At 34.2% G+C, this 144,179-nt stretch overlaps 1 protein-coding gene across 1 annotated transcript; it reads right to left on the bottom strand.

The window, feature by feature from the left end:
* Nucleotides 1-44,718: 44,718 nt before the first annotated feature.
* LOC149551789 (transcription factor MYB3R-1-like) lies at nt 44,719-142,215 on the bottom strand. Its single transcript, XM_089787277.1, has 12 exons — nt 141,761-142,215; nt 141,555-141,676; nt 88,106-88,160; nt 87,529-87,586; nt 85,965-86,059; nt 85,755-85,858; nt 83,485-83,613; nt 69,839-71,519; nt 65,644-66,008; nt 62,161-62,278; nt 60,731-61,000; nt 44,719-45,313 (listed from the first exon to the last, which is right to left on the bottom strand). The coding sequence occupies exons 1-12, from the start codon at nt 141,782-141,784 to the stop codon at nt 45,164-45,166; spliced, it is 3,171 nt and encodes a 1,056-aa protein (XP_089643403.1). The 5' UTR covers nt 141,785-142,215; the 3' UTR covers nt 44,719-45,163.
* Nucleotides 142,216-144,179: the final 1,964 nt, after the last annotated feature.

Genomic DNA, 144,179 nt, shown 5'->3' with positions numbered 1-144,179 from the left:
CTCCTAAGTAGAGTAGTCCTAATAGGTTGTATGAAATCCTTTAAAAGGGTGCTTACTTAATTGTAAGTTGAAGTCCTCTAACCAGGCACACTTCTAAAAGCGTGTTGAAATCCTCTAATAAGGTAAGACCTAATGGTCTTTGTAAGCCTTTAATGAGGTAGGCATTTCATAGGGAAGACCATGATTCATGGTCAAACCATTGTAACCTTAATTGGATACACTTTATTGCTGTAGAAATAAAGATTTGTGGGTGTCATTCCCACCCTAGTTTTAACTTCTCATTTGGAGGGTTTGTGGGTGATCATATTTGGTGTCATTTATGTGATTACTTATATGTTTACATGACTTAGATGCATATGCTTTACATGTTGTTTCAGTTTACATATTGAATGCATATGATGAATGGTAAAAGTTTTATGGGTCCAAGTTTAAACTATTGATTCACCCCTCCCCCCTCCTTCTCAGAAGTTTACCTTTCCTACTTGTAATTCCAACAATTTACATGACTCAATCTAAATATGTAAAGGAAATATTGAAAACTTTTGGTATGTAGGATTCAAAACCTATTAGCACTTCTATGGTGACAAGACACAAACTATCCAAAACTAATGATTCTACTGAAGTAAATCAAACATTGTACAGGTCTATGATTGACAAGTTGCAATAAGTAGTACATAGCAGACCTAACATTTCATTAGCTATTGGGATTATTGCAAGATTTTTTTCAAGTCCTAAGGAAAATCATTTTATGGATGTTAAAAGGATCATGAGATACTTGAAAGGAACATAATACTATGGACTGTACTACAAGAAAAATGATAAGTTTGAATTAAGAGCCTATACAGATGGTGATTGGATTTGAGACATTGATGATAGAAAGAGTACAAGTGGTGGAGCATTTTTCTTAGGAAAGAGAGTGGTCACCTAAACTAGTAAGAAACAAAATTGTATATCTCAATCTACTACTAAAGTTGAATATGTGGTTGGTGCAGTAAATTATACAAATGTAGTATGGATCAAACAACTACTCAAAGGAATGAAGGAATAAATTATTGAACATGTGGTACTTTATTCTGATAATACAAGTGCTATTGATGCAGGAGCATCCTGGGTTGCCTTGTTATCCTACTCATTTTTGTTCATTCTACAGTTGGTGCTCTTCATGTGCCGAGTTACTATAGCACTCTTCATGTGCTAAGTTACTATAGCACTCTTCATGTGCCGAGTTACTATAGCACTCTTCATGTGCTAAGTTACCATAGCACTCTTCATGTGCCGAGTTACTATAGTATTCCTTCATGTGCTGAGTTACTATAGCACTCTTCATGTGACGAGTTACCCAGTGTGTGTCGAGTGCCAATTTTGGAAAGCTTTCTTTTATTGAGTAATTTGTGTCTGGTTCTTATTTGGGCTGACTTTTCTCGCATTTAATTTTGGGATAGGTAGTTATATTTGCTGAGAGCCAACTTGTGGCTTCTCTATGTTCTAGAATGTTCTGTAAGCCATTTTGGCAAGTATATATAGAGTATTTAGGCTTACATTTAGGTAAGTTTTTGAGAGAAGAATTTTTTGGAAGAAGATTAGAGAGTAGAATTGAAAGTGTGAATTTGCAGTTGGATCTTTGAATGTGAATGTATTTGTAATTGGCCATAACCTAGAAGGCCTTACAGCTAGGCATGTATGAAGATATCTTGATGAATCAATAAAAGTAGTTCACTCTTCTTCCTCCTTTGGTTGTTGTTCTTTGTGTTTATTTTCGTTGTGTTAACTCTTGCAGGGTGGTTTGTATAGCTAGGTGAGCCTTTGGCCCTAGTTATTCACCCTCTTGCCTGCGTCAACTAGAAACATATTAAAGGACCTTGTGATGCATACAAAGACAAAGCACACTGCAATCAAGTATCATTACTTGAGAGTTGGTTCAAGACAAAGAAGTGAGAATGGAATATGTGAATACAAAAGAATAAACAACTGATATATTCACAAAAGCTTTACCTAAGGATAACCATGAATATCTTAGAGGTAAACTAGGGGTGATACCTCTATCTAGAGCTACTCAAGAAACAAGAGTAGTGCCCTACATCAACTAAGTTGAATGTCATATTTTAAAATTTTGATGCAGTGGACCTTACTTCAAGAGCTTCCTAAAGTAATCAAGGAGCTAAATCAGAAGATTTACAGTCACATGCAAGGTGACCAAGGGAAAACCTGAATTGATTATATTTGCATGGAAAGATGACAAATCTTTGGCATTTTTGTCAAAGAGGTAGATATAAGAAAGAGGGAGATAGTTACTAAAGAGATATTAGTTAGAGGAGATATAAGGTTAAGGGAATATCAGAATGAGGCACATATACTAATAGAGGGGGAAATTTCAATGATATCAATTTTCTTTTTGGTATTGTAGTTGGTATTGGTTTTCCATCAATGCCAAAGATGGAGATTGTTGAAAAGAGATTGTTTGAAGTGTAGACTCTATCATGGAACAATCATTATTTTGTCAATGATGTCAAACCTATTGTTTGCTGGTGAGATAATTAATTTTTGGTTTGAATACGATCATTTGTTTGATTGATGAAGAGAATTTGAAAAGAAAAGATAACAAGAGAATCTAGAGAAATGTTGAGTTATTTAGTGTATAAAAGGAACACTAAGACCAAGTAAGACATTGATGATATCATGTATTGTTAATCTACTTAAGGCTAAACTAAATGGTTACTTTAGCTAAGCCAAGAATGAGTGTTTTCATAAAAAGTGTCTTCCAAGCCTAGCTGAGCAAATAGTGTAAGCCAAGCAAATTTTAGATCAAGCTGAGCAGAAGGTTAGTATATGTCAAGCATCAGTAAAACTTAGTAAGTGTTGAGTATCAGGGAAATAATAGTAGTGACCAAGCTAAGAAGAGCTAGTTGGTGTTGAGTAATCTAGTGTTGGACGAGCATCAGAAGATTGTTATTGCCAAGTGAATAGTGTAGATACTAAGTGACATATAAAGTGTTAAATCAAAGATTTGACAAATCTAGGCTGACTAATTTGATTTCTTGAATTATGTGAAGCATGTGGAAGATAAGTATGATGAATTAGCGGCACAAAATTTTAGATAAACCATTTCGAGGAAAATTCAAGGAAGACTATAGAAGAAGTTTCTAAAGGAACTAAAATGAAAAAGTGGGTAGATTCATTGAATCTTACCTAACACTAAAATGGATAATTATGGTTAAATGGAAAAAGATCTAAATTCTCTATTTATAGAGATAGTAGAAAAGAAGTGAAGGTTGTCATGTGCGAGAACTTAAGAAAGAAAAGAAGTCGAGGGTGTTGCTTCATTTGGTGGCTAAATAGAAGAGACTATAATTGGCATACAAAGCAAGAAAACTTAAGAGGTTGAATGCTTGAAGGGTGAATAAGCTCTTATAGATGAAGAGTATGAATGCCCAAAATAATGGAGGGCTAAACCAAAGATATTTAATCTGTAGGTGAGTTGTATTTTATTATCAGATCAAGTCTTGTTGTTATTGTTTAACAATGGTATCAGTTTGGATAAATCCTTTCGATTAAGGTTGACCTAACAGTCATTTGTAAATCCTTTAAATAGATGACATTCTAATGGAATGTTCTAAAGTCCTCTAAAAAGGCTCACTTATAATAGGGTGATTGAAATCCTTTAACTAGGTCAGATTTAACAATGTGTATTGTAACCTTTAATAGGGATGGCCTTTAATAGGGCATCACTTTAGAAGAGTGAAATTGGGTAGCATGTTATTGGTGGTTTTTCCCAAATTAGGTTTTCATATAAAATTCTTGTGTAAAATTGTGTGAATGAGTTTGTAGTATTTCATGTTTACATTTCTACAAAGTTATTCTGACCTAGGATAGTGACCTGCTAAATTAAGGTATTGGATGATCTAAAGTATGCATGGATGTTATAGTTTTATGGATATGAATCTATTAAGCATTGAAAAATTTTATTTGTATATTTGGGCCTTGGATAACTTATTCACCCCCCTCATAGTTATTCTAAAGAATTCTAACAAATTTCATTAGATGAAGATGAAAACATTGAACAATATGGTGAAAGAGTCAAAGAAAGTATAAGTGCAATCAGAGCCTTAGGAGGGAAAATAGGTGATGTGATAGTAATTAGCAATGTACTCAGAAATCTTCTTCTTGTTAATGCAATTAGAGTGTTAGCTACTCAACAGATGAGATGTGATCCTAAAAATGATATAACTTTAGATGTACTAGTGGGAAGGTTCACAACCTTTGAGTTAGATAAATTTGATAACTATGTTCCTAACTCTAGTAGCATTGAGTTTGCATTTCAAGAAAAACTATCACTCAAGAAGAAAGTAGAAAATCTAAAAGCAAAAGGTTTGACAATGAAGATGAAGACAATTTGGATGATGACCTTGAAGTCATTGGAAGCCTTGCTTGCAAGAAGATTCCCTAAAGGAAAATAAAAGTACAAAGGAAAAATACCTCTAATCTATTTTTCTTGTGAAGAAGTTGGTCACATTGTTGCAAGGTGTCCAAACAAAGAAGGAAAATAAGCATGAAAAGTTCATAGGAAAGAAAGATTTCAAAAGCTACAAAGACTTCACGGATAAAGGTGAGAAATCTTGTTACATGGCTAAAGACTCTTATAGTAGTGATGAAGATGAAATGGTTTATACATTGCTATAAAAAGTGAATCAGATGATGAAAATGAAAATATGGCCCTCATTTCTCATATTAGCAAAAAAGACACATGGATTATTGATAGTGGTTGTTCTCACCACATGACTAGTGATAAATCTAAATTTGAGCACTTAGAGCACTATGATGGTGGAAGTGTCAGATTTGGAAATGATGAACCTTGTTATGTAAAAGGAAAAGGTTGCATTAAATTAACTGATGAACTTAGGTGTGACAATGCTTACTAGGCTGAAGGACTAAAACACATTCTACTTAGTGTGGAACAGTTGAACAACATTGAATTCAAGGTAGAATTCATGAATTGAAATGCCAAGTTGATGGATGGGAAAGGAAATCTGGTTGGGACTAGCAATCAAACAAAAGGTATTTTTATCTATGTAGATATAACTAAAATTTTATATTTCCTAGCTCAAGTAGAGGAAATTTAGTTATGTCATAAATGGTTGTGTCATGTAAATTTTGATAACCTAGTCAACATTGTACACAACTAAATCTGATTACACCACTAGGTAATCTTATTTAGTCTTCTTCTAGGATATTGTTAATTAAATATTTATTATTTAATTAATTAATCATCATCCCCTAGGTTATTTATTTATTTAATTAACTATAGTCCAATTGATGAAATCAAATGATAACCCAAATTCAATCTATCAATTAAATCCCTATTCCTCTATTAAATCAAATAAATGTCAAAACCTATTTGATTTAATTTCTAAATCATTTAATAAATCATTTAAAGCATCCCTAAAGCCTACCATCACCCCTTATCCAACCAATTCACCCATACTAACCTCACTTAGCCACTTAACTAACCCATCCCATCAAATCTAAGCTACTTGCCCCCTAACCACCTTTCTAAGCTAAACCTAATCCCCCTCTTAAACATGTGCACAACTTTAAGCAAGGATTAAGACTTGCTAACCCAAGCCAAAGTAAATAGTCTCTGTTGTCATCTTCCATCCCTATCCAAGAGCATTAATGGTTCTTACATGCCATTAATGTCTCCTACATCCCTCTTACACAATGTTCCTCCCTTATTACTCCTTTTGACCATCCATTTTTTCCATCCCCTCACACTCATCCTCCTAGTGACAAGTGTCACTCCCTAATTGGCTACAAACAAACACAATCCATGTGCTTTCCTTTCAAATCATCCTAGCCCTCCCTCACCATTCTTCCATCCTTTCATCCTAACCCTCCATCTAACTACCCCTTAGCCTTTAAATAAAACCCTTCCCTTTCACAATCCATATCACCTACCCATGCAAACTTATAATGCCTCACTAACCACTACAACATACCCATTTACATTATTGCCATGCTAAAATCCATCCACACCTCAATTGTTAAATCTTCCACCCACCTCTATGCTTGATCACTCACCACTTGAAACTTGAAGTATATTGGAGCACACATCCCTCATTGTTGGACACATCAACGTCATCATAGGATACATTAGAGGAGCTTACCATTTTTGGTCTGCTTTCCTCCATAGTATTTTCCTTTGTCTTATCTTAAATTTTTTCTTAATATCTAGGTGTGAATGTTAATTTAATCTTTGATATTCTTAGCACACTAGGTTTTATAGCACTACAAACATAAGCAAGAACAAAAGAATGAGAGGCATTCCAAGTCTAAAGAAACCTGATATGGGCATGTGCAAAAATTGTCAAATTGGGAAGATGGGGAAAGACAAATTTCAAAAGCAAGAAATATCATTTTGAAGAAGTTCTAGAGCTTGTTCATACAGATCTTTGTGGACCCATTGGCATAGAAAAATACTATGGAGATAAGTACTGTATTTTATTTTTTGATGATTATTCTAGGATGATGACAATTATGTACCTAGAATATAAATCTGAAGCCTTTCAAAATTTCAAGTGATATCTGGCTAGAGTGGAGAAAGAAATAGGAAAGAAACTAAAGTGTCTAAGGTTAGATAGAGGAGGAGAATAAATCTCAAATAAATTCAATGAATTGTGCAATGAAAGAGGAATCAAAAGACAAGTATCTGCACTTAGTACACCTAAGTAGAATGGCATATCAAAGAGAAAAAATAGATAAATTATGGATTGTGCAAGAACACTAATGATACAAAAGAATGTTGCAATCAAATACTAGAAGGAAGCAATGAAAACATTAGTTCATACCCTAAATGGAGTTTAGCTGAAGAAAGACTTAGATCAAACACCTTATGAATTATGGTATGGCTATAAACCTAATGCCTATTATTTCAAAGTATTTAGAAGAAAATGTTATATCTTGAAAGAATCTAGGAAAGGAAAATTTTATGTGAAAACTGATGAAGGAATATTCTTGGGATACTCCAACATAAGAAAAGCATATAAATGTCTGAATCTCTCTACTCACAAAGTCATAGAAACTACACATGTGAAAATTGATGAGTTTGTAGAAAAGAGTGAAGAACAAAGTAGAAAAGAACCTAAAAATTACAAAAACTTTGTCTACTATGAACCTGATACTATACCTAAGATTAAAAATAATGCAATGGAAAATCAACAATCTTCACCACCCGAGTCCCCTAAATCTCCAGTTCAATTCGAGTTGCAGCCAGTGGTACCCAATTCATAGTCTAAAGGACTTAGGTCTTAGTAAGGACCTGAGTTTCATCTAGTGCAAATCGAGTCACAGTTTGACAGGCCTAAGTTACAAAGAATGGGACCCAAGCATGATTCAAAAGACCATTCTAAGCATGGTGAACAAAATGAAACAAGTTCTTAATCTAAAGAGATGAAGGTACTTGTACTTGCTAGATATGTCAGAAGGCATCATGCTCCTGAGAAAATTACTAGAGATTAGTCAAAAGGCACAATGACAAGGAAAAAATTAAAAGGTGTATGTTTTCTTACTGAGTTTGAACCTAGAAATATTAAAGATGTATTAGAAAATGAAAGTTGGATTGAGGCATTGAATGAAGAGATTGATCAGATTGAAAGGAACAAAAATTGGACTCTTGTTCCTAGACCCAAGGACAAAAATGTAACTGGCACAAAATGAGTATTCAAAAATAAGTTGAATGAAAATTGGAGAAGTTTCAAGAAATAAGGAAAGATTAGTATGCAAAGGTTATGCTCAAGAAGAAGGTGTTGATTATGGAGAGACTTTTTCTCCTATTGCAAGACTAGAAGGTGTTAGAACACTACTTGCTTATGTTGCACATAAAGGATTCAAAGTATATCATATGGATGTAAAGTCAAATTTCTTGAATGAAATCTTAGAAGAAGAAGTCTACAATGAGAAACCTAAAGGTTTCATAGATCCTAACAAAAGGGATATGGTTTGCAGACTACACAAAGCCTTATATGGTCTCAAACTAGCCCCTACAACCTGATATGAAAGATTGCACAGTCATCTGGTAAAGACTAGTTTTCAAAGGACAAATGACAACAACAACCTATACATCAAGGAATGACTAGATAAGAAGATATTGCTGACAATGATCTTTGTAGATGATACATTATTCATTATACATGATGAATTATGCAAATCTTTTTTTGAGGAAATGAGTAAAGAATTTGAAATGTCAATGTTTGGAGAGATTACATTATTTGTTGGGTTGCAAATTCAATAGAAGAATGATGCTATCTATATTACTCAATCAAAGTACATCAAAGAGATATTGAAGAATTTGGAATGGAAGATTCCAAACCATTTGGAACACCTATGTCTATGGGACATAAGCTTTCCAAAAATGATGATTCCAAAGATGTAGATCAGACTACATATAGATCAATGATTAGAAAATTCAGTATGTGGTACACACAAGACCTGATATTGCATTAGCAGTTGGTATGGTGGCAAGATTCTTTGCTAATCCAAAGGAAAATCATATGATGGAAATAAAAATAATCATGAGGTATCTAAAAGCTATTGAATATTATGGGTCATGGTATAAGAAAGGAGACAAAATTGAATTGAAAGCCTTCATTGATGTTGATTAGGTAGGAAGCATTGATGACAAGAAAAGCACTAGTTCTAGAGCATTCTTTCTTAGAAAGATGTTAGGGTCTTGGACAAGCAAGAAAAAAACTACATCTCTCAGTCTACAGTAGAAGCAAAATATGTTGCAATGACAATTAATAGTTCCAACATCATTTGGTTCAAACAATTGTTGTTAGGTATGAAGGAATAAATCAAGGATCCAATAGTTATCTTCTGTGATAACACCATTGCAATCAACATTTCAAAGAATCCAATGATGCATACCAAGACTAAACACATTGCAATAAAATATCATTTTCTGATATAACTAGTGCAAGATAAAGAGGTGAGATTGGAATATATGAATACAAAGGAACAAATCGTAGACATCTTCACCAAACCATTACCTAAGGATGAATTCTTGTATCTAAGATGTAAGATAAAGGTCATTCCCCTATTTGAAGCTCACTAATCAGATATTAGTGGTACATAAACTGAGCATTTGAAGATCAGTCAGGTTGATGCAATATTGTCAGAGAAGATTGCATATGAATCAATACATCAAGTACATGGAAAATACATTGATTTTTTACTTTGGAATGAGATATAAAAGAAGGAGAGTTTGATGTTAGAGGGAGAAATTGTAGTAAGAGAAATCAAAGAATCATTCCAAAGAGATTAATGTTAGAGGGAGTTCTCACTGATAGAGGGAGTTCTCGTGGATGAGAATGAGAATGAAACTAAGGATATTATCCTTATTTCTATTTTTCTCTAAAATTTTGTTGTACTATGACATGTTCTGTCACCATTAATGCCTTAAAGAAAATTTCCTATGCATGCCAAGCATTCCAGTTATAACTAAGTTTAGAGTTAGTTCTTGCTAATCTCACTTAGGCATTGAAGGTAGATCCTGTGTTAACCAAGTTCACTCAGTTACCAAAGGAAAGTTGGCATGGATCCTATATTGACCGAGTTCACTTGATTACCAAAGGAAAGTCAGTTCAAAATTAGCATTGACCAAGTTAGCTTTATTAACAAAGAGTTTCTCTGAGTTGACTGAGTATTGAATTCTATATTAGCCAATTGACAACATATTGAGTTTGATAGATTTATTGGCTAATGCTAGCTGACTTAAGGGATGAAATTTTTTGATTAAAAGTATATTCAAGACAACTTGACAAGATTATTCATATTATTATAAGTTCAAGTTGAGGATTGAACAAAGAAAGCATGGGATTGAAGAAGATGAATTAAAGAAGCGAATCAAAAGGAAATCTACAAGAGGATAGAGTATTAAAGTTGACCAAGCTACAAAGAAAATTTTGATCAAAGAGGATCAAGTAATTGAGCTCGAATAGAGATCTAAAATCAGCAAATATGGTTGCATCAACAATCAGGTCAAGTCATTGTTACTCTCTAATAATTGTAGCAATAAATCAAATCTCCTAATAGAGTTAGCCTAACAGCTATTTGGTAAATCCTCTAACAAGGTGGCATTTCTATACTGAAGTGTTTAAAGACCTCTAACAAGGGAACTCCTAATAGGGTGAATTAAATACTTTAATAGGGTCACACATAACAGTGTGTTTTGTAACATTTAATAGGGTTGGCTCCTAACAAGGCTCACTTTAGAAGAGTGAAAAATAGTAACTAGTTACAATTGGTGTTTTTCCCAAATTGGTTTTCCACATTAAATATTGGTGTCTCCTATGTTTATGTTATTTTCTTTATATTTTTGCAACTAATTTAATTAAGATTAATCACATTTAAATATCTCAAGATATGCATGTTCAATGCTAACCGAGTAGCAGTAATATATTCAGTGTTAATTGAGTTACAACAAGTTACTGGTTTTCTATTGTGTTGACAACTTAAAGGGACTTTTGGATTTTTTTTGTGGTAATTGATTCACCCCTCCCCTCTCAGTTAATCCTTTCCATTTCCAATAGGAGACAAATTTGAATAAAATTGGTGAACAAATCCACAAGATCCCTAAGGATTTTTTGGATTACATGAAGATCCTTTTTGAGAAGATGCAACATTCTAATCAAGGTAAGGCCATTTCGGAGATAGACAAGAATGAGGATGTTGGCTCAAAGGAGATTTATGGACTTGGTAAGAGGAATTGTGCAAGAATAGAGAAGAAATCTATCCAACCAAACAAAGACATTGAAAATCTGAAGATTTATGTTGCAAATATGGATCACCTAGAGATGGAAGAAGATGTTCTTATTAAAAAATTATATAGTTTTATTTTATACTCTATGTCTATTTTTTAATTTTATTTGGTCTCTAGTTGTGTAATAGATCTATCTCTCTTTTTTTCCAACTTATCTTTAGTTGGTTGTTATCAATAGTTTTATTTTTTCTCATCTTAAGAAATTATATCTTTATATCTTGGTGTAATGGGTTTCAAGTCCCTAAAACCTATTTTTACTTAACAAAAATTAAAGTTAAGTATGAATATAGGAGTTATCCCCTTTCCAAAACATGAATACATATGAAGTATGGAGAAATGTGATGATGTATTTGAACAGTTCTCAAGTGTTTCCTTGTCCAATAAAGATGATGATGCTACACTCCAGTTAGGAACATGCCCAATCAAAGAAAAAAGCAAAAAAAAGGATTCTATAGAAACTAATTTTGAATAGATAATTATGATTTTACATCATGAGTGCAATGATTCTTATCAAAGAGGAGAAGCAACCCCTCAACTACATCATCCAAATCTAAAAGGCAATTATGGTTTTTTTGAATAAGAAAAATGAAATGTTTTCTCAATAAACCTTCTCAAGGAATGACCAAAGGTAAAAGTGGAAGAACAATCTTTAAAAGAAAATAAGAAATCCTAGAGAAAAATCATCTCCATCATTTGAATATTCTAAGTACCCCAAATATTCAAATACATGTACAGTGTCATAGTCATAGGGAATCCTTTGAAAAGTTTGAAGTGGAATAAGACAATCTAAAATTGGATCATCAAGGAGTGAATGAGAATCAAGATCTCCATATGCGTCCCAAGAGAAAGAGGAAAATCCAAATAAGGAATAGAATTCAATATGTCATAATAATTACATATTAAAATAACTCTAAAGAAATGATCTCTTTTGTAATTCTAACAAAATTCCTATAATTTGTACTAGGATAAGGATGAATACTAGAAAATGTGGTAACAAACAAAGCCTTGGGAGATGTCTTATGATTTCAAGTCTCCATTGTTTATAATTTTACCTTTTCAATATGACATGAAAAGGATGAAATGAAAAACCCATTATTAACTATTATTTTTTTACAAAATTACAAAGATAACCTATAGAAATTTCTAAACATTGTCAATAATCCAAATGAGTCCTTCCCATTAAAATAAAATTTCTATGAGAGTTGAGATGTCCAAGTAATTAGTCATAATCTTATATAATCACAAAATTGAATAGAATAACCTAGGCTACATCTAGAAAATTGCATAATCATGGAGCTCATTAATACCTTCCAAACACCATAGAATCACAAAAAATAGAGAATGTGGAAAATATTAATGAGCTCAAAGGATAAAATAGTAAAATAACTATAATAGAAACTAGATTCACCTATAGAAAATCTAAAAACTACATACACAATTGTGAAGTACATAGAGTCATATTTTCTATTGTTATCTCATTTACACAATTTTATATCCTTCTGAGGCTCTATAGGGTAAAATGTAGGTTGGTGCAACTAACATTTAAGAAAAAAGTGGTAGGTGGATGATGTGTCGACAATCCTTCAAAAAATATTAATTCTTGGATTTAAATATTATTATCACTTAGAAGTATGCTAGGAAAATACTTAATAAAAAATTCAACTTTTTTGAAAAGGTGACCTATTTATGCCTTTTGACATTTTTAGAAAAGTAGGTTGTATTGTAAACATACAAGGAGGATCATAATCAAATAAAGACCTATATAATGGTGATGTGAACAAATGAATATGCCAATGCTTGCAAAAAAAATGACCAAGATTTTTTACATCCACCAATGATTGACCATATGATACAAAAACATTCTTTGATCTAGGTAATTAAAAAAAAAACCAATGATAATAGATTATGGGGGGTTTTATTTTGTTATATGAAAGGATATGATCTATTTTTTCCCAATGAGATTCAAAATGTCGAGGAAAAAACATAAATGATCAAAGCCAAAAACTATTCATGTAATACCCAACCATAGTTTGTTAAAAAAAATTATGACACCTTTAGGCCATTTTTATATTTATGTTAGACTTCAATTAGATATGATGATACTTGATGTTATGACAATACTCTATGATCATGTCATTACTTTAATATAGTATTTACTTGTGTTATTTCATATTTCTTATCTAGGTATGATGAATGTATCTTGATTACCTCAATGCAATGTATGTGTTGGTTTACTTAATGATTTATTATTGTTTCATTGTGGTGAATTAAATAACAAGTAGTAGTTGATTTGGTTTAAAATCAACATAAGAAAAACCATGTAATTATGTTATGGTTAAATTTAGTAGTGTAATTAGGGTTGTTTAAAGTAGCAACATTTTGGGAACCTTTCAAAATGTTAATTGAGTTAAAATACATTGAATAAATGACTCAACATGTTAATTATGATACTTAAACATAAGTTTATATCTTTCTTCTACATAGGTGTTGTATGACGTGTTTCTAATGTTAAAAATAATTGTTGCATCATCTTTATATCTAGCCAAGTTAATTTCTCATGGGTTAATCCTAGGTGGGGTGTTACATTTAGCATCAAAGTGCAAGTTCTACATTAGGAACTCTAGGATTTTGTACACTTTTTAGGTGTCTATTAGGTAGACTTGAAAACAATAGAATTGACACATTAATCTTTTAGATTTCATAATCATAACATTTTGACTAAACCTTTATGTCTATATTTCCATCAACTTGTTCTAGGATATTATCATATTTAATGGTTGTTGTAGATAAAATGCCTAAAAAGACATTATCTATGCTAGGGATAAAGTTAGAGGCAAAGGTAGATGCTTAGGTAGGGGACATGAAAGGGTATACACAACATAGCTTCTACAATGATCATTTAGGAGAGTCCACATGAGGATTAGTTTTAGGAGGATAAGAGTGAGGAGAATATGGAAGAGTAGAGAGGGGACAAAATATTAAATCAAAGCATCCTTATGCTCATAGGTCTTACAAAATATTTTGAGCTTTCTAGGGCCTATTCATAACAAGATTAAGTAGGATAAGTCTTATCATTCTTAGAATGAGGAGAGGAGTTGGAAATTTTGCTAAGGTAGTATGTCAAGTTATCATTATGGAAACATATAGCTTATTTTAAGATAGAAAAATGGAAGGATAAGTTTGAAGACGTAATACTCATAAATTTGTCTAAGTGCATATCAACAAAATAGAGAATAGTTAGCTTTTTTCTTGGCGCAGTTCACTAGAGGCACTTGAAATTATGAAAAATTATGAGAAGGAAGAAAATAGTATATACACCACATGGGTAAAATTACTAAATATTATGTTATGTACAGAAGGATTCATTGTAGATTTACTAGTAACAGGTTACCAGGATACGATAGAATTAAAGGCAGAATAAAGGCATTTTAGTTAAGGAATTGTTTTGGTTTACCAAAAAAATTACTTGAAAATATTGGGATGAAATCCTAGAATTTAACCCACACTGGAAAAAGACAATTCAAAATGTTTATCAAAGTATCCAAGAACAAGGCCGATAGAACAAAGTTTTTGGTACAAAGGTAGAGCATTTTGTTTAGCAAAGTGACATTGTATTTTAATGATATAATGGTTGAATGCACACTTTATATGATAATTATAGATGTGAAATTGATGATTTTATAGAGTAGTACAATTGTATGATATTTTTTAAGAAGGAACTAAAAGGATAGATTAGAGATTGGAGATATCAACACTGTATGAGGTTTTGTATCTATCTCTATTGATAGCATTGTAAGGTTCTATATGTACGTTTGAGATGTGTTCCCTTATTGCAATATTTTTGTATTATAATATCAACTCCTAAAAAGGTTAAGGATTTATGTTGTATATTCAAGCTCAAATTTTTAGTCTAAAATTTAAGGAAGGTATGTATTAAAAAAATTAATTTTCCTCAAAATCTATATTTTAACTAAAATCCTAAAATTTAGATGTTTGACAAGTGGAAGAAAGAATTCCTAAGCTGGTGGGGCTATTTCTAGCCCAACCCCTTTTTCACCCACTTCCTAAAAATTAGGGGCTTCTATTTTTTAGAATAAGACTCTCAATAATCTTGTAGTAAAATAAAAAAATTCTCATGAGACCTCCAACTTCCTAAAAAATAGAGCTTAAGCCTCCCTCCATGAACTACACCGTAAGGCCCCTCTATCCCCCCATCACAGAAACTTGTCCCCTCATTCCTCCATCCTCCTGCCTCCCAGAGTGGTGTAGTGGCTCTTATTGCACTCTTTTTGTATTATGATATCAACTCCTAAAGAGGTTGAGGATTTTAACAATGATATATATACTATAAATATGTAACAGACTCCTAACAAAGTCAATATCTTTCACAAGATACTTTTGATTAGTGGATCACTTTGTGGCTACCATCCCCACCAGGATTATCCCTTGGCCAAGGTTTCCCTAGTTCATAAATAATGATATTATGAGTTGCATTGTGTTATTCTTATGTTTACTTTTTAGTTTGATCATCTATAAAAGCTTAAAGATTGTTAATAATATCTATAGTTGGGAAAATGCTTTTGGAATAGTGGTTTACCTCCCCTCTTAGCATTCCCTATTTCTAACAATTGGTATCAGAGCACAATCACTCAGAGGAGGCCTAGAATCTTGAGTAAGATCTCTATGGACATGGATCAATTGGAAAAGAATATTTGGGTAGCTCTTGAGGAACTTGATACTATTATAGAGGAAATAAATAAACCAAAGATCAAACATATAGATGCACAAATTTTCATTTAGAAGATGAAAGAGTAGTTTTAGTCATCTACAAGGAAAAAGAAAGAGACTTGTGATCAGATCAAGGATTATGAAGTACTATAAAGACTTAAGAACAAGAATGAAATTCTAAAGTATGAACTTGGCATTACAAATTTGAAGATGAGCATGATGGAAGATGAAAAATTAGAGTCAACCAACTCTAAAATCTGACAATGTAGATCTAAATCCAAACTTACCAAGGTGACATCTCAACTTGAGACTACAAACTAATAGCATATAAAACTTGAGAAGTAAAAAATTTTAATTAAAGGATAACTTATACAAAAAAAGAAATATCTCAAGAAGTTGTATTCAAGCACTGAGAAGCTTGATGAGAAAATTATGGCACAAAGACTTGTTGGAGAAAAAAAAAAGTATTGGATATATTGAATTAGAATGATCTAAAGGATCTAAAATTACCAAGGAACAAGATCTATTGAATCATCAACCTATTTAGCAAGAAGATCTAAACAAAGAAGTACCTAGTCAACCTAAACAACCTACATAAGTAAAGAAACAATTCAATGGAAGATGATTTTCATGTAATCAACTTAGACACATGAAGAAAGTCTATACAAGTATACTAAACCCTTTTCTAGTTATTGTTATAATTTCTTTGCTTATGAACATAGATTTTATGAATGTAGGAGACCTAGATCTAATAGTGATAATAGAATGTATGGAAGCACTAACCCTACACCTAGTAAACCATTGAGAGAAATAGATATCATAAGAAATGGAGTTTTATTTTATAAGTGCAACAATGTTGGTCATATTGCTAGAGATTGCAGACTAAAAACTAATCAATTGGACCTAGATATGGAAACAAAGTTATAGCATGTCATATTTGCAACAATTTGGGTCATACAACAAGAATTTTTTTTTAGAACAAACAACATGAGAACACCTAAATTTAGATCATATAATATGAATCCCAGAAGAAATGTGAACAAAAATGCTAGAAGAAAAGAGAGGGTCAAAGGAAAGAAAGTTGAAATCCTTAATAGAACTTTTGTTGGAGAAGGAACACCTACAAGAACTAAGGTATAGATAGAAAAGACAAAAGACACATTAGAAAACAAGATGAAATCAATGTTTATAGATGAAAACCCCTTATCAACTTAAGCTATCATTTTGTAGGACTAAAATATAGGATAATACGCCAGATATTCATTAGACCCCTTATTGAAAGAATTAAGTTTTTCATAATTCTAATTAGCTTGGAATCAATATGAAAATGTTGTTGAGATCTAATTGAAAAGATCATTGCTAAGAGAGATTACTGAAAGAGGGAGATTGTTGAAGAAGACTATGTGTTTCAATCATTATTTTGTTACTAATGTCAAACTTGCTATTTGTTCGTAAGACAATTGCTTATAAGATTCAAGTACTATCACTTAGTTGATTGATGAAGAGGATTTGATCAATAAGAGGTAACAATAGCACCTAGAGGAAACATTGAGTTATAATTATGTAATGAAGTATAAGGATCAATTAAGACAGTGATGACATGATGTATCGATAATCTACTTAAGGTTACAAAGGCTGGTTACACCTAGAAATTTTAGAAGAACAAGTTACACAAAGTTTGTCTACCAAGCTTGACTGAGTGGATAGTAGGTGCCAAGCAAAGTTAGTGCAAGTTGAACAGAAAGTTAGTTGGAGTTGAGTAAAAGAAAATTCTAGTTGACACCGAGCAAAACAATTGATTCTGAGTAAAGTTTAGTTGATGTTGACCATCAATAAACTTTAGTTGATGCCGAGTGATTTCATAGTTGATGTTGAGCAATGTAGTATGTGCTGAGCATCAGAAGGTTGATAACATTGAGCTATTACATTGTTTAAAAGATCAAAGATTCGCTAAATCTAAGCCAACAAGTTTGTTTTCTTGAATTTAATGAATTAGGAGGAAGATAAAGATGATGAGTTGGTGGCACAAAATTTGAGGTAAACCATTTTTAGGCAAATTTAAATGGATTCTAAAAGAAAATGGAATATGGGGCAAATACATTGTATCCTATCTAATTTTTCTAAACCCTGAAATGGACGATGGAAAATAAGTAGAAAAATATCTTAATTTCCTATTTATAGGAATCTCTGGTCATGAAGAAAACATAAAGGAGATAGTCATGTGCAAGAACCTAAGGGAGATAAGGAGTCATGGGTTTTGCTTCATCAAGTGACCTAAGAGAAGAGTCTACAGTGGCATGTTAAGTAAGAAGGCTTAAGGAGATTAATGCTTGAAGGGTGAACAAGCTATCAGAGCTGCAAAGTATGAAAGCCAAGCAGAAATGAGGACTAAATAGAGATCTATAATCTACAAGAAAAGTTGTAAGTTGTATCAGATCAAAGCTCTACTATTACTCTCTAACAATTGTATTAGTCCAAGGTAAATCCTTTGGATTAAGGTTTACCCAACAATAATTTTTAAATCATTTAACTGGGTGGCATTTCAAGTGAATGGCCTAAAGTCCTCTAACAAGGCTCACTCCTAACAAGGTGATTGAAGTCCTTTAATAGGGTCACATTTAACAGTGTGTATTGTAACTTTTAATAGGGTTGGCCTTTCACAAGGCATCACTTCTATAGAGTGAAAAGAGTAGCATGTTATTGGTGGTTTTTCTCAAATTAGGTTTCCACGTAAATCATTGTGTCAAGTGTGTTGATGAATCTGTTATATTTTATGCTTTACATTTCTGCAAGTTGATTTGAAAGTTTTATTTATACATCTAGACCTTGAATAATTAATTGACCCCCCCCCCCCCCCCTCTCTCTCTCAGTTATTCTAAAGTAATTTAACAATTGGTATTAGAGCCATTTGCTTAAGAGGACTAATTTGAAGGTACTAGAAGCACAAAGATCAAGATGTCAAAAAGAGATGTACCCAAGTTTAATAAAGATAACTTTCCTGCATGATAAAGTTTGATGAAGCTACACCTTGGGGGATTTGAAGATCATGCATAATCTACGATCTCAGTAGAGCATGTAAATCTAACTGGAACCCTAACTATTGAAGATATGAAGAAGAAGAAAGAACACAATTAGGCAATGTTGGAAATTGCCTCTACCCTAAGCTATGCCAAATTTGATGATATCAAATGTTGTGACACTACAAAAAAAAATGTGGGATGCCCTACACACTATCTATGGAGGAGACAAAAATGTCCAAAGAACCAAATTTGAGAGTCTCAGAGGTAAGTTTAATGATATGAGAATGGAAGAAGGTGAGAATATTGCTCAATATGTTGCTAGGATAAAAGAAGTTGTCAGTCCAATAAAAAGAGTTATTGATCAGATAGATGATGATACTGTGCTTAGAAAAGTCTTGAGAATACTACTCCCTATTTATGCCATTAGAGTTTTTGTAATTCAAGAATTGAGATGCATTCTAGGAAATGATCTAATTCTTGAAGGTCTGGTAGGTAGACTCACTGCTTTTAAGCTATCTAACTATGACAATTACAAACCTGAGAGTCTTGAATTTGCTTTTAAAGCTAAGTTGTTATTGAAGGATTCTAATGAGAAGAAGTAGAAGAAGAAGAGAAAGATAAAATATGTGTCTAGTGACAGTGATACAGATGATGAAGATGTTGAACAACTGGAAGCACTACTAGAAAGAAGATTCCACGGAGGAAAAGGCAAGTTCAAAGGTAAGTTACCTATCATTTGTTTCAATTGCAATGAGATTAGTCACATTGCTGCTAGATGTCCACAAAAGAAGAACTACAAAGGTGGTGAAAAGTACAAAAATAGAAGAGAAGGTGATAGAAAAGATTACAAATACAAAGGCAAGAAGTCATGCTACATTGCTGAAGAGGAAACAAGGGATGATTCTGATGAATATGATGATGAAGTGGTGTATGTTACAATGAAGAAAAAATCTAATGAAGATGAGGCAACTCCACTTGTGACTTGTGTGAACAAAAATAATAGATGGATCATTGATAGTGGATGCTCACATCATATGACTAGAGATAAAAGTAAGTTCATTACCTTAAATTGTTATGACGGAAATAGTGTAAGATTTTGTAATGATGCACCATGTTTGATAAAAGGAAAAGGTTCTATCAAACTCACAGATAAGATTTCATATGACAATGTTTACTATTTTGAAGGACTAAACTACAATTTGTTGAGTGTGTCACAACTGAGCAACTTAGGATGCAAGGTTGAATTTGAAAACAAGATTGCTAAGGTATATGACACAAATGGGAAACTAATTGGAAAAAGGTGATCAAACTAGAAGCAATCTATTCTATCTTGATATAGAGGATGTTACTTGTCTTGTTGTAAAATTTGATGATGTATACCTATGGCACAAAAGGTTATGTCATGTTAATTTTGATAACTTAGTTAGTATCACTAACATGAAGAAAGTTAGAGGATTGCCTAAGTTAAAGAAACCTAAAAATACAATGTGCAAACAATGTCAGTTAGGCAAAATGACAAAGTCAAGTTTTAAAAGTAAAACGTATACCTCTAGAGGAATACTAGAGATTGTTCATACTGACTTGTGTGGACCAATTGAAGTGTAAAGCTACAAGGGAGATAAGTACATAATGTTATTTGTTGATGATTATTCTAGAATGATGACAATCATGTTTCTAAAACAGAAATTTGATGCTCTTCAAATGTCTAAGTAGTCCTGAGAAAGAAATAGGTAAAAGTCTTAAATTTTTGAGATTTGACAAAGGAGGAGAATTCACATCAAACGAGTTTGAGATGTTCTATAATGACAGAGGAATCAAAAGGCATACATCTTCATCTAGAACCCCTCCACAAAATGGGATTGTTGATAGAAGAAATAGGTCTATAATGGACTATGCTAGAATACTCATGATGGACAAGAATGTTGCTCTGAAGTAATGGAGAGAATCTATAAGCACAACTATCTATACCTTGAACCGTGTGTAAGTCAAGAAAGGTACTCTTCTAACACCTTTTGAACTATGGTATGGATACTCACCCAATGTAAAATACCTTAAGGTATTTGGAAGCAAGTGTTACATACTTAAAGATTTTAGGAATGGTAAGTTTGATGCAAAAAGTGAAGAAGGTATATTCCTTGGCTACTCTATAAGAAGTAAAGCTTACAAGTGTTTGAATACTAACACTAAAAAAATTGTAGAAGGTGCAAATGTGAACTTTGATGAATATATAGAAGTACATGAGGATGAACCTATGAAAAGGTTAGAAGAATACAAATCATTTGTATACTTTTATGAAGGAACACCTATTGAAGAAGATGCTACAAGTCAAGTTACAAATCAACAGCAAGTTATAGTGACTGTCGAGTCGCATCCTATGAGTGTCGAGTTGCATTTAGGAACTAAGTTGCATTTAGGAACCAAGCTGCATTCAAATGTTGAGTTACAGAATGAAGTAGATGCACATTCTGATTCTAAAGTTAGTGTACATGAAAGAGATGCTGAGATACCTAACGGAAATGTACATAGTGATTCTAAAGCTAAAAGACAAAATGAAGAAACAATACCTAAGCCAAGATTGTCCAAATATGTTAAAAGACATCATCTTGCTACACAAATCATTGGAGATAAAGATGCAAGATCAATGACAAGAAATAGATTGAGAAGTGAATCATGCTTATTGAGCATGAAGGAGCCCAAATCAGTCAAAGATGCATTAGAAGATGTTGACTGGTACAAAGCCATGGAAGAAGAGAGTGAACAAATTGAGAAGAACAAAACATGGAGTCTAGTTCCTATACCAAAAGACCAAAATGTGATTGGCACAGAGTGAGTATTCAAAAACAAGCTAGATGAAAATGGTGATGTCACAAGGAACAAACCAAGATTAGTTTGCAAGGGATATGCACAAGAAGAACGAATTGACTATGGAGAGATAGTTTCTCCTATTACCAGATTAGGAGTAAGAACTCTACTTTCTTATGCTGCATACAAACGTTTCAAAGTTTATCAGATGGATGTTAAATCTACATTTTTGAATGGCATATTAGAGGAAGAAGTTTACATAGAATAACTAAAAGGTTTTGTTGATGTTAACAATAAAAACATGGTATCTAGATTGCACAAAGCTCTATATGGTTTGAAACAAGCACCAAGAGCATGGTATGTGAGATGTCATAAGTATCTTGTGAAGATTGGATTTGAAAAGATTGATGATAACAGCAATCTGTATATAAAAATAGAAAAAGGAAAAGGTATTTTGTTATCTAAAATATTTGTTGATGATATAATATTTGGAGGTTGAGATACTTTATGTAAGGATTTTGCAAATTAGATGAGGCATGAATTTGAAATGTCTATATTTGGAGAGATCAATTTTTTTGTGGGATTAAAAGTATACTAGCTCAAATATGGTGTATACATCACTTAGTCAAAGTATGTCAAGGAAATATTAAAATTTTTTGAATTAGATGATTCCAAACTAGTAAGTGCACCTATGGTGATAGGACACAAGTTGTCAAAGAATGATGATTCTGCTGAAGTGAACCAAACAATATATAGGTCTATGATTGGCAAATTGCAATTGTAGTACATAGCAGACCTGATATTGCATTATCTGTAGGGATAGTTGCAAGATTCTATGCAAATACTAGGGAGAACCATTTAATGGTTGTAAAGAGAATAATGAGACATCTGAAAGGAGCAGAAGATTTTGGTCTATACTACAAGAAGAATAAAAGATTTGAATTGAGAGCCTATAGTGATGTTGACTGGGCTAGAAACATAGATGATAGAAAAAGCACTAGTGGAGGAGCATTTTTCTTAGGCAAGAGACTAGTTACATGGACAAGTAAGAAACAAAGTTGTACTTCACAATCTATTACTAAAGTTGAATATATTGCTACTATTGCAAAATGCACAAACATTGTATGGATCAAGTACCTATTCAAAGGAATGAAGGAAGAGATCACATAACTAGTAGTACTTTATTGTGATAATACAAGTGCTATCAATATATCAAAGAATCTAGTAATGCACACAAATAAAAAACACATTGCAATTAAGTATCATTACTTGAGAGAGTTAGTTCAAGATAAAGAGGTGAAGATGGAATATATTAACACAAAGGAGAAAATTGTTGATATCTTCACAAAACAATTACCTAAGGATGCTCATGAGTATCTAAGAGGTAAATTAGGGGAAATACCCCTATCAAAGGCTATCTAAGTAACAAGAGGATTGCCCTACATCAAATAAACTAATATTCATATGTTACACATTGATGTAGAGGATCTTACTTTAGGATCTACCTGAAGTAATTAAAGTGTTGAAACTTCAAAAGAGTCACAAGCAATGTGACAGAGGGAGAAACTAAAGAAACTAAAAAAGCCCATATCTTCATGTTAAGATGAAAAGATAATATGTCTTTGGCATTGTTTTCAAAGAGGAAGAAAGATCATAAACTTATTATCATCACAAGACGAAAGAGTTTTGGGAGAAAGATTGAAAATGGGAAGATATCAAGAGATTGTTATCAAAGAACTAAAGAGTGTTACTGATCTTAGAGGGAGATAAGTACCAATCAGAAGAGAACACATGTATGATGAGGGAGATAGAGAAAAATGTAAGAAAAAGGGAGAAATTCTACCTAGTAAGAGGAAGATAGAAAAAGGAACTCAGAGTGAGTTATAAGAAGAAGTTTTGTAACCTAATCAAAAGATGAAAGTTGTTGGTAGAGGGAGAAATTTTGATAAAAAATTTCTTTTTGATATTTTTCTATTGTTTTAAGCTAGTCAATTTAGTTGAACAAGATGTTAATCACATGATTTACTTAGTTGATCAGTTTGTTTTGCCATCAATGCCAAAGAGGGAGATTTTTTAGATCTGATTGAAAAGATCATTGCTGAGAGAGATTACTGAAAGAGGGAGATTGTTGAAGAAGACTATGTGTTTCAATCATTGTTTTTTCATTGATGTCAAACCTACTATGTTTTGGTAAGACAATTTCTTATAAGATTCAAGTACTATCACTTGTTTGATTGATGAAGAGGATTTGATCAATGAGAGGTAACAATAGCACCTAGAGGAAAGGTTGAGTTATGATTATATAATGAAGTACAAGGATCAATTAAGACAGTGATGACATGATGAATTGATAATTTACTTAAGGTTACAAAGGCTAGTTACACTTAAAAATTTTAGAAGAACAAGTTACACAAAGTTTGTTTGCCAAGCTTGACTGAGTGGATAGTAGGTGCCCAGAAAAGTTAGTGCAAGCCAAGTAGAAAGTCAGTTGGAGCTGAGTAAAATAAAATTTTAGTGGATGTCGAGCAAGACAGTTGATGTCAAGTAAAGTTTAGTTGATGTTGATCATCACTAAACTTTAGTTGATTCCGAGTGATTTCACTGTTGATTCTAAGCAATGCAGTATATGCCGAGCATCAGAAGGTTGATAATGTCGAGTTGCTGCATTATTTAAAAGATCGAAGATTCATTGAATCTAAGCCGACAAGTTCATTTTTTGAAATTTTGTGAACCAGGAGGAAGATAAGGATGATGAGCTAATGGCACAAAATTTGAGGTAAATCATTTTTAGGTGAATTCAAATGGATTCTAGAAGAAAGATAGAATATGGGATAGATACATTCTATCCTACCTAATTTGTTTGAGCCCTAAAATGAAAAATGGAAAATAAGCAACAAAGTATCTTAATTTCCTATTTATAGGAATGTTTGGTCAAGAAGCAAACAAAGAGGAGAGAGTCATGTGTGAGAACCTAAGGGAGACAAGGATTCAAGGGTTTTGCTTCATCAAGTGACCTAAGAGAAGAGTCTGCAATGGCATGTTAAGCAAGAAGGCTTAAGGAAATTAATGCTTGAAGGGTGAACAAGCTATCAGAGCTACAAAGTATAAAAGCCAAGCAGAATTATGGACTTAATAGAGATCTTTAATATGCAAGAAAAATTGCAATTTGTATCATATCAAAGCTCTACTATTACTCTCTAACAATTGTATCAGCCTAGGGTAAGTCCCTTGGATTAAGGTTGATCTAATAGTCATTTATAAATCCTTTAACCAGGTGGAATTCCCAGTGAATGGCCTAAAATCCTCTAACAAGGCTCACTTCTAACAAGGTTATTGAAATCCTTTGAAAGGGTCACATTTAACAATGTGTATTGTAACCTTTAAATGGGCATCACTTCAGAAGAGTGAAAAGAGTAGCATGTTACTTGTGGTTTTTCCCAAATTAGATTTCCACATAGATCATTGTGTCAAATGTGCTGATGAATCTATTACGTTTTATGCTTTACATTTCTACAAGTTGATTTGATAGTAACCTACAAGTTTTTAGTGATTGCATAATCCTATGGATGCATGCATAGATATGAATGTTTTATGGTTTCACTAAGCTGTGAAAAGTTTTATTTATATATCTGGGCCTTGAATAACCGATTCAGCCCCGCCCCCCCACCAAAGTTATTCTAAATTAATTCAACAGATACTATGTTTAAGAGTGCATTGAAGTTATGAATATGTGTGAGATTGTAAAAATTTGAAGGTCTACAAGATTTAATGACAACTTTTTGATTGTGCATATTTGCGCAATTAATGCAGTTGCAATTTTCTAACGATTTAAGGGTTGAAATAAGTTAATTTATCCACCATTTGATCAATTAAATATTGAAAGGATTTAGAAAGAAGATTGAAAGGAAATTTGGAGCATTTCAAAAGAAAATTTGATCAAAATTTTCAAGCCCTAAATTTGTGATTTCAAAGGTTTTTTCGATTGCAAGGTTAATTTCTAAAGTGATTTTTGAAACTAAATATTGTGGAAATGGGTCCTTCATTAACACAAGACATTTTGGAGAAAACTAGACATAAATTTAAGAGAGACCCTATATTACCCTTGGAAGATGATCTTGTCGGGGCATTCTCACAAATTTCAAATGGAGTTTTGATTATAAAGGATCTCAGGTCATATATTCACTATAAAATTTGAGACTATAGGAGACTTGAATATAATGAGTGAGTTTGGTAATGTCTATAAGGAGGATAAATCATTTAAGGATGGTTTTAAGTACCTAGGCAACTAAAGGTTGCATAATACATATTTCATCATGAATTTGAGAATGAGGAATGGACAAGAATCATTTTGAGCTAAGTACATGATAATATGTTTTGGATTGGAAATTAACCAATTAAAATTACCAGCAACCTAATCCATGAGGTAATAGGTTTTAGAAACAAGGGCATAATTCATGTTGATGAAAAAAATGTGAAGAAAATAGTGGGTGAACCCACAATAATGGGTTCCACTTTAGTGGGATGAAGAAACTTGGAAAAATTGCTCAATTTTCAGATTTTTAATTTTCGACTGTTCGCACAAACAACCGAGACATGTTCATGCGAACATGTACACTGGACATGTTCGCGCGAACATGTGTGTGCCTAATAAGGCATGTTCACACGAACATGTCTAGTGTACATGTTCGTGCGAACATATGGCGCGCTAATTTTTGGTGCTTTATATTGCGTTTTCCTGTCCCATGTCTAGTAATTTTTTGGTTTTTTTGACTGTTCGCACGAACACAAAAAATTAGACATGTTCGCACAAACATGGCCAATTAATTTTTTGGCCACCGTGAAATTTTAATGTGCATGTTCACTTGAACATATGTTCATGCGAACATGCTTTATATGTTCGTGCAAACACCATGTTTGGGTGAACGCACAAAAATAAGAAAATTTCAACCCATTTTTCATAATTTTTTTTTTTGATCTTTTGACTCCCATAATTGCAGGAGAATGATCTTCTACTATAAAATAAAAAATGTCAAAATGTGCTGCTCGGAGCAAGCTTTCGAACGACTATAATTTCAATACATATTTTAGTCATTAAGACTTTCAAATATGAGTTTAACTCATTATAGGTTCATTACCGATTCATTATCGATTGAACATCAACCGACTTCGACACCTCGGGAAAATTAGTAAATTAGGTCAAATTTTTTTTGAAAAATATGTAGGCACTAGCTTATTGAGATACCTTACTATTCAAAAAAAAAAAAAGGTTTATGATAAATTGACTTCAAATTATTTGTGTCAAACAAAACGTATGTCTGAATTACGATTCGTGTCACTTCAAAACTTCATAAACTATACAATATTCAACAAAAATAAATCAAACCAAATGCAAACACTGGATATTGATGTTACAAATCGAACATCGAAAGAATTACTTCATTATCATTTTTAGAAAAAAAGTTGTGTATCAAACGGACTGTCACTCTTTAAAATATTGAATTTTATTATGTATCACTTTTCAGAGGAGATAAAAAAAATTGACATAAATAATTTTTTTTTTAGATTAAAAAATATAGTTACAAAGTAGGAACAAAGTACTCAAAATCACTAGTTTATGTCATCTTGAAATTATTTATAGTTTTGGAGATATAGTCACTTGAACGTGACGTTTGTTGCAAAAATATTGATTTCAGTGTCAAAATTAGTCAAAAAGTGGAACCCATTATTTGTGGGATCACCCTAGTACAACATAATACAAAAGATTAATGGAATGGGAGAGGCATGATGCTGAGCTTAATTAAGAAGAGTGGTGTAAGCTTTAAAAGTAAGATTTTGGCTTATAAGATTAACTCCAGTTCTAGAGAGGATGAGATATCAACATGATTTATTCGTTTTTCTTACAGAATGTGTGTGGATAGAGAGGGAGTCAATCTTTGTGAAATTATGAGGCCACATTTTTTTGATAATTTTGAAAGGACAAAGAAGAATAAATATGCAAGTTTCATATTTAAATCATTATTTACTTATCTTTTATTTCATATCTTGAAGTGATTTCCAAACATGGCATCATCTGAATGGAACTCAGATAAATGCACCATGGTGTTAGTAAGTCATTATTTCAAGAAGAGTTCAGAGGAATATATGGTTAATAACATATCAAGTATGATAAAGTTATTTTAGATAGAGATGAAGAAGAGGATGAGGATTTCAAAATCTATTGTGGACAAGTATAAGGATGACATCTATTTTATGGTATAAGCTAATAAAATATTGACATAAGGTTGAGACAACCTGAGAAGGAAAGACCCAAGCTACCCTTGCTAAGAGTTACACACAAAAGCTTAATTAAGTGTACAACAAGGAGCAAGAGGCCATGGGAAGCAATTCAAAAGGTGTAATTATTTAACTTCACACATAAAACAATAACATGCTTGGCTGTGAGGCCTTCCAGATCACAATCTTGTAAATAATAAGAATTACAATTTAGAGTCCAAGATTGCATATTATGCCCTCTAGATCTAAAATATTCTATCTAAATCTTCCTTCCTACATCTAACCAAGCTTCTCATATAGCCAACTAGGCCACTATTTGGCTAGTCAAGCATTTAATTACATTATAGGTCCAATCTTGGAAGAGTAAATCAAAATCCAAGTAAAGGACAACATAAGATCATGCATGCTTAAGGATGGGTCCACATAGGATTTGGGAGTCAACTCCCAAATACACAAGAGACCATGTCATCAATGAAAACTACATAAATGGAAACAATATGCCTTGCTAGATGAAAACTACAGGAAACATAGGTTGCAAAGAATGCCACAAAACTCCAACAATATGAAATATCAGAATGTGCACACTTAGAAAAAGGATCTAGCTTATTTCCTTGACATGATATCAATTGTTCACAACCTAAAACCAAAAAATAAATAATGGATACTTCGCAAATAGAAGACTGGTACAAAAAACAAGAAATATTTTTTGTTCGTGCAAGATTGTTGATTAATCCAAGATGCTCCTACATCAAAAACCTAGGGTAAGAAAATAATTAATCTCCATATTAGGACTCAAGAGTGTTTCGACCTGAATCATAAAGATCTAGTTCAGATTGTGATATTCATGAACTATTTTCAACTAGTTTCCTTTCCATTGAATAAGGTATTCCATGTAATCATTTCCTCTTGTGCTTCTATTTATTCTATTGTTCAAGATCTATTCAATGCCCCCTCCTTCCTTGGATAATTTGGATTATCAATTAACTTATTTTCAAGCCCATAGTACTCAAAGATATCAGAAATGTTGAATATAGGTGAAATATCCATATCTTCAGGCAACTCCACTTGAAAATAATTTCCATTGTCAAATTTTCTCAAAATATTACTAAGCCCAAACTTTTTCATCTTGAATTTGTTGTATGTTCCAACTAGAAATATATATTTCTTCAAATGGACCATTACATGATCACCTTCATTGAAATATTTATGTCTTCTCCTTACATCATCTCAATGTTTATATTACTTAGTGTTCTTCTAAAAATTATCTCTTACATCATCATGAAAATCCTTTATGAAACTCACAAAATCTTTAGCATCAACACTACTCTTGTCTTCCTTACTCAAGTTTCTCAATTCTATAGTTCCTATAGGATGCAATCCATTTATGATCTCAAAAGCTATCTTCTTAGCACTTCTATTCATAGAATTAATTCCTTGAACTTATCAAAAAAGTGATCCTCTTGAGGGGACACTCACCCACATTGAAAGAAGGGAGATTTGAATGCAAGTTAATAAATGTTGTCTTTTTCAAATTATATATGTTTGAAATTTATAGATATATGTATTTAGTATGTCTATTCTGATAGTATTCTTTTTCGTTAATTTTATTTATTGATGCATGGCTGAGGGAGCATTTCAATGGTTTATTCTACTCACTTTTGTATGTTATTTGATGTGATTTAAAGTAAATTGGATTCTCATACTTGCTACCTTGAGAAAAAAACACTATGAACAAATTGAGATCTTTTAATTTGATTTAAATAACTAGTGCAAATCTTAAATGATATTAGGATGATGAAGATTGATAAAATCTTACAAATACTATATGGTTGGTTTGACTGTATAATTTTTTGTAATCTCATTTGCAGGATGACATGAACTATGCAGAAGATTATACGAAACTCCTTTTTTTAGTGGTTGCTTGATAATTTCTTTGATGATATGAAATTCATAAACCAAAGAATTGACCAGACTATCATAGATCATCTTTGCAAATTAGTTTCAACTCCATTTGAACACATTACCTATATAGAGGTCGTTCAACTATTAGAGAAAGTTATACTTATTTTTCAAGTAGTTATAGGCATATATTATCATTTATATTTCTTGACTTATCAAACTTTAAAGACAATAAGGACTTGAGAATTTTATATCTGTTTGCAAATAAGCAGGGCACGACTAAGAAATTTGAGAATAAGGTAGAGTGGAGCATTAATTTAGCATCAATGCATGAAAGGTATGCAAAGCATAAGATTCCCATATGTTTTGCTAGAATATTCTAGAACAATTGACAAAAAATATGATTATACATGCACTATCCACTTTCGTGAGAGTGTTGGATCCAGCTTTTGGGAAAATGTATGATATTTTTTACCCAATTGATGCAAATATTTAACTGAGGTGACATTTAAAAAGCCAGTTATTGTATACAACTATCCAAATATGATCAAGGCATTTTACATGTGACTCAATGAGGATGGCAGGATTGTTATTTCTATGGATGTACTTATACCAAAGGTAGGTTCCTTATCTCCTGATATATTTAGGTATTGAGCCTAGATGTAAGAAATGAAATGCACATTAACCATGATGTAATTCTTTGGGATTGAGTTAAACCCAATGATATGTGCACTAATTCATAGTCTGGGGAGCTAATAGGTGGGAGTCAAAGGGAGAAGAAATTGGAAGTTATTGAGAAAAGGTATGTGGTACAATGGGTTGCCTTTTTTTGTTCTTTGTAAAAAAAATTGTTTGAAAAAACATTTTTTTCTGCATAACTTGTTTTTTATGTATAGTTGTAGCACTTGTAGCACTACTAAAGAGCCACCTTAAGTTAGAAATCATTAGCATTATCTTAATTTGAGATAGCTACATTTACTTGGTTATTCAAAAAAGACTTCATATTTTGTAAAACCAATGGAAGATGAGAGTTGGACTTCTTTTTTAGTCTATATGATACTTTTATAAAGATAATTACATAGACTTGATTGTGGACTAGGTCATTGTAAGAATAAATGTTTCATTATTATCTCTAATTGTGACTTGGTCTAAAAAAATTCACTTGTTATAAGCATTAATATCATGTTATAGTTTCTTGTGTAAACTGAGTTGTACAATGTGAGAATCTCGATTACCAGAGATATAGAGGATGATAGATAAATTAACTTCAAAATATGAAATTTTTTCAATTATCTTCCAATAATAAAGATGCTTATATGTTTGAAAATGCCCAAGGCACAATTTTTATTGGTGTGATTATATAGGTGTTTTAACCCAATGTACTTTCAATAGCATTCACAAAGAAAATTAGAGGTTTGAGATGGAGCTAACAATGACATGGCCTCTTATTGTGGTAGGAGTTGCTACAATTTATGTTGCTCTTTTTCTACTAAAAAGCCTTGCAAGTTCTAATAACAAGAACCATCTTCCTCCAGGCCCAAGCAATCTTCCCCTAATTGGGAACTTTCATATTCTTCTTGATAGTAGAAGGCTAATTCACTATATCTTAGCTTCTCTTGCTAAAAACCATGGGCCAGTTATGCATGTCAAATTTGGAAGATGCCATATTTTGATAATAAACTCTGTAGAGTTAGCAAGAGAGTGTTTCACAATGAATGGCAAGGCTTTGGAATCAAAGCCTCAACTTTCACAAGGGAAGCATTTGGGTTACAATTATTCAATGGTTGCTTGGGCTACATATGGCCCCTTCTAGAGAATTGATCGAATGATTTGTGTTCATGAGCTTCTCTCTCCCAAGAGAATCCAATCTTTTGCTCCCAAGAGATCCCAACAACTTTGCAAAGGAGTCACTTCTCTATTTGAGTAGGCTCTGTTGCAGAATAGTGTTAACATGAAGAGGTTCTTCTCCTTCTTGAACTTCAAGAAGCTCATGTCTATGATCATTAATGAGAAGTATTTTGGAGAGGAGTCGAGGGTCTCAGAGGAGATTATTTCCAAGGCGATTGGGGAGTCTTTTGTGTATCATGGGTGTGTTAATATTGGGGATTATATTCCCTGGTTGAAGTGGCTTGATTTGCAAGGGTATGAAAGGGAAATGATTGAGGTACAATCACATTTGGACTTGTATATGCAGACAATATTGGAGAACCTCATCCATTTGTAGTCACTTGTAGTGCCATCAATGTAGGTCTCTGAAATCTCATCTCAAGGTGGTGGTAGACCCACCAAAGACTTGAAGATAAATATCCAGGCTAATCATTGCCCAGGTTTTCATCGGTGATTACTTTGGATATTTATCTTCTAGTAGTTTTTTTTTAAAACAAATCATGTTGGTCAAACTTTTAACCAATCTTGGTCAAAATTTCCACCAAAGATTTGTCAAAATTTTGACCAATGCATTAGTCATGAGTTTGGCATGTTGGTTGATCAAGTACCAACATTAATCGAACTTTCAACCAAACTTTGGTGGAAATTTTGACCAATTCATTGGTCATGAGTTTGACATGCTAGTTGATCAAGGGCTAGCATTGGTCAAACTCTCGACCAATATTTGATGCAAGTTTTAACCAAACTTGGTCAAAATTTTGACTAATGGTCCTCACAACAATAGAAGTCATTTTTAACCAAATGCTTGGTTGAACTTCCCACACATACAAGATTTGGTCAAAATTTTGATGATAAAAATAGTGACAAATCAATTGGTTAAAAATTTGACCAATTTTCATTGAAAAATGAGTCAAAATATACTAGTGACCTATGGTGAATGGAGTAAAATTATCAAAAGAAGACACTACTGGTGAGGTAAATGAAACACTACACAAATCTATGATTCGAAAACTACAATATGTTGTACATAGTAAACCGGATATTGAAATAGTTTTTGGAATTGTTGCAAGGTTTTCATCTAATCCAAAAGAGACTCATATGACTGTTGTGAAAAGGATATTCAAATATGTCAAAGGAATTGAAGATTATGGCCTATGGTATAAGCAAGAGCATAACTTTAATCTTAAAGTCTAAACAAATGTTGATTGGGCTAATAATGTTGATGATAGAAATAACACAAGTGGGGTAAGTGCAAGAAGTTGGGTCTCGCTTTTGGGCAAAAAGTGGAAGTGTTTTTCCTATTTTTGAAATTTCTTGTTAATTGATGTCAAAATTTGAGGCATTTAGAGATTGAATATAAAAAAACTTAAAAAATAAAATAAAAAATTCTAGAATCTAGTTTTTGAATATATAATTTATTTGTGTACCCATATGATAGATTTTGTTTTTGGTATAGATCTTTAAAAACAACTTTTTCAAAGTGCTTGTTTTAGGACCATACCACACTTGTGTGCGAAACACCATAATTTGATCAAAATTTCACTTTAAAAAAATAAAATAAAAATTAACCTAAAAAGAATTGTATGTAGATCGATGACATATAAATTAATTTAAGAAAAATTATAAAATAAAAAAGTTATTAAAGTTTTAGTGAACTTCACTATTTTACATTTAGGTACCACCTTTCATTAAAAAATAATGCAAAAAAAAAAAAAAAAAATCACAGCACTATAAAATTTATATTTTTGAAATCAAGATAGTGAGAGCTCTAATGGATTTTTTTTCATAAAAAAATTTGATCAGGAAGACCCTCTAAAAATTATGGCAAGGTGTGAATTTGTCAATTCAATGCCTTACCCAAATCTTGAGAGGTCAAGACATAGGCTTGGTCTCACCAAGCCTATCCTGAACCAAAATCTGAGGTAGGAGAAAAAAAAATCTCGCCCAATGTTGTAAGAAATGGGCACCTATTATTTGAAATTCAAAAAATGGGTACCCATTTTGAAAAAGTCAATTCGACATATAAAATCCCCCCCAACAAATAAAATTTTAAATTTTTACAAATGGGTACCTGTTTCTAAAAAATATACAATTTTTTTATGTTTTCAAAAACGGGTACCCATTTTTTTAAAATAAAAAATGGGTACCCAATTTATTTTTTAAGAAGTGCCCATTTTTAAAATTTTGGATCGAGTCCCGAGCCTAAAAAGGGTACCCATTTCTAAAAGAGCACAATCTCAATCCACAAAATTGAGACCCAACTCCTTGCTTCTACCTAGTGGTGGAGTTCTCTTTTTTGGAGAAAGATTTATTACATGGATAAGCAAGAAACAAAGTTGTATTTCACAATCTACTATTGAAGCTAAATATGTGGTTGTTATAATCAATTGTTCAAACATTGTATGGATTAAACAATTGTTGTAAAGAATGCAAAAAGTGGTAACCGAGCCTATTACTATTTATTGTGATAATACTAGTGCCATAAATATTTCAAAGAGTCTAGTGATACATGCAAAAAAAGAAGCACATATCAATCAAATATCATTATTTGAGGGAGAAATTTGAAGAGAAATAATTAAGGCTTGAATATGTGAAGTCTAAGTAACAAAATGTTGATATATTCACCAAGTCATTACCTAAGGATGCCTTTGAGTATCTAAGAGGTAAACTGGGGGTCCTACCCCTATCCAAAATTAACTAGGTGAAGAGGCACATTTCATCAATTCATGGATGATTTGTAATATCTTTATGGATTTGATGCATAAGTATTCACACTTTAGGAGCATTTCTAAAATTGTGAAAGTGATTGTGATAAAATTAATTTAATCAATATATACAAGGTACACAAATAACTACAAGGTTTTATAAGTTTCATGATGAAATGTATAATGACCTTTGTCATTGTTGTGAAAGAGGGGGAGACTAATCAAAGGGGGAGATGAGTATTGTAAAGGAAGAGAATAACAGAGATCATAACCTAAGGGGAGATATGCTAAAGAAGATTGTTGTTGTTGTCATTGAAGATAAAGACCGAATACATCTAATGAACCAGAATCAAGACAAGAGCTGAAAAGTTGTATTGTTGAAATGCATACATTTAATTATCTTATGTAATATTTTGTAATGTAAAATCATATGTTATGTGTTTCCATCAATGCCAAAGGGGGAGATTGTTAGCCCCAATTGATAATGTAATATGTAATGATATGAATGTATGTTAGAGAGTCATATCAATTGTTATATTGTCATTGATGTCTAAGTCTTAGTTGGCTAGACATTATGCTAACTCAATAGAGTAACATTGCATTTGACAGATGAAGAAGATTTGAAGAAAGTATAATATAAAGAACAATAAGTTAATAGTTTGGAATAAAGTGATTGAAAGAGTTAAATGATAAGTTGAATTGTTACACCAAGTGATTGTTGTTAAAGCTTATGAAGTTTAGTTGGTACTCCAATGGTTTGAAGGGACTAAATGATAAGTGGACATAACTAATTCAACCCCCCTACTCTCAATTATCTAACAGTTCCTTCTTCACCCTTGGACATTCGTCCAAACAATGCAATCCTTAGGTTCCCCAACAAAGGAGACCTTGATAGGGCAGTCAACAACATGATTGCTATTGCTAAAGTATTGAAGAAGTCAGCCTTGTTAGTAAAGTGATGGTGCAAGGCCACATAAGAAGAGGTCTAGATAGAGGGAGCACTAGTTGTGGATGGGTCATGAATAACAAAAGATGCCTTAGCAAGAACTTTCACATAATAACAAGTGGATCCCACAATATTGGGTACCACTTTTATGGCACAAACAAAATTGGAAACAGATGGAAATTTTCAATTTTCAATTGTTTACACGAACATTAAAGAAACATTTGTGCAAACACTCCTTGGATAAAGGTTCACACAAACATATTAATGTTACTATTTCACTTTTAATTCACGATTTTCCTTTATCATTTTTATTTTCATGGTGGAGGAAAAACACTTTGGACGTTGGAGTGAATGTGTCAGGGTGTTGAGCAAGTTGTGTCTTTTTCCTCTCGGTGTTTGTCATTGTTCTATTTCATGTATGTTTAATGTGATTATTTGAATGGTTTTTATGCTTTTATGTTTTCAAAGAGTATTTTAGTGCTACTTTAATATTTTTATTGCTTATTAATGTTAGTTAATTATATTAATTTTTTTTTTATAAAATTTTTATTATTTAATTATATATTAGTGCTATTCAAAAAATATTAGTGTTATTAGAAAATATATTAGAAAATATTAGTAAAACATTAGAAAATGTTAAAAAACCATTAGTCTAGAATATTAGAAAATATTAGAAAAATATTAGAATTTTTTTTTAAAATATTAGTCTAGAATATTAGAAAATATTAGAAAAACCCTAATCCTAACTCTAATTCCACCCCTAACCCTATATATAACCCTAGTTTTGTAACCCTAATTCTAATCTTAATTATAACTCTAATTTTGACTCTAAATCAAACCCTAACTAGCTCTAACTCTAACTTGAACCCTAGTTATAACTTTGATTGTAACCCTAACCCTAATGCTATCCCAAACTTTAACTATAGCCCTATTGTTAAACCTATAACTCTAATTCTAACTCTAACACTAACTCTATTTTTTACCCTAACTCTAACCCTAATCCTAACCATAACCCTTATCCTCCTATCTCTAATTCTACCCCTAACCCTAACCATATAAATAACCCTAGTTTTGTAACCCTAATTCTAATCTTAACCATAACGAGCTCTCTTTCTCATGTATGATATAGATGTGTAGATTAGGTGATGTATGATTTGTATCTTTTAAATATAGATTTGTGTACTAGACTACTATAAATTTAACTATTTATCTAGCTCGACCATAGTAGCTTTTTGCACATGTATGTATATGTGTATTTACAATATATATTAGCTCGTTCATTGGAGATATGACTTCACATGATTAGCCTAGTCATCAACTTGAGGATGATGAGGCTCCTGCTATGACTCCTACTAGTGTGACTCATGGTGTGACTTGTGGTGGGGCTCATGGTGTGGCTCGTGTGGGGCTTGTACCTAGATGACATGTGTTTCACTATTTATATTTTATGTATACATGTTTATTGAAGACTTAAATGCATTTGTTATTCATACAGTTTGCATACATGCATTTCAGTTTATATATTAGATCTAGATGTTCATTCTTGAGACGTATATGTATATTTTTGTATTTTAGTAGATTACAAATATTTATGCGAGCTTACATTTTAATCTTTATAACACATGTTAATTTTGTAAATGCATGTTTAAAAGAAACATATTTATTAATTAAATTTATATAAGTTGTTTACAAACTAAATTATGAGAGAGGAGGGGGAGGAGAAGAGAAAAGAGAAGGGGAAGGGGAAGATAGAGAAAGGGAAGGCGAATAGAGAAATACATATTTTTAGTAGATTACAAAGATTTATGTGAGCTTAAATTTTAATCTTTATAACATGTATGTTAATTTTGTAAATGCATGTTTAAAAGAAACATATATAATAATAAATTTAATTTATGTAATTTATATATAAACTAAATTATGAGAGAGGGAGGGGGGAAGGGGAAGAGAAAAGAGAAGGGGAAGGGGAAGAGAGAGAAACATATAAATCAATTTGTACATACAATAAACATATATTCTATCAATTTAAAATTTATTTTGAATTTCAAATATAATTTTTAAAATCCTTCATACCATGGTGCGCATGTATATCCAGAGCAATAATTAACAAAAACAAAATATCTACATTTAAAGGTCCTAAAATCTGATTTAAATTAAATTAGACCTGGATCTCAAGGCCCAATTCAACCATGATGTTCACTTATAACATGTAATATCTTCTCACGATCTTCACTATCTAATCTCCACTTGAGACATCCATGTTTAAATTTGGCTGGATGTAGACAAAGCCCGATGGAAACAACCAAGTGGTTGTATTGTAAAACCTTATTGTCAGGTTTGATAATCAACAAATTGTATTCCATGTTGGACTATTTTGATTTGCTTCAAATATATTTCGTGTATCATAAAAGAACCTACACCACAAATTTAAATATTTTAAAATTTGATTGATATAAGTTACCCAGATGTGTGTGTGTGTGTGTGTGCGCGCGCGCGCACGCGCGCGCGTGCACATGTATGTATAATACCTATGGGGATCAATATTTCTACACCTAATAATTTCAATGTCTCTTGCAAGTTCTTTTGTGTAAGCAAAAGTGAAAGCAACTGAACTTGTCCAAGTATTTCAATGCTATCAAATTTAGTCATTATTTCTCCCATCATCTTATTCATTGACCTTTTCTTACATAGACTTAAGGGTTGAATAGTAGTTGTAAGTGTTCCCAATTTATCCACATCCATTTTAAGTAAATGATCTAAATTTTTATTATAAATTTGATTCTTTATAGTTTGAGCAATATTTATGAATTTGTCCATACCAGTAGGAGCACCTAATTCTAACCCTTCTTTGACTTATGTTACTTGAATTTCTATAGGGAGCGATCTTGAGCCTTCTCTAACATTCATTGTTTGAGATTCTACAGAAAGCGATCTTGACCCCTCTCTTATATGTACTTCTACTGGTGTTGAGCCTCCTTCAACATTTTTTTCATCTTCACCTTGTTGATTGTCTGCAACATGTTTATAAATGAATCAAATTAGACAAAAAAATAATATTGATACATAATTAAAGTCAAGACCTTGAAAATATGTGTGTGTGTGTGTGTGTGTGTAATTACATACCTTGTTTATTTTTATGATAATGTGCCAAAGTTTTGTGAAGATTTTTTTTTGTTTTGCTCTTATGAGATCTCTTCCTTTCTTGTTTCCAATCAAAAAATCAAAAAAATGCCGTTGCCTTCAAAATTTTGCATTTACTTTATAAATTTGCCTTCAATTTCAAACATCTATCCTCATTATGAAAGTGACATATTTATGTGTTCGAGTGAACACAAGTTTTTTGTACATGTGTTCAGGTGAACACATAATAAAAATTTGGCTGCTAGATTTTTTTGGCAAGTATGTTCAGGTGGACATATGGTCACGAGAACACTTTAATATGTTCGCATGAACACTATGTCCACGAAACATATGTTTTTAAAAAACTTTTCTATTTTTTTATTTTTTATTTTTAAATTGGTGTTTTGACCCCAAAACTGGGATCAAATGGAGATCATTGGTGTTTTGACCCTCAAAACTAGGGTCAAATTGTGTTGGTCGGAGCAAGCCTTCCAACAACTATAATTTTAATATGTATTATATTCATTAAGACTTTCAAAAATGAGTTTAACTCATTATAAGTTGATTAACAATTGAACATCAACTAACTTCAACACTTTGGGGAAAATTGTAAATTAGGTCAATTTTTTTTTGAAAACCCTCTTGAAAATAGGTTATTTAGTTAGCTTTCTATTGTAAAAATAAAATATAATTTATGATATATTGAGTTCAAGTTATCCTTGTCAAAATGAACATATGTCTGAATTATGATTGATGTCACTTCAAAACTTTATAAACTATACAATATGCAACCAAATGAATCCTCTAGATATTGATGTAACAAATCAAAAATCAAAAGAATAACCTCATTATCATTTATAGAAAAAAAGTTATGTTTGTCAAGTGGACCATCACTCTTTAAAAATTTTGATTTTTCATATGTACCACTTTTCGGAGGAGAAGAAAATTTTAACTTAAGCAATTTTTTTAAAATTAAAAAATATAGTTACAAAGTAGGAACAAAGTACTAGAAATCACTAGTTTACATGATCTTCAACTTATTCATAGTTTTAGAGATATAGTCACTCAAATATGAGGTTTGTTTCAAAAAATGTTGATTTTAGTGTCAAAATTGGTCAAAAAGTGGTACCCACTATTGTGGGATCGCCCAACATTGTTATCAACAATATAGGAGCCATTAGAGGAGGAATCTAAGAGGGAGTCATGAACACAATCAGTCAAAAGATTGGAACAAGCAACCTTCCACCAAGCGACAACACCTTTGTGGCACGAAAGGCCAGAATCTAAAGCCAAGTGATTGGTAGCAAAGCATCATCAATAGTGGAAGGGGAGGCCCTCATAGTCCAACACTTGTATCTATGGACAATCCCCAACCATGCGCACCATCCCACCTAGGAGTAGCTGAGACAAGTCCAAGTCAACCAAAATACAACTGAAAGTAATAAGGCCCAAGGTTTTCAAAGCATCATCAACCTTCAAGAACCGCCCAAGAGAGTTCCCAACAACCTCATAGCAAGACGTCTCCTAGAAATGTAATGGGAGATAAGGAAGGCTAACCCATACTGAATGCACACTAGGTGGTTCAATAAGAAGGTTCAAAGAAATTGTCCAAGGTTGGCAAAAAGGGAATGAGTCCCCCAAACTCACATCTTGCTCATGATTAGATCCCAATCTTAGGAAGAGAAGGTAGTGATAAAGAAACCCTTAGCATAGGGGTAGAGCTCAAAATCATCAAAGATAGGGGGTTTCCAACCATTAGTTACCCAACAATAAAGATCCAAGAGAGTAGGTCAGAGACCTACAAATCTACCCACTAGCCCACATTGATAATAGCAGTTGATATTCTTCATCACTTGAAGGCCACAAACCACCACATGTGAGGCCTTGGCATGAGAAATAGGATGAGTTTTCACTCTTAAAGGGTCAGCATGAGCATAACTCTTGTTAAATCTGGCATTATATATTGGGAACAGAGACCCTTCATTCCCAACATAAGGCCCCAGTAGCAACCATCATACAAGAACTTGCAAAAGCAGCAGGGTCCCCTGAAGCAGAGGCCAAAGGGGCAAAAGAACCCAAAGCCAATTCTATGCCAAAAGTCAAAGTCCCAAGGGTGGGAGGCTAAAGCCCAGGACAAATAAGGGCAATAGTAGTATAACTTGCATAACAATAGAGACCAAAGGCACTGTCTCCACCAAAGGATCTCCATTGAGTACAGAAATGGATGCAACCTTAGTAGCAAGAGCAACTGGAACCAAAGCGCAAGTCATCACAGTTTTTACTTCCAGTTGTGTTTAAAGGGGCTCTAAAACCTTGTACAAATCAAGTTTTAGGATGGACTTGAAATCCAAAACTTAGAGAAACAAAGCAAAGATAAGACAAAAAATAAGCATAGTAAGTGGAGCAAGACAAAGAACAACAATCAAGAAGTAATGGGCGAACAAACAACCAAGTACCGAAGAGAGGAAAATAATTCTTTTTCCCCAACTAAGAACAACTAACCCACATTAGAATTTACATTTGGATCCCTTCTTATGGGATTTAACAACCAAATCAAAAGAAGGAGAAGATGTCTTAGAATGTTTTCCTCTGACTACAATCCATCATTTTTCAACCTTAGCATCCCAAGCAGGAAAATCCAGAAAACATGGATTATTAAGTATGTTACATGTAATGTAAAAAATTAGAATCCAATTACTAATGATACTATGCAAGTTCCATCTCCTTTGTTTGTAGGACTTTTTTGTTCAATGAAGTAGCCATTGATCTACATTGGTGAGAAATCAATAAATCCATCATTTAATCATTGGCATCTTGTTAGTTATATCGTATTAGGAGTAGTTCAAGTTTTATGTATGGTCTTTAATACTCAATGAAATCAAGAGGAAACATAAACATGCACGGTTGCACTTTATCACTATGAAAAACATAACTAAACTATCTTTAAGGATTTAAATGAAGTTAATATACAAGAGAGAGTGTACAAGCTATGTTATCAGCTATATAAAAGTCATATGTAGCTAGTTTATCTTGACCTAAAGACATAACTTCATGATCATGTATAGTTGGGTAAAATTGTTTGTTATAGCCATGTTATGTTATTTGACTTAGAATCCTATTAAAGAGATCTTTATAAACACACTCTCAAATTTGAATTGACCCAAAGAGCACAATACATTACACACTCTCACAGATAGTCTTTAACCTTCCTAAATATGTAAATGAGTTTATATTGATGAAATCTGAAACCTATAGTAGGAATAAGAACATACAAAATTAGACTTAATCATATAGGATCAATCAACTTTACAAAAATATAAAGATGAAGATTTCTTTAAAGCTAACCTTGGCTAGTTAAATAAATGAAATCAATTAAATATAAATCAACCTAAATTTAAAATTATAGCTAGAACTAGTAATTTAATTAATATATTTGATGATTTTAGTGTAAATGTAGCAAAGAGAGCACTTAGATCTATGATCAAAGAGTAATTTCCAATAAGGAATATTCCATTTTATATTGGTCAAAATCACAATCACTAGACATTTCTTTATCAAGGGACACCTTTGAAAGTTTAAGATATAATCACAATTGATGCCAAGTCCTTTGATTTCATGTGTCAAAACTCATAATGGAGTCTGACCCTTCTACTTTTCCAATAAATAATAAACTACATCACTCTACTTAGCTATAAGTGATTCTAATATTTAAAAGTTCCTTTAAGGGCAATCAATTTGCCACAAGGAGACAAGTTCTCTTAGATCAAACCCTAAAATGTGTGCATAGTTTAAATAAAATAAGCAATAGTTCAAGAATGTAGATATCTCACTCCTTTCGATGCATGAAGTCCAAGTTTCTTGAATGTTAGTTCATACTTGTACATAGTTTAAATACAATAAGCACCAATTCAAGAATATAGATTTGTTACCCCTTTCGGTGCACCAAGTCCAATTTTTCATTATTTTATTCCTTCGTAAATAGTCTAGAATGAATGGATTGTGAATGATACCTAATTATCATTAAATGATAATTGAATGTTATTAGATGCCTTAAATGTCACCCCTTTTGATGCGCACAACATCAAACATTACCAAATGTTACCAAATGTCACCCCTTTCGGTGCATGAAGTCCAATTTTCTCAAAATTAGTTCCTACTTGTACATAGTTTAAATACAATTAGCACCAATTCAAGAATAAAGATTTGTTACTCCTTTTCAGTACACCAAGTCCAATTTTTCATTATTAGTTCCTCTGTAAATACTCTAGAACAAATGGATTGTGAATGATACCTAATTATCATTAAATGATAATTGAATTGAATGTTATTAGATGCCTTAAATATTAGTGCATAACATCAAATATTACCAATGTGTGTTTGATCCACTAAGAGACAAGAAAATAAAGGGATCAATCAACAAAATTTGATTCTTGAAAAGAAAGGGGATAAGTTTGAAACATGTTTATCTCAAATTTGCAATGGTGTCCCCTAAGATTGCAAGCATCCCAAGATGTTAAAATAGTCTAATCCAATTGCCAAATGATTGCATGGACATAGGTGCATAGGCAAAAGTGATAAATAAGCAAAAGATGTATAGGGACAAGATGGGGAAAAGTATAATCTAGTTGCCTAGTGATTACTAGGGAGTATTGTTCAAGTGTAGGGACAAGATGGAGTCTTAAGTGCATAATAGTATATGTATCTAGATGGAATGAATTGGACTTTGCATAAGATTGTGTCATTTCTCATCATGTACAAGAAGTTTCTTCAAAGTGACTACAAAACTTAAAAGAAAACTACAACAAATAGTTGAAGATCAAATGATGATGATGTGCATGACATCATCAACCTAGAATCAAAACCCACAAACACTTTTATCTTAAATTTGACTTTTGGATGACTTGATAAACTAGTTGTCTATACTTATGACAATTTAGTTAAAGAAAAAGGTCTAATTTAAATGTATACCTACTCATTATATTATAATCTACTTAATATAATATAATGATAGTGTAATCACAATATGATACCAATAGCTACTATTTTAAGTTTCACAGGGACCAATGATGATATAAGCTTGTCTAAATCGATATAGAATATAAACCATGACACCTCATTCTTTTCCATCAAAGTTGCTCTACTAAAAAGAAGTGATTTTAATCTCTAAATAAAACAAATTGTGGGGTGAGAAGCTACATCTCTTCAATTCACGGTGAAACTAGTACCTCATAATTTAAAATTATATATGATTTTATTAAATATTCACAATTGTTTGAATATACACTAAAAGCATATTCGTTCACTAATTTGAAAAGTAGATAGCTATATTTTTCACTAGACGCAATACGTCAAAGTTCTTGTCAATAATTGGAGAAGAAGGAAAATGAAGATTTATAGGTAGAAAGGAATGATATGAAGAAAGAGCTAAAAAAGAGAATGATATGTTATTATATGGACAATTAAAGGTAGAATGATAGAGAGAGTTGAAGGGAATTTTAAAAATATTAATAATTATATTATTTTAAAAAATATATAAATAACAATAGAAATTATATTATATAAATGAACTAGTCATTTATACCAATTCAGTTATAAGTTGAAATATTTGATTTTAAAAAAAAAATTATTGATTACTTAATTCAAACTACCAAAATCTCTAATTAGTTTGAGGGGTAGTATAAGTTTTACAATTTGTGAAATGGTATTTAGAAAAAAAAAATTAGAATAAGATTGTAAAATAGAAGCCAATAAAATATAGTGTAAACTTAAAGAAATAATATTTTACAAATGACAAAAATAAACATCAATGTAAAACTAGTCAATATATTTAAAATAAGAAATATAAAACATTTAATTCTATATTTAAGAAAAAAATAGTGATAATTAATAATGATTAGACATTCATTTGTGAGGTGGGAGATAAAAATGATTTTTAAAAAAAAGTTAATCCATTTGTTACAAATGTGGAAAAGATAAAGTTGTAATTAATACATTTATTAATGCATGATAGACTTGTTAGAAAATATTTGTATTTTCTTAAAAATGACAAAAATAAACATATGTAAAACTTAAAAAGTTAATCTACTTGATTTGCTATAAAATATTTATATTTTTGTTGGAGAAAACCAAAAATAATATGATTCAATAGTATAAATGAAAAATGTGATTTTACAAAATAATGAAAAATTAGAAAAAGGTATAAACATTTGAAATTTCTTTTAATTGCTCAATTGAATTGAATGATTCTAATACTTTCCTCCCTTCAACTAATAATTCCGGCAACAGAGATCTATCTAATTGAATTTAGAGATAAAATCTTCAGGACAATGAAGGTATATGAAGCATCAAGTAATTACATCCACCAATGCTGACAAAACAGTCCACACTAAAGAAAAGCATGTCACTATATTTTACGTATACCATGTTCACGTATAAATAGTTGACAGCAGTTATTACTTTGAGGTCGTGACACAAATGCCCGCTCTCTTTCGGAGCTCATACCGAAAGAGACAATAGACACTAATCTTTCTCAAAAAGTAGCAAGAAAATTCTATTAAATCATAATAATATACTGTATACATGAGTGATCCATGACAAAATTAAAAATGCCACGTAAGTGCAGTCGATAGCTTTCTTATATACAAAATAAAATATTGCATGCAAGTGCTGTATTTCATGTACAGCACAGCTGCTTAAAGCATCAATAAATGGTATTAATACCAAGAATTATTTTAACTCTTGGCATATCCTTCAATGGTGATACATGACACGAGATTATAAAGAGTGTCCAATATCAGAGAACGAGTTTATCGTAGACAATTTGCGGTTCTATCAGAACGTTTAAATATGGAGAATTGAAGTAATAGCTAAATGATATTACAAATAGGAAATCATGTAGTTCTTTCTAACATTACACTGCTTAAGAACACAATAATTCGACATGCAAGCAACACAAGAAGGAATTTGCACACTAACGACACCCTTTCAGAAGATGTAACAGAGGGCTACAGAAGTCACCGGAAACCCCAGTGGAAGTTTGGCTCAATTCTTCTCCGATTCCACCTCGACCAGGTGTGCTGAAGGCATTGACCTCCGGGTAAGGATAACCCGCACGAAAGGGCTGTACGTTACAAAAGCACGAGTCACCAATAGATTTTTATATGATATTTCACATTGTTGTTGCAAAATGCAAGTCATGAACAATATCATGTAATCGAAAAAATCAAGATCAAACAGTTAAAAAGATATACAGGGTTTCACATTTCTCAAACATGTTATATAATTATACCTATAGAATCCTTAAACCAAACACAATATAAATACAATACTGATTTTTCAAAAGCGACAAAGCCCAAAAAGAAGAGACAAAAAACGTTATACACATAGAGAAACTACGCGATTGCTTGAAATAACAATTACCAACTTGTGGCATCCTGTCTCCAAAGCGGAGGTTGATGTGTGGGAACAGAAGCGCATCAGGATGCCCTGTGGATGCACACAGGAAGGGAATCCAGGGCATCTGCATGTACTTAGGATGCTCATTTGAGCTTGCAGAACACATCCGGATGCTCAGGATGCGCTTCCTGTGCGCATACACCGGGCATCTGAGAGCATCCGGATGCCTCTATGTCCAAAACGCCCAGTCAACTCAATTTTTAACATTATTTTTGCTCCTAATTTTGTATATTTCTGGCATTTCTTTGCATTATATATATATATATATATATATATATGGACACACATCCAACATCAAAACAAAAAAATTGTGCATTCCTGCACTCGATTCTTGCATCCACATCCAAATTGGCAACTTAGCTCTAGAATATTGTCAAAGAAGAAGAATCTGTATCTGGTTTTCCTGTGCCTTGATGTTAAAGGCTCTGATTATTGCATTATTTAATATTCTGATTCGCAAACTTGACATAATAAACTAGACTATGGGTAATCAAACCAAAATGTGAGTAAGGCATTCAAAATCAGAACATGAGGAAATAATATTGCAACTAAATATTGTGACCAAAAGTCATAGTGTTATTTGCAGGGATTTGCATTCATGTTTTGCAAGGACACAAATTTAAGTTAAATATTGATGTCTTTCCTTCAACAGCTTGCATTTTGCTTAAGGTCTCATTTATGGGAGGTTGTGTTTAGAGCATGCAACTGTCAATCGTAATGACTCCAACCAGTTATTAACTTTGTGAAACACCAAATCCTTCTCAAATTCAATTGTTTGACATTTTGTCAAACACTTTGCAAGCAAGGGATATATTGCATATGTAAATTCTGATTGCTTTTTAAATGCCAAACTTTATAAATATGCTTCCAAAGAACACACCAAACAACTAACAATGAAGATGCAATTGTTTTTGAATAACACTGATTATAAATAGGAAAATACGCATCTACATAAATAAGACATTAGGGCAACAAATTCTGACATGAAACTCATATATAAATCAGATTACAATACATTTTTCAAACCCTACCAAAGCCCTAAATATCTACTCTCAAACAATGCAAAATGTAGTAGATAAAAACCTAGAATTGCTCCAAAAACATGTATAGCAAATCACTATAGCAAATTCTAACTTATTCCTTACTCTACAAATTTGGCCTTAGGCCACAAATTTGGCACAATGAAAAGACTGATTTGTCTTTTCCAACAGTTGCAACCTTTCGGAAAATATTTCACCACCTCAGTTATGGAAATCAATGGGACTGTTCATTCCCAACAATCAATATAACAACTACAGAGACTCTTGGCTGCACAAACTATCCGGAAGAGTAGATGGCAACACATTCAATGCTCAACAACGAGGCTGCCCTCCCTATTTATTCTTTTCCTTCACCCTTCTAGAAGGAAATAAAATATTATTTAATTGCACTCTCTAGAAGCTTCCCCCTTTCCAAGGCAATAATTAGTTGTACTTCTAGAAAATGCACTCTCTAGAAGCTTCCCCTTTTCCAATACAATATTAGTTGTGCTTCTAGAAAATTAAATTAATTAAATATAAAGTCACCTTTTAATTTTAATTTATTTAATGACTATAAGAAATTAATTTAATCAATTTATCCTTATTTCTCCACTTAGCTTTCGGAGAACGTAAAGGCTAAGAACTCCACCGAGATGCTAAAAGATGGGGACATTACAGCCCACCCCTCTTGAAATTGCTTGTCCCCAAGCAATTTCAACTCTGGATGCTACAAAATTTCTTCATTCTCCCAAGTGGCATCCTCTACTAGCAGGTCCTTCCACTTCACCAAGTACTCCCTGATAGCACGTCTCCTCAAATTCCTCTCCTTGAACTCAATGATAGCCTCTGGTACTAAAACAAATTTCCCCTCATTGTCCAAGGGTGGAAGCACTGTAGAAGGAACAATCTGGTGTCCTAATGCCTTTTTGAGACGTGACACATGAAAAATATAATGGACTCTAGTCTCTGCCGATAAATCCAACTCGTAAGCCACCTCTCCAACACTCCTAATCACCCGAAAAGGCCCATAATAATGTGGCTTGAGTTTTTTGGCACCACTCTTCTTGCGAGTGGACTGACAGTAAGGCTACATCATCAAATATACCATATAACCTATCTCAAAAGTCCACTCAATCCTCTTCTGATTAGCATACTGCTTATGTTGATTTTGTGCCTTGGTGATATTATCCTTAAGAGCCTTCACAATGTCCTAACTCTCTTGTAATAAGTCTCCAGCACTGGGCACTCTACTAGCTAATAGCAACAAATCCATGAAACTGAGTGCCTCATATCCATATAATGCCAGGAATGGTGACATCTGGATAGACATGTGATAAGTGGAATTATAACAATATTCACATAGATATATCCACTTAACCCAAGCCTTTTGTTGCCCTGCTATGTAATTCCTGAGGTATCCCTCCACCCAATTGTTCACTATCTCTGTCTGACCATCTGTTTCGGGGTGGTAGCTAGTACTCGGAGTGACTTCTGTCCCGCACAATCTAAACAACTCCTACCAAAAGTGACTCATAAAACTGCTATCCCTGTTGTTGAAAATGCTCTGAGGTAAACCATGCAACCTAAATGCCTCTCTGAAGAATAAATCTACCACCTGTGTAGTAGTGTATGTAGTATTGATTGGGAAGAAGTGGGCAAACTTTGTAAGCCGATCACAACAACATATGTACAGTCTCTACCTTGGGCTCTTGGCAGTCCTGTGATGAAGTCCATGGATAAACACTCTCATTTCCTATTAGGAATTGGAAGTGGCTTAAGTAAGCCAGCTAGGTAAGAGTGCTCCTATTTATTACGCGCTTAGAACACTCTCTAACATATTGCAACACCTCATCTTTGAGCCCTTTCCACAAAAAATGCTCACAAATCTGCTAGTAGATTTTGTAAAAACCCAGATTTTCTGCCATATGTGAGTCATGATAAACTCTCAACACCATCCTCTTCACCTTTGACCCTGGCACCAAATAAATGCTCCCTTTGTAAATGATGATCTCATTCACAAGGGTGAAATCACTATTTTGGATCAATCCATCTATGAATGCCAATGGCCATGTATCCTTTGCATACTCTGCAAGGATCAAATGTCTTCAATCCTCTAATATATCCGTCATCAAGCTCAAGTGGAGTCTTCTTGACAAGGCATCTGCTACTGCATTCTGTGTCCCCTTGAAATAGGTAATATCAAAATCATATGCCTGTAATTTACTTACCCATTTCTATTGCCTGTCATTAAGATCTCGCTGCCCCATAAAATGTTTCAAGCTATTGTGGTCAGTTTTTATGCTGAATTTGCTACCCACTAAATACTGCTTGAATACTTTGCTACCCACTAAATACTGCCTGAATTTGGCCAAAGCATGCATTATGACCAACATTTTCTTATCATAAATGTTGAAGCTCCTCTTAGGCCCCCTAAGCTTCCTACTCTCATAACCAATCAAGTGCTTGTCCTGCATAAGCACCGCTCCAACACCTTTGCCAAATGCATCACAGTGCAACTCAAAAGGTTTGCTAAAATCTAGTAATGCTAGCACTGGACAAGAAGTCATCAACTCCTTGAACTTATCAAAACACTCCTATGCCTCAAGAGTCCATAAGAAAGCCCCCTTTCTCATCAACTCCATCAAGGGTGTTGCATGCTTGGATTATCCACTAGCAAACCTCCTGTAAAACCCACACAACCCCAAAAATCCTCTCAACTGTGTCAGGTTCACTGGAGTAGGCCACTCAATAATAGCACGAATCTTTTTAGGATTTATGCGTACTTCCTGAGCACTGATAATGTGACCCAAATATAATAACTTTGATAATCCCAAATCACATTTAGACTTCTTTGCATACAAGGACTCCCTGCTCAGAATGCTCTACACAGTGTCTAAGTGCAACACATGCTCATCCCATGTCCTACTATACACCAAGATGTCATCAAAGAAGACTAACACAAATTTCCTCAATTGATGCTGAAAAACCCTGTTCATTGTGGACTGAAAAATAGCTAGAGCATTAGTTAGCCCAAATGGCATAACTACAAACTCAAAATGGCCACAATGACATCTAAATGTCGTATTCTCTATATCCTATTCTTTGACTCAATTCTGATGATAACCTGATCTCAAATCAATTTTGGAGAAGAAACATGCTCCATGTAGCTTATATAAGAACTCATCAATCTGTGGGATGGGGTACCTATTTTTTATAGTCTTCTTGTTCAAGACCCTGTAATCTATGGACATCCTAAGAGTTCCATCCTTCTTCACCAAAACCATAGAAGCAAAAGATGACTTACTTGGTCTAATGTGACCCATAGCAAGTAGTTCCTTGATGGTTTTCTCGATCTCATCCTTCAATCTCTTTGGATGCCTGTAGGATGTGATCATAATGGGTTTAGCACCCTCCTCTAACTCAATAATATACTCAATACCTCTATTTGGAGGTCTACCTGATGGTATTTCACTGAAAACCTTGTAGTTCTTGATTCTCAATTTCTGTATGTCTAAGTGATATTCTGATTTTTGCTGCCCCTATGATGGCATTAAAGTGCAACAAGCTGCCCACTCAACCTGGTCATGTCTCAACAAGCTCTCCATGCATTTGCAAGAAATCATCCTAAACCCACTGTCAGGAATGGCCTTAACTATATGGGTCTTCTACTATGACTGAAATTTCATTTCCATATCTTTCAAATTGAGAGTGAACTCCCTGAACTCCCCTATGTCATGTAACCAAGTCATATCCAAGACCAAATCTGTACCACCCATGTTAACCATAGACAATTTCTAAAAAAATGATGGGTGACAATAATCAAACAGAAAACTCTAATTTTGCCTAACAACATAAAAATCTGCTTTGAAATCAAAATTGTTGATCTTTAGGGGCAGACCTGTAATCTTCTTGTCAAATTTGAGGATGTAACCATCAGCTACCTTCACTTTCAGACTCTCAAATTGCTCTGTCTGTATCCCATGCCTCTCAATCAATCTGGAATCACTAAAATTGTGAATAACACCTATATCAAGCCAATACCCCTCTCATCCTGAATGATCCCTCTTGTTGTACACTAGTGAGACAGGCCTCCCTAAGTCTACCCTCAGTCTTCTCATCACCTATATCATCTATGCCTTCCTTTTCTTCAATTGATTCCTCATTTTCAAATTGCTGGTCTGAATTTTCAAAATCAAAATCCTCATATTATGCCCACACAACCCTATTTGCTTTCCCCTTTGGCCTTAAGGGACAGTCATGGTTCATGTCATAGGGTCCTTTGCAATAAAAACAAAGTTTTGTTTTCCTTAAATCATTCAATGTCTCTCTATCCAAAAGAGCAAATGATTTATCTTTATTTTCAGCCTTTGTTTCATTCCTATTAGGTTTCTTGAAGAATGGTTTGCCTTTGCTAGATGATGCTCCCTTTGACTGAAATTTATTTACTAGGGTTGCTTGTTCCATACTTCTAGCCTTCTTAATTGCTTCTCACATATTGAATGGATCAAAGGCTTTTACTTAACCCTTCAGTAGTTCGGATAATCCCTTCGTGAACCAAACAACCAATCTGCTATCTGATATATCTAGCACCATAACGGATAACCTCTGAAAATCACTAATGAAATACTCCAATCCACCTGTCTGTCTCAACTGTGCCAACTCCCTGAAGTAGACTTCTGGATCCTTCTTATCAAACCTCTCTACCAACTTGTCCACGAAGTCCTGATATGAAGTCACTTGGTTATGCTGAAGGGTAACCATCGTATGGTACCACCAATCATGTGCAGCTCCCTTTAAATGTAGCGTGGCATATTTTATTGCCTCCACTTCTGTCATAGGTCTCAGTGCTAAGAAGGTATCAAGCTTGTGGATCCAAGTTCGCGTTGTCATTTTGCGACTCTCATCAAATGTAGTCAAGGAAAGCTTCCTTGTAGCCCACTTTAATTCATTATCTTCGCCACGAGGTCTCCTATTCTCTCTGACTGCACGGTAATGTTCTCTTCTTTGGTTCACAAACCTCTCAAAAGCCATTCTCTCCCATACCTGCAGTGTTAGTAATTCTCATTCATCATTAGCAGCCATAAGGTTATCTACAAATGTCCCATCCTCAGCTTCCTCTATTGGCTCCTGTACTGGTTCCTCTCTAACAAAGGTAGGACGTGTGGGCCTGTCTGTTGTTCTGGAAAGAGTTCTATGAGCTCTAGGCAATCCCACTGCACTCCTCTTATCCTCTTGTTCCTGATTCCGTCTGTCTTGTGGTTCATGCGCTTAACCATGGTGGTGAGTGCCTACAAAGCCTGAGCCATCCGCTCTTTGAAAAGTTCCCTTGTTTCCTAATCCTCATTCCTATTGGGCTACACTCTTGCTTGTCACCCATGGTGTCTGGCTCCCTGTCAAAATCTTGTTCCCTGTCAAACAAAGCTTGCCTATGAGTGGAAAATCTGTGAGAGCCAACCCCAAGTGGTTGCATATGATTGCTAAACCCTTAGGACGGCAAGATTTAGCTCTGATACCAATATAATAACCCCAACCAATTATAACTTTGTGAAACACCAAATCCTTCTTAAATTCAATTGTTTGACATTTTGTCAAACACTTTGCAAACAAGAGATATATTGCATATATAAATTCTGATTGCTTTCTAAATGCCAAACTTTAATATATATGCTTCCAAAAAACACAACAATGAAGATGCAATTATTTTTGAATAACACTATTTATAAATAGAAAAATATGCATCTACATTAATAAGACACTAGGGCAACAAATTCTGATATAAAACTCTAATATAAATCAAATTACAATAGATTTTCCAAACCCTACCAATGCCCTATATATCTACTTTCAAACAATGCAAAATGCAGTAGATAAAAACTTGGAATTGCTCCAAAAATATGAACCTTCCTGTAGCAAAGCACTGTAGCAAATTCCAACTTATTCCTTACTCCACAAATCTGGCCCTAGGTCACAAATTTGGCACAATGAAAAGACTGATTTGTCTTCTCCAACAATTGCAACCCTTCAGAAGATATTTCACCACCTCAGTTATGCAAATCAATGGGAGTGTTCATTCCCAATGATCGATATAACAACTGCAGAAACCCTTGGCTCCACAAGCTATCCGGAAGAGTAGATGGCAACACATTCGATGCTTAACAATGAGGCTGCCCTCCCTATTTATTATTTTCCTTCACCCTTCTAGAAGGAAATAAAATATTATTTAATTGCACTCTCTAGAAGCTTCCCCCTTTCCAATACAATATTAGTTGTGCTTCTAGAAATTAAATTAATTAAATATAAAGTCAACTTTTAATTTTAATTTATTTAATGACTTTATAAGAAATTAATTTAATCAATTTCTCCTTATTTCTCCACTTAGCCTTTGGAGACAGTAAAGGCTAAGAACTCCACTGAGATGCTAAAAAGATGGGGACATTACATCAATTAACAATTTGCTATGTTCCATTGGGGACAACTATAGGGGGACAGTAGGGGAAACATTGTCAGGACACTTCGTAAGGGATCAAAAAGAAGGGATGGTTGTGTGTGTGTGGGTGGGTGTGTGTGTGTTAGAGAGAGGGGGGGGGGGGGGGGTGCAGGAGGGAGAGAGAGATGTCAATAAGTAAAAACAAGAGAATCTGCAAATAAATCATGGCTTCCCAAGTTACAACAGTAGCATAACAATATAAATGATCATAGAATTATAAATCAGCATAACAGCATTATAACAATAGTCTTGAACATCAATAACATGGCCTCCAAATATAGATAGCCAAATCAAAATGCCCCAAACATGTATCCAGGACTCTCAAACATCAAAAAATATAACAAGCTATAGGAACAACCTATGAAACAGAGTATCATTCTAGCTATCAATACCCAAAGACTCAGATTGATCTATGTTGATATCTCCATCCACCAGAAGTGGATCATCCAATGGTAGCCCTACCAGTCCCAGTTGAACCTCCTCATCAATCTCTCTAACATCTTCAAGATCAACATCTCATTGCACTATTAGTGTTTATCGATACTCTGTAGTTTGTAAGTCATAAAATCTCAAGGCACTATGAACCACAATAAGCATTTCAGCTCATTGTGAACTAAGTATGTTTCTCTTAATTTTATTTAAATTAGAATTTTAAATATATTTAATCAGAATATTTTTGCTAGAATTTTTCCCTTGCCGAACTTCATTTGAAATTTATCCTCAAACATGAATTTGAACCTTGTGGGCACCCACATTACCAAAAATCATCAAAATGTGTAGGGGATACCCTTTTCATTTTGGGGATGAAGAGGGGGTGTTTAGGGCATTCCCCCTAGGCATTTCAGAGACGTTTCCTGCCATTTTCTACAAAAAAAATTGGGTACAGGACAAATCCCTTGGGGACAGGAAACACATCCCCATGTAACATAGACAATTTGTCATCAACGTCCATCTAGCAGACAGATTATCACAAATGTCTTGAGCCTTTCCCAAGCCTACTCATTGATTCTTGTAAGTTTCCAACTAATCACACAAGACATCACCATTTCAAATAGGCTAAGGTTCAATGGCTTCCAAGCTAAGAAGCCGGATTCGTCCCCTGTTGCCTAGATTCGGGTCTAGGTCCGCACGGGTCCAGATTTGCCCCTGGGTTCGGTGCAAGTCTAGGTAGGGTCCTTAGTTTGGACTGTGGGTTTGTCCGAGTACTTGTTGGAGCGAACTCGGACAACCCCACAACAAACCCAAGGCTAAAACAACTTTAAAGAGTGTTTTTTTAATTTTTTTCTTATGTAACTCTAAAAGGAACTTAATAAAAAACATTTCACTCATCTAATCTCTTATGTTGAGGAGGAGGATGATATAGCAGCATATAGGACTAGTGGAACTAGTTTGGGTTCCAGTGATGAGGATCTAGATATAGTTGTAGTTGGGGATGAAGCAATTGATCCCTCATTTTATGATGATCCATTTGACCCTTGAAGGGCATTTGATACTATGATTATTGATAAACTACTAAACACTTGTCATCTATCATCATGTTTCAAACTTTATTATTTGATGAACTTGCAATTTAATAATTCAATGTATTATTTGATGAACTAGTTGATGTTTTGCAATTTAGTAATTCAATGTATAATTTTCTTTACAATCATGAAGATAGATTAATGAGCAAGTATTTAATATTTATAGTTGGCATTTGGCATTGATCAATGATCAAACAACAATTGTTCATATTGTGAAATGACTTTGTTTTACAACTATGCATGTTTCTCTTGTGTGTGTGTGTGCGTGCGTGTGCACTCATGAACCCACCCACGAACTCAAATGGGGCAAAAAAAATTGCCCAAACCCACGAACCCGAACCAAGAACCTGAATCGGCAACTTAGCTTCCAAGGCTTTCCAAATGTTTTTTGTCACAAAAGTCCTACCAATTTTCACTAGCATGATTATTATCATTATGCCATCCTCTCCATCATGTCATCCTTCTCTCTTCTTATGATTGAGGACTCCTTTCTCAGTTATCTCAATAACTAACAAAATAGATGCTCGGAGGGAAGATTATAATTGGGTTCCCTTGACCCTATGCCAGTGTATCTAGTGAGGTCTCACCATTCGCCTTCGTTAATATGGTTGATTATTGTACGCATGTAATATGGTTGATTGTATAGATATAAATATATATATTTACATGCATATGCTTCTCGTAACCATATTAGTTATATCAGAGATAAGAACTGCAAATATATATGGGTATTCACATCTATTCAAGTATGTACAAAGGATATAATTAATTCTCCAAACCCGATGACTGAAGGTTTTATTATTACTACCACTTGATCTGCTCCTATGTGATACTTATCTCTGCTTCTTATTTTGTTATATCCTTGCTATTCCGTTCACTGCTAGTCGCTTGATATCTGTATATGTTTCTCCTGCTGCTTACTTAACTATCTCTACCATATACGTATTTTCCTCTGCTATTTATTGACATGGATGTGCTGTCCTCTTTGATATTCTTTGTGAGCATGTCCTCTCCTTTCCTCTTGACAACTGTCTGTTCTCCTGTATATGCCGCTGCTTTTGCTGATTATTTTATCACCTCTTCTGTGCATATGGTTGTTACTTGGTTCCCCTACTTATCTCCAATTATAAATATCCCTTCCCAACTCTTCATGAAGAGGTATGATCTTCCCAAGGGAGTCAGCCTATTCCTTGGCTGACTATGATTGTCTCATCTCATCTTGCTCCCAAATTGCCATTATAATGATTGACTTATATTTATCCAGTTTGTTGGCTTGAAGGAGATTTCTGTAAGATTCAGTGGCTCCTTCTAATGGATCACTTGACTTCCTTGATGCCCCTTCTCCTATTGTAGTTTTTTCTTTTATAATCTAATGTCCCATGGAGAGATGAGTCTCTTAGAAATTGCTACCCTTACAACTTAATTGCGACCCTTGTTTTCCCACTTAACTACATCTTTCTATTGTTTGCCTTTTAAGATAACATGATTGCTGTTTTAGTGCATAGTTGTTGTTTATCATGATATAATTGTTGTTTCTTTATCATCTGTCCTCCGACTATAATCACTTTCCCTTAATTGTTTTTCTTGGTTATGGAATGCGTGATCACTGTAATTGTGAAGTCGTAGGAATAAGATAACTAGTTAAAGCATTGATATGATCATTCTGCTTTTAGATTCCTTAAGTCAGGGGCATGACACCATTCCCTTCAATAGGCCTAATTTTCCAAATATCACAAAGAGCAATGCCTTACAGCACATCAACCAAGTTGAGGCTTCCTAAACCTTTGGGAAAGTAGCTTAAGTCTTAAAGGCCTTCCTCTCCTCAAAGTTGGTGAAATAAAATGCTGAAGAAACTTCTCCAACTTGTAATAAAATTATATAACTCATTAGAAGGAATCCAACAAGACAGTGATGGTTGAAAGAATCTTAGAAGTTTATAATAAATCTAGACTTTGCCAAACAGAGAAAATGGCTTTAATATCCAGTAGCCAAGCTTTTCCTCTATCTTCTCATGGCATACTACCACAAAGAGGATGGCATACCCAAAAAATGAATGTTTTGTCATGATCAACCCACTTCATGTGTAGGCCTAATGCAAGATGTAACATGTAAGAAGGATTGCTTGTAGCATTGGCTTGTGAGCCTCACAATATTAGAAATGGAAGCCAAGCTCATTTCAAGGCAAGTCATATATTCACACTATCCTCAAAATGGCCATTGACAACTTGGGAACTATTGCAATGAAAATGCTACAAACTAAATTATGAGGAATGAGATTAGCCAAAAGATACTCAAACACTTCAACAAACCAAACATAAAGAGTCCGTCAAGACTGAGGGCCACCCTTGCCTAAGGGACCTAAAGAATTCAAATTGCTCTAATTGAATACCATAAAGAGAAAACAAGCAGAAGCACCAGCAAGCAACATTTGCAAATATCCAACAAAATTAGCACCAAAAACCTTAAAGCACTTTGAGGAGAAAGGGCTTTTCAATCCTATCAAAAGCAATTTTGAGAAAAATAGCAAGCTCATTTTCTTAGGAAAAACAACAATCAAAAGGAAGTTATAATCCTTTCATACCTTTGAAAGCCTCAGTGCCCATTGCATACCTTTCCAAACCTCAAATTTCTATTTAAAATGAACCTCTCCTTCACAAACCTAGTTTTCTTAGGAAAAACAACCAAAAGGAAGTTACAAATGTACAATGCAAGAGCTCTAGCAATGACTTCATAAGAGACATTAAATAGGGTATTAGGAATTGAATGAAGTGCCTCTAGGTGGACCTGAAACCATTCATGGTCATTCATGACCCAAATCAATTTGTAAATTTCACAAATAATTTATCACAACCAAGAGCTTTGTCACAAGCCATACTACTTGGCATTGCTTTACTTCAAAATTCCAATCTGCTGTACAATTATCACTTACCTACGAACTTGTGAATGTCTTCTTTGTAGCTTCTTGGAGCAGAGACACCCCAAATCTATAGAATCTAGCCCTCTAAATTTTTCCCAATCTTGTTGTGCTTGTAGATGTGTACATAATTGAGGCTTGTTCAAGGCCACTCACAAGAAGTGCAACAAATTTGCACAAAAGTGCATCAATGATCTTATCCTTGTGCCATGTGGAAAGCATAGCTAGTCATGAGTTGATTGACTTCGATGACCTTGATCTGTATAGCAATAAGACTTTGGATGTGGAGCCCATGATTACATAAGATACGATTGTTAATTTGGAGAAATAGAGAAGTGTGCACAAAAATCTAAAGGCATGATGTTTAGCCTACGGAGAGTATAGTCGAGTATGAGTAGGAGCTAACCATCATTAGCATGTATTAAAGTGGTAAATTGTTGTATGTTGGATGGACTTCTAATTTTTAGTGCTTATTTTCAATCGTTATAATACATATCATATTTCTTGGCTACTGTATTATAATGTTGCTGTGTTATATACATTTTTCATTAAATTTGATTAAAAAAACTTCCCCAAGATTCTACAAACTCATTTGATAAATTGTATAACTGTATTTTACATGAAATTATTGTATTTTTAATAAATTCAAGTTTTGTAAAATTTATCAAATTTTCACCAAGTCACTTGGGTTTTGAAGTATGGTTTGATCTAGAGATTTCTTGTAATATAACATCTATTTTCTGTTCTTTGATTTTGTCGTCTAGCAAGTGTATTTTTTCATGGACAGTGAATCCTGTTGTATTCTAGGGTAATATGCATGCTATGAAGTTGAATCTGGATTTAAAAATCTTCATGTCTTGTGCTTCTTCACGCTTGTTCATTTTTAGAGTTTAAAAGTACATTGCTCAATTTTAAAGCATTCTTATCCATGGTCTCATATGGGAATTCCATCAAGGGATTTTTCTTTTCTTACATACAGCATGCTTTGTCTCATCAATGTAGGTTTCATACTATAAAAATTTGAATAGAGGACCATTGGGCTCCTACGGTTGAACTTTTTGTTTTTAAGTCCCTGCACATTGAACTCGATGGCTTTTCCATTACAAACTTTTGTAGTTATAATTATATTTTTCGTAAGGCAATCTCTTGAGTTGTTTCAACAAATTATGTTCTCAATGAGTCAAACATGCATGTTGAATGCTTTGCAACAAACCAGGCTTCTCCTTAGAATACTATCGTTTCCTTGCTTCGAACAAAGGAAAGCCATAAGTATCCTTTTGTCATGATTAGAGTTTCCTCTAATCCTGCAGACTTTTAATTATTTTAGTCTCATTTTATAATAGTTTTGGTCATAGCTCTCTCCTTCACATCCAAAGCCTTTGTTCCACTTCTTCTATACTAAGATAAAATTAAGATGAAAAGTCCATTTTCCTAATCTACTTCACATTCAATCTACTGATTTTTGTTCATTTTGCAGGGTATTCGTTAACCTTTTCAGTTCATCTTTGTTGATTTCTTGGACATCAGTTATGGGGTGTTGTAGCGACTCTGCAAGAAGAATGGGTTTGCAAGACATGTTCCCCTTTCAATTAAAGAGTGATTTTGATACCAAGAAGGATAAATGTATGCCTTAATGGGAGAGGGTTTGCTGGTTTAATATATCTTGTATTTTCTTTGCAGTGAATTTTATGTTAATAAATATTTATATTCATGAAAATTAAGATTAGATATTTGAGGAATGGCTCAAGAGTTAAAAATAGATAAAAAATCTGTATTACCCAATTTGCGAATTCAATTCAGTTTGGGAGTCAAAAGATCTGGACATTTGGAAATGCTGAATTTTAAATAAAATGGTGAATTTCTGTATAAAATGAAAATCCCAGACCAAACTAGACAAATCTAAACAGTGTAAAAATTCATATCTGACTAAATCCAGTAACAATATAAAAATATTTAAATAATTTAATGTGGTCTGCTATAGCATCTTGAGCTATAGCATATGCTTTTTATTTCTTAATATTCTAGCAATCAGAAATTGCTCTAGGATGTCATAACTGCATATTTCATGCCAATATAAAAAACTAAGTTACCAGATTCTCTCCAGCAACTCTCAAAGTCTGGTTCAATTCTGTGCAAAGTTTGGTCCTTGTCAAATTCTCCCCAAATTCTCTTATAGAGCTACGAATTTGCAGCAAATTCTGTCAGAGTAACCCGGGCAGAATTTGCAACGAATCTTGAATAATTTGCAGCCCAACAGCTGAACCTGGGCTTAATTTGGTGTGAGAACATTTTTTTAGACTTTTTTAAAGCATTTTTTTTGCCTAAATTGATCTATTTGATCCTCCCAACCCTAGTGACCACTAAAAAGACCAAAAAAGATGGTCTATATGTCATTTATGCATTTGTGAATGAAAATGAACACTTTCTTATAGAGGAAATCCAAATTGGCAATAGCTGATATCCAAATTGACAATTATAGAGGAATTTCTAAGTTCTTTAAAAAAGATATGATATCTTTGAATCCAGGGCTTAGAATTTGAAACTCAACTTTTGATCTAGCCTGGTTAGAAATCTTCTAACCAATGCAAAATAAACTTCAGATAACTGCACTTATCTTTTGACAATTTCTTTCAGTCTCAAACTGTCCCCTTGATATGGAAATATGTTACATGCATGTGACCAAGCAAGTGTATCATGTCGTGTGTATGGCTAAATGATGCAATTAATATCCTATTGAACTGAAATATAGATATGATGGTATTTTGCTAGGTTGTTTTGCTAGTAGCATAGTGATGTATGGACTTATTTGTTGTTGCATATATATACACACATACATATTTTTAAAAAAACATGTTTCTGTAGGTATGAACCCAAAACAAACCTGAACCCAAACCCCAAAAAAATTGGACGAATCTCAAACCCGCATCCATACTGTAATCCGAACCGGCAACTTGGATAAAAAATGCACAAACAACTACAAGCTTTGACATGGAGCATAAATGGCAAACAACATTATCAAATAGCCTTAATGCAAAGGTCACCAAAGGGAAAAATATTAAGCAAAAAACTTTTGAACTCCTACACAAAAACATATTCAATCAACTTATACACAAATTGCAGTGTAGACCCAACATCATACCACATTATAACTTGAAGTTGATATGTGATTTTCCCCCTGCGAATTCTTGTCTGGAAAGACCATATTTTCTTTGCAATCGTTATTATCCTCATTCAGACTGAACTTGAAAGTACGAGCTGATGAAACTGTTTGTAAAGTCCTTTTCCTAGTTTCGGAACATAAGATCTCCTCTGCCTGTGCATATGCTGGAGCAGTGTGCTCGCTTAACCGTTTCATTAGTCCAACTGCATCCTCACCACCATCAGTGCTGTTCCTCAACATGCTTGTGCCCTATATTATTACCAAAAAATAAAAATTATAAGCCATACTAATTTCAAATAACAGAACTAAGGTTATCAATGAGAAAAATATCCAAAAAGCATAATATTGTCATTGAAATTTGTGAATTTCTGACTGAACAAAGTGACACTTTTTGTACACATAGATTAAAAGACATGTCAAAAGTTTGTAAATTCTTTCAGTTCTAAAAGTCACTACATTTGCTATTTAGTATTTATGATACATCCCTTGGGGCAACTTGTGGATAAAGATAACCTTTGAACACTACACTATTTAATCTATGTACCAAACTTCATCAATATCAATACATTTGTTTGGTAATACTATCCCAAACCTGAGCTCTCCATGCAAGTTTACAACAAATGTCAACGGAGTGTACAAACAGTTCATAGCGAGTCATAGTCATGTCAATAAGGAGAGCTAATTGGTTGTATATGCCTCTGTGTTTTTAAACCAAAAATGAGGTTTACTAGATAGGGCTTGGTTCCTTTAACTTTCCCTCGCACTATTCAAATAGTTATTTTAGGTATAAGTAGACCAACATTGGAGTATAACATAACTATAGCAGTTCTAAGAAGACAGAAACATCATTAGATGAAAAAAAGCAGTAAAAACAGCAGTCCCATGCAAAGAAATACTAGAATAGTAACACTCGGTAGCACACATAATCCCTTCATTTCAACAAGGCTGTAGAAAGGATGAGATTATAACATAACTATAGCAGTTCTAAGAAGACAGAAACATCATTAGATGAAAAAAAGCAGTAAAAACAGCAGTCCCATGCAAAGAAATACTAGAATAGTAACACTCGGTAGCACACATAATCCCTTCATTTCAACAAGGCTGTAGAAAGGATGAGATTTTTAATTAATTGTCTCTTGCAATACTCCACATCGCCAGTGTTATACCAAGAGTACACAAAACATGAAAGTCAATCCAAAAAAATTCCTATCTTGCATATACAAAATAAAAAAGACCATCCTTAGTTGCAGTCCAAGTACCACAACATAGTAACTATTAATTCCTAATCATTGTAATGCCTCTGAGTATTTCCGGATGTGAACTAGTAGCTTCACCATGAATAACAAAATGTCTCTCTAGGATAAAAACAAGAATTTGGAAAAATTAACAGTGTAATATTCCAAATGTACCTCAAGAAGTGGATCTTCTCCATCGTTTTCTGCCAACCAAGATGCATCCATAGACCAAGGTGAATTCCAATCAAAGGGAGATCCAATACATTTCTCAAGACTAACCGCATCACCATTTCTACACAAAGGGGATAAATTTCAGTTTTAGAGGAAAGGTAAGAATCGACCCATTATTAATTACATTGCCAAATTATCTTAAATTTAAATATTACAATCTAAAACATGAAATCAAAGTGGATGAAGTAAAAAATAGTTAAAATATGGATGGTGATTTAATATTTATGAACATAGCATAACACATTATAGTAATCAAAATCCCTTGATATGTTCAGTACAATCATATCACCTAAAGAAAATATTTAAAATTTTGTTTCCTGTGACATCTTATGGCAATATCATGTAATTGGAAACAAAGCAATCTTAAAATTTCTTTTGACTATACAAAAGACAAAGGAATAAGAAACCACTCTTTGAATGTAAAAAAAATTATTATTCAAAAGATTCAATAAGTTTTTGCAACTTACTAACAAATAAGTACGTATGAAAATGGAAATGTTGAATCTATTCAAAAAAAGATATTCCCTATTATCTCAGGACCATGCCAAATGCCATGTTACCATGTAACCCTGGAACCCGCCTCCACACATACCAGGTGTATCTACATGCAGGTTCCCTCAATGATTAAGCCCAAGGTGCACCTCAGATGCCCCAGGTTCCCTATGGCATATGCAGTTGTAGATTCTTTGTGTTTCTAGGAGTATGCTATGGTGGTAAAGTAGACATCAACATTTGGCATTGACTGGCAGGTTTCTAGGGACCTTATGGTCCCTGGAATTCATAGCAATAGAGAACACTAATCAGAAGGAATAAGCTACATGAGCTCAGATGAGTTGACCTTCTAGGCTCTCTCTGTATTTGGCTTTGATCAATACACAATGTACCCAAATGTAACATACCCAAGGGAAAAAAATAAATTAAAATCCATAAAGGTGGTAATCATATCTCATTACCCATAACTATGCCAGCAAAACAGACCAAATGTTTTAAAGCTTCTGAATTTACTTCCCACGTCCTGGTTTTATAAGGACACTTGTTATTTATTTGTTGTTAAAGAAAACTACAATGTAGTCAAATGTACCATATCCAAGGAAACAAATTGCTGTACCACTGTACCCATATCTCATACCCATACTCGTACTGGCACCTTTAGGGCTGCTGAAATAAATGCCACGTCCTCATTTTATAAGCATACACTTTTATTTATTCATTGTTAAAGAAAATTGATTAATTTGGCTTCCAACAATGAATGTTTAATCTACTAAAATACAAAACCTCTTAATGGGACTATTCATTTACTTCCTTCATAGCTGTAAATTGTGATATAACATCAGGTCATTTAGCCAAGGTCCAGGTCTTTAGATTTGTTTGAGGGATTGCAGTACAGACCCAAATTTCACTAAATCCCTTTCATGTTTCAAAAATACTGATAGTTCCTTCTCCACTACAGATATCATCAACAAGCATAGACAGGACAAGAGCATGATATAGCCATCTGCTCGTATGCATAACTTGCTATGCCCCTACTCATCTTGTTGGTATGACTTTGCATCCATTGGCTTTGACTAGTTTTTTTTGTAGGTTCTAAATTACATTCAGTTGCCTTAGTGGGGACTTTATGCTGCACCAACCTAATGATCCGTATTGATAAAGAATGATTGCCCTTTATCAAGGCAATATTTCTGGAATTCTATTTGTTTGTTTAGACACTTTAACATATTACTCAGTGGCTCTACATTCATAATGTAATGCATTGAATCAACAATTTACTCTCTAGCTTCATCTACATATTCCCAACCCTATCCATCAGCATGTTGTCCTAACCTAGTCAAATTTTCCCCTGATCTCTTCACACAAATCATGTAACCAAAAAGGCATCGATTATTGCAACACAAAGTTGATTGCAAAGTAAAATGAATGGGTAGTTTTCTATGGAAAAGATCCTTAGTGTTAGTCAAAAGGTAGTTATCTGATGATTGCTCCTACCACATGGAAGGAGCTTTGTTATAATGAGGCTATGAAATTGGAATGATAGATTCTTTTCAAGCCCCTGTTTCAGAGTCTTGTAAGTTTTTATTTGTTTCAACTTTCTGAACTTTAAGATTCAAGTGAGGAAAATAAATTTACTGAAAAATATATTGTGATACTTCATGCAAGCTCATTGAAGCCATATAAGCAAGTATAACTATGTGCATGGAGCTCACAAGGCTCATGACTAGCGACAACTTTAGAATGTTGCTTAAAGAGGATTGTTGTACAACCATGCGTGCGCCTCCAAATTTCAAAGACCTTTATGTCTTGCTTCCATCATTATATCTTACCTCTTAATAATCTTTATTATCCTCAGATGTTCTCATGACTAGATACAAGTTTAGAATGTTCCTTAGTAATGATTGTTGTAGAGCCATATGGTGTCTCAAAGTTTCAGAGACCTTTATGTCTTGCTTCCATCATTATATGTTGCCTCTTGATAGTCTTAATTTCATGTTTTCTGGAAAAACTCATGAAGCTACCCCAACATTTCTTGGTTGTGCTAGCGTATGATGGGATGACTGTTGTCTACTTTATTTTATTTTTGGCAAGTGCAATTTATAGCAAATTCATTTTGACTTTGGGTTTCCTGTTTTCCCATTTTTGTCAAGCAAGCATCTTTTGAACAAAAGCACCAAAAAGTTGTTATCATTTGAGTGTGCCAACTGTCCCAACAATCAGCGCAAAACTATCCCTCTCAGTTGCATGCAAGTTGATCCAGCTTTTGTCCATTTTCTGTTGCAATAGATTCTGAAATAATGTTCTCACTGAAAAGGATAGAAATATGCCCATTCTCTCAGTTACTGCAATGGGACAGAAATCTTTATTGTTGAGTAATTGTAATTTCTACTGAAAATCGATTGCTTCAATCGTCTTTGATGGCTCCCATTAAGCAAGAAGTTCTTGCATCGCCATTGGAGCAAGTGATGCCAAGTATTTTATTCATGCTTCAAAAGCTTGTCCTTAAGAGCAATGGACCCCTTTAGTATCAATGTCCTGATCGTGGGTCAGAATTACAAATCTAGAAGATGTACATGGTACTGCCATTAACTTACACCAATTTTGGCATTTTGAGCCAAATACACAAGTTTCTTACCTCATAATTTGACGAAAGAGTAAAAGTGAAAGAAGACTCTCAGTCACACACTTGTGATCTTTGACACCAATGCAAGCAAACTCAACACTACAAGACTATAAAAATATATGAAAGCAGATCCCTTCCTGAAGTTATAGAAAATTAGAAATATACTTGCAATCAATCTATAATGGAATATCATAACTCTATCATTCACATCAATACAAAGTTATCATGTAGTGCTATCAGAAATACCATGGATCATATGAACAGAAAACAAAAAATGCATGAGGTAATATATAATGAACTCCAATGCTTACAGGTTATCTAAATCTGGGACACTGTTAAGCCAATCTTTGTCAAAGACTTGATCAATTGGACTTGAAGCCCCAAAAGTAGATGTTTGACAGCCATATTGATATATCTCAGAGTTTGATTTTGCATCCCTATTTACAAATACACTAGGAGAAACAGTATTTGGTGAGAACATAATTCCTGATGCGTATTTCATCCTTCCTTTCAAATCCCTTGATTTTGAAGGTGTCTTCATTCTTCTGTCAAAAAGTGTCTTTGGTGTCAATGGAGAGGAACCAGAGTTCCAATTTTTGGCTGAATTATTTCCACTTGTCATGAACACCTGGGGACCATTCATATTTTGCTCAACTAGCACACCAGATGCTTGATCCTGTAAACACATTTCCATCAAATTTTTATAAAAATTTATTTTTCTAAACTGAATTCTATGCAAAATAAAGCATTAAGCATCATCTACAAATTACAAGAAGAGTATGAATCAAAATAAACATAACACAATATCACTAAGTTCAATATTAGAAGAACTAAAATATGTTCAATAAATTTGGGAAATAGAATAGTCCAAAGATAAAGAATTGAAAAATGAAATATTTTATTTGCATCCACACCACAAAGATAGTCTATAGGTCCAAACAAGCCATAACTTTGTACTAATTCTCTGTAATATGTATAAACAGAAAAAGTCAATCATCAAATCAAATCTTTTCTACAACTTCCTTTGGAAAAATGGGCCTTCTATTGAGAAATTAGTAAATAAACCTTTTTCTCTTTGCAAGTCTCTCTAACGAATGAAGGAAAGGAATCAACCCTTGAGACGTTGACAACTTGACATAATTCATTTGAATGCCATTATATGTAGAGCAATACATGACTAAGTACAACCATGTTTCAACAACCCTTGAATTCAAAAAGAAACATATTTACTCCTCTCAATTATCCTTGGGCGTTGTCCAAGGACTAGTGTCCTATTCAAATTAGTGACAACTTGTCCTTAGCTAGGCTTTGAGGTTCTTTTCCCTCTCGTTAAAATTTTCTTTTGTGAAAGGTTTTTGATAATCCTCAAATGTGGGTTGAAATGAATGAGGCACTGGTTCTATTTCCTTCTATTTCTCTTTTGTCCACATGGTCAACCTAGGCTTTTATCATGCATCTTCTTGTAAACCAATGCATCATATATTCATCCACTTGTATTATTTTGTCCAAGAGCGCTTTCATCCATTCGTCATTTCACCTAATACTCCCTCTAGGTCATTTGAAGGAAAGGCACTTCTTTTTTGTATAAAAATTTATCATCTTCAAGTGCCCTTGCATGTGTAAAGCAAAAAAAAGGGTGAATGGGGGCATGCAACGACTATCCATTTTCATCACTAGTGATTTACATTGCACAAATCAATCTTCAATTTTATTGTATTTTATTTAATAATCAACTAAATCCAAAACTCTTTTTACCCATGTTTATGGGAGAAGGATAACAAACTTCAAGGAGTAATGCTTCCATATTGGGTTTTTTTAATCCCATTTTTAAGGGATAGTTGGGACAGCTATTGAGAAGTATAAAGAAATTTTAAATATTCATATGATAACATAGATCATGCAATCATAGTAGATATGTTTGTGTGGATATTCAAATGAGGGTTTATTATTCACATTTTCCTTAAATCATCAAGACTACATGTTCCTTTTTTAAACGTGTTAACTAAGAGGAATGTTAAAGTAAAAAGAAAATTGTTTCTTCTCAATTTGACCTAAACTAGGATACTAATAGATGTGATTATTCTCTAAGTTGTTTGTGTAAGACATGTTTCATACATTATTTCATTACGAAAGTGGCATTTGCTGCAATGATTTTGCAATATTCAGTAATATACTCACTGTAGTAAGCAAAATTTTCATGTGGTGTTCCTTTTCTACTAAACAAATTGTCCCATCTATGGTTTCTGCTATGGAAGCAAATCTGAAAAACTTACATGTGAATGTAGTTGTTTGATCCTCATATGCATAGACAACTAATTGCTTCCTTAATGTATTTAACACAAGGCCAATTATATGCTATGCTGCAAGTACATTAAGTCAATCTATGTGTGAACCAAGAAAAATTCATCTTGTGGCGACCAAACACATTTTGAGATATGGTTTAAAATATGCTTCAAAGGTTAAATTGATTTTACAGGGATTCTCTAATTCAGATTGGTATGCGTGCCTGATAGGAAGAGTACTTCAAGATATTGTTTCGGGTTGAGTTCAGCTAGGATTTCCTACTGCAGCAGGAAACAATCTTGTTTTGTTCAGAGCATTGACGAAGTAGAATACGTAGCAAATTGTGTGGCTGCAAGAGGACCTGTGTAGCTTCAAAAATTACTTGTTGGTTTATTTGGACAGCTTTCTAAACCTACTATGATTATGTGTAATAATCTAAGTTGTGTAAAACTTTCTGTTAATCCATTTCTTCATGATAAGACAAAGCATGTGGAAATTAAATATCATTATTTGAGGGACATAGTGCCAAGGAAAGCCACTGAGCTTAAGTAAATTTCTATAAAATAAGTTCAAGGTGAGATACCTTGTTTCCACCCTCTATGAGCAGGCATGGTGGAAATGCATTCTTTTATGGGAGAAGTCTGAGGTGGGAGCCCTCGTTCCATCGTCTGCAAGTAGGCATGGTGGAAGTCATGTGTGTCTCTGTGACTTTACTGTTTTATGTTTCACCCTTTAGAAGTAGCTATGGTGAATATTTCTATTTTTTTATATCTCATCCTCTAGAGTCACTATGGTGGATATTGTTATGCTGAGATAACAATGGTTTTTTAAGAAAATCTATGATGTTTATTTTGTTGATTCTTGTTTGCAGCTATGTGCAATTGTCAAGAGAATAATATTTGAAGATCTCTCACTTGCTAAGAGGGAGTGTTGAAGATGATAGCAGCGATCGAGATCTTCTGATGCTGCTGTTGAGAATTGTGATATATTTTCTAATTACAGCTGTCATATTCTCCTTGCTCTCTTCAGCAACATACTTTGATATTGCAGAAGTATTTCTCATGTTTCATATTTTATACATATCTTGATAATGTTATCCTTACACCCTCAAGATCATTTTTTTGGGTGTGCTGTCATATTCGATTGCCGTTTTAATTATCTCCGGCATTATTCATATTGTTCATGTTATTTCCAGTGTCTTGTGTGCTCTTTTATGGTTTGTGTTTTATTATTCTCTCGGCATCTGAGTAAGCAGTTTGGAGTCACTGTCCTAGCTGGCAGTCTCCCATTGTTTCTGTGACTATAGTTGTTGGCGGGAATTTTGAAGTATTTGTCAGTTATGAAAAGATACGTTCATGGTCCTATACCTTTCACCTTCAACTCCCCACCTTATTATTTTTATTATAGTCTTTCTTCAGGCATAGCATGCTGGAGATTCTAGTAAAAAGGTGATTGAGATTTCTGATATATGGTCTGCAGGTATTTGAAACACTGTATTTCCAGTTATTGCTGTAACAGAACTTTTATCATGCATCTTCAAGACTGGTATGATTGCATAAACCTATCGTGATTTGAGTAATTCTGTTAAAATTGTATAGCTTAATATATATTGTGAGTTCATATAGCATATTTATGTATTGAGAATAATATCTCTGGTCATATATGGTCATTGAGTTTTGAACATTCATCTTCGAGGACAGATTGTGTAAATGATTTGAAGATCATAATAAAGAATCATTTTTGGTGGGCTGGATTGTTTCCCTCATGGAGGAGGGTTTTTTCCCAGGGTACTTCTGGTCTTCTTTGTTAGTGCTGCTTGTTTATATTTCAGTTATTGTTGTTTTGTGTTCATCTGGTTGCAAATTTAACAGATATTACCGCAAAAATGCTAATTGAGATAAGATTATTGAAGGATAACCTATTTATAATGCATTTTACTTACTAATAAACAGTTTCCAGGATAATTAAGCTTGCATATGTTACTTGAAATCAAGAACTTGAATGATGAATTGAGTCATCAAATCACCACAGAATAAATAAATTATGAAATAAGGCAAAGAACATCTCTATTATCTTGAAAAACGACAAATGCTTTTTAAATCAATTTTTTTTAAAAGCAAGGAAACAAGATGCAAGTAACAAGCAGCATTTAACCATTATACAAAGCAAGGTTATGACATCTTGTAGATCTCCAAATTCATCACTTGAACAACAAATACATACATCTTTTAAGCTGGAGTTAGCATTATCCCTCATTATTGTATCTTTGTCAATCTGTCTACTGTCAGGTTCACTGCTACCATTGACTCCAATATCTGCCAATTTCATATTATTGATATCCTCAGAAGCGTAGACTAATTGCTTCTCCTTGTACTTTGCAACTTCTGTAGTTTTCTGTTTTAAAGAATATGGTGGAGAGACAGTAATTGCTTTTCTATTTAGGGGGAGCAAAGTATCATCTTCTGCAGAGCATATTTGAAACTCAGCAGTACAAGCATCTAGCAATGCACTTTCTTTTTTATCTAATAAACACGGAGAAAGCAGAGATCCAAAGTCTATTTCACTTGCCACTCTTTTATCATTCTGGTTTTCCTGTAACAGATTTGAACATTCACGTTGGCGTTTCCTTAATATGGAAGGTGTACTTCTAAAAGTCTTAGCAGCACTCTTTAATAAAGCCTCTGGGCTTTCATCACAATAAGGGGAACCCCATAGTGTAAATGGAAAAGAACAGTTAGCTGATGACATTATCATTTGGCGGACACCAAGCGGACTGTCTGCTTGCTGAATAAAGTTGCATGTATTAATAAGATCACAGTTAACAAATGGATTGTCCAAGCTAGAAAGGCGTGGGGGTTCATAGAACAAAGTGCCCAAATCAGGATCATCTGATTCTACATTGGAAGTTTCCTCTCTTGTATTCGTTTGAGTACTTCCACTATCATTTGGTGCCAAGGAAACTACTGGTGGAACAGAACTATCAATGTGAGAATCAATCTGACAATCCCAAACATTAGACAAGTGATCTGACAATAGCTGAGAACTATGATGAATATCTGAGGCAGATTGAGAGCAAACATCCTGACATATAGTGGCATTCAAAGTAGGAAGCATTTCCATTGAGCATGCTCTATCTCCAAGGCCAACACTACTGCTCAACATCACAGTGGAGTAACCTGAACAAACTGGAGGTAAAGAAAGAGGAAAATCTGATTCAAGTAAGCTATTTGGCATACCAGCTATATTACTGGTATTTGCAGATTGATTTGTGCAAAAATCGGAAGATAGAATTTTATCTTCTCCAGAAGACGTAGACCTTACAGCCTCAGAAGCAAAATATACCTGATCTCCTAAAGGCCTGGTTGCAAAAACATTAATTGTTTCAGAGAGTTCCTTGGAACTACCTAAAGAACAGCTACTTCCTGTTATAACAGACTCAGCAAGCTCATTTGTTTCAAATGATGATGCAAACAACATTGCTGCCGATACAGGAGCATGACAATGTGTATTACCTCCATTTTGAATCAGAGGCATATTTCCTGAACATTGTGATAAAAGAGGTCCAACCAAGCTGTGTGCTTCATTATCTGAATTTGTCTTGTCTGTTGCCTTTTGCAACTCTGATCTTTCACATTCCATTTGCATTGATGCTGTAGCAGGCAATTCCAATGAGTCAGTATGACAACAAAGTGTAGATATTGATTCTTGACTACATTCAGATATGTCTTCCATTTCACCGGCTCCATTGATATTACTGAATTCTCCTACTTTTGATGATGAAGGCATTATCATATGATTGGCAATGGCCAAATCTGGAAACTGTGTACCCGAACAAGATGCCAAATATGAATCAAGCTTCTTTTTAATAGAACTGTTCCAATGATTTTTTATCGCATTGTCTGTCCTGATCACATCGATAATTCAAGACTTTCAGCTAGCATAATTGGGCAAGTACAAACATTCTAAAACTGTCATATATTGTATCTAAAATTACAAACCACACAAAGAACACAATTCTGCAGGATTCGTACAAAAAAAATAAAATGAAAGTACTATAAGGGCAACAGTCTTTTATTGGACAAGCTTTCCAGTCAAGTGTTTTTGAAAATTATTTTGCTGCAACTTAAAATCCATACTGTTTATACGACTCAATGAATTTCCATCCTTCGTAAAGGAAGGAAAAGTAATGATATTTGCAGGTTTCAATTAAAATGTTAATTATTCAAAAACACCACTTGAGACTTGCGACTTCAACAGCTTATGAGAATAACCCTATACAAACAGAACTCACAGAAGTATATTACAGCAAACAATATATAATGATTCCAAATTAAATTAAATTTTTTGCTTGCCAATAATGGATGAATCTGCATATCAGACTTTCCAGTAAGTATAACAATAAAATCAAAAGATTGAAGCAATAGCTGTTCATTGGGTGAGACCATTTCAAACTCTAAAGTTGTAAGCATGATACTTGATAACATATGATTTTTCAGAAGCCTTGTTAAACAAAGTTGGTTGATGCCAATATCTATTTATCAAATAAATGCATTAAATCCCTCTTTAAGTTGCTATTGTAGATTTACAACCTCTTTAAGCAAATCAAGTATTCACTTTCCGCTGAAATAATGATGTTTTATAACCTATTGGTTTCATTTCAACCTAAGTTGCACGGGTACCTCCCCCCCTCCTCCGAACCACGTACCGGTTCGAACCAGTTCGTGGTTCTGGTCTGGTTCGACCTGGGTTCGTTTTTGGAGGCCTGGTTCGATCTAGTTCGAACCAGGGTTCGAACCCAAGAGAACCACATATAAAATTTCGGACCAGGGTTCGAACCCAGGAGAACCACATATAAATTTTCCACATTACAGCATCTTTTAATTTAATTTATGTTGATACATCTTGGGTCTGGCTTGGTAGGCATTACAATGCCACAGTTTTTTAGTGTTGAGTAATCCCTAGCTGTAAAACACTTTCTATTTGAATCAAAATGCTACTAAATTTGAGACACCCACAAGAGAAGATGCTCAACATGTGGCGACTACCATGACCAATTTCGAAGAATTTCAGGGCCTATTTGAGTAGCAATATGAATTTTTCAAACACTAAACAATAAACAATGTTTTATTGGGAAATGTTGCCCTGCAGAAGAAAGTTACGGTCACATGAATATGGTCAGGTGGGGCAGCTACTTACCACATTGTCTATCACTGTTTGGCTGATTATTTCTCCTCTAGGTATATTAAAAATTGTATTAAAGAATATTGAATTAGGGACGTCAGACTGTGTTATCCAAAGGCCTCCATGAATGGTCTTTTTCCAATTTACTGTTGTTGATTAGTGCTTGGGAGATTGTGCCCAAAGAGATTGAAGAATATTCAGCTGGTCAAAGCGATTTACCTTCTGCAAGCTAGATCTAATTAGTTTTTAACCACGTTCAATCGATTATGTTAATCATAATAAGAGTTTGGTAAATAAATTTATGAAAAGAAGAAATTTTTATTAAAACTTACTGTTGATCTACATAAACTGATCAGATACAGTTATGAATTTTTTAAATGAAAGGGAAGAGATCTAGTCGCTAGGGGTTCCAATGATCGCTGTGGTTTGCTACTATATTGTTTATGTTGTTTTAAAGTTTTTTGTTGTTCAAATGTGTTTATGCTACTATGCTACATTCTAATTCTAACTCATGCTTCGTAAAGATGTATATATATATATATTTTATAAAAAAAAAAAATTTACATGTTTTTGTACTAACGAACCCAAACCCCTTTTCAAAATTTTGTCAAACCAGCGAACCGGTTCTCGAACCCGAACTCGGAACCGAATTGCGAACCGGCAACTTAGATTTCAACAAACTTTCAAGCGCATTAGATAACCTACTTTAGTTTCTTCTTGCAACAGATAAATGACCCATTTGTTTTATTTACTGGACTTGTCAAACAAATGCCACTGATCAATCAACACTAATCATCTAAGTTACCGATTCGGATGCAGATTCGGAAGCGGATACAGGATGTAGGGGAAAAAAATTGGATGCAAATGCGGGAGGAAGCATGCGTGCTAGTGTGTGTGTGTGTGTGTGTGTGTGTGGGCGTGTGTGTGTGTGTAATATATGCAAAGAAATGCATGAAATATACAAAAAAAAAAATCATTTGATAGTATAACCTTTAGGATCATTTCAAGGTTTCCTTGCAAAAATAAAGACCTAAAAATGAATTAGAGAGCATGCAAATAAAACCAACTTAAGTTTGGGCAATTTTTGTTAGTTTTCTGGGCACTGAGCTCATGGATTTCTCCAGATGCATCTAGATTCCTTGTAGATGCTAGCCAGAAGCCAACCATAGGCTTCTGGATTCATCTAGAAGCCAAATACTAGCAGTAATATATTTGGTTGAGATCTCAACTTGGAAACATGATACCAAGTGTCTTTCTTAAGGATTATTGAATGGTCTTTCCCTTGTGTTGTTCAAGAAATTTTTTATTTGCTATTTTCCCCCAATCACCACTCAAAACTATTATATTTATTGACACATGGACACTAGCTTCTATTTTCCAATCACATTTCCTTATGTCTTTCACTAACCATGCCTCCACAAATAACAAATAAATATGGTGGGATTTTTGTGGCCTTCTCTATATTTCAAGTCACATTTTCTAACCAATTTAAGATAGTATGAGTAGGTTTTTCATAGGTTGAATTTTTACATATGTTGCACAATGTCATCCTCTACATGCTCATTCTTTAACCAAGATTGCAAATTTTCCAAAAGTTGTCAGAGCTTCAAAGCTTCATACTTTTGATGTTCTCCATCCCGGTATGTCATCCTTGCCTTCCCTAATTTCCCTTTTTCTATAGGGTTATCGAGCTTCATCATCACAGAATACTCAATCATAACAATCTATTCTAAGGCCTTTTAAAAATTAATTTTCCTGAAACATCTATCAGTCAACTGAATTTTGTTTGCCTGAAGCTTTATACTGTGTCATTGCCTTACCCACTTACAATTTCCATTCCAATCCCCCTCCCACAAAAATTTCCCCAAAGCCTAAATTGCAAAGTTGTGAAATCTGGTCACACTTTCATCCCTTCCTCAACCCTTTAAGCTTGTTTTAAGTGCAAAATTTTCTCGATTTTCCTTCTCAAAGTTATTGAACTTTCTTTCATCGCAATGACAGGAAAAGGGCACACAATAAATACTTTAATTATACAAAAGGTGTCAATTACTTGTAACACTATGTAATCTTAAGGGCTTGCTTCCACCTCTACACCACAGTTCCTATGTAATTGCTTCATCACATGTGTTTCCAATGACAGAAAGTCGCTAAAACACAACGTTTTATAATGTAGCAAGTGGGATCAATAGTGCTATAATAGTGCACGTTAAGAAAGAACATTCCCCATGTTTTTCAATCATAGAAAAGATTCGTAGTATAATTTTAAGCCCAACTATAGGACAATGATGCCTAGCGAGTACGGGTGTTCTTTGCACCACGCTATCCATGGGTATGACTCATTTATTGCAAATATGTTGTTTCCTTGGCAAGGTTATTAAGGATCAAGGGGATTTCATTTTTTAAAAAGAGAAAACAAGAGAGAAGAACAATTGCATAGGAGACAATACAAAATATTGCAATGAACCCTTGGGTTTGTATTTCAAATTCTAGGTACCATGATTTTGTTATTGCATTATTGTATGTTTGTGAAAAATCTATGATAGAAATTTTATATATATGAAAATATATATCATATTCCATGACCCAGGCCGAGTTATAAAAACTCAGCCAAATCCGCTCATGTCGTGGACACAAACCACCTGCACGACTCATGGCAAGTCATGGAACTATCATCTCAACTAATGATGAAATGATCTTTTCTTCCACACTTTCTTCTTCAATCTACCATAATCTTCTCACAAATCTCCCTTAATTCCATACATTTTTTATAAAATCTGAATATAACTTTACAAATAGTTTGTATGTATTCTCATAGATGATATAATCTTTAATACAAATCTGAAGCACTCTTAGTAACTGTCCAATACATAGTCTTTTACTTTACACAGTTCACACCTGTACTTCCTACCTTGCATATGACTTTTTGTCTTTATACATAACTGTTCATACTTCACTCTATCACACACCTTAATATATCACTCACTTTATACATCTGTCATCTTTCGATCTGTTATGTCAATGTGTATAGATATATATGTCTAAACTACACACACATTGCTTTTCTTCTAGATATACAGGCTATACACCCTTATTATAAAGATATATATCTTTTATTACTCACTTTTTTTATTTCTAGATACAATTCTTGATATCATATTTATAACTGAAAATCTCTTTAGAGACGGCACTTTATATCACACAATTTCTGTTATAACTTCTAAGCCACTTTCCTAATAAAGTAGTTTTTCAAATAAATGCTCTTTTTGTTTATTTGTTTATTGGTTGACATATTTTTAAATAAAAATGAATTACTTCCTTAATGATTACCATCGCTCCTTGCACATATGCCCCTTAATCATATCTTTCATTATCTTTCTGCTATTTGCTTGCTACACAAGTTCCTCTTAGTCATCAAACTCTTTAAAAGCATACCGCTACCTTTGTCACTATGTACTGTTTCGAGAGTGGCATATTACCATTTCCATGTTGTTGTCTAATACTTACGTTCATTATTGATAGACTAGAATAACGTGTCCAAAAATATATAATCAAAAAAGATGTGTTTTCTTATGATATTACGATCAGTTGCTGCAAATCTTAGTTGCAATGATCAGAAATCTAGAGGAAGAGAAGACAAGAATACTCTTATAAAGAAATCAAAAGATGATCCTCATAGAATAGTTGAGGCTATTGGACCAGAGTTTTAGGCGGATATTTCCCTCGAAGATTATATGGACTTGAGGATGAGAAACATGCCTAGAGCAAGACGGATAAATCAAAATTTTGAGCTAAGGAAGAAAGTTGGGTAGCTTTCTTTACCTTCTTATGATGCCTCAAGGAAGATGACTGCACAAACTTGGGTGCAGAAGGTAGATATATACTTCCAACTGAACTCGATGCCTGAGGAGGAGGCTGTCAAGTCTGCGGCTATTCATTTGGATGGCCCAGTGCATGAGTGGTGGCACCATGCAATGGTAACCTTCCAAGGGGCATAATCAAATCACATCTTACAAGGAGTTCACTGAGAGACTCATAAAGAGATTTGAAACCAAAGATCCTGAGTTACAGTTAAAGAGTTGGCACAACTCAAGTAGTGGGGATCAGTTGAGACATACATCAATGAATTCCAAAGGTACAAATATTTCAGAGAGGAGATTAGTAGTGCTATTTATGGATGGACTCTTAGATCCCTTGAGGAGTTGGGTCAAGGGGCATGACCCGGCTACATTACAAGAGGCCACTAAGAAGGCTTGTGACTTAGCACCTTCTTCTTATAAGAGTAGATTTCAGCCTAGGGATTCACATATGAAGAAGGATAAGGATAAGGACAAAAAACCTTTTTACCAGGATGCACAACCAAAAGGGGATAATAGGAAGTTGGATAATGACACCTTGAATGAGTTGAGGAGGAAGAAGTTGTGTTTTCATTGTAGAGAGCCTTGGGACTTATCTCATAAGTGCCCTCTCTAGGCTAAGGCAAATCAAATAGAGTATTTTTTAGCAGAGGAGTCACAGTCAAAGGTGGAGAATCAGCACTCTAATTTGGATGAGAGTAGCACTCCAGAGGAGAACATCATTCCTAAGGATGATAGGTTGTTGGCACGATTGATAGGGGCTCAAAAGGCGATCACATTTAGGGTTAGGGGTACTATCCAGGGGCGGAAAGTGATCTCTCTCATTGACACTAGGGCAACACATAACTTCGTAGATGCACGATTAGTAGCCACAAGATGTTTACAAACTGAGGAGCATGCTAGGTTTTGAGTCATGGTAGCTAATAGTGACAAATTATTATGCACTCGAAAGATATCTAATCTTCACATCAAAGTTGGAGATGGCTACGAGTTGGAGGATGAGTTCTATGTAGTAGACATGGGAGACTATGATGTCATCCTCGGCATGACATGGATGGCCTCACTAGTTGAGTTCACACTCAACCTAGCAAAACTAGAGATGAGATTCCAGCATGAGGGAAGAATTGTTGTACTCAGAGGACTTTTGGATGGGAGTTGCCGAGTAGTATCCCTAAGGAGAATGCAGAGACTTTTTCGGCATAATGACATAGAGTGGGCAGTAGAGTGTTTCATCATGCTAGCCCCACAAGAGCCATAGGTAAAGAGTCATCCACCAAATATCCAGGAGATACTTGACAGGCATGCAAAAGTATTTGGTGACATTCCACATGGGGTTCCTCCTGACAGGGGAATAGAGCATGTTATTGAGCTCGAGGAGGCAGCCAAACCGGTCATGATTACCCCCTATCATCATCCTAAGAAACACAAGGATGAGATGGAGAAGACAATTAAGGAGCTATTGGAGATGGGGCACATTAGGTCTAGCAAATGCCCTTTTGCTTTAGCGATATTTCTAGTGAAGAAAGATGGGCAGTAAATAAAAAAACAATTAAAAATAGGTATCCCATTCCTAGGATTGATGAGCAAATTGATGAGTTGCATGATACATGCTTCTTCAACAAAATCAATTTACGATCCGAATACCACCAGATCAAGATGAGAGCAGAGGACATCAAGAAGACAAACCTTCCAAAGTTGCTATGGTCACTTTGAGTTGATGGTTATGCCCTTTGGGCTAATCAATGCACTTGCCACATTTCAAAGTTTATTAACCAGGTGTTCAGGGGGCAATTGAGGAGATTCGTCTTGGTCTTCTTTGATGACATTTTGGTCTTCAATAAGACCTGGGAGGAACACTTGCAATATTTGGAGGAGGTGTTATCTATTCTAGATAGAGTCATTGTATGCCAAGGAATCAAATGCGAGTTTCACATGACCGAGCTCCTTTACCTTGGGCATATCATTAGTGTCGATGGTGTTCGGGTTGATCCTAAAAGGATTACAGCTATTGTGGATTGGCCTGCTCCCAAAAACCTCAGATAGCTTAAGGGGTTCTTTGGTTTATGTGGTTTATATAGGAGGTTCATTAGGGGATTCTCATAGATTGTCTCACCTCTGACGAATCTTACCAAGAAAGGAGCATTCACATGAACAAAGGCAGCGCAGAGGTGTTTTGACCACTTCAAACAGGTGATGTCATCTTGTCCAATTTTAGCTCTACCTGATTTCACAAAGCCATTTGAGCTTCAATGTTATGCTTGAGGAGACAGGATAGGAACAGTATTGATATAGGAGAGACACCCCATTGCATTCGAGAGTAGGAAGCTCCGAGGAGTTGACAGGAGTTATTCCATCTACGATAGGGAAATGTTGGCCATAATGCATGCATTGGCCAAATTTCGATCATATTTGGTAGGTGGGAGATTTGTGATCAAAACTTATCACAACAGTATTAAATACTTCATGAGCCACCATGATCTTAATGATCGACAGCAGAAATGGGTTACTAAATTGTAGACTTATGACTTTGATATAGAGTTTGTCAAAGGCAAGAAAAATGTGGTGGCTGATACTTTATCTCGAAGACCTCATTTATGTGTTGTGCCAATGGTTTCAGGAAATTGGAGAGATCGAATTGCAGCGAAGTATGCAGGAGATGATTGGGCTTATGGGATAATTACGGGCACCATTCATGATGATAGGTATGTGGTGTTGGATGGGTTGATCAGATTTCACAACATGGTTTATTTGATCCCTACATCACAGTTTAGAGAGGAGATTCTGAGGGCATTTCACGATGCATCTACAGTTGGGTATCCAAGGGTCTTCAAGACCTATAGGCAGATCTGAGAGCAGTTCTCATGGAGAGGGCTCACGGATGATGTTCAGAAGTATGTCAGGGAATGTGCAGTTTGTCAGCAGAACAAGGGAGAGCACACATTTCCTGTAGGTTTACTACAGCCCTTGCCCATTCTGAACAAGAAATGGGAAAGTATTTCTATGGACTTCATCATTGTTTTACCACGAGTGCAGGGAAGAGATTGTATTTATGTGGTGGTAGACAGATTAACAAAGTTCACTCACTTCTTTGCTATTCCTTCTACTTATACAGTAGCACAGGTTGCAGATTTATTCTTCGGAGAGGTCTTTAGGTTGCATGGGATACCAAGATTTATTGTTAGTGATAGGGATAGCAAGTTCATGAGCGCCTTTTGGCAAGAGTTGTTCAAGCTGTGTGGTACGGATCTTACACCTAGTACGAGTTACCACCCTCAAACAGATGAGCAGACCGAAATAGTAAATAAATGGGTGGAAGGCTATTTGCGGAACTATGTGAGTACGTAGCAGAGAGAATGGTTCAAGTGGTTATACATGGGGGAGTATTGTTACAATACCACATATCACATGACCATCAGGATGACCCCATTTATGGCATTGTATGGGTATGAAACACCTAGCTTCATGGATTTAGTTTTAGGGAACAGCTGAGTGCCCAAAGCCAAAGACCTATTGCAAGATAGTTAGGATATCCTAAAAGCACTCAAGGAGAACATACAACAGGCTCAAAATCAGCAGAAGTTGTATGTTGATCAGCATAGAGTAGAGCGCAGTTTCGAGGTAGGGAATATGGTATATTTGAGGCTACAACCATATAAGCAGTCATCGCTCAAGAGGAGTGGAGCAGAGAAGCTGAAGCCTAGATTATATGGTCCCTAGAGAATGATTCATAGAGTGGGAGAAGTTGCCTATGAGCTTGAGCTTCCAGAGGATAGTCATCTACGCAATGTTACTTCCTTCTACAGATTTACCCTTTTTGGATGAGGAGGGGAAGCTCATGTTAGTACTTGAGGCTATTCTAAACACCCAAGAGAGGAAACTCAGAACCAGTATAGTGAAGGAGTATTTGGTTAGATGGAAAGTCCTACCAAAGGAGGATGCTACATGGGAGAGTGAGCAGGTTATTCAGCAAGTTAGACTGAGATTGCTTGAGGACAAGCAATTTCAAGGGGGCGGACTGTAATGTCCCCACTTTAGCAATCGACCAAGTGTGTGTGTGTTAGCCTAGTTCTTACATGGTCTCAAGGGCTAACGAAGGGTTTTAAGGGATCTTAGAGTTTCAGGCATACTTACTATTTTTAGTAAGTCAGCAAGACATAAGTGAGGCTAGTTTTGGTGATTGAATTTGATACTCCACAGCGAGAGATTTTCGACGAGCTATTACTCGTGCTATTTAGAGTCTGATAGCTAATATATTTTTATGCCTGAAGTATTATTAAAGTAACAATTAATTTAGCTATAAAATATTAAAGTACATTTTATGGGGATGTGTGCAAATCAAATGGGGTGCCTAAGGGAGACATAAGTGATTATTTTAATATATTTTATATCACACATCTTTTATCCCAAATTGCTCATGTCAGTGGAATGGACCCTTGGAGAAAGAATAAAAGGGAGCATTAGTGGCTTCATTCAGTAGGTAGAATATGAGAAGAAAATTGATGTGTGAGTTGCAGATCCGTTCTTGGCCTTAGAGGACATCTATCCTCTCTTGTGACATTCTAGATGTCATTCTCTTAGGGTTTGGCCTTTGGAATTCATTGCTATCAGCTTCATTAACAGGCAGATTGGGTGCATTTCCAGCTATAGGTGGATTGGATGTTTGCTCATATCATTCTCACTTCTTGTCTAATCCTTATGCCATTGTGAAGGGATGATTTTATGAGGGTCTTGGACTGATTGAAGGCAGATTTTACTGTAGCAGCATTGTAGCACGACACTATTCATATTACTGTAGCAACAAGATGGGAAGTCATTACTAGAAAATTATGTTATAATGCTAAAGTAATTAGTGAGTTAAAAAGTCTGCTACGTATTTGATTTTATTAGTTGAAAATTAATATTATTTCAGCAATAGTTCAATCTTCAGTTTGCATATTATTATAAATCCCTTCTTGTTCATGTTATGTGGTTTCAAATCTATGCAAAGACATAAAAACAAACATTTTATTTTAGGAGCCATAAATGAGTTTAAACATTTAACGGAGAAATTAAGAGTTGGATGCAAATTATTTGACTAAATTCCTATCAGTAATTGGTTTAGTTTTTGGGCAATTCTAGGGTGTCCATTACAAATTCATAAAATATATCCAATTCTAGGGTTCGGAAATATATATATGAATCCACACAACAAATCTTAATGATTACATGGGGTCTCAACCATAACAAGGGTTGTATTAGAAGACAAGATGAGGTGTCCCAAGCGTCCTTTACCCTATGCCCAATAGCAAGACCTTCTCCTTGATGGCCTTATGTGGTTATTAATCAATGGTCCTTACCCATCGTCATGAGATGTCACAATCACTCCAGGATTTTTCTTTAGTTCATCCATGTAATTTAAAGGCCATTTTAATTACGTTCCTAGAAAAAAGGCTAAAGGCCAAATCCATGAGAAGAAGAAAAGAAACCTAAAGTTAGAAATGCTATAGTAGAGAAGATATGGGAAGAAATTGTGTCTAGAATGGATACCTTTGACAGAAGACACATAGAGGTCACATAGTGAGAAGAGCATTATGTTTTTGTTTTCAAGAAGAGAGATGTTGGAAAAGTTAATGACATAGATAGTAAAGGAGTATTTATTTGCAGAAAAAAAATTTACACACCCTGAGAGAGTAGATTTTTCAATAATGTGATTTCCAAGTTGATAGAGCACATACCAAGTGCTCAAATGCATGCAGTGGTTCAAGGGACTACAATTCATTTAGTATGATGATGAGAGTGAATTGCCTAAAGAGAAATTAAGAGAGTTAAGTTATATGGGGCTTATCAATCAATGAGCTTAAGGGCCTTTCTAATTAATGGTTCATAAGGCACAACACTTGGTGAAAGTTTTGCAAATGGGGCTGCAAGTAGAGTGGGTTCAACCATGGAGGGAACTCTGTAGTTAAACGCGTTCAAGCTGGAGTAGTAGTACTGGGACGGGTGACCTCTCGAGAAGTCTCAATCCTTCAACTCTATGAGCATCACCTAGATCCAATGAGTGCTAAGTGTTCCATTAAATCTCATAATAGATGAATTCGTGTGAATCACTACTCATGAAACATGGGCCAATGAGTTTGACTCAAAAAACTTACACAGTTAAATCTTAATAGAAATATCACAATTTGACTTGCTATGGAAAATGTCTCCTACTTATCAAAGTTAAGTTTTCCTATGAACAACTCAGAAATGTTTTGAACTAAGTTGTAGATGACACACAAAAACAATAACCATGAAGGGGATGGATGACTTAGCAGTTCACAATTATTTTAACATTGATTGGGTGGATAAAGGCATGAAGGCATACACAATCTTATGACATTAATAAAAATATATGCCCAAATAAGTCTTTGGACAACAATAAAGATATGGGGTAGAGAAACAAAGGATGAGCACAACAAAGAAGTAATGCACCGTGCAAAAAATGTGGGTTTCAGTAGTCCTTGTTTATACTAGAGCAGTGAAAGTGGAAATTTCCTTGCACAAGGTAAGCTATAGTGCTTGAGATGGTGTAAATAATGGAGGGAAAAATCAAGATTGGGTAAATTGAATCAAAGATTACATGAGAGGTTAGTTATAATGAAAAATGATGTGGATCTAAAAATTAACACATGTTGAGGTGACAGAAAAAGAGTTCACACAAGAATACTTAAACAAAGCGCAATATACAAGAGAAATAAAAGTTGAAACGCTTCCAACAATATCAAGTAGAAGCAAGTGATTAGAAAGAAATGAAAAAATCCAATCTTCAAACTATAACTTTCAACTCTACTTTCCAAGAAAAGTTAAAGATTTTACCTCCCTGGTAAAAACTTTGCTAGTTCTGCCCATTTATTCCCATATATTTGGTGAGCGCGAATAAGTGCCAACTCTTCCTCGCGGGTCCATGCATCCTTGTTTATTACTGGATTAAGGTGATTGTGCCACCTGCAAAACTTATGTTAGAAAAAGGAAAAGCCAAATAAAAAAAGTGTACGCATCAGCAAAATTATACAAATATTGAAGATCTTACATATCACAATTAAAAGAAAATGATACAAAGATATAAACCTAAATAATAATGTGCAAAGTGACAATATATAGTTAATTGAATAAACAAGCTCCTTTATGTGACCGTTTTTAAGGTTAGAAAACAATGCCTTGAGAATCCAATTAATATGCGCAATAGACAAAGGAATTACAAAACATGGACATTCTTTACGACCATTGACCACGTTCAAAAACAAAAGAACACTAGTACTCAAAAACAATAACCATAAATGTCAAAAAGGAAATACGTCACAAATGACCTGTTCACAAAAGTTTGTAAGTGCTCACAAGTATACCCTATGTTAACCATTTTTGTAGCCCGTAAAAATATATGAAAATTAGGCATGCACCATGTGAGAACTAAATTTTGATATCATTCTCGACACTCACAATAAGCCTTGATCGAGAAAGTAACCTTATAAAACATTCGTTGTAATTATAATGATATTGAAATTTGGGAATTAGGTCATATCTAGAAAATATACACAATCAAGATGTGCACATGACTTTAACATTATTTAGGAATTTTGCACAGTCTCTTTATAATCTCCCACTAAGAAGTATGTGGCTTTAGTAAGAGTTTCTTAGTTGTCGTTGGTGAGGGCGACATGAGGCTATAGGATTCACCATCTTCTTCTCAACTTTTCTGAAACTTAAATCCTCTTTGGCCATGTGTGGCACTAATGCTGCACTTCAAAATTGTAATCCCTAAGCACTGGTTTCCATTCAATATAGATTCTGGTATTGAAGGTGAAAATTAAATTTTAAGGTTACAAACTGTTTCCATATTTTCTCCTAATTATATATAAATGCATTTGCATTCCCTCCAGTTTTTAAGATTCTTTTTTTTCCATATTTTTCTTTCAATTCTCAGCTTAGAGAAATTAAAATTACAGTCCATTTTAGAATATTTGTACTACCTCAGAAATCTTCCAGAATGTTGTATTATTCAAGTTCTTGTTCAGTCTGCAGCTGCTTGGGAAACATGGGTACCAAATGAACTTCTATAAAGAATGGTACTTTGGATTTCCATGTAATACAAGGAGCACCTACTCCCTACATTCATACCAAGCTAAGTGTTCTGCTCACTCTGAACCAAGACACGCAAAGAAGTTGATATTTCCTTGGGCTCTAACCTCAATCTCGCACCATGCTTTCAAATGCACAATGTAGAGCTCTAGTATCACCATATTTGGAAAACAACACCATGAATCGAAAGATAATGATGTTTCCATTTATTTATTTAACATGAATTTCATACTTATACATCCTTACGTGTTACATATATTATATGATTTTCAAACATTTCAAGTACTTCTACAATAACTCATCTATGATATTTAAAAAATAATAGTATAAATATAAACAATGCATCATAAAAATGTCCAATTTTAATGTATAGCATTTCTAGTAACTAGTCAGTGATTCCATACAACTCCAGTTTATGAATAGAAGTCAATGAGAAAATGGTATTGATAGGATTCGCTGAGAAAATACTCAAGCATGATCAGGTAGAATGAGAAAGCTCAATAAAGGGTGGAAAAAATTGAGGCCTATTAACAAACAGATAAATCATTAGCTGTCTAAAATAATCTGTGAACAGAAAATTCAACTCAATCACAGTTTCAAGGCGATAGTGAAGCAGTTTCCTGCGTACAAATAATAGAAATTCATAATGTTTTGTCTTGTTTTGTAACATTGTCAATTTAAATCAAATTGTGGATGGAAAAAAATTGCTTTGGACCTCCATGTCAATGATAAGATCATCTATGTTGATTGCAGAAAGAACCAATAATCCATCAAACTAGACTATAATGAAAATAAAATACATTCCATGACATTATATGAAGGATATCTCATGATGTTTTGTCTTGTTTTGTAATATTATCAATTTGAATCCAATTTTCTCCAGAAAAATTGCTTTGGACCTCAATGTTGATGATAAAATCATCTACACTGATTCCAAAATGAACCAATTTTCCGTCAAACTAAACTATAATGAAAATGAAAGTCCTTCCGTGACATTATATAAAGGATACCTCTCTCGGCATTGCTTTCCAATGCGCCCTGGCAAATGTTTTGCAATAGCAGACCATTTTTTGGCACCGTGCCTTTTTACAAGTTCTATTATCTTTTCATCTTCCTACACAAAAGCGCAGGTAGAACAATAGATCAGCAAGAAAACCCATGATATCTCAGTAAAAAATTCTGCACGTCTATGTTACAGTGAAATTTCAAGAAAATAACACCTCTTTTGTCCAAGGTCCCTTTACAAGTTCTGGGTTAAGAACCTTCTGCCAGCGATGCAAGCACTGAACATCCGTGCGATCAGGAAAAAATTCAGCTGCAAATTAATAAATATAAATTTCAGGATAAGTTTTCATCACAACATTAATACTAATATAGACAAATTGTACTTTCCATCAAAGCGAATTATAATAAAAATGCTGCTACTTAGAGTTCTTCTATTCATCAGTGTCATAATTTAAGAAAAAATTGAACACAGTTGAGTAGATTAATGGAAATGACTTTCAACTCTGAAGAGTAAATAAAATTAATTTAAATCTTTAATTGGTAAGTGATGGAGAAGAAGAGAATAGAGTAGGTTGACAACTATATAGACCGAAGTAACAAGAATCGGAATCGGATCGGAATCAGCAAGGCCGAATCAAATCGTGAATCGGCCATGAATCGGAATCGAATCGGCCACAAATCGGCAAATTTAAAAATCCCTTGAAATTTAGTGAGTAACTTATTTCATAAACCCTTTATCGCTGATTCGATTCACCAATTCACAAAAAATCATTTGGCTTGAATCGAATCACCGAATCATGTAAATCGCATGAATCGCCGTGATTCTCGGAACTATGATATAGACATATTAAGACATTAATCAGTTTTAAAGAAAAAATTCAGCTGTAAAATAATAAATGTTAATTTCAGTACATTCATGTCAAAAATAAATTGAGATCACAATATTTAGCTACACAAAAGTACCTTAAAATTATCAATACAAATAGAGACCAATCATAATTGACATCAAAGCAAAGCTTCTTATAGAAGTGCCACTACTAAGGATTCTTATATTCATCAGTTTCATAATTTAAGAAAATATTGAGCACAATAGAGTACCTTGATGACAATGATTAGACTCGGACTCAAGGAATACTCATGAAGCCAAAATTTTGAACTAACTGAAAATAAGACAAAAAAAGAACTCGGAGAATTGAAAAACACTCACTTTTTTGGAAACAAACATTAATATTATGCAAAACATAGCTACATAATGTATCAACTGAGTTTGATGGGGATCTAGGAGCACACTCTTTTCATATTTTTTAAAAGGTAAAATGAAAAATACTTATAAAGTAGTTTTTGTCTTTATAAGCATTTTTTCCTTTGTTCAAGTATGTTGTATTTGGCATTTGCAAATTTTCTATTTAGTATTTACTAATTTTAATTTTACCTCTTATATGGTTATAATTTTAAATCAAAGTCTTTTATTTGTTGATATATTTTTTTATTTTATTTTTTAAATTTTTGTTACAATTTCGCTATGTTCAAGTATTTGGTATTAAAATTTATTAGTTCTTATACTATTATACATCATTCCATAACTTCCATCCCCAAATTGAAGCCCTTTTATCCCATCTTGACGTGTCCCCCAGTGCATGTCTTACACTGCACAAACACATCTTTGGATTTTCCAAAAGGGCTGAACAGGCCATTTAAAGGCAAAAAGCGACATATTTATAATCAAATAGAAATTAAAATTTTAAAATGAATATTAAATAAGAAATAAAGGGTAAAAACCTATTTTCTTCCAATGCTTTCCCTTGAAACATTGAACGGCTCTTCTCAACGTCTCATCCTGGACAAGTTATTGAGTAAATTATGTCAGACTTTGAATATTTGGATAAACATACTAAAAAACATTAAATAGAGTGCAAAGAGTACAGATAATGCAATATTTAATCTGACATGCTTATAAGAACATTCAATGACTGTAAAATATAAACTGACATGGGAAATTAGTATTCGCATTTGCATTTAGGCTTCTACCTCTTGTAAAGAGCTCTTTCAAACACAAATGCTTCTCTAATCTCACACTCAAAAATCATAACACACATCATCACATCACCTGTGCCTTATAACATCCGATAGCCCTATTTATTCAATTTTGATTAAATATAAAACTTAGGGAAGAAAGAAAGATTCCTAAGATTGAATAATATGTACAAGTTGAGCTTAAAAGTTAAAACCTTAGAACTTCTGACAGTTTCATCAACTACTCCATGATAAATTTACCTTTATCATTTTTACTAATGACATTTTCCCCACGAAGTAATTTATTATATAAAGAATAATGCTATTGAAGAAAAAAACTAACCTCTTCAGGTGTCCATCCACCCCTAGATGATCGTCTCGTAGGGCCTCCTACCCTCCTAAAAATTCAAGTTTCCAATTATTACCATTAATTTACTTTTAAACACAATATAAAAACCGATAAGAAAATAGTATCTCACAGCAACTATTCCCCAACATTACTTTGACTTCACACGTCTTCAATATTGTGCTAAAAAACATGACAAGTAAAATATGCATCCCAGTCTTTGATACAGAAGTCACTCATTTTTTAATATCATTAAGTTCCATCAACTGGATGGGCAATCCAACTTGTCACATTACATAAGAATTTCACAAAAACCATCACACTGCCCATATCATAGACTGGATATCCTATGCCCAGGAACATGGTATGAAAGAATGTCATGTATAATGAAGGGCATGTTTTTCTTTCACTTAAATACAACATTAAGTAAACCCATTATTTATTTTATCAGTTTGAGCAATACGAAAAAATTAACATCATATAGCATGCAATCAAAATATGACATGCAAAAACATAAGCATTTAAGTTAATTGTAAGGAAGACTAATCAGAAGCTAATATAGAAAAAAAACATGAAAAAAATGTACACATTACTTACCAGCTAAGTTAGAAAATGGTACACTAGTAATAAAACCTTTACTTGAAGCAGTTGAAAGAGAAGAAAATAAACTTTGATAGACTCAATAAGCCAAAATTACCTGATGAATTTAAATTATACAGAATTCAATTTATTTTCAAACTTTGTAGGACATAAACAACAAGATAATTCTGACAGTGCAAAATATGAAGGACCTAAACTCAAAAATAAGATGGTTACAGGATCAAGAAAAACAGAAAGACAGAAAGTCAAACTCAAACAAGGCTCTCAGACAAGGAATTCGATAATAGTACTCAAGTCTTTTAAACTGTGTATTACAAAAAAAAAATGGTATTTGTAAGTGCAGACAGTGAAAAAACTCACATCTGAGCATAAGGGTGGAAAAGAAGTTGCAAAATTATAGTAACATAATGAATAGAAGCCAAAAAATTGATGTTATTCCACTGCTCTGCCAAAAAGCTGGGGAATCAGTTCATGCAGATACACAGTGAATGAAGACATTCATTGCACTATCAAAGCCATCACAAACTTAGCACATAATAATAGTGCTATGAAAATTCTGGCCAGTACAAGTACAGAATTCCACTCTGCTTAAATTGCTTTAATTAACTTATGCTAAAAGTTGCAGCACTGTTAGATATATAACAGAGATTAATTAGCTCAATTAGGAATTTTATTAAAACATTATTGAGATTTATTTTTGTTTGCTTTTAAGGTTGCTTCGCAGATTGCCAACCTGTCCTTCTGTAAGCCTATTTCTTAGGCACATTTGAAATAAATCTGTACTACCACTTTGTGGCTTTTATTGCTGAAACCTATTTCCCTAGTATGGTATTACAGTTAGAGCCAAGGTGTTGAATTTAATCATTGAAGAAGACTCTGAATATTTCTTTACTTGGATATTTCAATTGCTGGATGATCTGCAGCAAATATTTCATTGCTAATGTGCATGTTTTTGATTGCTGATTTTGAAGATAATACACATCTCATCCAGACAAGATAAATCAGATATGGCAGAGTGGCAGCTTTTGTTAGAATTTTATTTTCTCATCTTCTGAAGACCATTAGCACATTAAAATATTATTGAGATTTATTTTTGTTTGCTTTTAAGGTTGTTTCACAGATTGCCAACTTGTCCTTCTGTAAGCCTATTTCTTAGGCACAATTGAAATAAATCTGTGCTACAAGTTTGTGACTTTTATTGCTGAGACCTATTTCCCTAATATGGTATTAGAGTTAGAGACAAGGTGTTGAAATTAATCACTGAAGAAGATTCTGAATAGTTCTTTACTTGGATATTTCTATTGCTGTCATCCAGACAAGATAAATCAGATATGGCAGAGTGGCAGTTTTTGTTTGAATTTTATTTTGTCATCTTCTGAAGACCATTATCAATTTATTACTGATTTTCTTTTCCTGGATGCCATCCAATTTTGGGCTGTGTACCAAGAAGCACTTTGTAGACAAGAGTTAGTCATTTGAGGAAGCACAGCAGGCCGCCCCAATGGGAAGGCACAGTGTTTTCTGAATGGTCCAAGAAAAAACTGTGTAGCTGGGAGGCAAGAATGTGTAGGAGTATGCAGCAGAGCTATAAAGCATCCTGCTTTGTCTTCCTCTCCAATCCTACTACTGTTAAAATCTGCTGCCGCGTATCATCAGCCGAATCTGCTTTGTCACATGTTTGTTAAATTATAAATGATAGGATTCAATAATAATCTATAAAATTATAAATGAAACTCATATTACTGTTAATAAACAATAACTCAAGATAGGAATAGTTTACAGTTTTATATTTGTGTGTGTGTGCAAACCTCCCTCATAGCCAAGCAGGAAAAAAAATGCCATGCCAAATACTAGAACCTTAAAGTTTAAACCCATGCTAATTATTACACTACGACAAACAGCATAAATATTGAGAGGGAAAAAGTCCCAACAAAACAATAAAATTCACTATATTAACAAATCATGATAAATCCTAATTCTCTAGCTCCAACAACACTCACTATATTAACAGAAAATGTTTGCAATACAATAAGATTGCCCTTGTGTTAATTCTCCTTACAACATGCACCAACTATCAGGCATATTATGTTTGTGGCAATCCAATATATCCTGCACCATTCACTATATTAATAAAGAATCTTCACAATACCATGAGGATTCTCCTATGCTAATCCTCTTCTTATAATGCGCACTGCTTATTGTACAGGCTATGAATTTACTATGCTACGTTCTTGCATATTTAGACACCATGCTTGCACAAAAGCATTGTGGGGTCGGAGTCCAAATGGACATTTTCTCTCAACCAGTTCTGGCATCAAACCTGTGAACCTAAGAAACTTTGTTTCAGGTGGTTAGTCCTGCCAAAGAAAGTGGCTGTTGATGATGTGCTCTTTGTTGTTGGTCTTCCCCCCATTGTTCATTCTGTAGCATTTGTGAGTCTGTCAGCCACCTTCTCTTTGGGTATTGTTTTGTTAAACTTGTCTGATCATTGTTTATTGGTCAGCCTGTTACATGAAATTCTAAGCCTCGTCTTTCTTGGATTGAAATCTTGCTGGTTATGTTGACGATTTTGATGCTAAATTGAATTCCTTTTGGTCTGGTCTATTAAGTGAAGTGTTGTAGTTTTTATGGATCAAGAGGAACATGGAGATTTTATTACGATAATAGATAAGCTTCCATATTAGTTAATGGTTATCTATTTCTAATCTATTGTAAATATTAGAATGTTTCTAATATTAGTTAATCTGTAGTTATATGTTAGCTTTCTTTAGCTTTCTTTTAGCTAGAATTGAATATTTCTATTCTTTATAGTCGTTTCCTAAGCAAATATTGCTTTATTCTTTTCTATATACAGACCTCTCGGTCTTTGTTAATAACAAGCAACTATTTTACCAATTACTTCTTAATATGGTATCAGAGCCAATACTCTAAAAAAAATTCAAAAATAATTATAATTTCTTGGTTGAAATTATCTCCATTTTATTTTCAAAATTATTTTCATGCATATTTGCTTACAAAACCTCTAGTTCGACTAAAGTTTTCTACCTAAAAAATCGTGCCATTTTGTCTATAATTCCCACAATTTTTGTAGTCTGCAAACTCGCACCCTTCTATGCAACTAGTGCGACAGAATCCTCTAAAAATTGAGGGTTATTCTCTCTGTTGGGCTTCATTTCTATGCAACTCATGTCCAGATTTTTCTGCCACTCACATCCAAATTTCTCTGAAAATCGTGCATCTATTTTGTGGTCCGTTTTTTTCCATTTTTTGGAAAAACTGGTTGTTTTTTGCCCATTTGGAGGCATCTAGATTTTTACAAACCTTTGTTGGTTATTTGTGCCTAGATTCTACACTTTTCTGTGCAAATCTACCATTTTTCTAAGCTTTTTTGAAGCTTTTTTGCAGCTAGGGCTTTTTTTGTTCGAAACCCTAAATTTTTGTATTGAATCAAAAAAAAATTATAGATTCTTGGTGGGTTTTTCGAGAGCTCAACTGGGTTGTCGTATGTTTTTTCTGGGTGCCTCAATTTTCGAGCCAACAAATCCAGAAATAAACAACATATTATTTTTGGGTTTTTTGAGCTCTCTTCTAGGTCACCTTTCAAATTTTCTAGGTCTTTCAATCTTTTTGCCTTAAAGAATGTGCCTTTACAGATTCACGCTTTTTCATTGAAAAATGTGCTATGGCATCATTGACTAATATTTTGATCGAGAGCAATTCCAAATTCAATGGTCAGAATTATGGCACTTGGAAGCAGCGGATAGTAACAATTTTTGCATATTGGAATATCGATCAAATTGTTCTGAGTGTTACACAGCGTCTGACTACCTTGGTACCGATCAGGATACATGGGATCTGAATAATCAGGAGGCAGTAGTGCTTCTAAAATTATTCGTAGCTGATGATCAACTCTCTCATATTCCATCTGACAAGACAGCCACCGAGATATGGGCACATCTCAACAATCTTCATGAGACTTCTGACAAAAGCAAAACTTTCGTCTTGAAGAACACTCTGTATTCTAATATCATGGATAAGAGAACATCACTCCAGGCTCACCTGAACAGGATTCAGGAAATCTGTGATCAATTGCTTCCCATTGGTCGCAAGATGAGGAAGAGGACATTATGGTTATCACTCTCTGGAGCTTACCGAAGTCCTACGAGCATTTTATCGAGACTCTCAACATCATGTCTTCTAGTGTTGATCTAAAGTTCACAGATCTCTACACACTTCTACTTCAACAAGATCAGTGGAAACAACAGTTCAGTAGCAGTTCTAGCTCCACCCCCACAAAGCAAGCCTTTCAGCTAAATCTTTAAGAAGAATAAAGGCGAGTCTCAACAGTCTTCTCAACAAAAGTCCTCGGCTCCACTTTCAAAAGGCTCCGAAAGAAGAACATTTCGTGCAACTACTACCACAAGTTTGGTCACATGAAGGTTGAATGTCAAAAACGCTTAGCTGACCAATCTAAGCAATCAAGTTCTCAGCCCAAAGCGAACAGTGCAGAGCACACTGAATAGACAGAATCTACCTTTTACACCTTCATCGCTAAAAGGCATGCAGATCATGTGAAGTCATCTGCCTAGTATATTGATTCAGGTGCCTCTCATCATTTCACCCACCAACATTACTCAAATTCTATTATTTTTTGTGGCGGAGTAGAGTACACCATTGTCAGTAAAGGAGACATTTAGATTAAGCTTGCTGGGAGGAATCTCATCTTCCTCGATGTGAACTATGTTCCAAGGATGGAACTAAATCTACTCTTAGTCAGCCAGTTACTGTGACATTCTCCACAGTTTGATGTCACCTTCAGTTCACATCAATGTACCATCACTGATAGGGCACCTCAATCAATTGTTGCAATGGATCTTGAGGATCATCGCCTTTTCTGACTTACTAATTCTGGTGATTCTTGGAACTTAGCTATGGCCGTTTGGTGGTCTTTTGTTAGCACACTTTGGCATCAACAGTATGGGCACTTAAATGCGCATTATCTCTCTCAACTTACTCAATTTGTCCTCGATTTGTCAAAGATTCAAATTGTAGGCATTCTCACCAAGCCTCTTGGTCCTGATAAGTTTGTTAAATTTAGAGGACAACTTGGTGTTGTGGATAGATTAAACATTAAGGGAGGGTATTACGATAATAGATAAACTTCTATTATTAGTTAATGGTTATCTATTTGTAATCTATTGTATGTATTAGAATGGTTCTAATATTAGTTAGTCTGTAGTTATCCATTGGCTTTCTTTAGCTTTCTTTTAGCTAAAATAGAATATTTCTATTCTTTACGACCGTTTCCTAACTTTATTCTTTTCTATATATAGACCTCTCAGTCTCTGTTAATAAACAAGCAAGTATTTTACCAATTCCTTCGTAATAGATTTTTCAAGGCAGGAAAAGGAACATTACTAATTTTAACTCTAAACTCACATTCTTACATATAATGTTGCAGGTCTCTGTCATTCTAGAGATACCAAAGAATAGATTCATGATACTGGAACAGGAAGTGGCATAGTTGATTTACAAGACAGACATTATAATTTATATCTGCTCACTTCTTTAATGTGTACAAAGAAATATTGGACCAAGATGAATTGAATGCTCTCAATCAGTTCGTTTAGGAGAAAGGCATTACCAAAGAGGACATTGAGAAAGAAAACATGAACCAAAAGCTCTCAGATGTCCCAGGCTGAGATGCAGTAGCAGCGGCAGAGATGATCCCACCTTGGGGAGACTAGAAACAGGTAGCACTGAGGGTAGTGACAATGTAGCAGGGAAATGGAATGTTTAATAATTATGTTATATTTTGTTATATGTGAAACTCTCTCCATCTTGCAGCTTTTTATATTAGATAGTTTATGACTCATAGACTGATACAGTTACTTTGATGATTTTGTTGTGATGCTGAAAATGTAAAGGTATATGACCAATGCCCAATGAGGGGCTGCTGTAAGTCATGATAGTCAAACTGATATGTACATCTCTGGTAAACTATTGCCAATACAAAAAAAAAAAAATTGTGTGGTACTACAAAACAATGGTTAGAAACCATGCATCAAACCTGCAAAATGCAAAATATTGAGGCATGAAAAGGGGCTCATGAATTCGAACAGTATATTCAAATATTTCTTCCCCCTAAAACGACTTCAAAGCTACAAGAAATAATGGAAGTCCTTCTACCCTAAGAGATGATAAAAAATCAAGAGTAAATCCCTATGATCTGGAGACTATTATACAACTAATAGGCATAAGAAGAGACTACATTTCTCATTGGGAGTTTCTCTCAATGGTACCAACTAATGATAGACTTTAAACATAAAACTAACCCATACCATTGACGCTCTTACACCATCACAGATACTCTTACAAAGAGTTATACTTCAACATCCTTCTTTGCCATCAATGCTAACATGACACATGTTGAATCATAACTTTTTAGGTGCCACAAACGCTCTTGTGCAACTTGGAACACATATTCCTAACAACAAACTCATCTTGTTTAAGGATATTGATTGATGTTCATGACATGTTGTTCCTACATTTATTAATGCTCCATGTTGTTGACATGAACAGAATTCTTCATTCTCTTAATTCAATGACTAAGAATCTTGCTCTGTGTTAAATTTCAAGACAACCAATGTATGGTCAGATCTCTCCACAATGAAAAGGTGATTGCAATTGCTAGTGATCACAAGATAGAATTGAAGTCTAACCATTTTTCTCTTCTCCTAATATTTGACGCTTTGGTCAACTCCACGAAATCTGATAATACAGTGGAGCTTCCGTCCAATTAGTTGAAGTATTTATACCAAAAAAATGATATACAAACTATATATTGTTTTACATAATTGGCGAAATAGAGTTTTTCAATAGAAGACTTAGGGATGGTTATGATTTATGGAGATGGGAAGGTGTGTGGTGCACAACTAGATTGTACAATATACATCCTTGTAAAGGGTTACAAAATATCACTCTCAAGGAAGCATGATCAAGAATGAAATCACTGTAAAAAGACTTTGTAATGTCCCCTTTCTGACTATCCCAAGAATTGCAATTTTAACAAATTAGGGCTAGGGTTACATCTTACCAAGTAAATATTTCTTTAAATGATATGATCATGGATTTGAATCCTACAATCTTAATATAAGTAGGATATACATATAAATATATGCATATACATATACATACATATGTGTGTATTCAAACATCCAATCTTTAGGGTCAGACAAAATCATATCATATTCATTTATTATAAATAATATTATACTAGCACATTAGGGTTTTGAGGAAGAAACATGTTGGGTCCACTAGAAGCCATTTCTACACTAAGCTCAAGAGTGAATGTCTGCCAAAGCCCTCTTGGCTTACTTGGTTACTTGTACCTGATTTCACTATCACAAACGTCATCCTCCTAAATGTGCGTACCAAAATGTTTGGAACTCAACCTTCTAAAGAAAATTACCATCATTGCAAAGTTAAGTTGAGGTCATGATGGGATTTTTGCGTTCTTCTATACAAGTACCCTCTTGTCTCTCTACAACCTAGTCATAAGGTCAACTCTAGGGTGCCCTACCTATACAAGCCTCTTATAACCCACCTCTTACACCTCAGGGCCTCCCTACAAGATGGGTTTCAAGAAACTTAACACATATTGTATCATGTGAACTACATTTATGCACTATCTATTATGCAAAAGCAATACTTATGTATATGTATGTGCATGTGTGTTACACCCCCTCCTTGATGACTTTCAAATAAGTGTGATAACCGTTTCATGTGAAATGTGAAGTGAGTTAAATGTGTGTATTATTAATTAATAATATTGCAATGTTTATTTATGAAGATCATTGGTTAGTGAGGTTATTTTGTTTCATTAAATGGATTACTGAATAAATGACATCAATTATATGGAAATTAATATTAGGGGTGAATAATGTCATGTATTGATGACTTAATCATTATCTAGATGTTTTATGTCTAGTCCTTTCTTTGTCAACAGATGTAGGAGATCACCCTCACGAGCAAGGAGAGGGGGGAGAGTATCATTAAAGTGAGAGGTGTAGACAAGAGGTGAAAGTTCAAAAATGTCATTACAGAAGTAACCCATAGCTAAGTATTTTGGTCATTGATGGTCATTGTGTTAGGGTTGTTAGCCTTAGACGAGTATACATATATGTGTGAGTATAACATGTGTGTTGTATGCCTAACATCAAATGTGCATATTGATAGATCATAAGGACTAATATCCACATTCATACATACATATAGTTTTAAAATTGGTAATGGTTATGGTTATGTGTCTACAATGAGTTTGGACATCTCAATACATGGGCATATGTCGAGACCAAGTTACATAAGAAAACACGCACTAGACTCATACATATACGTATGATCTTATATGAATAAATACATATAATATTGGAGAGGAATATCTCTTCATCGCATCATCATATCCTTTAAATAGTTGGCATGAACTAAATTCTCTTGGAGGGTAGCGAGGATAACTCCTTGCCACCTAGGTGATAAGGAGTTACACTCCTTAAGTCCATTCGATTAGCAATGGGTGGTTTTCTTTTATAAATTTGACCCATGTTGGTTAATCACTTTCCTTGACAATTTACAAAATCGTGAGCAAATAACCATCCTCTACCATCAAGAATCTCATTTAGTGACTTTTATCTATATAGTTTTGGAACTAAGCTGCAATTATTTATTTTTTGCGGTGTACTAATCTTTAGCTGAATGAATCTTGTTGGGACTATCGGCAAGCCAAGCACGTTATGTATCATTATAATTAGGTTCCATGAAGGGTATCACTATTGGGCATGATGTGGCTTGATTTGTAATCCAATTCATCCTTGTTAAATCAAAACAAGTATTATAAGAATGAATATATCTCAGCATTCACTAGCATGAATAAATCTATGCATTCACTAGGTTGAATAAATCTTTGCATTTACTACGATGAATAAATCTCTGCATTTATTAGGATAATAAATATCATTGAATTTGATAAGAATGATTGTATGTTTGCATTCATTAGAATGAATACATCAATGCATTTGATAAGAATGAATATAGATTTGCATATATCTCTATAGTCAATAAGAATGAAAATGTATCTATCTTTGAAAGCATATATGGATGGATCTGTTGGCCTAATTTTTCACCTAGCCAAAAAATTTGAAATACCTTGTGAAACCGGGAAGAAAATGTGTTTTTGTTGCTTAGGGATTCTAAAAATTCGTCATTCCTCATGACAAAACCCTAGAAAATAGTCATGTCCTATGTTTTTGATGAATTATTTATAAGTTGGCATGCAAGTGTGAAATAGGGATACGTTTAAAAAACTTCGGTCATCCATTTATTTTACATATGCCTAAGTCCCTTGACTATGTTTTCATATTATAAAGTCTTACCTCTAACAAAGATTTTAAGTTACGATGTTGCTAAATTGCTTTGGTCGCAATATCGCCCCATCTTGAACACTAACTGTTTCAACAGTCGTGAGGGTGTGAAGCAGCCAATCAAAGGGTCATTGCGATGACGCAAGTGTTAATGACAACTGCAAAGTCAAGGTTGCAAAGAAGCAATCTAATGGAGTCGCATGATTGCAACTTAATCTTGGCTCAAAGATCTTTAGTTGCGATGGTGCGAAGAGATAACCATAGCAGTCAGAATCCAAGCCTTCGCAGCATCGCAGAGAGTTAAGGTTAACCTCTAATCAAAATTGAGAAGCAGCAAAAGCATATTATTGCATCATCACAGGGTTAAATGTTGAGTTAAAGTTTAGAGCTGCGAAATGGCGAAATGCTTTGGTCGCATCTTCGCAAGTTAGAGCTACGGTTAAGGTTTGTGGTTGCGAGACTACAAATGAAGAAAGTGTTAAGGCCAAAAGTTCAGCGCAACACTGCATGGTTTCAAAAACAGTTAAGATCTTGAGTTATGATGTTGCGAAATGAAGTAACAGTCATCAGAATGGTCAACGCCACTTTGCAGCTATTAATGATTAATAGCAAGATTAAGTTGCGAAGAGGCGATAGGCAATGATCGCAACACCCCACAGTCAAAGGAAATTTCACGTTTGGCAGTTGCAAAGAAGCAACAAGGTAATTATTTGAGCCACCATTGTTTCGCAAGTATAAAGGAATGTTAAGTCCTAAACCACAGTGATGGTGCGAAGCTTTAAGTTTGATGATCATCACTAGATCGCAGTAGTCAGTGAAAGGAAGGCATATCATTGTAGCTTATGGCAATCATCGACAACCGGGAGGTCATGGATTTGGCTGTGGCAATGACCGATGAGGTTGTCACTATAGCTATAGCAATGGGTAAGGTAAGTCGGAATTTGAACATCGCAAGATCACGGTTTGAAATGGGCATAAAGGTTTTTGAGTTGTGAAGGAGCGAGGGCTAACCATGGCAGTTAAAGTTCAGGACCGTCGTATCCTCGCATGCAGTTAAGGTTAACCTAGGGTTGAGGTGGTGAAGATGCAAAAGTTCTTCATCGCATCTTTGCAGGGTTAAGAGGCAAGTTAATCAATTTTGAAGTTGTCCTATCGATAAAAGCAATTGAGCTTAAATAGCTATTGCTCCATCAAGAACAGTCAGATAAGATCCTAAGTTGCGAAGTTGCGCACAAGGTTAAGATCATAGGCATCATTATTTCGTAAGTATAAAGAATGTTAGGTCCTAAACTGCGGCAAAGATGCAAAGGGGTAAATCTTATGGTAATTGTTAGATTGGAGCAGTTAGAGAATTGAAGTGGTAAACAGTTGCGAAGCAACGATAAAGCATAAAACGAAGAGAACGCAGTTTCGCAAGCCCACGTAGTAAATAAGAAATGAAGTTGTGAAGTAGCAATTAAAGGGAAGCATACCGTCGCAAGCTTGGCATGACAATTTTGAAAAAGGGTCGTGAAGCCGCGAAACAGCTAAGATAGCCCTCTTCACATGGTCGTAGCCAAGTATAAAGAAAGAAGAAAATTGCAACGAAGCAGCAACAAAGAGAAATTGCAGCATCACAAGCATATTATCACGGTTTGGTTTTAAGGCCGCAAGGTTGCGAGAAGTTGACAAGGTGACAAGTCCAACCTACAAATGGTGACACGTGGCTCTTGTTGGGCGGTCAGCTAGAGATTTGATTGAGGTGGCAGAAAACACAGGTTTTATTTACTCAGACTATGGAGCTAGAGTAGGGGCAAAACAGGGCATGGGTCAGCGATGAACATTGATAGTTAATCTACGCAACAATGATGGTGATCGTAAGGCAGGGTTTCTCAACTCTGTGTTTCATTGATAATGAGTGATTTTTTATTGTCTACAACCACTTCTTGGTGTTTCCAATTCCTAATGAATGCAAATTATGTATTTCTACGGCCATGGTTATCCATCTACTCTCCAAAGCATTAATATCTGTTTCCTTATGTCACTTCTAGGTGAATTTGCATGCAACAAATCTGTTTTTCTTTCTAAGAAGGTATTCCATCATTCTGAGGAGATATTTTTGCAAGTTTGTTGTGCCATAATGACGAGATTTGATTTTCAGTAGAGAAGAAAAGAGATAAGTTCTATAATAGCAAGTGGGAGAATTTCAAGTGAACACATGGCAACATTAGATCTGATCCGAAAATTCTTCCTATCTATTTATTCTCTTCTTCTCTCATTTTGCAAGGGTTCCAATTTTTATTACTGTGATACCATGAGGTTGGTTCCAATTTTATTATTGTGAGACCACCGTTCTCAGCATTTTTCTTTGTTATGAGCAATATTGTAATTTCTCATAAGCATTTTAGATAATACAGTAGTCTGTTGTATATTTTCTAAGTTTTTGCATGCATTTCATGTATTGGTTTCACGGAAATGAATACAAAGCTTTCTTGAAAGTTTCAATCTGAACCTTGTCTCCTCTTTATGAGTTTGTAATTTTCTGTGATATGTGTACAAGGTGCATATTGTCCAATTGCAGCTTGGCTTTGAAGTTGCATGTCATTGTGTATTTTATTGTTGGGTCAAGCACTTCAGTAAATTGCTTGACATGCATTGACAAAATTACAAGGGTCATGGGAGGATTTGATAAGTATGAATCTCATTTTGAAGATAGATGTCTTTTTGCAAGGTGAATGGATAGATCTGATCTCTAGGTATATGAGTATATCTTGGGTAGCCTTGTTTATGTTCTGACTTATTTAATGCCCAATGGATAAGGGACTTGATCAGTTTGGAGATTGCATGTTTTTTGTTGCTCATATCTTGGTTATGCGAAAATCAACATATTAATCAAAGTCTTTTTCCTTTTATGTTGAAAAGCTGAAAGGATTTACCCTCACTTAACTTATCAAGTTCAGAGCCCGTTTGGCTACAAGAATTGCCGAATGCCGCATTCATCTATGCTAGAATAAGCTCTCTTCTGGTATTCATGCATCCTTAAAATAAGTTCTGGAATATCATTTGGACCTATTTGGTTGACTTGGAAGAGGGGTCGAAATATGCAAATTCTATGTTTGGTTGCAACAATTGAAATAGGAATTGGAATAAGTTTTATTTTAAAATTTTAATAATTAAATTATTATTTTTAGTTTGGTAGTATTTAAAATAAACAAGATGTTTTATTTGTAAAAATTCGTTTTTTATTATTTTTTTTAAAAGCCAAATTATTTTATTTTTTTAAATTGACTTTATAAGTGAATATACCACAACCTTTGAAATTCATCAAAATTCAAAGGACATAATATATTGTATATTATAAGTTTAATTCTAAATTAAATCAAATTATTTTAATGAGTATAAGATCAAAACTAAAATCATTAAATTTGTAAATATATTAAAGAAAATAAAAGATACAAATTAGGCGAGATCATCAATATGGTATTTAAATGATCTTTCAACATAATTTTAAAAAATAAGACTAAACACAAGATTTATTTGTAAAGATAGTTTTATGAAAGTTTAGAAAAGATATCAAATCTAATATTAGTCTTTTTTGTCATTTAAAAAAAAGCACATTAAACATTAAATAATTTTGACCTAGTGTTATGATGAATGAAGAAAATAGTCTAAAAATGCATTTGAGTGGCAAAATACAATCAAATGGAAAAGTGACAGACCCGACAACCCATCAAATTGGGTTTATTAAAAACTGCAATAAGAATAAGCTATTCTTATTCTAGCTTTTTTTTAGGAGTTCCGCTATGCTCATTTTTGGGTCAAATTAGGATAGGTGAATTCTAATTCCAATTTAGTATTTTGGAAACAAACAACAAATTGGCGATTGCAGGTATTTAGATTTTCCTATTCCCACCCAATTCCTACAACCAAACGGGGCCTCATAGATCATGTCATTAGCTATTTCATGTCTATGTTGTTTGCATAAGCATAGAAGATTCAGGGTTTTTATCTGCTATATAGATTCAATTGTATGCTTTGAAATTGGTACCATATGAACAAATCTAAGGTTCAGCCACCTAAGTCTTGCAAAGCTTGAAAGAGTATAGCCTTATAGTTGGCCCTGGTGTCTGAATAGATATTTTGAACATGGGAATTAGCTACCCCTAGATGTATTTATTCCTATCATTGGGTTATTCAAAATTTGTTAATGCAAAAGCCAACAGGATCCATGTTTTTCCATCATTGATGCTATGAAATGATCCATCTGTTAACACCGTGTCTTAGGTCTATCTTTATATGAAGATAAAAGAATAGACTTTTTGTATACTGGTTCTTCATTACTATCCATCAATGAGAACCATATTGAGTTATCTTTCTCTTGCAATCATTGATATCCTACAACATTATAAATGTGAACTCAAGATGGTATTAATAACCATATCAACGATAATGTTTCAGCAAGATCCTATCTAACTAAACCTTAATTAGATTATAATTAGAAGGCAATTTATTTTATTGGCTAATATCGGGGACAACACTTTAGCAAATCGAAAAAATTCTTCTAAATTTTAAATAATAATATAGAGCAATTAGGGTAAACACTCTTCAATATATATAAAGTAGATATGTTGTATGAAGACTCTATTAAACTAATACTATGAATCTGGTCAACTAGACAGAATTCATATGTTCGAATACAATTTTGAGTCACAAATCTTAATGTGCCCTAATAAGGAAGATATGAAACATTGGGAAGGGTGAACTGCTTATTATTAATATATGAAAGGGCATTGGTTAAGTATTGTTGTCTCAACAAGGTCTATTGTAAGTTATTGAATTTCAACCTAAGCAAATAGACATGGTTTAAGAAAGGGCATCCTAGGGGGTCATGACTGTAAGCATTCTTTCGCATGTTAGAAGACAATGTATTCACCATCATCTATAGCAAGCCCTATCAAGAATAAAAAGGATCAAAAGAGTCATTGAATTCGTATGCAAAGTTGGTGGTGGCATTGACAACATGATGCACAATGCTTGCATTTACAAAACCTTGACCAAGCTGGTGTCATCCAATAGTGTAGTAATCATCACTCACTGGAGCAAGTAGGGCATTGTCTAGTTAGGAAGGTCATTTTCAAAGACAAATAAGTCTATAGGGTGTACTTGGCTAAGATAAAAAAGTATATAGGGTGTGTGTCTGGCTAACACCAAGCCCCGGATGACATAAAAGATTGGATCTTGATTTTACACCTCTTGTATAGGGTAGGGCCACTTTCAAAAGGAAGTTGTGTAGGAGTTCATTAGGTCAAGATAGAACGATTGATTGTTTGGAGGTAAAACCTTTCATGATGTTCTCCATATCCTAGAAGATATTTAAGAGAACTTGCAAAAGAGAAAATAAGATCAAAACTTTGAAGCTTATCAGGTTCTATGGTTTCATGCATTGTTAGTTACTTCAGTTATTGAATTCTTTCTTATAATTGCTAGTTAAATTCATTTTCATGTGAAGGTAGATAATCTTGTAGTATTATCAAACTACTGCATTATTCCTGATTTGAATATTAATTCCTTTGAGGCATAGCAGTTACACTTCTATCAATCAATCTTAGAATTGTCTGCTCTTATGTTGAGTGCTTCGGTCTCTCTTGATTCATCTTCCTTGGTGATAGTATTGGCTTGGCTGATTGTACTTGTGTAAATTGGATTGATTTTTGTATGAATAAATGCCCGACTCAATTAAGTTTTTTGACTGTATGACATGAAATATTGGTGAGTGTTGATTAAGAGATTGTTGATTAGATGATTGATATGATGGATGATGGATATGATGTAATGAGTCACACCTCTTCATCATGTCTTCCCTTTACAATGGTCACAATCTTCCACAATTACCACTCTTTAGACAAGTCTTCTTAAAACAGTGTCTTCTTTTTGTACTTCTTTAAGTCTGCATATACTTTCCTTCTCTATTTGCAGTTGATTAGATGATTGATATGATGGATGATGGATATGATGTAATGAGTCACACCTCTTAATCATGTCTTCCCTTTACAATGGTCACAATCTTCCACAATTACCACCTTTTAGACAAGTCTTCTTAAAACAGTGTCTTCTTTTTGTACTTCTTTAAGTCTGCATATACTTTCCTTCTCTATTTGCACCAGAATATCCTATTTCTGCATATACATCTCTTCATTTCTGCATATATTCCTCTTTATGCCTGCATATATTCCTCTTTTATATCTGCATATGCTCTTCTTGATGAGTCTTCCTTTTATCTTAACATTCACATATCTCTCTTTAATATCTGCATTTACTCTTCTTCTGCATATTTTTTCTTTTATATTATAATTATGCCTTCAACCTTGCTTTCATTATCTTCCTTTTTATCTTTTTTGCAGATCTGCAGATGTAAGTCTGATATAAACTATTGCTCCCCTCAAATATATTTCAGACCAACTTAATATATCTTCCCAAAAGTGGAGTCTCTTCCACTTTCTACTTAACTAATCTTAATTGTTGTCAGGTTTATTTGTGAATTCTTCTCCAATTCCAACCTGATTATTACATATTTTGGTTTCCGATTTTCTATGCTTCACCCATGTCACCTTTCAAACAAGTTCTTCTCCCTTTTATATCTTATGTTGAGGGAGTCACAACTCTTCATTCTAAGCCTCTTGACCTTTCATTAAATTTAATTAACTTGTAATTACATTTTATTACTATTTATGTATTTAGAATATTCTAATCTTATGAATTGTCATCTATTATTAAAACCTGTTTCAGAAAGGGGATATTAAAGCCATGAGTTGTTTCACTTTTGCATTCACTCCTAAGTAGAAATAGGGTAAGCTAGATGTCAAAAATCAAAGGTATGTGTCCATTGGCTATATTGAGCAACCAAAGGCTTAGATGTTACTTGATGTCTCTACTAATAAGATTGTAATTAGTTCAAGCTGAGAAGATGTCTCTCGTATCAGATGACAACAAATTTGCTCTCAGTTTAGTATAAGAAACTGTTCCTAATAAATTGTTTTGTGAAAACTGGAGAAGGCTCAAATAAAACATAGAAACAAGGACATAATAGAGGCGAACTTCTAATGATGGCACTCTAAACCCAAAGGTACAATGATATGTGATTAAAAATAGTTTGTCTGGTGTTTAAGAGGATGAATTGCTAAGTGAGAAAGAGTGAAACTCAACTCTCAAAGAAAACTCAAGAAAATGGACATCTAAGACCAAAGTGGCAACATAATCACAATCATGAAAGCCAACATGGCAAACAAATTTGTACATACAACAATTTGTATGATGTTAGAAAATAAAGAACTAGATGATAAACAGGGTGATACCCAGTTTTTAAAGCAAACCCAAGTAAATAAGCATCAAAGAGTAAAGATGTTTCTGGAAATTCTAGGAGATGAAATGCCAGTATCCATGGAAGGTCAATTTACACAATCAAGAAACCTACTTGGGCAAGGTGATGAGCAACTAAATCTTATTCTTACATCTATTATTTTTTAGATATTCAAATTCTGCATGTATGATGATAGCAAGAGCGAAACACAATGAGACCCTGCCATGAATCTGAAATTTCAAGCATTGCAGAATAAGACTTGGGCGTTGTCTGAATTACCCCAACATGGTAACCTTTCAACTGGTAATCTCAATCAGTATTCAGTTTAAATGGAAAGTATATCAAATGAATGTCAAAAGTGCCTTCCCAAATGCAGATGAATGTATATATACTATTCACAATCCTTTACTATAAAATGAAGAGCTAAATGACAGAGTGAAACCAAGCAATTCAAATGGATTTCAAAAACCAAAATGACATTTTACCACATTGGTAGATGTTCTAGAAGATAAATGGTGATATCGGTTTTTCCACAATAAACACAATCAGGAAAGCCAAAATGGCAAACAATATGTAATTACAACAATTTGTATTGAATGTGAAAAAGTTCATTTCTAGCATCTTTTCATTGTATTTTTGTGTTATTGCAAACTGATATCAATTGGTATGGCCTTACACGGATATGTACGGCTTTTTTCTATTTTGTAGAAGTTATGGCCATTTTAGTGTTAAGAATTGCAGTTTTTCCCTATTAAACAACAAGAAACTTGTTTGGTACGGTTTCTAATGACCTAATATGGTCGAGGGTAAACATTAGAATGCTTTAAATAAGTTAGGTGGCATAATACAAATTTGTCAAAAGCTATGTTAGCGGATTTGCATCCTACAGACTCAAACCAAGTTCGAGTTCACACCGAGATCGGATACAACTGCAGGTGCATGTTGTGTGTACACAAGACGTGTGGCTAGTACCATGGGTGAGTCAGGATGTTTGAGAGTGATTTTAGACTCATAGGAAATATAATGGAGATTTTAGACTTAGGAGATTCTAAAAATATCGAGACTTGGCCAAATATTGGGAATCAGCACACCTCCATCAATATTATCTTCTACAGCTTTCCTTGATTTTCCAAGATAAATTATTGGAAAAAGGATTTTCCAAGGATTCTAGTTCATTCCATCAATAATCTTTTCAGTCCAACTCCACATTCTTGGCTATCTTGGCCCAGCTCTCACTCCTACCCCTAACTAACTTGACCACCTAGTGAACCAAAGTTGTTCAAACTCATCTCTAGCACTTGAAAACTTAAAAAAACCCATTGAACTAAGGCTACCTAGGACAACTACCCCATTGAACTATGAAATCTGCTACTCTTAGGGATATTGTGTATTAATTATTCTAATTTCTAATTAGTAATTCAATGTTCATTGTTCAGTGACAAAGTATTTGGTGTTTGGCATTTGCAATAATCAAGTATCATACAATGAAATGATTTAGTTTTACAATTTTGTAAATTCCTCTCATTTTTTTGTATATATAATGCAAATATATACACACACGTGTACCGATACACATCCAAACCCCTAAAAAACCTTTCACAACCCACATATTGGGTTCACGTACGAACAGCCATCTTGAACCCAAACCAATAACTTAGGTCAAAAGACCTTATCTTCATAGAGTTTATATTGTGCCTTAGTTTGACTTATCCATAGCTATTAGGTAAATGAGATACAAAAGAGGATTGAAATTTTCTATGGTCAAATGGAAAAGGCAAAAAAGAAAAAACATTCACTGAAATGGGTATAGTGTTGCATGGATTAATTTCATTGGGATTATATCTTAAGGACCTGAAGAAGCATGGAATCACGAAAGCATTGAAATGGATTATCAGAGCTCTTGATGGTGATGAACCATGGAAGTTCTAGGAAGAAATAATATTATGCTTGCCATCCCCAAGCAAGATGAGAAATGGAAATCTCTACCCATATATGATATTCTCATTAGCGAGTGTGTTATAACTCCATGGAAGTTTTAGGAAGAAATAATATCCTACTTGCCATTCCCAAGCAAGATGAGAAATGGAAATCTCAGCCCATATATGGTATTCTCATTAGCGAGTGTGTTATAACTCGTTTGGGATCTACAATGTTCAATATGTTAAATACTTAGTAGGACTAAAAGAGGGGAGGGGGGTTGTGAATCAATTTGGCTGCAATAATAACTCTAATTGAAATCTTGATATACTTCAGATCACCATAAGCATCTTGCAATAATAGAATCATAATGGAATTTAGTTGGTTGGTTAAGTTGTCCTTTATTTTGATTACATGTGAAAATGAAGTGTAGTTGTTTGTCATAGTTCATGTGAAATTGAAAGAATTGGTTAATCATTTAGTTTCATGGAAAATTTAAATAATGGTTTCATTATATGAATGGCAAGTGGTTTAGTTAATATGATTATTTGTTTTTGATTTAACAATTTGGAAATATGTTATTACCTTGATGAACTTCTTTTGCTGGAAATGCGACCAAGGGGGGAAGCATTGCCAAAAAAGGAAAGGGCATAAGGGCACCGCCTACCATTGAGCTAACATTTATGGAACTTAAACCACCTTGGTCAAGGGAAAATTGGACTAGGCAGGCAAGGGTATACCAAGTGATCACCATGAGCTAAATTGATATACGCATTTAATAAGATAATAAAATAATTAAACTAGAACAAATGGTTACCTTTATATTTGTTGGGATAATCTCAGAGCTTCCTGCTATAACAAACATGTCTTAATACAAGGACACCACAGATATACACGTACATGTGTATGCATATACACATACATATGCATAAAGGTATACACTTGTAAGTGCTATCTGTGATTTCTTTTGTCATCTGCATATTATGTTCTTAATACTCTTGATTCAAAGCTACGAGTTGCATTCATATTGCTCCACTTTCATATAAGAGATTATTTTCAAGTGTTGTAGATTTCACCTACAAGTTGCATCTATACTGAGGTCATTGCTCATTTCTGATTGCTACATATTGGTGTCTTATTCTACTTGTTTGTGATCGCAAGAAGTCTAGTACTTTACAGACAAGGAGCCGTATCAAGCACCCCAGATTTCCACCTGCGACGAGGGTGATAATACCCCTACATTTCCAACCCGGTCATGCATTCCCTTCTACATTCTCTTTTCACTTTTTGGTATATTTAAAAGGTCTGAATTATAGCTTGATAATCTGAAAGAAAGTATTAAAGTAAGACAAAGCCAGATGGATTAGGCCAAATTGAATATATTTATGTCATTAGACAAAATGATTAATTGCATGCGAGGAGAATCTGAATTAATCTGTTGTTACTATTATAATTACTTTGATCATAAAATATATTGGAAGGACTCCAACTTTGTGCAATGCTTATATAGGGGCATTATTTATATGCCTTTGAGATAAGAGAAGGCGCATTCAAAGAGACAAGAAACTGTTACGAAAATTACCATGAACCTCTTTTATAATTGTCAATTATAAGCCTGCACTAGGTAGAAAGTTTGACTATGATAAATAGAATTTGATCAAAGTTATAGGCAGCCACACTTAGATTCATCAAGGATGACCAACAAGGTTGAGATGAAGAGTGTGGGCTGATAACAAATAATCAATGAGAAATAATTGCGAGATAAGTGAAGAAATCACAAACAAATATACAGTTGATGAACTTAAAAAATAAATATAGACTAAATCAGCTCATGGTGATTAAATGGTACTATTCTTCTTGTCAAGTTGAGTGCTAGGTGATTGGGCACAATGTCCATGTAAAACCCTGGCCAAGGTAGGTTTAGTAGCATGCTTGTTGTTGTGGTCACTATGTTGTCTTGCATTTTGTCACCACAAAATGTAGGTAACAGTATGAAACTTTTTCAGCTTAGTTTCAAATTTATCTAAGTTGATTCATTAATTAATTGCTCAGTATTGATCAATCAATTGACCCCAATTGATATAATGAATCCTATGAATCCTTTTACTAAATGCTTTCATCCAGTCCTATTAGTTTTCCTATTTGTTAAGCCTATGCTTGATTTTTTAAGCCTTCAACGCCCTTTTCTCGTTTTTGAGTGTGTGTTTGTTAGCTTTTGGCCTTTTGGTTTCGCTCAAATCATTGCTTTCAGTTTTCCCTTCGACTTGGTCTATCTTAAGGCTTAATCGGAGCTGGCAATCAAAAGATATGATCATTTAAGTGTCCAAAAAGTGGACTCTCCAAGTGCAACTATATGATTTAAAAAACCATGTTATATTTTCGTGTTGCCATTCTCTTTTTGAAAAATATAACTTAAAATCACTTTATGTTATGTTTTTAAGTTACTTTATCATTTTAATTTATCACTTAAAGTAACTATAGAGCTCTTTATGTTATATTCTTAAGTTGAGTTGATTTTTGATTTTTCGCTTAAAGTGACTATATTAACTACATAGTTTGATTTGTTTTTGGGTAACTTTATGTTTTATTTAAAACATATAAGTTAAATATTATATGTTTAACTTATAATATTATTTTTGAAATGATATTTTCTTTATAATATGTTAATTTTATGATGCAAATGTTATTTTTGACCATTTTAAGTGATATTTCTTCAAAAATCAATTGGACATGTGCTTGATTGATTACTTAAGTTGCTCATTTACTTGTCTTTTAACCCATTTACATGCAAATATGCAAATGCCTCTAGAGACCACGATTTTGAACTAAAAAGGGCATTTTTTAACACTTAAACATGTAAATGCATGCTTTTTGAAATGTGCAAAGAACCTCCAAGAGTGAGACTTGCATATTTGATCCTATTTAAAGTAGGCAATGAGCTCCAGAGAGTGTGATTTTGCACTAAAGGCTTAATTTGTCAAGTTTTTAAAATATGCATTGATCTCCCAAGAGTGCGATTTGCACTTAGAGACCAAATGCATGTAATTTGAAATATGCCAATGCACTCCTAGATTACGTTTTTCATGAAGAGTCCAATCCATCTTATTAAAAATGAATTGCCCTTCCTAGAGTGTGTTTTGCATCTCTTTTCATGCATTGGCAAAGATAGAACCTGAATTTGAAGATTCAAGGGCAAAAAACTTCATGTTTTCTTCCTTCAAGAGCACATTTTTCACCAAAAACGCCTCGATCTACCCATGTAATGGCTTGAAATCTCCAAGATTGAGGTTGGTTTTGCTTTCTTAGGGATTTCCATGCATTAAACATTGGAATCAATGCAAAAATCGCTCCTTTTTGTGATACTTTGAGACCACATTTTTTCCAAAAAAAGTCCATTTCTTGGCATTTTGGATCACGGTTTTGACTAAGGTTCGTTTTTGAGTTTCAATCCATATTTATGCCATTGATGAACATGTTTCTGTAATCCAAGAGCAAACACCTCATTTCATAGCATTTTAAGATCACATTTTTTTGTTAAAAACGGCCAAACATTTGGTTTTTTTGCAAAAATATCTCATGTATTAAGGAAGAGGATGTACATTTTTGTCATTCTCATGCTAAAACTGGCCATTGAATGCTCATTAACACCCATTACTTGGAAGCGTGTAGGAAGTCAAATAGTTGTTTGTGAATCCGGATTCAGAGGAGAATTGGTCTTCAGGTCTATATAAATCTTGTTATTTTGGCTCTTTGATCTCCAAGTAAGTGGACATTTTCAATCTTGCTCATTAATTCATGCTTAACTTGCTATTTCGTTGCATATTTTAGCTTGATGTTGCACACTTGTTCAAAGGTATGCCATGTAATGTGCATATTGCCTTTAAATATTATGAGAACTTCCATTTGCACCTATTTGGATTTTCTCCAAATACAAATTTGCACTTGAAAGCAACTTGCTTGTTTTCATTGTTTGTTTGCTGGCTTTCTCATTTTTCTTCTTTTGGAAGAGGTTGCAAGTTCTTTCCCAAGTACATTTCACTTCACTCCACTTTTCACCTTTTCATGCGAGTGTATCACACCATTTCAACAACACATGCCAAAGCACATTGCATCTATTCCTTTCATATACAATTACAATAAAAGAGGAATTACATGTAATTCCATCCTCCATCTGCATTCACATGTAATTCCATCCGTCATCCACATTTACAAGTAATTTCACTCTCCATCCACATTTACATGTAATTTCATCCTTAATATGTGTTTGCACATAATCTTGTTCTTCAAACCTCATTGCCTAATTACATGAAGTCCAGATTACATGTAAATCAATTTACGTGTAATTACATCTAGGGAACCCATTGTGGTACGTCACTCTTTTAAACACCAAAGTCATCATTTGCACACATCCATATGCATCCCAACTTGCATTCTTACTCATACCCACAAAATTACATCTTTCCCCAAATGCAATCCACCCTTGAGAATCTAATTTTGGCGCTTTTGTAATGTCCCCATTTTAGCAGTTGACCAAGTGTGTGTGCGTTAGCCTTGTTCTACATGGTCCCAAGGGCTAACGAAGGGTTTAATGGGATCTTGGAGTGTTTTGGCCTAGTCATTTCCAGTTTGGGCCAAAACGAAGTTGATTTACTCAGTTTCAGTCATACTTACTATTTTTAGTAAGTCGGCAGGACACAGTGCAGGTCAATTTTGGTGATTGGATTCGATACTCCTCGATGAGAGCTTTCCGATGAGCTATCACTCGCATTATTCAGAGTCCGATTGCTAATACATTTTAATGCCTGAAGTTTTATTAAAGTAACGTCTAATTTAATTGTAAAATATTAAAGTGTTACTTTAATATTTATTTTATGGTGATGTGTACCCAAGGGAGACATTAGAGGTATTTTAATATATGTTTTATATTACACATCTTTATCCCACATTGCCCATATGAGTTGAGCGGACCCGTGGGAATAGAATAAAAGGAAGCATTTGTAGCTTCATTAGACAGGTTGAATATGAGAAGAAATTGGTGTGTGAGTTGCAGCTCCGTTCTTGGCATTTGAGGACGTCTATCCTCTCTTGTAACATTCTAGACGTCATTCCCTTGGGGTTTGGCCTTTGGAATTCTTTGTTATTGGCTTCATTATCAGGCAGTTTAGTTGCATTTCCGGCCACAGGCAGATTTGGTATTTTGCTCATATCTTCTTCACTACTTGTCTGACGCTTATGCCGCTTTGAGGGAATGGTATTATGAAGGTAGTAGACTGATTGAAGGACAAAGTATTGTAGCAGCAAGTTCGAAAGCATGGGCTGGAGTATTATGTCAATACTGCTGAAGTAATTAGTGAGTTGATAAATCTGCCATGTATTTGGTTTTATGAATTCTGAAAATAACATTTTATTAGCAGCAGTTCGTTTCCACTTTGCATATCATTGTAGTTTCTTTCTTGTTTATGTTGTATGATACCAATTCCATGCACGAAACACAACAAACAAATAAACATTTGATTTCCGGAGTTATAAGGGGTTTAAAACATTAAACGGAGAAATAAGAAGTTGAATGCAAACTGTTTGACATAATTCCTTTCAGCAATTTGGTTTAGTTTTTTTGGACATCCAGGGGTGCCCACTACACCTTTCTACCAAAATACATATGCTTTCTGGTTCATTTCCAGCCATCATATGTGTTTCATAACTATCTAATCCATACTTCAAACACCCATCCCTCATGGATTCGTCATTGTAACACAAATCTCGAAGTTTTCATGTATCCAATCTCGTTGGAAGATGTTTTCATCTTCATGTTACGTCGCACTCTTCAAGATTTGTCAAAACTTCCTCAAAGAATAAACACATCCAATGAAGAAGGCATGCTTCAAATCTCAAGAAGCAGTAATTCATTTGATCTCTATTTTCCCAATGGATGTCCAAGAACCTGAGTTCGTGTGGGAATACGCCAAGCACTTTGCTTCAAAAAAAATAAGTTAAAGGTGTTAATGAAAAGTTGTTCCGAGTTTATATCCAGAAACCATTGAGAAGATTTTCAAAGTGTCAGACTTCAGAATGTGACAATCTACAAAGAAGAATTCACAACTTGAACGAGAAAAAGCTTGATCACATCAAGTTTTCAAATGACAACTGAAAACTCATCAAAGAGGTTGCAGTGGTGCAAAATACAAGAATCCCCGATCTTGCAAGCATCGCCAAGTACAAGGCCCTTCAAAATAATCCCTAAGATTGTTTCATTTCTCTTCCATCTTCTTCCTTCTTTAGTTTTCATGTTTGTAGATTGGAGGGGATGTATTGCATAAAATTGTGTAATTGCATGTAATTCGAGTGCATATCCTTATGACATGCAATCCAATAATTTCTCTCACCTAGTTTGACTGGGTCAAAGTTAGTTGAGTTGCTCCCACTTTTTCTGAACTCCTTTGCCTATATAAACGAGTGCGCTCTCATTGTAAAAATCATTGTTTGTTGTATGCAAGAAAGTTCTGCCAAACTTGTGTAAGCATAACTTTGATTGTGTAGTACAAATTTGGGATAAAAGTCAACAAAAGAAGCAATTGGATTCGAAGCTTTGACTAGAAGCAATTGTGATAGAGCAAATTAGAAGCTGTGGTTGTAGTTTGTGCCTATTGTCTTTGATTCATGATATTGTTGTGTGTTCAATAATAGAGCATTGTGAGTCAAGAAGCAATCGGGGTCAAAGCTTTGACTTGAAGCGGTTGTAGTAATACATAGAATAGAAGCTTTGACTATAGCTTGGGTTACCATTTCAAATTCACGAAAAATACTTAGAATTTCCTTACTTCTGGAAGGCTTTGCACCCATCGTAGAGGTTTTTCTTATAGAATATATTAAAAACATAAATAAGTTATAGAATAGAGATCATCTACTTCTGGAAGTCTCTGCACCCCAATGCTAGTGAGTTTTCCTATAAATTAGACAAACAGTACTTAGAGCCAAACCAGTACTAGCCTTTGAGTTAGTGTTGGTTCATCAGTATCACAATTTACAAATTTGAATAGAAGTGTAGTTTGAGGTTTCATCTTGCCTATTACTCGCTCCACAGGTAAGTGGAGTCTCTCAACTTCTTGCTTACCTTGAGTTGATCGAAGGAACGGTCAGAATGGGGAGCCCTCCCTTTAAGGTGGGAGAGACTTTGTCTCACACGTTGTGGCTGATCTATCTATTTTGTGATTGAATTTTACCCAAACTATCGGATGCAAAATATCCACCCAATAGTTTTTTGGCAGCTCTGTTGGGGATACAACGCACAGTCGAGAGCCTCATGCTTTGATTTGAAGCATACCAGTGCCCTTTTTCATTGTAATCTTATTTTTTGAAGTTGTTTCAACCATTTACCAAGAACATGTAATGGCTCAAGGTCCTTGGTTTCTATTAAGCACGGAAGCCCCAGCTACTCTTGCAGCTACCCAAGCATCGGTGACTGAAATTGAAGATGATCTTATTCTAGCCAGGATGATGAGAATCGAAGCAAGTGGGTTTAAAGAAAGTTATCATTCTTCAAATTCATCTTCTTCGAACACAAGGACTAATCTTGAGATGTAGAGGTTAGTAAATGAGTTAGTTGCCCTCAGAAAGCAAATAGCTCAAGACATTTCTTTGTTCCTCATGAAGATATACAAAGGAGGCCTCTTCCAACTATTCCTCATAAATTGGTTTCATCGTCAAAGAATTTTGTAATTGAGGAACCATTAGTGAAGACAGTAGTGAAGCATCCTATATCTGAAGCAAGTAATCTTGTTATTCTCTTCCAAGAAAAGGAAGAAGAGATAGCTGGCGACTCTCATATCTGATGTGCACAAACTCAAAAGGCCAAAGATGAAAAAATGAAGGAAAAATTTTCATGATCTAAATCTGGTGAAGTTGTCGAGGCTTGGTTAACACAAAAAAAACTATATTTTGAGATCAAAAGTTTCTCTTAATCCTCTAAGGCATTTTGGGGAATCCACCACCTTTCTAGGTAAGCAACTACTTGGTAGGAAAACGCAAATATAGAACTAAAAATTAAGACTACAGACATCACCTTGAACAGATTTGTCTCTATCTTCAAGAACTAATCGCTACCTCAAACATTTTATGACCAAAAGTTGTTAGACTTCCAGAACCTCAAGCAAGGAGACCTGACAGTGCATAGATGCTAGGAAAAATTCACCTGAATACTTAAATATGTTCTTGCCTATCAATAAGATAGGAATCTCAAAGTTAGGAAATTTTTTAGCTCTACAAACCATGGAGGAAACTCTTGAAAGGGCTATCTATTAGGAACACAAGGGTAGAAAGGATGATTCCATCCAGGACAACAAAAGAAAGGTCCATTGGAACACCACCAATTCTAAATTCGAGGTTCAGAAAAAGAGCTTTAAAAAGTCCAACAAATCTGATTTCAAGGGGAATAATAGTAAAGAATCTAAAAGAAATTCCAATGGTAACAATGGCAACAAGGGAAATGAGAGGAAGTGATCAGCCAAGGGTTGTTTCACTTGTGGCAAAGACCACTACACTAACCAATGTCCTAACAAAGACACATCCAACTAGTGAACACGACCTCCCTTACCTCCTTAGTAGATCATCTTTCAGCAAAGAATTCATGCAACCTTGGATAACCACCAAGTGGAGCAACAATTGGGCCCCATAGAAACCTAGAGTAAGATTTTATGAAAAATCTAGTCTCTATATTTATTGGTACTGGAGCAGTAAAATGTTTTATAACCCCTAAATTGTTGAGTAGATTCGCAAAAAGAACTGGATTTATGGAAAACCACTAGACTATTGAATATGCAAACCATCCAAAGGCTCGGATAGATCAATGTATCTATGAGGTTTGAATAGACTTCCCAAATTTCTCTACTAAGGTTAATCTATATGTAGCACCTCTGGGATCCTACGATATTATCATAGGAAAAAATTGGCTCAATGAGTATAGGGTGAAGGTAGATTGTATTGCAAAGGCAATGGAATGCCTGGATGATAGGGGAAGCTCTATGAACATCCAAGAAATACTGCACAAAGTAAAACCTTAACAAATTTTGGCTATGCAACTTAAGAGATGTAGAAGAAAGGGGTGTGAAATCTTTCTCGTAAAAATCCAAGATCTGATGGAACCACTAGAAAACCACATACCAAGAAGATTACATCTTTGAGCATGGGGAGATTAGAGAAAGAATGATGGAATCCTTCGAAAAAAAGTACCCTTATCTTAAGAATTATCAGGATGTATTTCAAAAGGAATTGCCTAGCTTACCGCCCCTTCTAGGGTATTTGATTTTGCCATAGACTTGGTACCTAGAGTGGAACCTATATCAAGAGTGCCATACAGGATGAGCACCACCGAATTAATGGAATTATAAGTGGAGTTACAAGACTTATTGGATAAGAAGCCCATTCAACCTAGTGTTTTGCCTCGGGGAGCCCTAGTACTATTTGTCAAGAAGAAGGGTGGAACTATGAAACTATGCATAGACTATAGATTGCTTAACAAAGTCACCATCAAGAACAGATATCCACTTCCTAGGATTGATGATCTATTTGATCATATGAGAAGAGCAACTATGTTTTCCAAAATTGATCTCAGGTTGGGTTACCATCAGCTCCTGATTAAAGGAAACATTCACAAGATTGCCTTTAGAACCCGATATGGACACTATGAGTTTATAGACCTACCCTTTGGACTAACTAACGCCCTTGCAGCTTTCATGAATCTCAAGAATAGTATATTCCAGGATTGCTTAGACAAGTTTGTGTTGGTTTTCATCGATGATATTCTCATCTATAGAGGAATGAGATGCACGAAAAACATCTCGAAATAGTTTTGCAAAGACTACACGACCATATGTTGTATGGGAAGTTATCTAAGTGTTCCTTTTATCAAAAGAAAATCCAGTATTTAGGACATATTATTTCAGCTAAAGGAATAGCAGTAGACCCTGTCAAGATCAAAGCAATCAAAGAATGATCAATACCTAGGAATGTGTCAGAGGTCAGAAGTATTTTGTATGTATAAACTTCGTTTACTTTTCATAGACTTGTTGCTATTTGAATTTTGACCAATAGCAGAAAGAATAATTCATGTGCATTGCAAATTGTGAACATTCTTGAGAAAAAACAGTTTTAGATACTTGATTATTTGTAATTGATTGAGAAAAATTGATACCAATGGATTAAACATCCATTAGAGTATCCAAGGTAATCGCATATCAGAAAAAATTTGTATGTTATACTCAAGCATAGCAAGCCATTGATAAAACATTTAATCTAGACAATCATAAGCAAGCATTCTTCTTGCTTTCAAATGATGATGATGAGATAAGGGTCCATTCCGTCATCCTTGGAAACCTCCAACTTTCTTGGAGAGCATCAAAATAGTTGGGAAGGTATTTTGACAACGGCAAAGAGTATCTAGAGCCTAAAGCAACATAACAGTACCATTAATGTGTAGATTCACCTTTATTAACATTTTGTTTTGTAAACACCAATTTCGGAGAGAACGGACTATAGGGATACCAAGATCACTGAGGGGTGAATCGATGATCAACAAAAAATGAGCTTAATAATGTAATGGTTCAACATTGTAACTTCAAGGCATATGCAAGACCATAAATCCAATGTAAACTACTACAACACATTTTCATCAACTATGTTACCCCCAGTTTCTAGGAAGGGGGGGACGGGTTTCCAAAACAAGTTTTTCTATCAGAGCAGGATATGGTCTAAATTTTTGAATATACTCATATATTTCAAATTTACTGCTTACATAGCATTGTTAGATTCTTTAATTGCTGAGTAACTAAAGCTTAACAATCTTGCTAATGCTTACTATACTAACCAATGGGATGATTGTTAATGTACTAGCTAAAAGAAAGAGTGGAGGACCCAACTCTTCCAATAGTTAGATTGTCTATTCTAAACTATGTTATGATCTCTTATTGCCTTCTCTGGTTAATATCTTAAAGTCTTTCAGTGATGAACAAAGAAAACAATGTCCAATTTCCAAAGGCAAAGACCTGATTGAGCATCCTCAATTCCAGATACAATCAACAATAAAAGTCTCTTTTGTTTCCCTGATCGAGGATGGATGCCCAAAATTGATATTTAAATCTAAAAGATTTTAGGCTTCCTTAAGCTCAACTTCTTTGTTGTTTTTTATTATATTTCAGATTCCTTCAAAAACCTTTTTGAATACCTTCCTTCTTAAACTTTGTTTAGATTCTGATGATTGGATAGTTGATTTATGTTATTTGTTGATCGCTAATTTTTTCCTTTTATCATTCATCCTATTTGATGATATTCAAATTGGTCTTTTCTATTACCCTTGCATAGAAAATGTCTCCAATTTATTCCTCATATCGCTAATAAAAAAATTGCAGATATATTCGAATGATTTTTGCATTTCTTAATCTCCTTGATCTTTGGAGATTGACCACAGCATTCTTGAAGATTATTTGTCTATTTTTTGAATGATGACAATCAACTGCAATTTGTTATTCCTAAAAGCTTAAAATTTTCCTTCTATTAACAAAAATTTGTTTAATTTTATATTTGTTACCGAAAATCTCCCTGAGACAATCAGAGGACAACTAAGTCTTGCCTTGGGATGGTCAAAGCCCACTAGAAATGTGTTGACCATTTCTAAAGTTTCAAGGACACATTTTTAATTTTCTTGTCTAGACAAGGATGTCTTAAATACGTCCCTAGCCATCCCCGCGTCCCCGAAACTATCCCCATTTCCAAAACTTGGGGCTTAGGGTAGGAAACACATCCTCGGTTAACATAGGTGTAAAACCACTATGAAAGATAACATTATTATGTCTCAATGCACCAACACCTTTCAAACTTCTAGGAGTACCCCTCTTAAAGAGCGCCAACCCCTTAAAAGTTTTAGACTTGGATATCGATGCATCCTTAAGTGGCCCAAAGGCGGAAGCGAAAGCTGACAGGAGCGTAGACAAGTATAGATGTGGGTGGAAGTTGGCTAGAAGCCATTCTCAACCAACTGGATGTGCTCTTTTGTCCTTCATTTTGTCACCACAAAATGTTGGTAATAGCACGAAACTTTTTCAAGCTAGTTTCACATATCTCTAAGTTTAAATTTGATATTCAATTGTTCAATGTTGATCGATCAATCAACTTCAATTCATACATCAAGTTGTTTTACTGAAGGCTTTCATCAAGTCTTTTTTGTTTTGTTTTCTGTCGAGCCTTTGCTTAGTTTTTGAGGCCTTCATTGTCCTTTTCTTTACTTTTGAGTTTGTGTTTGTTGGTTTTTAGTCATTTAGTCTTGCTCAAGTCATGGCTTTTAATTTCCCCTTTGATTTGGTCTAACCTAGAGCATAATTAGAGTTGTCAGATAAGAGTTATGGTCGTTTTAGTGCCTCAAAAGTGAACCTTTTTGATGCAACAGCACGAATTAAAAATATAATGCTATATTTTCAATTTGACATTCACTTTTTGAAAACTATAACTTAAAAATTCACTTTGTCATGTTTTTAAGCTATTTTATCATTTAAATTTTCACTTAAAGTAAGTATAGTGCACTTTATGTTATAATTTTAAGTTGAGTTACTTTTTGATTTTTCACTTAAAGTGAGTATATAAACTATATAGTTTCAGTTTAATTTTTTATTTTTAAATAAAATGCTCATTTTAATATTACTTTTTAAATGATATTTATGTGTTGTATTTTTAAATATGATATATAAATATTGTTTATGTCCCATTAAGTAACATTTTTATGAAATTAAGTTGATTAAATCACTTTAAGTTATCAAAAGTGGACCTTTTATATGCAATTACATGTAAAATCCAACAAAAGTGGACATTTTACATGTCACTGCATATAAAGTTCAACTTGAAAACATAAGTGGACCTTTTTTATGTCATTACATCAAAAGGTAAGTTTTTGTATCATTGCATCCAAAATATGAGATATAACTTAAAATATAAATGTCACCCCAAAAGGTGCAATTTTGATCACTTGCATATTTTAAAACATGTCATGCACTCCAAAAGGTCTAATTTGCCTTGTTGCAAGTTTTTAAAATGTTTTTGTCACCCCAAAAGGTGTGATTTTAACTAAAGGCATGTTTTAAAATGTGTTGTGCCCTCCAAAAGGGCCGACTTTGAAAGAATGCATGCATTTGCTCTCCAAGAACCCAATTTTGCTCATTGTAAGAGATTTACTCGGTGGATTTGAATAAGATCTTTTCCGTTGAGAGCATTTTTGCTTGGCAATGGGTTTTCTTGCATCAAGAATGGATTTATCGTGCTGAAAATCATTTTTGAAAGCTCTATCATAGGGCACATTTTTGGAGATAGCTTCAGATAAATCCATTTTTATCAACATATTTGCACAAGGATGAATCGATTTGGTGTTTTATGGTGATTGGATTGCATCGCGATACACATTTTGACCTTTAAACTCCAAATCAATTTGATCATGCTCCTTGGTGAGACACATCTTTCATTAAAAATGTCTCATGAGCTTGTGCATGCAAAACGTTGGATCTTGGAGCATTATTAGGGCACGTTTTGGCATCATCCTCCAAATACTCCTTGATTGCTACCTTCTCCCATTTGAATTTGCAAGAGTTTGAAAGATTCAAACATTTTTGAAGATATTTTTAACATTGGAGCATCTTTTTCATCATTTTTGGCACTTAATCTTCATGCAAGTGGACTTATTCTTTCTTGCTATTTAATTGTGCTTATCTTATTGATTTTATGCACATTATTGCTTGATGATTGCCACTTGTTGAAATCAATGCCATGGAAAGTGCATTTTCCCTTTAAAAACGAAGAAATTGTTCTTTTTCTTGTTTTTGGTTTTTCCCCAATTTCCAAATTTGACTTTGTGTTGAAGTGTTTAGCATCTTGACATGTTTGAGTCACTCTCCAAAGATACCTTTTTTCTTTTGAATTTTTGTGCTTTGTGCTTGCTTGTCGATTATCTCCACTTTGGAGAAGTCACAAGTTCTTTCCCAAGAACTTGTTGTTTCAGTTCATGCGAAGGGATCATCATGTTTCACTTCCATCTTCCATGTCACAACACTTCGCATCTCATCCAACAAATGCGATTACATGTTTTCCATCTCATTCACCATCTGTACATGCATGTGATCTCATTTTCCGCTTCCATTTTCACTCATCTCACTTTTTGCATCCACTCGCACGACACGATTACACAACAAGCCTTATATGTAATTGCCAGTAAAAGGTTTGATTTTGATTAAAACTCACTTTTTGAAAAGTCAAAAAGATGTCATTTTCATCTTTCATGTACTTTGACTTCACCTTTTCACCAAAGATGACTATAAAGCTCATTATCCTTTTTCCATTTTCCATTTCCATCTCTCCATATGCATTTGCGCCTTCATGAGCAAATACATGTTTCTGCATCTTTTCATACTTTACACCTCATCCTCCATTCACACTTGTACGTAAAGTGCATCCTCCATCCGCATTCGCATCTCATCTCACCTATCATCTCCTGTTACATCTTGCATTTACATGTACTCATTTTTCATGTAATAATGCCTTGAAAACCCTAAGTCGCATTCAAAATCAGCAATCTCTATTTGCACACATTCCTATGCATTCCACCTTCACATATTTTCATTTCATTCCATCTTCCATTTTCCACCTTCATAACACTTCATTCCACTTTTCGTTCATTTCATCTTCATTTATTGCATCTATATTATGATTTCTTTTTGAGACCATTTCATCGGATCTACAAAATCACCAATTCGTTTCTTAACCTTTGTAGTTGATCGCAAATCAACTTGTACGGTGATTCCTTCAGACGATGTGTTTATGTTTTGGAATTTTTGTGTTGTAGCGCAAATGCAAGAAATGCCCTCATTATCAAAATCCAAAGGAAAGATGAAATATCAATATGATAAAAAGTTGGCTCATGCAACTCCATCAGTTGCATCTGTTGTTGACAATGTAATGGACATGATGATCGATCATGTGGACATGACTAATTTTTTGCGAAGAGTTGAAAATCATGTTGGTCATGAGATGAAGCGCATCAAAAGATATAACATTTACTTGGTGTCTGTATTTCCTATGGCAGCCATGGAACTAGATTTTGATCTTGGTTGTGCACAACGTTGTACTCCAAAATAAAAGACTTCAAGGACACTAATAGCAAAGTTATCATTAGCCTTGATCCAGAGGCCATTGAGTAGATCTTTAAAGTACCACATAAAGCAGATTGTGCAGATCTAACCAAGGAATCATCTTTGGCATGTTGGAATGGGTAAAAGGGTGATTATCATAAGTTTGTCAACCTATACTGGTTAGACATAAATGGAACAATTTCTCCAGATGGCCAAAGATCGTTCATCAGTCTAACTTTAACAAGAATATAAGGATCTCATCATCCTTCTCAGCAAAATTTGCGGTCTCAAAGATTCTATTGATTTCGAGCCATTAATATACAAGTTCATCTTTGAAATCATGGAAAACAAAGAACACGTCTTTTGGGGAGAACTCATCAGCATTGCACTTTGCCAGTAGATAAGCAACGTGGGAACTTCAACACCCTTCTACATGAACTCTTACCTTGTTTACATTGTTGTTGCCATGTGATGTTTCTCTGGTCTCTCAACCAAGGGAGATCGTCTTCAAGTTCCTATTTGAGATTACTATGACCCAATCACTTTGGCAAATAGTAAATTTCATTACAAAAGACTCCAAGATGCCTTCTTTGGGCATTTTCGGTGCTTGTTTGATATACAGTTATCTGTCAAAAGAGTGTTTGATGCAGCATGGGGAAAGGTGAATCAATATGGTTGTATTTTCATTCAATTTCCAACTTTTACATACTTAAGAGTTGCATATTTAAAAGGTGAGTCGTATACCTTACCTAGGTATGCTACAGATCGAATCATCTCGATGGAGTTAGCTAGACAGCTCATGGACATGCAAAGTGATCAGCATGTTATTCATAGGCCTGGTTTCGGTATTACCTCAACTAATCACGTGGCTATTGGCAACTATTTAATCAATTCTGTCCCCAAAGCAAAGAACATGGAAGTAGAGTTGTAGTTGATCATCTTGAAGAAGTTCAAGGCCAAATTTGACTTTGATTACCAACAGATGAATTCTTAAATGAAGAGTTTTCACACATGTTCATCGCATCGAGGATATTTGGATTGATATGAAAACAGAGCTTGACATCATGAAGATGAACTACTGTAGATTAACCCTGCAGCAAATAATCGATCTCAACATGTTGGAGATCCCTTCAGATTTCCAAGTTGAAGATGACAGCAACATTCTTGATCCGGAGTTTCAAGCCAACTTTGATAAGAAGTGCCCTTTCCCTATTCAGTGGCAACAGAAGGAAGGTACATGTATTATGCATAGATTTCAATTCATCTTGGTAAACACTAACAAATGGCTAAAAAATAAAGGCCTTAAAAGTTAATCCTAAGATGGGATTGGATTGTGGGAGCTTTAGCCCTCCTGGCAAGAAGTCGCGGCTAGAGATTACAAGGAAAGATGATGACTCACCTTCTGATGCTAAGGGTTCCCTCAAATTCAAATTGAAGGGTGGAAAAGGTTTTAAGTCTTCTCAAATCTCTGAACCAATTCAAGAGTCAGGAAGAATCAGAAGAGGAACTGGACACAGAATCAAATAAGGAAGATACAAATGAAGGGAAAGTCATGATCATATCTCCCCCAAAGCCTACACAAACTCATGCACCGTTTAGACATGATGCACCTTTTCTAGATGAGGTAGATGACGATGTGGATTCATTCTCCACGATTTTCACTCTTATCCTAGTCTCGAAAGTTAATACAATAACCCTTCCTATTTCTTCTGTTGCTCCTCTCATTCCTGCAAATGAACAATATGAGCATTTAGCAAATGTGTTTGAGGATTTTCCAACTCTCACAAGTAGTCAAGTTTCACAACTTGATATATCTTTGACAGGTATTGAGCTTTTCATGACAAAATCTTCTCAGTATGTTACTATGCCTTTAGCTATGCAAACTGAATCTTGTTATGTTACAACGGAAATACAATCTAGATCAATGCCAATGGTCTCCACTGTATCTACTTCTACGGATGAAGGTTTCAGCTTGCTTGTATGGATGAGCAGAATCAAAACAAAGAGAAGACAAGTGGTCATACTGCTAGATAATCTCCCTATTAAGAAGGCAAAATCTAAATGTTTGAAAGATAAAATTGTTTCAAGGATTTTGGTTGATTCAGATAAGACCAAGTTTGTTGAAGTTGTTGAGACCTTAGTGGACAAACCTGTGTAAGAACTTACTCGTTCTGATTATAAATTCACTAAGGTTGAAATTGGGAAGCAATCGCATCTGAATTGTTTACAGGATGCTCAAAATGCATTGGCTAATGTGTCAAAAAGTAATCATGACCTATGGGAGAAGAAAAATAAACTGAAATAGAAGGTTTCTCGCTCGAACGAGGTCATTCGGCAACAATCTTCTCAAAGTGTTGTTGCTATGTCTCAAACATTCGAGGAGAGAAAGTTGATAGAAGCCACTAAGTCTTGGATAGAAGAGATCATCTCTGAAGGAATTCGAGCCATCACGAAAACATTTGCAGTTCTTAAGCATGTCAAAGAAATGAATGGAATGGAGCAAAACTTGATTTCTTCTTTGACTCGAGAAACGGATAATTTGAAGTAAATCCTCAGTGGTTGGGATGAAATGGAAAGTTTTGATCTAGATGCCTTCGTCTCATCTGACATTCTTCTATCATGTGAAATGTTCTTTAGATTTTAAGGACTTATTGGTTACAAAGAAGAAACATTGAGGAAGCTGATCACAAAGTTGTAGGCAGCACTTGGAGATTGTCAAGTAATTGCAATAGGTGTTACTTATCATTTGGAATAGATGGGATGCCATGTTATTGGTGAATCCGGAAATCTCATTGTAGTTGAAAGGGTAAGCTTGGAATATACAATCAAGATCAATGCTGATGTAGATTCTGAAGACTTTGGTTCGCACACAATGAACAAGTTTGTCTTGTATAAATCCTTGACAAAACACTTGTAAGATTCCATGACAGCAAATTCCAAAGTTGTGCAATTAGCATATGAAAATGCAGTGATGATCGAAGCCATATCAAAGACCATGGAAATTGTTGATCTTCCCACAGTGTGTGATATCATCATCAAATTCAAGGCACTGAGAAACAATCTCTAGAATTGTTGTTTTTGTTTTTATTTCATGTTTGTAGGTTTAAGAGGATGCATTACATGAAAAAGTATAATTACATGTAATGCAAGTTAAATGTATGTAAAAGGATGTAATGCAAGTTGCATGTAACCCTATAATTTCTCTTTTAGTTAGACTAGGTCAAAGTTGGTTGAGTTGCTCCCACTTTTTCTTCCACCTTTTTCTCAACTCCTGTGCCTATATAAAGGAGTGTCCCCTCATTGTAAAATCATCATTATCTTTATGCAAGAGATCTCTAGAGAAATTATGCCAGCAGAACTTTGTTTGTGTAAGCACTATTTTGAGAGAAAGTGAATACAAAGGAGTATTTCAGACTTAACTTTGATTAAGTGAGATTGTTACTTGTGTGAGTTATAAGCTTTGTCTATAATTCATCTAAGTTATCTTTGATTCATGTTATCTTGTGTTTTGGGTAATTGTATCTTGTGAATTGAGTATAAAAGAGTTAAGAAGCAATCAGAGCCAGAGCTTTGATTAGGAGCAATTGTAGAAATATATAGCTAAAAGCTTTGTCTGTAGCTTGTACTTCTTTCTTATTTCACAAAATAGTTAAGTTATTTTTACTTTTAGAAGTCTTTGTGCCCTAATTGTGAAGCTTTTCATATAGTAGTACGATGGACTTGGAGCCAAACCGGTACATTTTCAGTTAGCCTTTGAGTTAGTGAAGGTTTATCAGTATCAATGTTTCCAACTCTTGATAGAAGTGTAGTTAGAGATTCACCCTACCCATTACTCAGTCCATGAGTAAGTGGATTCTTTCTTGAAAGATAAGAAGAAAGGATATTGGTAACACCCACTTTATAAAATCTCTCAACTTCTTGCTTACCTTGAGTTGATCCAAGGAACAGTTAGAAGGGGGAGTCTTCCCTCTAAGGTAGGAGAGACTCTATCTCACCCGCTGTGGCTAGTCATCCTATTTTCCGACTGAATTTTTACCCAAAACTGTCGGTTGCAAAATATCCACCCCACGTGCCTAAAAGCCAGACAATGTCTTATGATCACATCCGACTGGTCTAGAATGGCTTCTAGCTAGCTTTTGAATGCATCTGGGAGCCTCCAAAGACATCTGTAGGCAAAAGCGGGTGTAAATGTGCTTTTTGCCTTTTTCCACTTACAAAACCAAAAAAGATGTGGAAAAGGATTTTTAAACCTATTTTTTTCCTTGAAAACCCTTATTTGACCCTAAAAGAGGCTATTCAACCACTATTTGATGGATTTTGTTTGCAACTCCTCTTTTTCTCATTTACCCTCCATTTTGGCACTTTGAAAGCAAGGTGATTATTTTCGAAGAGGATCATTCATAGAGCAAGAGATAGCTTCCACAAATGATTTTTAAGAAACTAATCAAGCATTTAATCCCATTCATGAGTTCTGTAATGATTTTTTTGAGATTTGGATGAGTTTTTTCAAGTTTGAAAAGAAATTTTTTAAGTAGTTTTTAAGTTTTGTTTGAAAAAAAGAAGTAAAGCAAGAAGTTTAGCTATCTAGGCAAGAACCTACAACACAACGGTAAATTGTGAGCCTCTTATCTAAGAGGTCTTGGGTTCGATTCTACTCAAGCTTGATAAATAATAATAATATAATAAATTACAAAATAATAATAATTAATCTTGGCTTCGGCCTCTTACCAATCAAAAAAAAAGTTTAGCTATCTATTTTAGTATATTTCTATCATTTATTTGCACTTATATAATTTCTTATCATATGCATTTCAAGAAATTATATTGTATTGTGGAAAAAAGGCCGCCACCGGTAGTCAAAGTTCAGTAGTTGCTTCAACTAATAGCTTTAAAATTGATGTAGCATCTCCTCTATGGAGCATCTCCTTTATGGAGACATACCACAAGAATGTCACAATTTTCCGAAGGTGGCTCTTATATTTGGAAGTGTAATTATTGTCAAAGTAAAATAGCTCTTAGTCTCGGGTCAAACTTCATTTTATGGGCCCTACTAGTAAAGGATTTTCAATGTGCAAAGGCACAGATGGGAAGGTGTTGTCTAATGCACAAATAGCTTCATTTGTAAAAGAACAAGAAGTTGTTGATAAATTGGTAAAAAATTCAAAACAAAATTTTTATCAACCTCCATTTTCAAAGAAAACAATGCAATTACCCAAGGAGCCAATTGTATCCTCCAAACACCCATTCTAGCAAGTACCAATACCGGAAGTGGAAGAGGGAGAAGTAGAAAGTATTGCTTGCAAAAGAGGTCCATTGGACAATGTATTTGAAATGGAGGCAAGAGAGCTTGTTGATCAAGACATTACATGATGTCTCTTTGCCTACGGCCTTCCTTTCAATTTGGTCAGATCACCATATTGGAAGGAGATGGTGGCAGCCATAAATAAAGCACCGCCTAATTACAGACATCTTGGATATGAAAAGATACATACTATATTGACAAAAAATAGGGTTTAGGTAGATAGTTATTCAACTAATTAGACATTCATGGAAAACTTTGGGTGTTTCTATTATTTCAAATAGATGGAAAGATACAAAAAATTGTCCATGATTCATGTGATTGCAATATTCTTGAAGGCAATTGATTGTGAAGGGGAAGTAAAAGATTCACAATTGATATCCAAAATTCTCATTGAGGCCATACAGATGGTGGGTAGCTAAGTCATAGGGTTTGCCAAATTTTCGGCTTGAAATTTGAAATTCAGCGAACCCTTAAAAAATGGAAAAAAAATGTTAAAATTCACCAAAAATTCATATGGCTTAGGAATTCGTTGCTGTTTTGTAGAAACATTATTTTATTGTTGGTTGTTTTAGGGTTTTCAGCTAAGAAATGTCATAAATAAATGTTTTATCAATGGGTGTGTTGGCTTCTGGAGGTTTTTGACAGACGATGAGCAGTAAGCATTCCTTCTATCAATGCCATTCATGCAAGCTTTGTCGTTTTAATCAGAGAGCGATTGTATTCATTATTTTTTCAACAGAGGTTGCAACCATTGTTTCGTTCATTGGAGGTTGCAACCACTATTTCAATCGTCGGATGCTATGACCACTGATTGTTCATTGGAGGCTAGAGCGACTGTTTACTTGTCCTCCCATTGAACGCCCTGCTCAAACTACTAACTCCCACAGATGGAGACAGATTTCACATAGGCGTCATTCATCTTGCTTGTTATTTTGATTGTATAGTTTTCCAGTTTTTATAAATGTTATGTAATATTTTCAGGTTAGATTTTTTTTTTAATTATAATATAAGTTTTTTTAATTTGTTTATCATTAAAAGTTAAAAACATTATCGAGCGTAATATGTTTTAATAAATAAAATTTTAACATTTTTAATATGAAATTTTGCTTTTTTATTTCGAGTCAACAATTACAATCTGATATTTTTGTCATAAAACACAATCAAAGTTTTCAGAATAAATAAACTATAAATATTAAAAGTAAAATGATAATAAATTATTTTAATATAAAAAAATTATATAAAATATTAAGATTTTAAGCACAAAAATAATAATAAATTTATATTTTAATATAAATATTTATAATAAAACAATAATAAATAGTGGGATTTTATTTTATATTAAATTATTGCATAGATATTTAAATTAAAATATTATATTTATTTTTGTGAGCTTTTGATATTTCCTTTGTGTAATTATTTAATTTTGTATGTATTATTTATTTTTTAAGCAAAGTGCAAAACAATTAAACTTAATATCACTATTTATTATTACTATTATTAATTTATTTATACTATGTAATTTTCATTTATTATTTATTATATGTGTATAAAATAAAAAACTAATGTATATTAAAACATAGAAAAAGTACCATGTTTTCACTTTATATTTTAGAACATACAAATTACTCACTTTAGTGGTTTTTTTTTGTTAAATTTAGTGATTTTACTTACTTGTTAAAGTTTAATATTTTTTAATTTAATAATTTTCATTTTTTTATAAGAGTTTAAAAGGGTTATTTTTAGTATCTAGTTAATTAAAATAAAATTTAGTATTTATTCATGTTTCACTATAGAGTTTGAAATAAATATTTCTTATATTTGCTTTTAATGTCTTTAAAAAATATTGAATGATTTAAAATATTAATTTTCTTTTCCGTCATGCAGGCTGTAATTGAATGGCTCCTAAAAAAACAAAGTCTGAAGTATAGAAATATGTGACAAAAGATGGTGCTAAACTCTATTGTACTAATTGTATGAAAGATTTTACAGGAAGTCTAACAAGGGCAAGAGACCACTTACTTGGTATTTGTGGGGGTACTGGAGGAGGTGTTAGAACATGTCCAAAAGTGACTAATGAAAGGGTACCTAATATGTATATAAAGAGAGAGAGAGAGAGAGAGAGAGAGAGAGAGCTAACCCTTTTGAGAGAAGCTGGCCGCAAAAAGATACCTAAAAACAAAGAATTCAAGAGGATGTGTCTAAGTTTACATCTATGTTGTCTTCTAGTTTCCTCAAGTTTACAGCCACAGATGCAATAAAACAAGAGGAACATTAAATAGCTTTCGGAAACCAATAGATAGACAAGAGGTGGATGATGCATGGGTTGATTAGTTTTTTACAAATGTTGTTCCATTCAATTCGGCAAGGAATCCCTATTTTTGTAATGCAGTTGTGATAACAACAAAGTTTGGCAAAGGTTACACACCCCCCATCTTTAGAGGCTCTCAAGACAACTCTTTTAGAGAGGTCCAAAGGCAAAGTGAGAGAAAAGTTAGCTGAGATGAAAGCCTCTTGGAAGGCTACAGGTTGCACTATATTGAGTGATGGGTGGTCTTATATATGTCAGAGGCCATTGATTAATGTTTTAGTGGCTTCCCCTGAAGGAGTTGTGTTCTTGAAAGTGATTAACACGACTTCAGAGTATATTTTCCAGATATTAGAGAAGGCCATAATTGAAGTAGGAGTGGAAAATGTGGGTCAAGTGGTTGTTGGTAATGCAAAGAATTGTGTGGGAGCTAGGAAGTTGATTGTAGAGAAGTACCCACAGATTTATTGGAGCCCATGTGCAGCCCATTGTTTGGATTTGTTGCTTCATGACTTGGCCAAATTCCCATGGATACATGAAGCAATTTATAAAGGGAGAGCAGTTGCAAATTTCATTAGAAACCATCATCTCACATTAAGTCTTTACTCGCAACATGCATCTAGGGAGTTGTTGAGGCCTTGTGACATGAGGTTTGCTTCATTCTATATCACTTTGAGGAGAGTGGATGAAGAAAAAGCAACTTTAAGATCTGTGATTTGTTCTAATGAGTGGAAAAATTCAGCACTTTATAAAAGTGCCAAGGGGAAGGAGCATAGAGCAAATCATTTTAAACAACACTTTTCGGGAAAGTGGATCAAAGGTTTTGAACATATGTGGTCCAATTGTTGATGTTCTTCATATGATGGATGGTGATACCTTTGTCTTGGCATGCTTTATGAAAGCATGGACCGTTGTAAAGAGTCTATTCAGAGAGCATTGAAAAATGTGGAAGTAGAGTACATGGATATATGGGAGGCAGTTGATTTCAGGTGAAAAATGATGCACACATCTTTACATGCAGCAGCTTGCTATTTGGAGCCCAAGTTATTTTGTATTAATAGACAAAGTGATAGTGAAATTATGTCAGGGCTTTATGATGCCATTGGCCAGTATGAGCAAGATCAAGACACTGCTGCTTTGATCAGAGACCAATGGTGGAGATACAAGAAAGTGGAAGGGTTGTTTGGAATGGAAGCAGCACAATATGACATGGCACGAGCTGAGGTAACTGGGTTTAGATGGTGGATGAGTTATGGGGCACAAACTCCTAAACTACAATGCTTTACAATTAGAGTATTGATTCAAGGAGTAAGTTCATCAGCATGTGAGAGGAACTAGAGTTGGTTTGACCACATTCATTCTAAAAAGAGGAACAAGCTGCTATCTGGAAAGTTGGGAGATCTTGTCTATGTTCACAGCAATTTGAAATTGCTCATGAACAAATCAGCAAAGGACTCCATATCGTCTTCACAAAAAGGAATTTCAGAAGACATGGCAAGTGGACCTCTTGACGAAGCAGACTTCTTGGATGATGAGCTTAGTGACACTAATGATGATTCTACAGCAGATCAGCCAAGTCCTCTTAATGACTTGGAGCTTTTTTGAAGTTTTATAGTATTGGCTTTTGACTAGAACATTTTGACAAAAACTATCTGTGTACTTTTGATAATTTTGAGCTATTTTACAATTCCAAAGTAGAAAATGTTGATCTATCTTTTGGATAGTAAAAGGACTTTATAATCATGATTTCACATGTTTTTTATGGCTTATATCTTATAAATATGATATCGTTTTTTGTAATGATTTCAAATCTGTTTTGTAATATCTCAAACTTCTTGATTATATATTGGATATATTGGACATGAGAAGATGTTTTCTTTTCTAGTTTTGGATTGAAAATTTCCTTGCATGAAACTCAAACATATAATAGTAAATAATTTTATTTTTTTTAAATTATGTGAGGCGAATTTAATGTTGAAAGTTTTTCGATTTTTTTTACTTTTCGAACTTCATCCTTGTCAAACTCGAACTTGAACCTTGCGACTTAGGTGGGTAGTGAGAATGTAGTTCAAGTGATTACAGATAATGCGAAAAATTGTAGGGTGTTGGTGCTTTGGTTGAGAGTCGATATGACCATATTTTTTGGACATCATGCACTGTACACTCCCTAAACTTGGTCATGCAACGAATTGGCACCCAAATAGATTGGGTGAAGCAAATATACCAAGAGGGAGAGGAGATACAAATGTTTGTGATGAACCACCACATATCACAGTCCATATTCAAATCATTCTCCAATTTGGAGTTGCTAGAGGTAAATTCAAATTGTAAATATATAATTAGTAAAACTAAATTTCTTTTATTTATTTAATTTAATTTGAATATATTTTATGTCATGTTCAATATTTATTGACATATTGTTATGATTAACTTACTTAGGTGGCTGAAACCTGATTTACATCTCATACTATTGTTATGAGACAACTTGTTAGGTGGTAGAGGCATTAAGTCAAATTGTTATTTCAAGTCAATGGGTATATGGAAGGCTTCAAATTTAGAGAGGGCATTAATCTTGGATGACAATTGGTGGGATCATGTGCAATTTGTATTAGATTTTGCAAACCTTGTCAGGACTATGCTCTGCTTCGCTGATTCAAATCAACCTTGTTTGGGGGATGTATATGATGGCATGGACACAATGGTTGAAAAAGTAAAATTTTTAATACAAGCACAAGAATGACCCCACAAAATGTGAAGTCTTACACAATCAACTTGAATCAATCATTCATCGTCATTGGGAAAAGATGACTACGCCATTGTACCTCCTTACATATGCCTTATCTCCAAGGTACTACAGTGAGGAAGTACTTGGTACGCCTGATAGAGTAGCACCAAATGCGGAGGAGAAAGTTGCTAGTGGGTGCTACAAAGCTTTTGCAAGACTCTTCCTAGATGATGACACTCACAAAAAAGTTATGACTGAATTTGGATTATTTGCTTTGGGAAAAAGAATTCAGCCTCTTCCAATAAAGGACCAATGTGACATGGGAGCTATCACATGGTGGTACCTCTATGGTTAACCATTCCATCATCTACAACCTCTCGCAACAAAATCCTCTCCCAAGTAAATTTTATTAATTTTTAACTTTTTTTGACCACATGTATTCTATAATTCTTTAAATTAATTTTCATTTCTATGTTATAGCTTACAATTAGTTTTGTAATTGTGAACATTGTCTAGGTTGCAAGTTCTTCTTCTGCTAAAAGAGATTGGAGTAACCAGTTGGGCTCTAAAAAAGTTGAAGACTTGGTTTTCATTCATACCAACTTGTGTCTTTTGTCACATAAGGAGAATCACTACAAGGAAGGGGCAGCCAGGCTTTGGGATGTAAAACCTAAGCGTGCAAACTTGGATGCAGCGATTCAAAATCTTACCAAAATCTTACCACAATCATAACATATTGTGTATCTAGCACAAGTGGAACCATTTTTTGGTTCAAATAATCTTGAACTTGCAATAGTTGGAGATGGAGGTCATGATGAGTTTTTTGTGAATCCATATGATTCGGATTAGGATTGATAAACATGGAATGTGAACTATATTTTGATTTTGAAGTTGTGATGATTTGCTGATTTGCACTGGAATCGTGAACATAGATGTATATAATATGAATAAGTACAAGCTATCAAATGTTTTAAATTTGTATATTTCTTTCATTTCTTTGCATATACATAGTATAATTGTATACACACACACACACACACACATAGAATAACAGTATATATATATTAGTGTGTGTGTGTGTGTGTGCATTCATATGCATCCGCATTCCCCAAAAAAAAATTATTGCGCATTCGTGCACCCACTTCCTGCATCCACTTCTAGATCCGCATCCGAATCAATATCTTAGAATTTATAAGCACCCACTTCAAGGAGCACCAACCCCAATCAAAAAAATGCAAATCAAGCGAACAAAGGATTACTCTATTTCTCTAAAACACCATATCAATTTCTTATTTGTAATGATAGGCATGACATTGCTAAATACAAATACAAAACCAATTCATTCAAACTCTCGTTACCTTCCAAAATCATATGACTATTGTAATCTTCATCTGCCTGAAACAATGTGAATCTGAACAACCAACTTATTTATATATCCAACAATTACTCAAACCACTGTAATACAACTCTACAATATAATAATAATTACACTCCAGTAAATCAGCAAATACAAAAATATGTACAATATGAAAATAAACATTTCTTTTACAAGAATGCAATGTTCAGATTCACCACTTACAAAACTTCTCTGCTGCCCTTGCTTAATCTGAAACTCTCTCTTCATCAAGTTTATACCTGTTGTATATATCTCTGACTTTTATTGTTGTTTCTGCAATATCATTAACATATCTTCATCTGATTTCTGTGATATATAATCATGTATTTGTGCAGATCTTCATTAAATCTCTGCATTTTTCTCTCATACTTCTATGCAAAAAGCACACACTTCCAATATCATCACCCAGCCATTCACACTTTCAAATTCTCCAGACATTGAGTACTGCAGAAACCCTTCATCTCACTTCTTGTATGATTACCACTTTCAGCACTCTACCAATTTTTTAAAGCTCCAAAGGCATTCAATTAAAAACTTATTCCTCCTTTTTTTCTTGCATCTATTTAATAGAAACATTTTTTAACAAACTTTATAATCACCATAGGGCAGTTGAAAAAAAAATTCCTTTTGTATGCTGGTAATAAATCTCAAATTAAAAATTGGACACCAATTTCATTGTTGAACATCTCTCATAAGATCATTGCAAAGTTGCTAGCCAGAAGAATTGAGGACGTGTTTGATAGGTTCATCTCAGTCACTCAAACAGGATTTATTAAGGGAAGGTACATTTTGGAGAATTTGATAACAAGTTGGGAAGCAAATGCATTGGGCTAATAAGAGTAATCAAAATGTGGGAATGATTCTACTTGATTTTGAAAAAGAATATGACAGAATAGAGTGGCCATTTGTTACTGGAATGCTTAAAGCTTTTGGTTTCCCTGAATTCTTTTGCAATTGGATCAAGGTGTTGTTTAGAGATTCCTCTATAGTTATTGATGTGAATGGAAATCTTACTAATCTTATTGTAGAGTTGTATTACACCAATTTCATTGTTGAACATCTCTCATAAGATCATTGCAAAGTTGTTAGCCAGAAGAATCGAGGACGTGCTTGATAGGTTCATCTCAGTCACTCAAACAGGATTTATTAAGGGAAGGTACATTTTGGAGAATTTGATAACAAGTTGGGAAGCAAATGCATTGGGCTAATAAGAGTAATCAAAATGTGGCAATGATTCTACTTGATTTTGAAAAAGAATATGACAGAATAGAGTGGCCATTTGTTACTGGAATGCTTAAAGATTTTGGTTTCCTTGAATTCTTTTGCAATTGGATCAAGGTGTTGTTTAGAGATTCCTCTACAGTTATTGATGTGAATGGAAATCTTACTAATCCCATCCCTCTTGGGAAATTAGACAGGGCTGTCCCATTGCCCATTCCCTTTTTGTGATAGCTATTGATGCCCTATTTTATATCCTTGGAGACTCTTCTCTTGGTCCTCCTCTGAAAGGTCTTCACATTCCTAATGAAGATACCCTATTGTACTCTCAGTTTGTTGATGACACTAATTTGTTATTAGAATTAGAAAGAAAAAACTTCTCTAATGCCTTGGATAGACTTGAGTTCTTTTGTCTAGCCTCAGGTGCTAAAGTAACTCCACATAAATCATCTGTCCTAGATTGGTCTAATTCTCCCCTTAATTGGATCCAGTCAATTGGTTGGCAATGAAAAGGCCCAAATGATATTGTTAGATGCCTTGGTATCTCTTTTTCTATTAATCCTTCGGCCAAAGATATGTTGCAATGGGTATTTGATAAAATCCAGAAAAAGCATATCAAATGGCAAACTCATCACCTCTCCCTTGCCAGAAGGGTTCAAGTTGTTCAGAAGGTATTGTCCTCTCATCACCTTTATTTTGCCTCTACTTGGTTGATGGTAAATTACGAAGTGGACAAGATAGAAAAGATCTTGAGAGATTTTATGTGGTCTGATGGGATGGGAAACAAAAAAAGGCACTTTTTGAATTGGAATTGGTGTTGTAAACCCGATTTAAGGATCTCAAAAAGCATGCTATTGTCTTGTTTCTAAGTGGATATTAAAGGCTATTCATCGCAAAGAGCCTTGGAAAGTTTTGATTAGACATTATATTCAATGCTCCAATATTTTCAAAGTTCCCATTTATGACATGCTGATGGGGGATTGTAAAGTTAAGATATTTGGCTCTAATGTTTTTGCTACCCTATGGAAGGCTTGGACCCATGCAAAGATAGTCCTCCCAGTCAGAGTTGGTTTTGGTTCTTCTATGTCTTATATTTTCTCTGATAGGTTAGTTTGGCAGGGTTTGTATTTAAATGGGAAACCATTGGCACTTACTCAATGTTCTTCAGCCAAGCATTGGAGTGATCTTGGTATTTCATTTATAAGTGACTTACTAATTAATTATCGTTTGAGAACTTGGGAGGAAATTAGAGACATTTTTAGCATTGCTCAAACTCACAAGAAAACTTATACACTGATTATTAAGGCACTTGGCACCTATAACTTTTCTAAGGTGATTGATTCAGACAGCTTCCTCAAGCAGATGATGTGGTGTGGTGGGACAATGCTTAATGAAGTAACTCCAAAGAATATCTATAATATGCTTGTTTTAGACCGGGATATCTACCAAAGAGTGATTCAGGGTTGGGGTTTTTGCTCTCCATTTTCTGAATGGTGTTTCTTTTTTCAGTATTTTTGGCAGTCAAAAGTCAAAGCAAAGAAGTTATGATTTAGGTGGCTATTGTTACTTTAAAAACTTGCTTTAGGTTCCACTATGGAATGCTTGGGTCTTAGTCCTAAGCACTGTAAGGTTTGTAATTCAATTGAATCTTTTCAACATGTCTTTTTTCAATGTGATTTTGCCATTATAGTTTGGTCAATTTTTTTAGGCAATCCAGTTGTGTGGAATTCAAAACCAGGTCTTTCTTGGAGTGAAATTTAAGCAAGATATGTTGAAGTCTTTGATTCTAAACTCAACCTTTTTTGGTCTTTTCTTACCTCTGAGATCTCATGGTTCCTATGGAAAGTGAGAAATGAGGAGGTCTTAGAAGAAAGATAGAAGACTTAATGGGTTTGCATGTAAACTCGCCCAATTTTTTATTATGTCACAGTTCTCTCTTTCCTTGGAGATTTCTATGGTCCAACTTATGATGTTAGTTAGAGATAGTATGTTGCTTATTCACAAAGAAGAGGTCAAGGCCTTCCAGCATTTGGATCAGTTCAAAGACATGCTGAACACTGCTGAAATAAACCAGATTGAGAAGATGATGGAAGACCTACACATTTCCAATAATATTCGAACTTTGATACTGCTATTAGTGGCAATGAAGAGTCCAAAGAACATAGTATATCTAAAGAAATACGTTATTGCAGGCTGGAATGATGAACTATTTGATACAGACTTTTTACAATCTCTTGCTACTAATGATGGATGGGGCCCGAATGAAGGAGGAGCATCAAGTTTTTAGATAGTTTTGAGACTTCTTATTTCATGATATACCTGAATCTTATATTGTTGCTCTGAGCTCTTTGTACTTTTTTATATTCCCATTTTGGATATATGGGTTACTTACCTGATATGTAATCAAATGTATAGTGTTGCTCAGGTTAGTTGTTGATATAATTGCTCAAGTTTTGATACTTTATGCTGATCAATTCAGCTGAACTGATTGTATACAGTTTCTAATCTATTCTAATATCAAAAAAAATCCTATTGTTACTAACTGTTGGTATTTCTTCAAAAATATAAAAACTCAGTATAATACTTTCACATCTATTAGAGAGTAAATACCAACCATTCATATTCTTCAATGAATAATATCATTTGTATTCAGAACTATGCACAGTCAAAAAAAAGGTTCCTAATTGTTTTATTCCCATGAATAGGAAGTTACAGGTTCTTTTCTTATTCGTGCCATGAATTGTGCAGTTTTCTCCAGGTTACTATCGCTCTGGTGACACGAAGCAGAAACTTGTGTTGCAAGACCTTGATTTCAATCTTCAACTGATTTTTCTGCTTTCAGGCTTCATTAAAGTATTATGCAGAAGTATTAAACTCATCTTCACAATCATCCACTATATGGCAAAGAGCATACATCTTCAACTATGCACAAAGCCAATACATAAAAATTGTTCCTCCATTGCAGCTCATTCAAGTCAAACTTGCCTTCTTTCAAGAACCCAACCTTCATGACGTATGAGCTTATACCATTTTGCACCTAATTAACTCACAAGACCACATGCCAAGAGACTTTGCCTTTATGACTCCCCTGTATACACATATATAAAGTTATAAACATATATGTAGTTGTGCTTGTAAAGATTCCACTTGAACATTAAGTCCACACCATCTCAATTGCATCCAATAGGCTGAACAACGTATACTAACTTTGTCATATCATGGATATGCTAAGTATCTCCATTAGCATCTAACTCCCCCTTTTACAATGTACTATACCTAGTTGACATCTAGTTGACATCAATGCCAACTAACCATTCACTTTGTCAATCATGCCAACACAAACTTGGTTCAGCAGCCAAATTATAGGAACCCTTCAAGCAATTGTGGACAAAAATTCACCTATCTGATTGAGTAGATTCACACAAGATTCACAACTGTGCTTACTTTTATTCAGGAAATTGGGTTTAATACATTAAACATTGGACATAATTACCAGGCGCGTGGTGGATAAACTACAATTAAAGAATTTTATTTGTAGATATTTTTGTTGAAATCATTGAAGAAATTTTTATGACAAATTTAACATATTCTGAAGCTTCCAAAAAATATTTATTATAAAGTGTGAATGTCAAAAAAATATTTATTTTATTTGGACCAGCCTTACCATTTTTTTATGACTGTACATATGCATAGACTGTGATAAAATTTTCTTAGAGGGGGTAGCAATTATTATAAGGGAGGCAATTTCCATCTTAAAGGCCTTCAACAAAGTTTTTCGTAGCCATGAAATATTTCGAAGGTTGTGTGGGGTTATCCTGGAGAGAGTGACGATTCACCTTTTGGGGTATATTTGATGTCTCAAATATTTTGTGGCTTCACATTCATCAACTTTCTATAAGGAGTTGTAAAAAGCGGTCTTTACATCAGGTATTCAGCATTCAGATCAGCAGCAAACTCTTGCAGAAATTATTATAACAAGCACTTGACAGCTACAAAACTTATCAATAGCAGTTTTAATAGTAAACTGATCCAACATATATAAGCTATTTGGGACATCATAAATTATTCCGAGTATGCATTATTTCAGTTTGTATGTTAAGTGTTTGAGAAAATGTGCAAAGACAATTGATTGACAAATGAAATTATAATTTCTGGAATTGAAAGCAGTTATGGATTATTTGCCAACTGTTAGTTAAAATCCTCATCTGTCTTAATTTGCATGACAATATATTAAAGAATATTCCCTTGTTTTGATAAAGGAGTCCAAGTTGTTGTCAGTCAAAATAATGATTGTCTTTCAGTAGTCCGCCAGCTGTTGTACTGAATGCCTGTGAGCTAAAGATGGAAAAGTGATCTGTTATAGTTTCGTACAGACATTATAGATGCTACCTTTCCCACTTGGCTTTCTTTGTTTTCTGTCCTGACTAATGTTCTTCCCCATCTCCTTCTGTGATGGTACTGCTCCAGCTTTATCTTTGTGCAGCTTATCATTCTGTATATTCAGATTTTCAAGAAATGTTTACATGTCCCTCCTGATTCTGCAATTTTATTATGTGTTACTCTCAAAGGTGGTTGTGTGATGTAAGTATTGTTGGGCAGTTGATGCCCATGTTATAGCATTTGCTTCAGGTCATTAGATGGGTTTTGAATAAGCAATTGCTTGTGGCCCTTTCACCTCTCAAAACAACTTGGGTTTTTTTTAATTTTCTCAGCTATCTGTCGTTCACCTTTACATCATGTTTTGAGGGTTTAAAATTTGATTGATGTGACTTTCCAGAACTCTCTTTTCTCGATGGTAAATATATCTCTGCCATTGCCACAGCATCCGTTGTGATATTGTCCCATCATCCTCTTCCAGTTACATCATCTCTCTGTTGTGATGATAGCATTTTCTGAGAAGAGGTCAAGGATTTGGGTAATGTCAACCCATTGTTTCTGTTACCTATTATGGACTCTCCCCTGCCGCATGACCCCTTGTTGACTTGTCAACCCATTATTTCTGAGAAGAATCAGAATGTGATAGTTGTAAATGAGTTTACGCTTGGATTACTGATGACATGATATCCACCCTGCAGAATGTGAAGGAAACTGTCCCAGACAAAATTCAATTATCTGAATGCTGATACAGCTAGTATCAAAGAGCAGGTTGATATTAGTTTTTTACTCTTAAATGAGAAGACAATGCATCTCTCCTCAGAGGAGCATACTCCTACAACATTAGCCAATATTGGTGCTGGTACCCTTGCCTGCCGCTGAAAGTATTATGGTATCTCAGCATGGCAATATGGGAACTTCGATTGTACAGGAGAGATTTAACTGTGTTTATCAGCAATGCTTAGAAAAGCAAATCAGACACATTTATCAGAAAGAAAAATATCTTAAGTCTTGACATTAAGCTTTGCTTTCCAAAGATGTCCCAAGGCAATTTTACATTGTTAAGATCTGAATACACAGTACAATTACAAATGCAATAAGGATTGTAGATTTATGATGAAAAGTGGACCTATAAATTGTCACAGTATCTGAATTTGTCCATTGAAAATACAATGCCAAGAGTCTTGTATACGCTATTTAGAGACAAATCCTGGCAGTGCAAAGAAAGTTATTTTACTGGAAAACTACATGAAGTTTCAATAGCATAAAACATTGATCATGAGGTTCTGGTGTTATGGCAGTTGTAAGAACCTATTTTCAACCTGAACCTCGCCACACGAATGCAACCTAGGTTCAAATTGAACCATATGAGTTTGGCCTATGTTCAAATCCATGCATAACTCGAGTAAGCATGTGGGAAGGTTGGCCTCGCAATATAAGGTAAGCTGAAACATGAGACTGTAACTTAGGTTCAAATTTACCTCACCATATAAGCCAGCCCAAAATTCCAACGAATGTATCGAAAGGTTTTGGTCTAATTATTTTGTGGTTCATTTGAGCCAGTAAGAGGCAACCTATAACTCGAACTTTTTGCACATATTTGCATAGTTGATACATTTAATTAAACTGCAAGGCATACAAAAGGTATGACTGAAATAGTTCCACTGACTGTTCACATAAAAATTCTACACATTTCACATACCCACGAACAGGAGGCAATTCGCCCAAAGCATCATCTTCTTCATTGGCAAGAGTCTCGACTTTATCTTTGATATTAGCGTTTTGCGCAATGTCTTCGCTCCCTGTTCTATTGCCTGCCATTTCCTGCAAAGACTACCATTTTCAAAACCTCGCCAGAACCAGCAATTATGTACAAAAAAATATAATAATCGACAAGCCTTGACGCACCTTGAATGGGAGCACAACGCCCATAAATTAACAATGCCTGAGCAATTATTAAACTGAATTAAGACAGAATCGCATGAGAACAGATCCCGCATGAACCGGAAGGATTATAATTAAACAGGATCCCCACTGCGCCTCTCAAAACCCTGGGGTTTAACAGCTGGAGACTGGAACTTGAGAGCAGCAAGCTGTCGAAATTCAGCGCAGAGAGTGAAACAGAGTTCCTGCGCTACATCTGACAAATCTCAACGGTCCAGTATCATAGAAGTTGCAGAGGCTTTAAACCAAAAATATTCAACGCTCCATGAACACAATAAATAATACATTCCTTCTCAAAACCTTCCTTCAATCCTCTGCAATTATTACCATTATTCATCTCGTGGGTATATCACTGTATAACATTAAACCTTAATCTTTCAAATCTTCACAGGCGCCCAACCCGGAACGTTAAATATTCGCCCAATCCAGAAAAATCCAATGCTCACAAATTAGTCAATCCTGAGCTTTATTCCTTGCCGTCCGATTATTATTCTCCAAATCAGAAGGGTTCTAGTACACAAATTTGAATCTCAAACGGACATATACCGGCCGTATAAGTTATTGTACTGAGTGACTGGCTTGGCCGGTAGTCATTTGCTCACGTGTCAATTTGCTGCCATCGTGTCTTTCGGAAAAGTGTAATATTCTTCTCATTTTATCCCACGGTAAATTTCACTTTTTCTGAGGTATTAGTCAAAAGTAAAATGTACAAAACCTGGAGTATTGGTGGGGCCAATTAACACTAAGGCTGGTACCATTTTAAAAAATTTATCCGGTTATTCGAATCATTTGAGAAATCCTTGACTTTGTCAATGATTAGGTTAAAAATTTAAATATAATATTTTTTGAATGATAATAAATATAATATTCAGGAGCTAATCTATCAAAGTCAATCAAGGATCATATGGATTTCAATTATACTCCTTATATTAACCATGTTAATTAAGATATCATCATCTATAACAACTACATAGAAATGGATGTGTATATCCAATGAGTTCATAATGTATTGTTGGTGGTAATTTTCAATTAATTAAAAACTAGTATTTACACTATAAGGAGCTCCAATGGAAAGATATACTATGAGTGTTTTATTAAATCATTTGAAAAACAATACAAGTAGGACTCAAGATGTTCCATTTTTATCTGTGTAGTATATATTGCATATTATCAAATACATGTAGGATACAACTCATCTAAATCTTTGGTATGATAAGTTGTATTTCACATCAACAAGTATGTAAAGTAGATAGTTGTTATGAATTTGCAATCTTTTATTTGTCACTCAAAGTTTTTGCAACAAAGCCTCTTATTTATTCCTTAAAATTGTGTAGGCATGTTTTACACCTACAAGTATCTCTCAAAAGAAGACATTGGTTGAATGTGAAGGTTGCTTAATGACTTCACTCTTGACATGGTTGTAAATGTCAATCCCTGCCTCTCCATCTTGCCAATGACGATGGTTGCTTTTTGTAGTAACCCTTGGGATTTGTGTATAGTTATTGCTCATGTCATCATCAACGGTATTTGTCATTTTTTGCCTAGCAACACAAGAATGGTTAAGACAACTTTGGGGTCTTCTTTGTCCCATGGTAGCCCACAATAATTTTTAATTATTGTCGTAACTTATATTGGAATATTGGGTACTAGCACCAGGGTTGTAAACAATCTTAGTTATTTCACCAAGAGCAGCATTCATGTGTAACGCTTCGCTAAGGAACCCAAAAGAAATTAACCTAATATTTCCCTAGTTTGTCAAACTTTTTTTTTTTTAAAGATAATAAGGATAAAAATAACAACAGATATAATAAAGCAGTCGCAATAACAACAAGAGATAAAATAGCGAAAGCAATAACTCACATACATACAACCATCATAAACAAATTACATCTCCTAAGGGTCTCATGACATTGAATCACATTTGAGTTTAATTAAATACTAAATCCAATACATAACCAAAATCCACATCATCGAATAATCACAGGGTATGTGCAAGATCATGGTGTACCAAACTATGGCCTTAAGTGGCAGTGAAAAATCAGCAAATCAGGTTTATGTCAACTTGACACATAATTTTGAAGTGGTTATGGACTTTATATCAAAAAGTTGTAAGAAAATAATTTGTAGAAAATTGAATGTAGTTTCTAAACTACTAGGCCTTATCAGGAGAAAAAAATAATTGATTCATCAAAAGTTTGAATTTTAATGCAGTACTAAGAAAATTTCAGGGCGAAAATAAAAAGTAGGTGTATGTCTGACCACCTTAATCAAAATCAAATCATAATATTTTTTTAATATAATTATAGATATGAAAACTAGACTCATGCCCGGATGTGACGCATATTTTTTGATATTTTTATTCCAAATAAATAATTAAATATGA

The sequence above is a fragment of the Cupressus sempervirens genome, chromosome 6 (assembly GCF_028749045.1).
Source record: "Cupressus sempervirens isolate cs-2001-9-10 chromosome 6, ASM2874904v1, whole genome shotgun sequence".
Taxonomy (NCBI): domain Eukaryota; kingdom Viridiplantae; phylum Streptophyta; class Pinopsida; order Cupressales; family Cupressaceae; genus Cupressus; species Cupressus sempervirens.
The sequence above is the reverse complement of the archived record's forward strand: the minus strand, read 5'-3'. Positions and strand labels throughout refer to the sequence as shown.

Coding starts and splice junctions, on each gene's coding strand:
- LOC149551789 (XM_089787277.1), bottom strand. CDS start 141,784: ATGGGCGTTGTGCTCCCATTCAAG. Junction 88,161..141,554: donor GAATTGCCTCCTGTTCGTGG/GTATGTGAAATG, acceptor TTGAATTTTTAG/GAGGGTAGGAGGCCCTACGA. Junction 87,587..88,105: donor GTGGATGGACACCTGAAGAG/GTTAGTTTTTTT, acceptor TAACTTGTCCAG/GATGAGACGTTGAGAAGAGC.